At 38.6% G+C, this 144,179-nt stretch overlaps 1 protein-coding gene across 1 annotated transcript; it reads right to left on the bottom strand.

Moving 5' to 3' along the window:
* Positions 1–27,331: 27,331 nt before the first annotated feature.
* Positions 27,332–134,637, bottom strand: Hmga2 (high mobility group AT-hook 2). Its single transcript, XM_013018562.1, has 6 exons — positions 134,527–134,637; positions 131,607–131,693; positions 119,659–119,709; positions 80,958–81,082; positions 76,727–76,882; positions 27,332–27,500 (listed from the first exon to the last, which is right to left on the bottom strand). The coding sequence occupies exons 1-6, from the start codon at positions 134,635–134,637 to the stop codon at positions 27,332–27,334; spliced, it is 699 nt and encodes a 232-aa protein (XP_012874016.1).
* Between the last annotated feature and the right edge of the window lie 9,542 nt (positions 134,638–144,179).

Raw genomic sequence — 144,179 nt, 5'->3', positions numbered from 1 at the left:
AGTAGTGTGTTTTGATTGTACAACGTACAGGAAAATCAAAGAGTAACTTCATCAAAGATGGAAATTGCTTGGTGCTCTGAGTCTGGCCAACATGAGAAATTGATTGAGTTTTATGAGCTGGCCAATGAGGTTTCTAAAAGGCCCATCCAAAGATATGGAATGGGACTTTTATTTTTCTGAACCACTGTTTATTTGCTTATTTAATGCACAGTTAACAGTCTTGTTGAATTTCAGTTCTCTCCATAGCCCTTGGGTGATTCGCAACAGTGAGCAATCTGCCAGTCTCAGAGAGGTATGTGGCCTTTGAAATTACCTCCCTGAAGCGGCTGGAAGAGAGATGGTTTTGAGTTTCATTTGGCTTCAGTATTAAAAGTCATACTGACACAAGCCGTCGTGAGAAACTACCTCCGGCCCCAGTGGATAAGACCATGGTAAAAAGTCAGCACACTAGGAGAGAAAGGTATAACATCTCTACATAAGAAGCATTCAAAATAAATCTGGTTGAGACATAGTACAAAAAAAATCACATTTGAGTAAAATATATGAAAATATCTGTCAAACATTTTCTTATATGCCACTAATCTTAAAAACATATTTTCTGATTGCATTAGGCAAAAGCTGAGCTTGCTGCATCTTACCTACACAGCTTCAAGTTTCTTTGAAGACTGGTATTATGGTATTTCTTTGTTTTTTTTGTTTTTTTTTGTGTTTTTTTTTTGCAAAAGTAGGTAAAAATGTTTTCCTTTCTATCAAAATGTATTTTACAAAAATAATTTTGATGAAGTTTGAACTATACCAAACATGGAAGGGAACAATACAAATCTGCAAATAACAAGTCGATTCCTTTTGAAGTCTGGAGGTAGGTCTTTGCAAGTCAATTAATCCATTTCCTTAAACAATCCACTTGAGGTACAGACTTAGAGGGTAATATTCAAACATTACAGTAAAAAGAAAATTTGTTATTTTTTTGTGATGTGTTAGCGTGAATGAGGAAAGTTATCCATAAGAACTTAGGAGCGAGTTGGTTGAGAAAAGAAAAAATAAAAAATTCAAGTTAATGTAGAAATCTAGTAGAGAAGCTGAAACACGTATTTGTAAAATTTTAATTAAAAATATCATAGGAAAAAATACATAGCCATGTGGAAACAAGAGAAAGGCGATTGTTTCTTTCACTGTAATGAAGTGTACGAAAAAAGAATTGCAGATGATCAGAATCACCTACCCAGTAAGTTTTCATTCTTGCATTGCTTGTATATAGCAGCATGTAATAAGAAGGAGAGTGTAAATTCATTGTAATATTCAGAGGTAGTATGAGTAGTGGGGATATTGCATCTCTGGGTAAAAGTGCAGTTGAATGAAGAGATGGTGAACGGAAACAAAGTAAAGCACCTCCGCCCACCACCTTATGTCAAAACATATTACTTGTGCTACCTGAAGTAACACATAGGCTTCATTTGAGGTAAGTGGTATTTCATTTTTTTTTTCACGGAAACTGATACATAATGAGAAAGAGAAAGGAAATGAGAGAGACTGCTTTTTTTGCTTTGAAAAAAATTGTCACCTAACGATTACAAAAGAAATGTAGATTTCGCTCCTCTCACCTCATCTTTCAGGTGAGTTTATCATGATTCTGTTGTACCTTTTTTTGTTAATTACAAAGAGGATAATTTTACTTGTCTAGGTTCCTTAAATGCTTTGAGGCTGTCAAGTGTGATGTATTGCTAAATGGCTTTTGGCTCTGTAGGAAATAGATTTCCTGAAAGTGTTGTTCTGAAAGGGAGAAAAAAAAAAAAGAAAACTCATGAGAGCTAAGGAGTAAATTTATTACTCCTGTGGATATATGTGATATCCATAAATAGAAGGGTTGGCAACATTTATTTGCTTACTTCCCTTTTGAAAAAAAAAAGAACACAACCTTTTCTGGTGTGCTAGCTGAAGGAAAGTATTACATCACCATTTCGTTTCAGAAACAAAAAGTTTTTTTTTTAAAAAATCAAGTGTCTACAAGATTACACAAAAAAGAGAGTAGTATCTAGTTCTTATCTTTGGTGTTCTAAAACAGAGGATTCACTACAGGGGCAGAAGGGAATAGGTTGGGGTGGTATCTGAAATTCGTAGGGTCAAACCCCACACTTCTAGATGAACAAATGTCCTGATGTCACCAATGTGACACTGCTTTCTTGTTTGCAAGCAGTGCAGTCATTGATTCAATCAACTCAAGAGGTTTTTTTTTTCTCACCCACCCACCCATCCTGGCTTATCAGATCCACAAACTATTAGTAGGTTAAGAAAAAAGAAAGAAAGAAAAGTCATTACAAGTTGCATTGTTAAATTGTGTCCCCTGTGTTTACAGCAGTTTTTCACTAAACCTGGGACTGTGAAAGGATTACAAAGAGAGTGATTAATATAGTCCTTTTCAAAGTTATGTGACTTCTCCCCAACCCCAGCCCCCTCAGATCCCCCCACCCTTCACCCACCCTACCCTGCCCCACCCGGAGGAAAGTGGAAAGACCATGAAAACAGACAGTAAGTGGTCACTGCAGTTTCTTCTCCCTTGGAAAGATCCAACTGCTGCTGAGGTAGAAATCCAATGCCAGCGTCCCCTAATCCTCCTCGGCGGACTCTTGTGAGGATGTCTCTTCTGTCTCCTCCTGAAATACACAGGGGCATAACGGTTATGCTTGCTTTAGAGGTGGCCACCATGCTGGGCACACAGTGAGAACTGCTCCTGCAAAGGTCCAGAGGTGACCCATTGTTATTACTTCAGAAGAAAGTGCCCCTGATTGGCCAGCCCTTGTTTCCCCTCCCTCCCCGCCCCCCAGGATTTCTTTCTCAGTAATTGAGGAATCAAGGTGTTGTTTTTTCCCAGAGCCCTCATTAGCTGCTGCTGACATAAGGCTCAACATTGTAGTGGCTGGTCAGCAAATTCAATTGTTTGCTGTCGGGAGACTGTCGGGGCCATGAAAACTTACTCACCAATTAGAGTACAAAAGAAATGGATTAATTTTTCCCGACAGCATGCCAGTCATCAGTTTTTTTTTTTTAAAACAACCAGCATTGAAGCACAAAATAGAAAACCCAAGGAATCCTTTCTTAAAGCATAAAGATCCAGATTTGGATAAAGGTAGGCTATGCACTAGAGGTACATTGAAGGACTATTTGATCTCTTTGACAGATGAGAACAACTGAGGCTCAGAGTATGTGCACAGAGTGTGCCCAGTTACAGGGCTAGGTTTATACCAAGTTAGCCTAGTGTGAACTCATGCGTGCTGACGAGATGCTGTTGAGGCAAAGGGAGGCAATGGGGAAACCACCAGAAAGAATCCTAAAAGTGGGCTGAGAATTTCTTTTCTAAAGCTGTTTCTTTGTGGTTACATTTATTAAAGTACATTTTGAGATAATGACTGAAGTTTGGCATAACTTTTCCATCTCAAGACTAAATCCACCCACACCAGCCAAATGTTTAATGGTTGACCCACCAAACAGAGAAAATCTAATCTATATGTTTTTGCAGGCTCTCCTCTCTTTATAAATCTAACTCCTTTGTTTTTCCTTTTTCTGATTCTTTATGGCTCTGGAATTTGTTGGGGTTTCTGCAAGCCGGTTTGAGCTGTAAAGTTCCCTTTGCCTTTTGCTTATTTAACAAATGTGCAGTACCTTTCAGGACATGGGTGGTAAAGCGGAGACAATAAACATTTCTGATAAAAAGCGTTGTTAGTGAGAGGATGATTTTTATCAAATTGCTGTACACTGTCTCTGAAGACATGTGAAAAAGATCTGGGGGAAGAGGTAAACATTTACTCCTGCAGCAAACTGAGCTCCTTTAAGAATGGCCAGCTTAAAACAGCTTATAACAGCCTTCATACTTTAATACATTTGATTTTCCACATGGCTTCATTTTGTCTGGGTGGCTAACTGACACAATTTATACCTCTCTTCCTTTCCCAGGTCACTACAGTACACCATTCAGTAAAGCATGCCTTAGAGCTTGTCTGCATTATATGACCAAACTTCCATTCATTAGTGTCTGAAACACTTCAGCTGTGAAGGAGCTCCTAAATGCTACCATGTGTGACTCTTTTGCATAAAAGCAGCAAATGGGAGGAAAAAGGCCCCCACGAATGGGCACACTCATATGCTCATATGAATGTGCACACACGTGTGCATGCACGCACGCGCGCGCGCACACACACACACACACACACACACACACACACACACACTGCCTCTTTCCAGGCTTGAATCACAGCCCACTGCTTACTGTAAACCCTTTGCAAAGGGTTTCAAACACATCCCCCCCCAAAAGACTGAGAGAGCTGTAAATCCTGGGAATAAACACACATACAAATGAATGGGTTACAGCTTCAAAAATATAACCAGGGCAGCATCAAGCCATGAGATTTCACACCGGTTTTGTTTAGTCTGCTTTGGATTTTGTGGGAAATGTGGAACGTATACAGCTACCTCCTCTCTTCTCAGCCCGCAGCCCCCTCTCCACCGCCTCCCCCCTGCCCTTCCCTCGCAACCATGGGCTTCACATATTTAAACAGCAGGTTTATACCTCTTGACAAGGCAACAGGCCATGACCCTGAGATTCTCGGTGGAGTCTTTGTCACAAAGGAGGATGTACCATGATCAAAGCCACGGACAGACGAAAGGGAGACAAGCCAAGGATCAGCTGCCCTGTGACCTTGTCTTTTCACTTAATATTTAAATTCCAGAAAGTCACTAAGCTGTTCGGCAGATACACTCTCTGTCCATTCCCCAGAGACTCATTTCTCATTAGTGACATGAGGTGGTGGGTTTAGGTTACTGCGCCAAACCAATCCGTAGCATGAAAGCCGGCAGGTATATTTTATTCCGCCTTTTCTCCGTTAACAGATTAATAAAATTCAGTCAAGCCAGAAATCAAAACAAAATGAAACAATCCCTGGATCTAGCGGTGATAATTCCATCTTTAACTGTTTGATTTTCTTCTTCCCTCTGGAAACCAAAGTACCTCAAGATCCAGAAGGAGACAAGAATTTCAGGCCATGAACTTACAAAGACCTTGTAATAGATGGAATGCAATCTGCTTCTCAAAACATTCCCATAAGCTTTGCTTGGTCTGATCTCCTGAAACTCCAGATAGTCAAAACCCTTATACACAACTCAGCCAACCATGAGGGTCCCTCCTATTGTTTCCTTTACTTAACAGTCCTTAACACAACATGGGTAGTTGTTTTATTTATGTATCTTTCCGCTGACCTTGAAACAATCTACTAGTACTGGGAACATAACTAGAAGGCCAGGGTGGGAAGTCTCACTCCATTAAACTTTCTGGTGGCAATGTGGCTCTCACAATGGTGATCAAATGTCTAGCTGGTGGAGATCTCTCTCTTCTTGCCTATAGCCTCACTGGCTGCCCTCCACAGCAAGGAAGGCATGGTTGCCAAGCGGACTATGCTGGTAAGGATGTGACAGCAACTTTTTTACTTCTACTAACCTCAGTTCTCACCCCTCCAGGGACCTGGTCTTCTGCTACACGTGTGTGGCTGCTATGCCACAAGTGTCAGAAATTCAGGGAAGGAAAATCTTCCCTGTCTGGAACAAAGATGAAGTTAAAAAACAAACCAAAACCCGAGTTCCTCTAAGTGTCACACAGGGAACTTCTGTGGTACCATGAATGGACAGAAACAGGGAACACTGATGACCAGCAGGTGACTGATCTGGTGCCCCTAAAGAATCTTATTTCCACATCAGGATACTTGATAGTAAGGACCAATAGGCTTTGTTTCTCTTTAGTAACTTAGAAGACATGGCCATATGCTATACACAATAGCTTGCCCTTTCAACTGTTTTAAACCACTGCCTGATGTTTGCAACATTCTGACCAACAGACTCCAAGGACCGTGCTGAAGCCTTGAAGTAAAAAGGAGATTGAAGTGTGTGACCATAACAACACGTGTCTCATTAGGGGCTAGTTGATGGGGTGGGAAAGCTGAACTGCAGCTCTCAGGTTAAGAAGGTTTACCTGTTGGAACAGGGTTCAGGAATGTTTTGAGGAAAGGACTTTTCAGAGTGGAAGTGCACAGTGACATTTTTATAAGCAGCAGCCATAAAACCTCTAAACACTGAACAGCTCCTAGCCTTTCATGCAGCTACTTTACAAAGACAACGGAGTGCTGAGCCATGCTGGAGTGAAAATGTGTGTGTGTGTGTGTGTGTGTGTGTGTGTTGGCAGAAAACTGGTGGGAGGGGAATTGAGAATGTTCAGGGTTGGAGAACTACATTTTTTATTGTAACTAGCAGAAAACTGCACACTTGTTTTGCCTTCATTTTTCTTTTGTTTGGGGAAAAAAGGATTTAATAAATGTAAGTCATCCATTGCTTTGGCTAAGCTTGACAAAAATGCAAGACTAAAACTACAGTGTGCATACATTGCTGTTCTTTCAAGCTGGCATCACAGGAGGCATGTGGAGTATACTTCAGCTAAGTGATTCAAAAAGGAGAAAGAAGCCAACTTGATGCTGAACCTCATCTCCTCATGCTTGATGGAATTATACATGCCTTGTGTTTGATCATGGATCTTACTATATAGGCTCCAGTGAAGATAGGCTGTGGAGGAAAATTTCAGTATTTAGACTGGGAGCCGATATTCCCAGTTTCATTTCCAGAGGCTAGTAAATCCTAAATGGAACTGGGAAGTAGAAATGCACCTCTTGCAAAACTTTGTGAGTTGGGTCACCATGATGCCTTTCTTTGTGCATATAAGATCAAAGAAGTCCATGGCAGCTCTTTTGGCTCAAAGCTAGTATTCTACCATTTGAGCTGAACCTCCACATCCCTCTCTTTAGTGGTTAATTGGAGACAAGAGTCTCACAGACTTTCCTGTCTGGACTGGCTTTGAACCAAGATCCTTAGATCTTACCCTCCCGAGTCACCAGGACTACAGGCGTAAGCCACTAACACCTGGCTCTGCCAAGATTTTAAGTATATAAAGTTTAAATTTTTGCAGACCAGAAATAAAATTTCAGTTTAAGGATTTTGCCAATAAATCTGCAAATGCCTGGTAATTAAGAGAGAGAAGTTACAGTTGAATGATATTCTTTTTGTAATGTCAATACAGTCAACTCGTTAAGGTCTGCAAATTACATACTTAACTCTGTGTGTGTGTGTGTGTGTGTGTTCATGAATATCTGATGTCAGTCTAAACAGTAATAAAAGATTCTTCTTAGCAGCAAAGACCAGGAAAAATCTTTCTTTCTTTTTTAAATCCTTATTTCACTTTATTTTATTGAACAAAAATATATTGTGGAGCATCTAAAAGACAAACTTATGTTACTGAATAATGAATTAGAGATAACAAATATGGACCATTCTGTCTTAAAAATTTGGTAACAAGGGAAGGAAAAATATGCTAGAATAAGGATGAACAGGAGATAAGGACTGAACGGAGAATGAGTAGGAGCACTTTTGAGGCAAAAGAAACATAACACCCTTCCATTTTGAGATGTAAGAGAAGAATGCCTTTATCCCCTTTTTAAAATATGAAGTAGCTGGTGACAGAAACCAGTTTCTCAAGTTGTGTTTTGTAGCTAAGAGCCCCCACTAGCCTTGGGCACAGAGAAGCTCAGGGATAGAGCTCAGGCCCTGAGTTCAGACAAACAGAACAAGGACCAATCTTTCAAGCTGTATTTGTAGCTAAGAGACCCATATGACCACAGAGCCATTTTTTCTTATTTATCTGTCAGATATTTTAATTTAAAATGGATGGGGCTGTTTGACATAATGGAAAGTGATTTTTCCTCCAACTACAAAAGCTTTATAGCAGATTTTTTTAAAAACATGTTAAATGGAACATATATAAACCATATAACCTGGCAAGTACAAGGGATTCTGGTGGAAATGCCAGGAGGGAAATAGGTTTGAGAGGTTGGGATATTGACAGCATCTGTACTGGTCTCTGTGTGGGTATGTGTTTAGACTGGTACTGAGACTTGAATTCAGAGCCTGGCATTCTTGCTTGGCTTTTCCTCTCCAGGCTGGTGCTCTACCGCTTGAGATACATCTCCACCTCCAGCTTTTTTCTAGTTCATTGGAGATAAGAGTATCTAGGACTTGTCTTCTGACTGGCTTGAACCCTGATCCTCAGATCTCAGCCTCCTGGGTAGCTAGGATTACAGGTGTAAGCCACTGGCTCCTGGATTAAAATGTCTTAGATTCATACAATGCACTTCTGATTATTTCGTTTGTGTTTTTAATAGTGTTCAATCACTGGGAATATTGTAGTAGTTCCCAAGATGGCTCCAGAATGCTATGAGGTTTTCAGTAGTGATTTTTTTTTGAATTTTGAGATAGAAGTTACAATTCTCAAATAGGCAAATCATTTTATATATAAACTAATTACAAATGGTAGAAGTCATAATTTCCAAGGATCAATTTTTTTCAAACCAGTTCTAATTCTTATGGAAGGCCCCTGACATTTAAAAAGAATACTAGAAAATGTAGCAAAAAGATACTTGCATGAAGAAAGCATTTAGAAAGGGGCAATTTCTAAAACTGTTCAGGAATGTTTTTATTTTTTCAAAAAATAGTTTTCAAAAATGGCCCAGTCAAAGGGTATTCATGTTATGTCCCAGCCTTCCTTTCTGATGGGTGTAGGCCAGGAAAACTCTTTTTCTTTTTCTATGTGTATAAAGGTGTGCTTAGCTTCCACCTTTGTTGTCAAGCAATGAAACATTCCTGAATTTTAATCAGAACTCCACCCCTATTTCATTATCCTGCATTGTGACTTTTGAATAAGACTGTAAGACTATCAATGGCCACATTCAATCAACCAGTAATTATTCAGTGAGCATCTGAGAGATCAGAAACCTATCCTGAATATAAAGGAAATGTCTTGGAAACCCCCCCCCCCAACAGTCTAGAATAGTGATGAAGGAGTTTCTTGGGCCAGATTCGAAAGCCTTTTATGATTTGGTCCATATTGATTTGGGGCAGCAAGTTTGGAAAGTAACATTTGGATATTTAATAAATAGATTTTCTCCCATTTACATGAATATACAGAGGAAAAGCTTTCAGTGAGAAGGATAGGAAAAGCAGATGTGCATTGCTATGTCATGGCTACCTTCATGACAGACTTCCATACAGTTAAAAAGAGTCATACTAAAAGAAAATCACTGGTAAATCTGTCCAGTCAAGAGATACTAAATTTTGTCTTTTGGAGTTTTATAAATTGCCTCAAACAGAGTAGGTGAAGTTCTTTCATTCTATTTAGAAGCTATAACATCTCTACAAGACAGTCCCTGCCATCCTTGGAACATCTGGCTTCCCCTTGACAATATAACAATCGTTAGTTAAGCTAGTTACGTCATCAGTTGATGGTTAATAATCATTTTGATATGCTCTCTTTGCCCTCCGATTTCCTCGTGCTGCTATGTCATTGAAGTGTTAAACATTGGTTCCTACTTTGTTCTCTCTTTTTTTGCCCTTGGCTTTGGCAATGCCCGAAATCAGAGGTTATATCCAAAAGTAGTTCCTATGCTACAAAACAGTGCCAAACAGAACAACCTCTGATATATCCTGCATGTCTTGCCAGTTGATAGTCAACATTCACTGGCCCACAAAATGTTTTAGCAGCTTGAAAGAGCAAAAGCAGGAAAATAAATAAATTGGTACTCTTTATGACGGAGGTAGTGTAAATCACTGTGCTGCCAAAATGACAAGACAAGGAACTGATTGCAAGTCTTATTTATTATGAACTATTTATACAGCATTGGCCAAAGTACCATGTAAAAGATGAGTGTGAGAGTAAGAATTCTCTTTTCTTTCTATCCTCCTTTCCATTTTGTGCATCTAAGCCTCAAAGTCCCCAGGAAAAATTCATCCTTTGAGAACAAGATACTGACTGCAGTTCATCAAACTTGATTGTTCCAAAATGAAATCTCTCATTTTGCTCCAATGTTTAGGTTGTCTGAAATATAAACATCTTTATAACTGCCCTTTTAGTCTCTGTAAAAACATTCAACTTCTTTTTTTTTAAGAGAAAAAAAATCCCACGATAACTGAAGCTTACAAAGATTTCTTCTCCCTCGTGCACATCATACACAGAAGATGTGGCTTGCAGATACAAAGTCTGTTTTGAAACAGTAAGCTTTGTTTGCAGCCTTTTAGGAACTGAGGAATTCCAATTTTCTTCTCCAGAAAGTTGAAAAGAACAAGTTTAAGCCACAATAATTGTTTACAGGTATTAGCTTACTGGGGCTATACAACAACGAGAAAGTATTGAAATGATGGAAAATGGTCAGAATTTTAAAAGCCAGTTTTTTTCCCTTGCAAGGGGATAAGATGAGTAAAGTGTTTGAGTTATACATAAGGGATTGCTTGTTAAAGCCTTAAAAGGGTAATGTCAAGGAACAGTAAGGTATCTGATAAGCTAACAAAACCTTTTAAAAATTATGAGATTCAGCTTTATTTTTATCAAAATGAAACTTGAAGGTATGGCTCAGGTGGCAAAGCCATTAGCCTTTGAGCAAAAGCTTCAGACCCTGAGTTCAAGTTTTGGTCCTAGAACAATAAAAACTTGAGAAACAATGCCTCCTTTATTAATATTAATAACCTGATACTTTTGTGGTATTTCTTTTGCTTAAAAATGTTATTTCCTACAATGGAGGGGCTAACAATGTTCAAGAGGAAGTGTACTCATTACCTCACTCATGTAACTGTAACCCTCTGTATAGTATCTTTACAATAAAAAAAATGTTATTTCCTTCTAAACTTTAAAATCCAGATGGTTGAAAATTGAACAGCTTCAAATTGCTGAAGCACTAGCTAATTTCTACTTACTCTTAATGATTACTTCTTAGCTGACTTTTATTTATGGCTTGTTGTGTTACTTTCAAGAAAATACAGTAGACATCTCTAGTAAGCCTCTTCACAGGCTTCAGGATTTTTAAAAAGTGGCCGGGCACTAGTGACTCATGCCTGTAATCCTAGTGACTGACTCAGGAAGCTGAGATCTGAAGACTGAAATTCTAAGCCAGCCTGAGTGGAAGTCAATGAGATTCTTACTTTTCAAATTATCACTGAAAACAGCTGGAAGTCAAACTGTGGCTCAAGTGGTAGAACACTAGCCTTGAGCAATAAAGCTAAGGGACAGGACTCTAAGGGCCCTGGTTTCAAGCCACAGTACTGGCAGAAAGGAAGGAAGGAAAGAAGGAATGGAAAGAAGGAAGGAAGGAAGGAAGGAAGAAAGGAAGGAAGGAAAGAAGGAAGGAAGGGAGGGAGGGAGGGAAGAAAGGAGAGAGGGATGGAGGGAAGGAAGGAAGGAAGGAAGAAAGAAAGAAAGGAAGGAAGAAAGGAAGGAAGGAAGGAAGGAAGGAAGGAAGGGAGGGAAGGAAGGGTATTTTAAAAAGTACATGTCGGCTAGCTCACAGAAAAATAGGTCCCATAGTTTCCCTTATTTGCAATAACTAGTATATATCTGAGACAAGCAGAAAAGCTCAGATAAGTTGATGTTAAATGAAATGAACCCCAAGATAAGGACACAAGTGGTTTTTTCTTTGTTGCTAGTGTTTCTAACATATTTATAAGGTACCACATGATTTTTTGTTGCTTTGTATGTCCCTCCCCCACGGTATAACCCATTTTCACTGTATTTGATGTTGGTATAATTTGGGGAGTGGAAGGGAAAAAACAAATTGTTTTTAAAAAATACAATAATAAAATAATTTTTTAAAAAAAGTATATGTGCGCTGGGTGCCAGTGGCTCACATCTGTAATCCTAGCTATTCAGGAGGCTGAGATTTGAGGATCATGATTCAAAAGCAGCCTGTGCAGGAAAGTTCTTGAGACTCACATCTCCAATAACCCACCAGACAACCAGAAATGGTGCTGTGGCTCAAGGGGTAGAGCGCTTGCCTTGAGCTGAAATGCTGAGGGATAGCACTTAGGCCCAGAGTTCAAGCCCCATGAACAACAGGAAAAAAAAGTACATGTGCATAGGAAAAAAAGTACATGTGCATATTGTTAACTTATAGAATTAAACTTTGAAGGGATGGTTAACAGTATTGTGGGACACATTTGAGGTTTGCAAGTGATGGCACTTGGTAAATTTTTCCATACAAGCGTTTCCCTCAAACTGCTATAAACTTATTAAAAAGTGGCATCTTTGAAGTTCTGGAGAGATTTTTAGAATTTGATGGCATACTTTATTAAAGTCGCTGCAATATCATATTCATCTGACAAGGAAAGTTGTTCTATCACTGTTTAGTGACAAAATTTATCAATGACTATTCGATTTCTCTTAATGAAAAGAAGTTCTAATTTTAAGAACATGTAATGAATGTACCTTAGGACAAAATGGTAGCCGTCTCAAGAGATTAAAATAATTATTAGCCCCAAATAAGTCAGAATGTAATTCTTTGGGAATATAATTCTGGCATTTACATAATTACAAATCTATCATAAAGTTCTTGCAGATTTTAGGGAAGAGATACTTCTTATTAATCCATTTCCCTAGATGGGGAAACTAGACAAACAGATTAATCAGCCCAGTGAGGAACCTGAAACAGAGACTCTAAATCTCCTTATACATGGCTGAACCCTTTTCTTTACAAGTAACATATTTACTTGTGGTAAAGTTTTACCACCTCAGAAGGAAAATCTGAATACAACCTGTCAAAGTACTTTTGATATAGAAAGGGAATGAGCCTGATTTAACCCAGATTGCCATGTGGAAAAGACATCTGGGAGAGTGGTCTAAAAGAAACAGATGACAAAGGAAGAGATTTCTTTTGAACACAGTATAAAATTTACATTATCCTCCACAAACTTCCATATAGTCCCTCTGTTTATATAATTCATTACTGTGTCTTGAGATCATATAAATTAGGTAGTCCAATGAGCTTGTGATCTTTTTTTTCCCTTCTAATTCTACATCTGAGATTTTCTTTCCTCTAAAGGGCAAATTTGGAGCAGGCTATGTTAAACAGCCAGATTGATCAGTGATAATTAATTTAACTCACTTGACACTTCTTTTTCAGATTGTTGATTTTGTTGGGGAAATATGTGTCATATCACTTGTGTTATGTCTTACAGTATGAAAGGCCAATTTATATCAGTTACAGATATACTAATAATCTCTACCTAAGATGTCTCTATCTCTGCCTCTTTAGTTTTATATGTGTAATTCATCTATCTATAATATCTTTTCATTATATCAGTTTCTTTATATCAATAAGAACAATAATTCTACTCTTCAGGAAATCATACCCATAGTAACTTATGACATTCTGTTCCTTCATCTGTATCTGCTATGTCTCTCATGTTCAAATATATTCTCAAGTTTTCTTCACTCTGTAGGTTCATCACTGGCTGCCAATTAATTCCATATACAGAGTTCATAGAAAATGCTGCAGCTTAGGCTTCCAAACAAAATCACTGGGATTGGCGGGTGGGTCCAATCATATGCAGGTAAGTTTAACAACTTCTCTGCAATTTCCATACGATAAATATTCTCACCACAGATACTTTAGGTTACCTTGATGTCAAACTTGACATCACTGAACAAACAATTCAAGAGAGATGATCACAATTGCCCAAAAGTGTACTGGAATTATTATATATAATAAGATGTACACATATATACATGTGTGTGTAAACATTAAGTGATTCTAATATGTAGCGAGAGTTAAGAACCTCTAAATTAGAAGTTGCACATTTTTCTGATGTATAGCTCTTTTTCTTTGTTTAGCATATTGAATAGACATTGAATCAATGCCATTAACAAACCACATAAGGTTATTAATCTATAGCTCACAGAATACAATACACCAGTAAAATAGAAGACATAAGACTGCCCAGATAGACTTTTCCTAGCAACACAACATTGTCCTTGGAGAATAAAATACAAGGTACATTTTTAAAGACCTCTAAGGGAAATAAAACCTTCTCTATATATTTTAAATTATATGAAAAAGACCTACACAAGTCTTGATAACTCATGCTACTGCCTAAAAATGACTTCAGTAGGTCCTGCTCAGATGTCTTGAGTGTCTATTTAAATTTCCAAAAGAAAAAGTCAATTTTGAAGGACACCCTTAATATTTTAATAGTTCACCTTCTTGATAATCACAATTGATTTATTCTCCTATTTTGTTTTCTTCAGGATATACTGCCTCAACAAATAGGAACTTTATACTTCTTTTTTTTTGGGGGGGGGGTCCAGTTGTGGGGCCTGAACTCTGGGCCTGGGCGCTGTCCCTCAGCTCTTCAGCTCAAGGCTCGCGCTCTACCACTTGAGCCACAGCGCCACTTCCAGCTTTTTTCTTTTTGCTTATGTGGTGCTGAGGAATCGAACCCAGGGCCTCAGGCATACAAGGCAAGCGCTCTACCACTGAGCCACTTTCCCAGCCTGGAACTTTATACTTCTATGTACAGACTGTAGTTAAGAACAAGGTATTCCAGGCCATTTTGAACAAAGAAAGTAAACCTAGTTTCTAAGTTGCCAAAGACTTTAGAGACTATAATTTTTAAGCAAGATCTAAGAGTTCACTAAATATAAAAATTAATGTAATCCCCTACTTTCTCAGATTTGTTGGTGGCATTTTATGATCATCAAATATTACAGAGTAATTCAATGAACAGATATATATTTCAATCATAAATCAAGAACCAATTTACAATTTGTAAATTCTCTATCAAGTCAGAGGAATATAGACAGTCAAGGTGAAAGGACAAAATTTGATGCTTAAGAACACTTAAAGGAAACAAACATTTATTTAAGTTACTTAAATTAAGTAAGTTTTATTCTTACAGCATTTATATTTGCTTTTATGCTGAAGATCGAGAGGGTTGGAAGGACCTTCTCACCCTGACACAATCCTGACACTCTCAGGCCTGACTTTGAAGGAAAGAGTAAAATTTCAACATTATTTCCAAGCCAACACAGTCAAAATTAGAAACATATTAATTAAAGGTTGAACTTTTTATGTTAATTGGGGAGGAGGAATCATAATGACCGTCTTTTACCTGAGCAGGCTTCTTCTGAACAACTTGTTGTGGCTAAAGAAGGAAAAGACAAAAAGAAATGTTATATTTTAAAAAGAAATACAAGGAAAAAATAGATGTACAGATTAAGTATACAAACTAGTATACAATTTGAAAGTTCAATAGTTCATATAAGGATGTTTTAGTTGTTAAGGGAAAAGCATCCCAACACGCTATTTAAGGCTAGTATGCGTGCTGACTATATTAAAACAAACACTATCTGAATAACTTTGTTTTGAAGCAGCATATTGCAAACCTTGAAGAGAAAAAGGATCTAATTCTAATATCTTATTTTTTCATAAAAAGCTTGACTAAGACCAAATTTATATACCCACATACATCATTCATTTAAAAAAATATAATTTAAAGGATGCTTTTTAAGTAGATTCAGAGCACTGTGCAACTATCACCACAATCTAATTTTAGTACATTCTTCCCTAAAAGAAACCCTGTACTTATTAGTGACCATTTCTAGTCCCAGTCTCATTGCCATTGCCAAGTGATCAATAACATACTGTCTGTGTGAATTTCCCTATCTCCAATATTTCATGTTAGAGAAACAAAGAGGCAATCTTTCGTATCTGGCTTCTTTCACTAGTATGATGCTTTAGTATCACTCATATTGTAGCATCAGTAGTTCATTCCTTTTTCTGCCACAGAGTATTTCCTTGGAGTTGATGGCCATTTGGGTAATTTTGCCTTTTGCATATTATGAGTCGTCCCATTATGTAATTAAAAAATGTTTTAGTGCGGACATATCATTCCTTGTGGGCAACATCTTGGGAGTGGAATTGCTGGGTTATACAGAATTTTTGTTTTTGAGCAGCTACCAGATGTTTTCCAAAGCAGGTGGACAATTTCATAGCCCAACAAACAATACAGGAGAATTTTACCAAAGCTGAGAGGCTGGCGTTCTACCACTTAAGTCATTCCTCCAGCCTTTTTTATTGTTAGTGGTTTTCAAAAACAGGGTCTCAAGAACTTTTCATCCTGGGCTGGTCTTGAACTGAGATTCATCAACTCTCAGCCTCCTGAAAACCAAGGATTACAGGCATGAGCCACTGGAACTTTCCTGTCTGTCTTTTCTATTTATAGGCTTTGAACTGGGGGTAAAGTTACATGTCATTGCTCAGATTCTAATTTCCCTTGCAATTAATTATGCAAAGTATTTTAAATGTGCTTATTGGCCATGTGTATGTCTTTTAATGGGGAAAAAGTTTAGTCACATGCTTTGCTCTTCTTTTCACCATTGAGTCATAAGAGTTCTTTTATGCCCTGGATACAAGTCATTTATCATACATATAATATGCAAATCTTTTCTCTCTTTCTGTAAGTTCACTTAATTCTTGATAGTATGAAGAATACTCTATTGTATCTACCTCTATCTGTATTGAATTGTAAAAACAAAATAAAAAAAAGAAAAACCCCTCTTATTTTGAGTGAAACATTCAAGAGAAATAGTTTCTGTAGCCAAGATTAGTTTTTTAATAGAGAATTAAAAACATTTGTTTTCCTCTAGAATTGCAAAATGTGCAACTGAAGAAGCTCCAGCTTTTTGATACGTTATGGAATACAAGTATTTCTTACACCATTATCTACCAACAAGATTTGCCAATAGGAATTGAGCCACCCTGATATGGTGTATCATGCTTTCATAAAAGAAAAGAAATCTCTACTGTTCTTCAAAACACAGAAGTCAGAGTAAATACTTTGCATTCATTTTTCCTTCCTTAGAATTTCTGGGGTGCTATGATGTTTTATCACTGGCATATGAAATACATTAAACACATCAAATAAAAATTCAGTGAGGTTTTTCCTCACGTCATATAAAAATTCAGTGAGTTTTTTCCTTTTTGTTAAAAAATGAGCACATAAAAATAAAATAAAAGGAAATAAAATGCTTACTGAAAAAAGGAAGTTCTTCCCTCTGTCTTTAAATGATTATAGAAATGACATCATCAAAGCCCAGGATCTGAGATGATGTTTTCTCCAGGTGGAATCAACCCAGGGCTGACTAAGACTTCTTGCCTCTTAGGACTCTAAAGCATGAGCTGAGAGAGTATTCATTTCAAAAGGGTCATTTGTAAGAACCGACTGCTTTTCTTCCTCCTCTTTTTTTCCTGCCGATTACACCTGTACACATGTTTACACTCAAAGCGTTTCAAATCCACACACATTCTTGCAGGCTGACTGCTTCCTCCTGCTTAGAACCTCCACCTTCCTTTTTTTTTTTTTTTTTTGGCCCAGGATCCCTCAGTCACATGACTCCTGCGCAGTACAGCTCAATGAAACACTCTGCAAGGGCTGCCAGCTCACCCAATTTTCCATGAATTAGGTCCTGACACTTCAATGAGAGGAAAGACAATGTCTGAAACTCTGCCAGCCCTGGCTCCCGGCCTAGTCCGTGTCACAGAACTTCTACCAGCTACACTTAGACACAGCACTTCATGCTTCTCAGGCCACCAAACAAACAGACCCTTGAATGCTTTCAATGCTGGTTGTGGTTAGGGCTGCCAGGATATGTTCCCAGCCTCTGGCATACAAGAGCTCCAGACTGTGCTGAGAAAGTTTTGTTGTTATTTTGTTTTGTTTTTATTTTTTATGAATGGCTTCAGTCAAAAAAATGCAGACTGAAGCATAATACTACCACCATTCATAAAAAAGGAAAGGAAACAAACTACTGGCTGGAACACTTCTTGGACACCAAACAAACTGTATGTATCTTATCTCACTCAGGGCATCTCCTAACTTAGAACTCAGTGTTGACATCTAGAAACCAATTCCTTGGGAATCTTGGCACTAAAAGCACACTGGGCCACTGCTTCTGAATAAGAAGGGAATAATACCAAATGTGCAGTTAATCTCTTCTGTGCTTAACTGTGTGTTTCCATGAACTTTAATAAATGGGTGATATTTTACACATGCATTTCCTACATAGAGGCAAAAATCCTTTATATTTAACATCTGCCCTTTTGTGACTGGGAGGGCCTGAGCTTTATTGTTTTCATTTTCTCACAGGGAAACTAAGGCAGAGAAGGAATTAAGATAATCTCCTGAGATCATTTTCTAAAACTAAAACAACTTAAGTCTATTAATTCCCTTAATCCTCTGGATAATCTCTGGAGGAAACCCGTTCTCTTAGTTTTAAAAAGGAAAAAAAAAAAGGAAAGAATGAAAGGAAGAAATAGAAAGAAAATAAGAAAAGAAAAAAGAAAGGAAAGAAGAAAGATAAAAGGTAAGAAGAAAGGAAGAGAAATCAAATCTATAGCCAATCCAAAAGAAGTTATAGTTGTACTCCTTGATTTTGATTCTATGTCCAGATTCACCTTCCTTCTTCTGTTGTCCTCCGTTGAATTTCTACATTACTTTTTTCTTAAATTAATTTTTACCGTAAAGGAGTTGTATGAAAGGCTACAGTTACCCAGGTCAGATAATGAATGCATTTCTCTTTGAATAGCATCACCTCTTCCCTCATTTTCTCCTTCCTGACCCTCAGTTTATTAGTACTCCCCAAGGGCATGCCAGAAGAAATCTGATGGTTTCTTAAGTAGGACCCAATGCTGAACCAGCTAGGCTACTGATGAGAAGTGACTCCCACCAATGAGAGACCTATAAAGTCCAGTTGCCCCACCTTACTCAGAGGTTCTTCCTTTATTAGCAAGAGTGGAGGGTTTCAGAATGGTCCATATCATATCCACCTGTCCAACTCTGTCTATTATCTATCTAATGGGGCTTGAACTCAGGGCTTTGGCTTTCTTTTACCCCTTCAGGGCTGGCATTCTACCACTTGAACCACTCCTGGCTTTTTGATAGTTAATCTGAGATAAGAGTCCCATGGATTTTTCTGCCTGGTCTGGCTTCAAATTGTGATCCTAAAATCTCAGTATCCTGAGTAGCTAAGATTATAGGCATGAGCCACCAATGCCTGGCAAGTCTAGGTATTTAAAGCTGATTCTTAGACAGCTAAGTTCTCTTTCTCATAGGCATTGAAGGAAAATCCTTTTCCACAAAGAACTTAAACATTCACAAAGAACTTAAACATTAGTGGTTCATTTTACTACTAATCTGAACATTAAATGAAAATGTTTGAATTAGGCTTAAACCTAAGTTGTTTTTTTTTAAATGAAGTAACATGTAAAGTAAGGATGATCGTTATGCGAAGGATCTCAAATTGATCATAGAAAGGAAGTAGCCCTTCAGCGCCCCCTCTCCCCACACAAACTTTTTTCCCCCATCTTAGGGCTTGATCTGGGGGCATGGACGCTATCCCTGAGCTCTCTTTGCTCAAGGCTAGGGCTCTACTACTTTGAGCCACAGCACCATTTCTGGTTTTCTGGTGGTTAATTGGAGAGAAGAGCCTCATGGACTTTCCTGCTGGGGCTGGCTTTAAGCCACAATCCAAAGACCTCAGTCTCCTTAGTAGCTAGAATTACAAGTGTGACCCAGCCACCAGAGCGCTGCCAGTGAGTTCTTTACGTGTACAGCAAAAAGTTAATCTAATTATATCTTTTTTCCCCCTGTAGCCAGTAATAGATGTTGTTAAAATCAAATCAGCATTGTTCAATCTACAGGTACTTCTGATTTTGAGCATAAACTTTTCACAAGTAGATTGGTTTTCCTTCTCACAACACTACAGGATAAAACATATTCCAATTTACTAGAAAGGATTTTTAAACCCCTAATTTCTGTGAAAGGTAAGAAGGTTCCTAAAATATAACTTTGATTAGTTCACATCTCACAAAATACCTCCCACAGTTTTTTTAAGTTGTAATTTAAATATGCTATAATCTTAAAAATGTTGCTCTCTAAACTAGGTACACACTTCTAATCCCAGCCACACAAGAGGTTATGGATATGATGCGAGCTCAGAGCAAAAATACAAGACGCTAGCTGAAAAATAACCAAAGCAATAAAAAGGCTGAAGTGTAACATGCGTGATAGAGTGCTTGCCTGGCACATGAAAGCCCTGAGTTCAGGACCTTGTATTGCCAAAAAGTAATTAAAATACAATAAAAATGGCTGGTAAAAGGATACTTGTTTTTACATTTCCAAAACACTATTTTATGATTAAATTGGATCTTCGAAATAGTGTGGTTTGTGATTTTTTTAAAAAATCTACAAAAGGGCAACATGCTTGATTAGGAAATACATGAGGGCAGAATTGCAGTAATAAATATATCTATTCCTTAAGCACTTCAACTACTTTTAGAGTGGATTGGTTCTTTACAGTAAAAGTATAAAAAAATGGAAAAGCAGAAGAAGCTCAGACTCTAGATAAGCAATTGTCAATTCTGCGTAAACATTTTCATACAGCCAACCAACCAAGGTCAATGGCAGCTATAGTTGTGTGGCATACAGTGTAAGCAATATCTTCTTGACCTTTTGTCCTAAGTTGTTTAAAGTTTCAAACTTCTTTCCTTTCATGAAATCATGGGATCAATAGACTTGTTCATGGCCCTCTGGATTTACTTTTAAAATTTCAATACCCTCTCCAAGTCCTTTTTTCACTGAAAACTGTATCTTGCAATAAGTAATCCATTACAATTATCTGTGCCACTCCAGGGAAGCTCTAGAATAAACACCATAACTTCTAGTACAAGTTTGTATTAATGGTATGCTTAGTGAGCAATAAGCATTAGTGATCATTAATAAACATTGATAAGCATTAAACATTGACACCAATAGCCCAGCATGTATCAACTCCTAATATAGGGATATTCTATAATACCAAGGGATCAAAAGATGTGATTTACCCCAAGACTTTATTTTCGGGAATCAGAAAACCTATGCAACTGAAGTTTGAGGAATTTATTTCAGCTGAAATGTTGGTGTAACAAACTGAGGATGACTCTGCTATAGCTATGCACTGCTCTTCTTGGCTAGTTGGTTTCCCTGTTTAGTGGTTCCTGAAAAGGAAGATAACCCTAGCTCCCAGTGGTAGGAAGCCTTAGCAAGAAATAAGTGGCTGATGACCATTTTTTCAAAGAAAAGGCTTGGGCTGAATCCTAACTTCCATTCCTCATGCCTGCAATGTGTACTTGGAGATGACTATAAAGTGTGTAGATCATGTGTGTATACCATGTATGTATACAATGTAGTCACAGATGGTTGCAATTTGAAAACAATATCTGGCCCTTACAGTGCGAAGAAAATTTTGTAATTCTCAAATACAAAGTCTCCTAAAAACTGATAAAACTATTGGGGAGTTCTGGCAAAAAATCTCTCGTGGTAATGGCAGGAAGAGAGATGTTCTTTGTTTTCGACTCTATTTGGCTTTTCCTTTAGACTTTAATGTAAATGACAAAAATAAGCATCAGTTCAAAAGTATTTATTAGACGCTTATAGCCAAGTGCCTTCAGTGCTGCTGCTGGCCTCAGTTAATCTGTTCAAGGATAAGAACTATAGTATTAGCCTGGGTATGTGGGGTAATAAGTTACTGCAGGTCTCCTGGGAGTAGACCTGGGGGCTGATGTTTGCCTTGTAAAGAATTATGGATGGAAAGGAAAGATCAACAAGAACCTGTTCCGTGTCTTCATTAGTTTTTAAATCCATCCTTCTTTAATCTTAACATGATGAAGTTATTCATTGGCTCATTAAGGGCTAGTTGATATAGGATAAACCATGCATTCAGGAATGGGTATACAAAATCAGCAAGAAATATCAAGGAAACTCAAGTCAAATGGGGGAGACAGATGAGGAAATAAATATTAGTAGGCTTTTTCTTTCTAATATATGGTCTTAAGGGTAGAGAGTCAGGCTCTCAAATACAAAGAACAATTGTAGGAAAAAATTAATGAATGGCTTTAACCATCTGTGGATCAAAAATATTTGAAAAAGATTCAGGCATGGTGGCATAGGCCTATAATCTATGGCTCAGGAGACTGAGGCAGGGAAAGAGAGTTCAGATCCTTTCTCAAGATAGGATGAAATAATGGAAATGAAATAAGGAACTATTTGAGATAGATGATAGTATTTGCCCATGTCTTACATGCAAATATTTGAAAATAGTTTCACAAAATGATTTGAAAAATCTGGTATTTCTTTTGCCACAATAGCATTTATAAATGGAAACTAAGTTTACAAAGCTGAGTCATGATTTTAGGCTTTTCCTTTCCTAAATGAGTCAGGAAATTTATTGGTAATCTCTTTATGTTCTCAAGGACTGCAGAAGGGATGGGTTATGGGTTGAGAGCTTTATAATACTTAACTGAGTCATATCTCTCCTCCAACCCTAATTTAACACTATTTTCTTGGCACCAATCTAGGGTTGACTTTAGCAGTTGTTTTCCTTGGAGGAAGCTTAATATCCAGTCTGGGAAATGTTAACTATTCCTGTACATTCGCTTATATACTTCAACTTTTTCAGCAGTTGTGTAAGTGTGTGGCTTCTTCCTTGTGAAGTGGCCCTTGTACCTTAGGCTATCCTAAGAATACCTTCTGCTTGGGTCTTCCTCATATGTTTTCTTTGTATTACTATTTATTTCCATAAGTTATGATATCTCTATTTTTTGATGGACACAGTTTATTTGACCCATTTCACCCATCTACTCAGTTTCAAAGCCAACTTCAGACAACTCTTGGAGCCTACCTCAGTTCAACTATGGGTATTCTGTCATCTTAACAAGTGAACATCTTCCTCTATTATTTTTTTTAGAATATTCCAGGTCCCATGGTTTCCCTTATTTGCAATATCTAGTATATGTATGAGTAAAGCAGAAAAGGTCAGATAATGTGATGTTAGGAAAATGAACCCTTAAATATGTATTTAAATGTTTTTTCTTTCATGCATTTGTTTCTAACTCATTTATAAGATTATTTCTTTGTTGCTTTGTATGTCCCTCCCCCACAGTATAACCCCTGCTTTCACTATATTTGATGTCAGTATAACTTGTGGAGGGGATGGGGAAAAACAAGTCGTTTAAGGATACAGGTGGACCCGTTGCAACTATGAGAAGTACAAGTTGTCATGTCGAAAACAAACTTTACAACTTTGGTGGGGGGGAGAGGATGGGGGGGTGGGGGGCGGCTGGGAAGGGATGTGAAGGGTAAACAAAGGAGGAGGCTGCAATGCTTGATAAGAAATTTACTCATTATCTTGCCCATGTAATTGTAACCCCTCTGTACAGTATGTTCCCAAAAAATAAAAAAAAAAGAATATTCCAGAAATGTCTGTTTGAACTTTGCTTCACGATCACATTCACCAAACCAAACAATACAATTCAGGATGGGATGATACGTGACACTTTCCACATTTACAATGATTGCATAATAGTGATCATGATAATAAATATGTAGTTTAGAAAGTGATTTAATGTGCATTATCTGATTTAATCCTCTCAACAGCCACTTAGAAAAAGTATTGCCATTCAACTTCACCCATAAAGAGCTCAAATCAAAAGATTACAAGGCCAGCATGTCATTAAGCCCCATCTCCAGCTCAGGTTGCCTGGTCCCCACCTTTCCCTTTTCTTTGTATACTACACTGCCTCCCAAAAGAAAATACGGTAATTACTCAACTTATTCTATGCTTCTTTTTAAAATGAAAAATCAGTGCTTACAAAACCATCTGTATTCTAAAAGAAAAAAAACAAATCCTAGCTTTCTAACTCTATTTCGTCTAAAAGAAAAATAACCAAATCAGAAGAAAAGTTATATTAATATGACAGTTTTAGAGATCTTATATCAAAAGAATACTTCTAAGATACTTAAAGAACAAATGGGCATCCAGAAAACTATTTATGATAATAGCTTTACTCTGGAAAGGTTTTTTTTTTGTCAAGAAGTTTAAGATGTCTTAGAAATACAAATAGCACCAATTTTCTTATTAGATATCCCTACAAAGTAGAAATCATACTCTGTTACTTATCTGTCTATAGATCAATCTATTTGACTAGCTAGCTATATACCTTTTTCTTAATTGTTTTCTTTTTTTCCTTTCAAAATATAAAACATCAAATAAGGCAATGAATATAAGACATTTACTGTTTGTGGTAAATGTGAATACATTGTTTTCCTTTTTATTATTTGCTTTTAATAAATGATAGCTATAAATTCCGTAGTATCCATGACATAAGAAATGGAAAGACATAATTTTAATATGGGTGAGGTTTATAATTTCATAAATTATTGACTGGGGTCAAAATATGCTTGCCTCTCAAATAGATGTTATGTAGGCATAATTCCATTCAGGCTCAGCTACAGCATCAGACATCTTCCCTCCTCATCTCCATGGATTTCTATTTTTAAAAAAGTGTGTATTCTTTGCCTTTCATTTTTTGTCTAATATGGTCTCTGTACTCACTAGCTAGTGCCTTCCATATGTGTTCATTTCTTTGGAATGTGACCACCCATGATAATTGTTTTTGACTCAGGATATATTTTACCCATTGCTATACAGAGGAATTCATTTTAAATACTGATTTAAAGCCAACCCATACATATGGATGCATATGTGCACACATATACAAATATATACATTTGTATATAATATTTATATATATTTGGATTAAGGCACAATTACTAGTCAAGGCTCCTGACAGTGACCACCCCATATCCCCATCTCAGAGAAGCTATATTTACAATCCAGCACAGATCATGCCACCAATGGAAAACTTCAAGGAGATTCTTCCCATAGAAACTGCCCATCTACCTGACTTAGCCCCTAATACACTTTCTATCTTCTGTGAAAAATTGAAAAACAATTGCAACTATTTTCTAAACTGTCTCATGGTCTGGAAGAAACTATTCCCTCATAAGTTCTTTTCCATAACTTGTGAAATCTTATGTTTCACTGATCTATAAAAGGGTGCTTATTACGAATGGGTTCCAGTCTCAGATTTTTGGAAAGGCCTACCCACTTGATTTAAAAATGAGTAAGTACTCTTCAGATAAGTACTCTGATAAAATGAGTCATGGGAAAAATGTTTTCAAAGCTACAGTTCTTCCAACATCGCAGTAGTTGACACGATAGAGCTACTTTTCTTGTGATCAAAAGTAGGGAGAAGAAAACAAATGTGTTTTTAAAGCATGACAAGAGACATTGCTATCATCTGAATCTGATATATCCCCCAAGAGTTCCTGTGTTGAAGGCTTGGTTCTCAGCCTGTAGCTCTGTTGGGAGATGGTGATAACTTTAGGAGGAGAGGCTTAATAGGAGGAAGTAAAGCCATTGGAGATGTGTCCTTGAATAGGATATAGGGATTTCAACCCTTTCCTTTTTTTTTTTTTTTCTTTGCTCCCTGGCTCCTATGAGGTGAATAAGGCCTATTCTGCCATGTATTTCTGCAATGATCAACTCTGCTCCCACAAGACCAAATCAACAAAGCCAAGCTACCTTGGACTGAAACATCAGGAATGTGGACCTAGAATGACTCTTTGCTTGTTTTAAGTTTATTCTTCCAGGTATTTTGTCACAATGGTGAAAAGCTAATTTGCCTATTGAATATGATTTTTATCTCTCTATATTTCCTATAACTCAGTGTCTTTGAGGAATGATAGTAAAAAGTAAACCAATTTATAAGAAGCTAAATAATAAATCCTGATGACCCTCAAATAACTCACCAAATATAATTCTGTTATTCTTTTGTATATAAAAGCGAAATCCTGCTGGGCGTCGGTGGCTCATGCCTGTAATCCTAGCTACTCAGGAGGCTGAGATCTGAGGATCATGGTTCAAAGCCAGCCCAGGCAGGAAAGTCCATGAGACTCTTATCTCTAATAAACCACCAGAAAACAAGAAGTGGTGCTGTGGTTCAAGGGGTAGAATGCTCACCTTGAGTTGAAGAGCTGAGGGACAGTGCCCAGGCCCAAAGTTCAAGCCCCACAACCACCAAAAAAAAAAAAAAATAGGGAATCCCAACTCAACTTGATTTAATAAGGATATCCTGTACCTAACACAGCAAAAACTTGGTGATGATGCACTCCCAAGTTGACAAATTCAGTGAGTCAAGAATTGTCAGTGTTTCAGCTTCTCTATATCTTTCTGTCTTATATTTGTTCTCAGAGACACAAATTAAACACAGCAGATTTTCTGACCCACCTCAATAGACCAGACATGTCCTGCAAGGAGACAGGGCTTTGGTGGGCCCAGCTCCAACAAATCAGGCTACTTATGGGACATGGAAATGGTCACTTTCTCTGAACAAAGGAAGACAGGGAATAAACATAGAAGAATACCCTTTTGGGTCTGCTGGGCTTTCACTGGGCTAGTTAGGTTTTGAGACCCCAAAGAAATGCCCTCTTGCCTGTGAAATCACCAATACAAAGTCTGTCTTTTACCTTGCTTGTGAATGCCAGTACAAGGCTTTTGCCTTTGCTGAACTGAATCTGGGATGTTGAAGAACAATTCTCTTAGTACTATGTGTATGTTTTACCTTTACGGTTATGGAGATGGTATCAGTAGTTTTTGCTTTCTTAGTCTGTTTGGAATTTTCCTCCAGTAAATCCAGATTTGAGTTTATTTCATTGCAGACTGAAGGATGACATGCTACCAAAAACCTAACTATTCAAGAGGGATTCCAGAGATGAAAAGTAAATAACATGAGCTTTTGCCCACATTCTAGAAACTGACACAATGCCCACTGACTTACAGTGCAAACCAGCATTCTGCTGGGTTAAACTGAAGAAGAGCAGAATGCAAGGGTGTGCTTGGGGCTGTTAGCTGTCTAGTAGTAACTGCTGTCTTTGTGTCCTGCTGCTCTTCTGACTCCCTGTCAGTTGGGCAGGGGAGGATCCTAAATGTATGAACAAGTTGCCTATGGAAACACTTGTCTATACAGATGCAGTGGTATTCAAGTCCTTGGCTCTAGATAATACATGTTTTGGTATGTCTGGGCTTCTTGCCAGATATGTGTAGGTATCTCTAATCTTGGGAGTGACTGTTGGTGGTGGTAGCATATTTTTTAATTTGTAATTTTTTTTAATAAAGGAAGGATATTTGCAAGGTGCTCTGTTTGACTGTAGTTTCTGTTCCAAGAGACAGAAGTTACTTTGGGGTTGGGGTGGGAGTGGGGTGGAGAGGGTATTACAAAGGCAGATTTTTGGCTCCAGGTAAAAGAATTTTCCCTAAGGAGCTCAATTTACTTTGTAAAGACTAGAAGTAGCGTCTTGGTACTTGAATTCCATTCCCTTCATAGACATGGAAAAGAAGCTTGAGAATGGTAAGGAAGAGCATTTTGGAGCCAGAAAGAGCTCTGAGATCCAGATTGGGGCCAGCTGTGAGCAAGCTGTGTGATTTGGTGACAACTTAAGCTTCAGTGTCTTAATGTGTATAATATGGGAGCCTCATTGGGTTGGTTTGCGATCAAATAAGGTGCACACTACTACAGTCCACCACACAACTGCTAGCCATAAGAACTGAACGAACACTATTAGGGAGCACTAGGAAGGTGGCCTTGGTGACAGCTGTAGCAATAGAAGTGACAGTGGAGGTGCCATCCCTGGTGTGGATGGCCTGATTTGTGGTGGTAGCCCTTTGGGAAATGATTAAAGGACATTATGAAGATAAAATCCACATACTCTGATTTGCCAATGTGTCACTTAAGCCTGGCCATTTTTGTGTGTGTGTGGCCTTCAGGATTCTGGTTTCAGCTGTACAAGAATATATATGGCCACCACAATGAGGTGTTTTATGTGTTGTGCTCACCTTGCACGGGACAATGGTAATTTCCTTTGTATTGTGTGAGACGGAGTTCATAGGCATACATTTCATAGAGATGTTATCTTGCCTGATTTCCCTCATTCAGCTCTTGCTTGGCTATTTAAAGCATTTGATTTGTGAGTAGAGATGTCCTCCCCCCACATTCTTAAGGGAAAAGGAAAAAAATGACTGGAACAAAAGATTTACAGAGAGAGCAAAGAACACATGCATTCATCATATTCACAAGGAGCCATTACTTAATGGTAAAAGTAAAACAACTTCATAATAGTGGCTGGCATGTGATCTACAGCTCCCATTTGTGAATGGACCCAGCTATATGAACATTAAAGCTATATGTATGAAGAAGTTTTTCTCATAATATTACTGTAACATGATGCTGCACCAAGAATGTGGTGCCTATGGCACTCAGCTATGGCCTTACAAAGCACTTCAGCCTCAAGTGCTCCCCTTGTTCTCTTACCTCAAATACCCCAGAGGCTACTGGCAAAGAAAGCCAAGCTTTAACATGTGCCCTTAAAAGGAACTTCTTTTGAAAGAAACTTATATTTTATTAAATTTGATTAATGGCTCCTGATTAATTACATTGTTGGATCTAAAAGAAAAAATATTTTATACAAATATTATCTTTTTTCTAAAGATAATTTTGGCAAGTTATAAAATAAAATGAAATAAAAGATAAAATAAGCAAATTTTTTCTTTTGTGTTCAACATTACATGTTGCATGCAGACTCATATGCTTAGGCTCTTAAAAGTCAAGGGATATACTGTTCTTTAAGACATCAGGGGTTTATTTTTACACTATAATGCCTACATGTGTGCCTCACATATAGGGCAAGAGGAAAGGGAAAAGAGAAAGGGTAAAAGGAAAGGGAGGTGGAAAGAAAAAGGAAGGGAAAAGGAAGGGAAAGGACCCAAATTAAAGCAGGTACCCAATCATATGTAACACACTAAAATTTCTTTCAGTTGTGTCATCGTCTCAAACTTTCAGCATCTACTTTATGTTAAGATAACTGACAGACTATTGTTGAACAATAATAAGCAGCCTTCTAACTTATTGCTTCCTACTTAAAGTGGTTGTAATAACCGGTAACATTCTCTGTCTCTGTGGAACCTTAAAATTAAGCCATTTTTTCAGCCTATAATTTAACATCAAATAGAATGCAGAGGGCATATGGGAATACTTGAATATTTTGAGTCATCAACTTGTCATATTTCCCCCCAAGATTCAGCAGCTCTGGTATATCTTGAGGATTCCAAGCCATATATTACAACAATGCTCTCCTTCTGGGAAGTAATAAAGCCAGCACTTATAAGTGCTGTGGTGACAAGGACAGAACAAAGAAGAGATAGGTTTGGATGCTCTGTCTAGATAAGCAACCAGGACTGCTAGAACTCCTGGCTGTTCTCACTTTCTGTTCTGACCACTGACCAGAGAACTCCTCCCTGCTCCCCCCCACTTCCCTGCTCTCAAGATTCCTCTAAGTCTTGTAGGTGACACTTGCTTTACGGCTCAGAGGTGGCTGGGTCTGAGTTTCCTAACACCTTTAGAGAGTCATACTCACTCAGGGTCCTTTAGAAGAGATGACAAAATGAACAAGCAAACAACCTGAAAAAATGTCAGGCACTTGGTTAAGTCTTTACATTTTCAGTTCCTCAGCCTCTATGAGATCGCATTCAACTTCAGAACCTTGGTTCACATAAAGGAAGGTAAGCCGCAGAACAAAAGCTTCTCAGTCCTGCTCAGCGCTAACACATGACATCTGTGGATGCTCCAGTGGCTTTTACAGAGAACATAGAGGCTCGGTGAAGCATGATTTGTGGAAAACAGAGGCCAAGGCCCCTAACAATGGCAAATTTTGCATTCTCTGGTTTCAGCCCAAACATATTGGATAGTAAAATCACAGGAACATAAATGCCACAAGTGGTCCAGAGAATAAAGGGAACCATTCTCCAGCAAGAATTCCAATAGTCTAATGAAAAGCAAAAACGATCACAGCATAAGAACACACACATGTTATTATTAAACAACATGGTCATTACTAGGTAATGACCACTCAGTTTTTATCAATGGTTAGAAGGCACCCTGTTGAAAAGCTGTATAAAGTTTCCTTTACTCAAACTGTGTGGAGTAATGGCTCAGAATGTATTCATCGAAATCAGAATTAAAACACCTAGATCATATTCTCTCTAGGTAGCTCTTTTTAAGATGTGGGAAATTCTCTTCTCTCAGAAAGGACACAGTGAATATATATATATATATACATACATACATACATACATACATATATATGTAGTGAGGAATTCAAAGTTATATGTTCATATTGATTTCTAGGCTTTATTGTTTCATTGATAAATCATGCCCATGAGTTGAAACAGATTAAGGACAGGTTAACTTTGCTTAGCAATGGAAAATAAAAATTTAGCAATAAAAAAATCCTTGATTTTTACTTACTGCCTGCAATGTACAAGCCAACATTTAAAAATATAAAGGCATTTAGATGGATATTTCCCAGTGTTTATGTTTCTTTCTCTCTCTCTCTCTATATATATATTCCTTCAGTGAGCAATCATTTCAGGACAACGGATTTACCTATGTATAGCTAGTACAGAAGTAGGGCATCATTTGTGTATATTTTAATCTTTTTATCTCCTAGTATGAATTACCTCTGATTCACTGTATGGATCATATGAAATATTATTAGATGGATTTCACGAGAAACTCAATCTGTTTTGCAGACATTATAGAAACTGTTTAGACAGAGTAAATTAAAGGGTTGCTTTCCAATGACATTCATGCTTAAAGGAGAAATATGGAGACTTAATATCTTTTTAGCCTCATGTGTGACTTTTTAGGTGTATTTGGTTTGACAATAAAGAAAAGCTTGCATAGAGTTTTGTAAAAGTCTTTCCTATGTATTTCCAGGTCCAGGAAGATACCATGTTCATGAGGGATTGCTGTGTTTCAAGGTTCCCCATGCAGTTGGTAATAGATGATAAAAACATTTAATCATGGGCCCAGTAAATTCCACACTTTCCTTCCAGATGATGCTGGAGAGCAATGTAATGATGAGAAAGGATTGGTAGGAATGAAATTCATTCACCCTCTAAGTATTCCCAACCCAAATTATTGAAGTAATGAGGAATGTCCCTCTGTTATAGCCCAAAAAGAAATTTAATGTGTTAGATAAAAATCAACCAAACAAATGACATACTGGTGTCTATGATGTGTGCTGAGATGCAGACATCATGGAAGCTTTGAATAATCAGGCGAGGACACCTTCATGGCAGAAATTATCACAGTAATTATTTTCTAGTATGAGTGGAAACCCTAGAGATGTTCTAGGTTTTGATTTGAACATGAGTTTTTCAGGCAGTAGCCTTGTCTCAATGCCCAGGAAGTCCTGCCACTGCACAGCTTTCCTCCAATATCATCAGAAAGTATTTCACGACCAAAGAAAAACACTCTTATAGGAATAGTTTTCAGGGGCTGGGAAGGTGGCTTGCTTGCCTTGCAAGCCAGAGGTCCTGGGTTCGATTCCTCAGCACCACATAAGCAAAAAGAAAAAAGCCGGAAGTGACACTGTGGCTCAAGTGGTAGAGCGCTAACCTTGAGCTGAAGAGCTGAGGGACAGGGCCCAGGCCCAGAGTTCAGGCCCCATGACTGGACTCCCCCCCCGCAAAAAAAAAGGAATAGTTTTCAGGGAGGGACAGAGCAGCATTGCTGGATGGTGATCTCTACATCTCTACATATATTTATCAAGTAACAGGTCCAAAATTCAGAATTTTAACAGAGGTAAAGAAAGTAGATGTTTAATCAGCCACCTGTAAGCTAAAAACCACTATAAGAATTGTCACTTATTTTTAAAAATATATTTATATACTCCCTTATATATAACATATACTATAAACTTAGTAAGCTCCTGGCTTCCATTCCTGTAGCCCTTGATAAGCAGAAGAGTTATAATCCTATAAAAGATATTTATAGGAGGAAGAATCTAAATTTAAAGTTTTCAACACTGGACTGCTTGACTCAGGAAGAAGGAAATTCCAAGACATGAATGGTATTTAAACTGTTGAACTTTTTTCTTCAAAGGAAGCAAAAAGACAAAACTATGCTTTTCCTATTTAATAAGATGGCATGCAGAAGAGCTATGGTCAAAAAAACTATACACACACACACACACACACACAGAGACACACACAGGGATTTGAATCTCTTCTATAAAATGTATGGTTAAAAATCCAATAACTTTAAACAACCATTTCTTTGATGTTGAACAAAAAAATAAGCTTGAAATTTATTGTTGAATAAATGAATGAAAAATACAATTGTCTTTACCTCAGATCAGCTTGGATTTTCCTGGAACAGCCCATGTTGAGTCTTGGTATAACTTACTGTATCTAAATCTTTGCTTTAATTAACAGCAAACATTTAAAGTAAAACTTAAAAAATACATTTCCTTCTTTTCCTTAATTAATTAGAAAACTCTTCTGTGCAATATCCTCTTTTTTTTTTATCTTCCCTGAATCACAGAACTGGAACTCATATAGAGAAATGATACATGTATGTCTTTTCCTGGGGTAGTATTCCAATTTAAGTTTTTGAAAAGTTAAAATAGTGATTATTTCATTTAAAGTATAGAACCTTGATGCTATTTTCATTTTCCAAAGTCAGCTTATAATACCTATTTCCCCAAAGGTCACAAACAATATATTAAGGAAATACCACCTGCTACTTAGAGCATGCACAGGAAATTTGCATTTCCACTCTGGGTAATTTGGGAGAGGAAACCACAGCCTGCTTCATTATCCTACAGTGCAGAATCCCAATAGCTGCAAGCAGCAGACAACAATAACTCCAGCTAGTGTCCATTTTTTCCTGCTGCATTGTATGGAATTTAAAAATTCAGTCTGCAAAGTCAAAACACAGGCTCACCCAAAGCTCTCTCCTCTGTTCTTATTAAAGTCAGCCTTTGCTGGCAGCCCACTTGAGTTGGGCTAGTTGTGCAGAGGAGCTGTGCTGGGCATACTTTCCAGTTGTTTCTAAACAGTGCCTGAAGAATTAAGGCAGTGGTCCTGGCCTCCAAGCGTGAGGGAAAGCACGTGGACAAGTTCTATTCAAAGGTCAACAGACCTTTTCTTACAGGTTTATTTACAAATCAAGCAAGGTTAAAGATGGATGAGTTCCTACTGTCAGGCCCACAGGAAAGAAGCATTTTTGTTCAGATCTAGGCTATACATTAAGAAACAAAGGAGTGGCTGGAAGCATCTCCTCGTAGAAATACCAGATACATGGAGGGTCACAATCCGTTTTACTCTCAAAATAGTCCCTTTTGTCTTTCTGTTGATTCAGCTTTTCTGGTGTAGATCATCCCTCTCCTCATCCTCTTCCATCTTTCACTGTTTCCTTCCCTCTACAGTTCCTATTTCTACATGAAAACAACTTGTCATTCCTACCACATGTGCTACTCTTGATTTGCCTGATATTAAAGCCACCTGATATGTCTTGAAACATTAGAAAAACTCATTTAGTGGACAAATGATGTTATCTAGGCAAGTGAAACAGCCAATTTAACCAACTGTTGAGTGAGCTTATTCGATATTCTCTTGAAGGTATCTTTTTTTTTTTTTTTGGTCGGTCGTGGGGCTTGAACTCTGGGCCTGGGCGCTGTCCCTCAGCTCTTCAGCTCAAGGCGAGCGCTCTACCACTTGAGCTACAGCGCCACTTCCGAAGGTATCTTTTTAACTGAATTAAGAACTGAGTAGGAATGGTTATTCCTGGAACTAGTTAATAATAGGTACATGAAGTACCTGGTGAACTGATGTAAGGTTTAGTTTGTTATCACTTTAAGTAAATACTTAAGTACATATATCTCTTTAGAAGGATCAAATTGATAATGTAAAATATACATTTACCAAGTGTGAAGCTTTAAAAATAACATCTTACTCCTTTTATCTTCCAAGATGAAACTAACTTAAAGTTCATAGTCATAATACACTGTGAGCCAGCAAATCAAACCACTGGTTGAGAAAAATCAAATGTGTTAAGGATGTAGCAGTGAAACACAGAAGACAGAAAAATGAGAAAACCTTCAGCTGAGAGATCATTCAACAAACTTGGGCTAGAACACTCCTCCTCCCCAGTATTTATTTTTCAAAGTGGCTTTGAGAGAAAAGAAATGGAGAACTGGTTTACACACTATTCAAAAACTTATATAAAGACTTGGCCAATTCTAAATATTTTGGTTCTGGTTCAAATTAACAACAAATGCCTACGATACTACCTGCTCAGGAGGCTAAATAGGAAGGCCAGTAGCCAGTCTGGGCATACATGAGAAACTCTTTTTCAGCTAATAGCTGGAAATGCTGGCCTGTGCCTGTCATCCCAGCTATGTGGAAAGTTGACACTGGGCTAATCATGGTTCTAGGTACAGTCCAGGCCCCCCCACCCCAAAAAAGTCCACCAGACTCCATCTCAATAGGAAAGGCTGGGCATGGGGAGCACATGCCTGTTATTCTAGCTATAGCTAGTGAGAAGTCTGAAATAGGGGATGATAATCCAAAAGTGTATCCCAGTGTATTCAAACTCAAAAATAACCAGTGCAAAAGAAAAGGTGGGGTGGGGGAGGTTCTGCAAGTGTGGCTCTGTAGTAGAAAGTCTGCCTAGAAAGCACAAAGCCGGCCAGGCACCAGTGGCTCATGTCTGGAATCCTAGCTACTCAGGAGGCTGAGAGAGGATCACAGTTCAGCCTGGGCAGGAAAGGCCAATAAACCATCAGAAAACTGAAAGTGGCGCTGTGGCTCAAGTGGTATAGCATTTGCCTTGAGCTAAAGAGCACAGGGACAGCGTCCAGGCCCAGAGTTCAAGCCCCACAACTGACCAAAACAAATAAAAAATCGAAAAGAAGTACAGAGCCCTGAGTTCAAACCCCAGTATTGCAAAAAAAAAAAATTGTTTTTGGAAAATAGGAATCCCAAAGCAATGGAAAGGAATTCCGTTGTTGATTTAGTTGGAAGTAAGAATGCTTGCGTGGGGGGGGGGGAAGAGAGGGAGGCAGGGAGGAGAGGGAGAGAGAGAGGGAGAGAGAGAGAGAAGAAAGGGGGAAAAAGAAGGAGGAAGAGGAGAAGAAGGAGCGGGAGAGAGGAAAAGCATCAATACGCCTTTATCTTCTAGGAGGACAAGTCAGGAGAATTTCCTATTAATCCAAGTTTAAAAAAATAAAATAAGCTAAAAGCACAACAAACTATAAGATACTGGCATTTAAGCCATGTTCTGTTTCTGGGGATCTATGAGATGTTGGACGACCCCTTTGATCTCTCGGTTTTCAATTCTCCACTGAGTAAAGACAAGTACTCATCCTTACCTTCTCCAAAACAGCTTATTCCCAGTTTTGTCTATAAACCTTCTGCCTAAAAACAAAGGGCTGCCTTTTTCCGTGTGGCTTATGTATTTGTCAGTGGAGATGAATGACAGCAGTGGCAGCAGAGAGATCAAAAGGCACATGTCCTGTGGGAAAGCAGCAATGCATTCCACAATGCTCTAACTCTGTAACTTCCTCCCAGAGCCCATCATTGCCATGGATGATGGTACCTCACAGGATTAACTTTTGCTTTCCCACCATGAAGGGAATCAATTCAGTTCATACAATTATGGCAATGAACAGGCACCAGTGACCGTCCTGCTTCAGAGGAGAAACGCTCAGAAGAGAAACTGGCTGTTTATAAAAAGCCATGTGGTTTGAAAATGGTGTTAAGTTGTGCTTTTAAAAGGAGTGCTAAGAACTCCTGTGTGTTGAAAGAAAGCCATTAAACACCACAGCTCCTCCTCAATCTATAAAAAGGATCGTCCACAGAACTCATCTAGGAGTATGCCATGGTATACCTAGCTCGCATTACATTCCAATAGCATCTCTAATTATTGCATAGTTAACAATGACCAATTTCTTTGAATGAATAGGGGCCTGCCTCTGGGATTGGAAGTTACATTTTCTCACTCCCTATTTCCCTGGGAGCCCAGTGTGTGTTGGGAGACAGCTGAAGGAGTCTGGCTGAACATTTCAAATGACAATAGGACATTTCAGAGTGGTGATCCCGCTAACCCTTTCTTTGTGATCTTTGCAGTTGTAAACCAGCATCCACGCTGACAGAAGGCAGTTTTAAAGGGCACACAAAAATGGTGATTGTTTAATGATTAAACAACTTTTTTTGCTGCTAAATATGTAGGTTGCTTTATTTTAATGTTTAAATCCACCGTACACAGAGATGGGAAACTGGATTCAGGTGGAAACAGAACTTCCCACTGTTGAGCTTAGGGGGAAATATTGCTGCTAAGGCTTTCATGTTCACATTTATGACCTTGCCTTGACAACCTCCCTCTACCCTTCTCTACCCACCACCCATGAGTTAGTTCTAGAGAGACACAAGTGAAACACATGATTTGTAAAACTGTGAAGAAGTAAATTTCCCCTCCACAGTATCTGGAGTAGGTGCCAAATGCAGATAAATCTTCAATCCTGAGTAGGAAGCCTCACACTGTTTTAAAAACAATTGCTGGAGTTTGTGGCCCGTTGAAACTGACTGAATGCTCAAACCAGACAAGCCTGGTGTGCACTCTCATTGATGGCTTTTAGAGTCAAAGTTAACACTTTTCAAAAATCAGTGCTTCCCTAATAAACATAGTGATTTAGTGGAGATTTTCATTGTCTCGGGCTGGTATTCCTGTGAACAGAATAATTTATTTTGCTCTAAGCAAGTGTGTAATGAGAATAGAGGCTGTGTTGACCAGGGATCCTTGGGAGTTGGTAATATATTATCCTCTGTAATTTCTTCCTAAAATAGACTTAATGGAAAGAGGATGCATAATATACCCCTTCTCAAAGGAAGCATTCCCCAATACAACAGAAGCAGTCATTCTAAAAACAGCTTTATGGCCCTTCAGTCAATAGTACTATTTTCTCCCCTTTCACAACTTCCTTCCTTCTGCTCTGTAAGGACCTATGTGGGGACATACACATTCACATCAGAGCACACAACTGAAAAGGCCCCTGAGATCCGCATCCGCCTTCAAAGGTCTGCAAGATCACTCAGTGTTGAATCATTGCTTGCCATGACTTTAACCTGAGTGCCTCATAATGCTTCTCATTTAATTCAGCTTTTCCCCAAGTCTGAGAGTAAAGAATCACGAATCTGCCACAGGTTAAATTCAGTTCAGAGAGCAAAAGACTAAATGGTTATACTGTGCTCCAAGCACTAGGTTAAATACAAAGACAAGTAAGGGATGGTGTTCACAAAACACAATGCATTGCAAGCAGAACATTTCCTGGAGATAAAGATGGTAGTGGTAACAGAATCAGAATGCCGAAGTCCAAACAGCAAATTCTCAATCCTAGTCATGCAGCTGAATTGGAAGTCAGCTAATTTCACAAAGCCTTGAAAATGAGATGTCCATGTAAAGATATTTAGCTATATTTTACACCTCTTATGTAGGGCCAACCATATCCTTTTTTGAATAAAAGCAGCCCAAAGGCTGATGTGGGTGTCAAGCTTTTTTTCCCCCCAAATTCAAGCCATATTTTACCTTGCATGAATGAACAAGAAGTAAAAGTTGTAGCCAGACTCTCAGGTAGATTGGTAAAACTTTACCATTAAAATGTAGCACATTCATAATAGAAATTTCAGAAAACTATACATTAGTGCTATTCATACTTAATTAAAGTGTTAAGCAAAAGTTTCTATAAAGTTAAAAAATGATTCATTTTGGAACTTGACATTGGAAGAATACCAGGGTTTAATAAAAGGCAATGGAGGGAAACTTTTAAGTAGGGTCTGAATGGAAGCTTCTGGACACTTTCAAGGGCTTTCTTTCTTCATTCTCTTAAATTTGACCTCAAAGCATATGGTTTCTCCCTTCTCTGATACAATTACTGCCAGGGCCACTCTAAAAATATGAAAAAAAAAAAAGGTAGACGATACATGAGGCAAAATGGGAAGACATGTTCTAACAGGCCTGACAGCTTATTTCCTGACCTGAGACACTGATGGTGATTAGCAAATAACACAATGAAGCCCACTGGGTGACCAGTGTGTATTCATTCAACTCCCACCCCATCTTCAGAACATTATTTTATATAAATTATTGAAAAAACCAGAGCTTGTCTTAAGAAAGAACCTAGAATCTTGTCCTTTCATTGTCTCAGTGGCTATCTTTACAAATGGCTGTAGGGTTTTTTTTGGTTTTGGTTTTTTTAACTTCTCTTTTACTTTACCTGGCCACAGTTGCCCATTAGATTATCAAGAGGAACAAGCTATTTCCTTGGGCTAGACCAATTAGTGGGGGTGAGTCTTTCATTTTGTTTCCAATTACAACGACAAGGAAATGGTCATGCAAGTCCATTTCCAAGGTCATGTGGTTAGGAGGAAAACTGGATTTAAAATAAACATTTTAAACAATTCCTTTCCATTTTCTTACGGGGGAGTTTCTTTTTTCTTTACTCAAGAGTTTTCTGTTATATTTTAGTATGCTCTTGATGTTCCTGAGGACTTGGCAAACTCTCAAGTTCAGAATCTCTAAATTTGGCAATCCAGGAAATATTTCACTCAAGGTTGGAGATTTCTTCTGAGACTATATTACTACCTAGAGGCAAGCGTTTCCTGTGTATCTCCTCATACCACAAGTTTATTCCCTTTCTGAGTCCACCAGAACTGGTCTGTCACTTGATGGCTATTTTCACAAAGACTTTAAGAAAAAGTTACTTAAAGAAAGTTAGTATGTGAATACAAGTTAATCAACAACCAAGCTACATTGGGATATGGCTGCTGTCAATGCATTGGATCATAAACTAAGCCATGTTCTCCTAAGCTTCAGTTTCCAGGAGTTACAATTCACTCCACAGCTGAGAAAAATCACAAATCACCAAAATTCCACAGACCTCGGGGTCTTCCTCTGGTCTCTGAAAACTGGTTACCTAAAGTCCATTGGGGGGCGGGGGAGGACTTTTTCTGGAATGGGTCTTGGACCTGTGTGGATTGAGGAATAGCAGCACAATATTAAAGTCACAAATAAACAGCAGGTCTGAGCTTCACCTGAGGAGCCTTTTGTTATATTTTGCCATTGCTATGCCTATTTCATTCCATGGCCTGGCTTTCAATAGTGTTGTGGGATACCCTGACATCATAACCCTCAGTTTAGTGATAAGTAATGAGGCGTGCTGTACCTTTCTACTTGGTTCTCTCTTTCAATCTGGTGTAAGGCAAAACAGCAGATTTCTATAAGTGATAGCAGACTATTAGACTGCTTTAAAAGCTTCTTCTCAAACTTTATTTCATTTGCAAAAATCTGTTTCTGTACCACTTGCCCTTGTCCCTAAGGCACTTAGTGACAAGGAACTTAGCCTCACAAGCTTGGGATCAATTCACAACAGGTGCCTGCCTTCTACAACCCCACAGAAAGTTCCTCTACAGTCACTCATTCTTAACTCAAGTCATGGAAGAGTGGGTCCACATATTTTTTGTTTTCCACTATCATGTTTTGCTAGACATTTTGCCTAACTCATTTATGCTTCCTTTTGAGCCAAGGGCTCATGGACTATTGCTGAACCAACTTCTTTTCTTCCCTTCCTCCAGTTCTTTCTTCCTTCATTCTTCTTCCCTCCCTCCTTTCCTCCCTCCCTCCCTCTTCCTTCCTTCCTTCCTTTCTTTCTTTCTTCCTTCCTTCCTTCCTTCCTTCCTTCTTTCCATCTTCCCTCCCTCTCTTTTTGACAACACCAGGATTTTAAATCAGGGCCTTGCACTTGCTTGGCTGGTTTTCCACCACTTGAGCCATGCCACCAACTCTCTATGACTTTATTTTAATTAGTGATACTGCCTTAAGTGTCATTTACCAAGCTTACCACATGCCTGATAAGGTAACTAGGAAAGAATGTCCACAGTTCTCAGAACACTAATCTGTGTGTTTCCTGTCTTCCATTTTTGGGACTTAGTAAATAATATTGCCAAAGAGACATGATTGCAAAATGTGTGCTTTCCTTGAGAAAGACACTTGCCTTTAATTCATCTGCAAACACCAACAGGTATTCTTATTAAAATGGGACCAAGAAAAGGGAGTGAGGAAATTTTCTAATTTTCTAGGCCCACTCTCTTCCTTCTGCTAAGATTATAAAAGGATATTGCATGGAGCTGACTCAAAAGGACATTTCACAAGCAATGCATCTAGAGTCTCTTTCAGAAGTATGAGTTTGAGTAAATTATTAGAAAACACAATTTTAAAGCTTTTTCTAAGCAGGAAAAGGGATGCTTAACTTTCATTTTTCAAAATGGATTAGCTTTTAGAAATTACTTTCTTCCTCTTAGTTTGTCATTAGGTTTAGAGTAAATGCTTGTTGATCAGCATCTGGTACCAGAGAGATACACAAATGTAATACCTGTCTTCTCCAGGAACATTAAAGTTCCATCAGGGAGAGAAAAAAATGTCTAGGAAATAATTAGAAATGTAAACAAATTAAAGGCCAAACCCATGTCTAGCTTGTTTACTTCATGATTGCACATTTCAGAAAATTCTGGCTTTCTTCACCTCTGACTGCTATGTTTTCTACTCATCTCTGTCTATACTTTCTTTTCCCCAGCTCCTTTTTTTTTGCCATGGCTTTATTTAACACATTAGTCAGTTAATGATGTTTATAGCCAATTGTTCAGGGTGATGTTATTATCTTCTCACTCATGAAAAAGTAACATTATCAATGACTGCTTATTTGCTTGGTTATTTCCCTCTCTTTCTCACTCATTAAATGGGTATTATCTTATAAAGCACTACGATAGGCTGACACAGAAGGTAAAAGTGCAAACTCTGTCCCTGTATTTTCTGACCTCCCCCCCGCCATGGCCCTCCCTCCCTTCCCCCCCCCCCGCCACATGCACACACACAAAGTTTCAGCTTCTCTCTTTTCTTGGGAATCTACACTACAGCAATCTTCTCAGTATTTTCGTGGCCTCCGTGGTAGGATTCTCCAATATTTCCACCTGCTTCTTCTTTCTTCTTTTTACTTTTCCCTCCTTCCTCCATGCAATGTCACATAGTGGCCCAGGACTCATCTGGGCTCCTCATTCTTCTTTTCCTTCTCGACATATCCCCTCAGTGCACCCACATGGATTCAATTAGCACCTACACGCAGATGAGCACCAGATCCCTATCTCCAGCCTTGACCTTTCATCCTGCCTCCAGTCCCATATTTTTCAACGTCAAAATATCTAGACTAGATAGTTCACTGCCATCTACAGAAAACATCCCAGAACCAGATTTTAGTACCTCCTGCCCTGCTGGAGTCACCTCAGCTGGTTAACTCCCCAGAACACAGAAACCAGTGTTCTAGTTCTGGGGTCAGCTGGTTTTTCCCTCCCCTTTTATGGTCCTCTTTCCCTCTATTCTTCCCTCAGCTCTCCAATGTATTCTGTTCTTTTTTCTTTGATTTTCTTATAACCCTTTTTTTAAGGAAAAAAAAACACAGTTAAAGAACTAGTCTAGATATTAAGTGTCTCAAAGTTAAAAATATATTAGTAGATATTTTTTTAACTAATAGGGATGAAACCTTTCTTGGGGGCATTTCTGACAGATCAGAAATGATTTCTGTCACATGTTTTCTAATGATTAATAGAACATAAAGAAATGATTCAAGCTGGGGTGATATGAATATTTATTAGGCTTTTCTATTTACTTAGCTCAATAGTTGTTTTATTGTTATGTTCCCAGGGAGGCATTGGGGCCTCAATAGGCACATGGGAAATAAGTGAAGAAAAATGCAGACAAGGTAAATTTGATGGCATTCCAAGCACATCCATCAAAAGACTGATCTGTATTCTGGGACATCATACTGTTGGGAAATTTGTCTATGACTTATCTTCATGTTTCCCTTCATGTTTCTTAATTTTCATCCCATTTTGCACTCTAAAAATTGAAGTAATCTTTATTTCCTTGAGATTGATTTAAATATCTATTAGTTACTGGGAATGGAAACTGCTGGCTGAGAGTTGTTGCTTCACTGAGCACCATAAATGAATTGACCCCAGTTGTGGGCCATATATCTGTTTACCTGTTCTCTGTACCCTTCAGTGTTCTTTGTGGCCTGGTTCAGGACTGTGAGCTTAGGACCTTCTTGACTGTGGAAGATGGTAACACCTCACTCATGAGAAGTACTGAACTCTCATTCCTTGTGAAAGTTACCACTGTGTGGTTTGTCCAAGTGATCCTTTCCCTTCCATGATAGCAGTTTAGGTTACGTTGGCACTCATTTAAGCCATCTTGGCAGCATGGTAGAGAGGAGAGGCAAACAATAGTGACATGAACTGACTAAAAGATTTTTAGTGATTCTTAGCAAATTGCTAATCTTAGCAATCTGCCATTGCTAAGAATATGTTAATAGAATGTAGAAATTTTTAGCAAAATCTCTTTGGCATAATCCTCAAGGGCTCAAGGTCTATAAAACAAAAAAGGAATAACTTCAAAATATATGTACAGTGTATACAAAGAGATGATTACAACTGGTAGAATTAGAGCAACTCTGACTGAAATGGAGTGATTGTAAATGTCATTTACAAATTGTGTAGAAGATAATAGATACAGGAAAAGGAAAGGCTTAATGGCATGAGAAACTAAAGTTGACATTCAAAGGTTGACATTCCCTGACATCAAAGAGGCAGGGGCAGTGAACATATTTTGAGCAGCTGTTTCATGAAATTAAATCACACCAGAGCCAACACTGTGGTTTCTGCAAAAAGGTTAATCCTTGTACAAGGGCACCTGAAGTTCAGTCCACTCTACTCTCTAAGCTGTTCTCCCTGGCACAGTTCTGTGCCTGCCTAGACTCACAGGAATTTGTATAAGGGTCCCATATGGGATGAGAGTAAAACTGCATCACAGGGCCTGTATTTGAGCTGGGAAACTAAGGTATTGATCTTGAGGACAACTGATGGGCCCCTAGATTGGAAAAAGCAAAAAATGAGCTTCATAGAGATGACTAGGAAAGTTCCTCAAGGTGAAAATGAAGTCCAGTGCTATCTCAAACCCCTCCAAAACCAATGAAGCGATTCAACTTGGCAATTTCCCCTGGGAAGTTCTCTCATCAGAGCTGGTTCTTGGTAATAGCTTGTCCTTGTAGACCTAACAGCAAGATAGAAATGGCTTGAGTGCCTCAGAGAAGATCAAGAAGAGGTACAATAATGGGAAACAAATGTAAAGGTATGTTTGGGGCAGGATGGGTAAAGATTTCAAACTCTCAACACTGTATTCCACCTTTTTTTTTTGGTGGTGGTGGTTGTGGGGCTTGAACTCTGGGCCTGGGCGCTGTCCCTCAGCTCTTCAGCTCAAAGCTTGTACCACTTGAGCCACAGCGCCACTTCCAGTTTTCTGGGGGGTTAATTCTCCAAGAGTCTCATTGACTTTTCCTGCCCAGGCTGGCTCTAAACTGCGATCCTCAGATCTCAGCCTCCTGAGTAGCTAGGATTACAGGTGTAAGCCACCAGTGCCCCACTGTTTTTTTGTTATTCAATCTTAAGGCTCATAAGTAGAAGCAAAAAGTGACCTGTTGTGGAGGAGAATCACAAAGACAGAGAGAAAGGAAGGAATCCAGCATTTACCAGAGCATCAACTACATGCCAGGAACCACACAGGCCTCATCCATTCTGACAAAGACCCTGTGAGAGACAGGTCTCATTAACCCCACCTGACAGATGAGGAAACTGAAGTTCAGAGAATTTAGGAGCACTGACTGGGTCAAAATAGTTAGTGAGTAACATGGCCCAGATTCATACCCAGGTCCAACTACAAAGCCCATATTCTTTCAATTACACCATGCTGCTTATTAAAAGGCTGAATAATATGCCTTATGAGAAAAAGTTAAAGGAAGTTCTATAACTCATGCTTGACAAAAAAGACTGAAAAGTGATATAATGTTTTTGAAGTACTGTCTAGGAAAGGATTAACCTAAAGGATGGTAACCAGCTGTTTTGAAACTTGTTCTGAAGAAATAAGAATAGGAAATGGGCTTCAACTGCCACATGAAGGAAAGTTTCCTTACCAGAAGGGATGTACGTATTGGAGTTTGTGGTGGAGGAACACTGTGGAATCTTCTTCCTGTACAGAAGTCGAGATGACTGACCCAAAGAGGAGAGAGGAAAAGCAGAGTCTGTGGTAAGTGAGAAAAAGCACTGAAAAGAATTGACAAGAAAAAAGAAGGAAGAAGAGGAAATCTGTCTTAGAATGATAAGTTAAAAACCAGCACACGATGGCCCAGAGGATGGAGGGTTAGGAGAAATGTTGAGTGGAAAATACATAGAAAACAAGAAACAGTTATCAATAATCAATGAAACACTTCTCTCTTACGAAAGGCTAGTGAGGGGCTGGGAAGGTGGCTCAGTGGTAGAGCGCTTGCCTTGCATGCATGAGGCCCTGGGTTCGATTCCTCAGCACCACATAAGCAGAAAAAGATGGAAGTGGTGCTGTGGCTCAATAGAACAGTGCTAGCCTTGAGCTGAAGAGCTGAGGGACAGAGCCCAGGCCCAGAGTTCAGGCCCCATGACCAACAAAAAGAAAGAAGGAAAGAAAGAAAAGAGGGAGGGAAAGAAAGAAAAGAAAGGAAGGCTAGTGGATCGCTGCTTATGACCCTAAACTTTACAGCATCTCCTTCCTCAAGGACATTTTATTTTGATGGAAGAATTTAAATGTGAGCTTGCTTTGGAGCAGATATGAGTGAGGTGCCACTTCATGGCTGTTTTGAAATTCTCAAAACATCTTTTTTTTTTTTAGTGTTATATTTCTATATGCTTCATACTAGTCTCACTTAAAACCATTATACTAACCCCCTCCCCCATTTAATTCTTATATTCCCCTATGTCTTAAGTATTACTAACCTATGACAATCTATGGTTTAGACTCTGTGGCCCCGAGACTCTTAAGAGAGTTATCCTTTTGACTCCACAGAGATCAGACTTGACATTAAGTCTTTAAACAGATACCAAACCTAGGATTCTTGCCTATATTTCCAAACACATTGTGACAGCTGGCTGCCACTGACCATACTACCTCAGGTTGTTTCTTTACCTCTCCACAAGAATTATTGGTAAACTTGGGCACAGGTGGCAGCTGAATTGCTACGCAAAGTTAGTAACTCAGAGTAACAGAACCAAAGTCATCATTCAGAGTAACAATGAAGGGGACCCGACTAGGTAGAACTCCAGTGACACTCTATAGACACAGTGATGAAACTAGTTTCCCAATGGCTCTGGGAAAAGCTGTAAGCCATGGCTGAAAACTTTTGTTCCTTATTTTGCTGAAGCCTGATGTGAAGACTGCTTTCAGAGAACAGTTCTTCCTTCCTTTCTTGATTTATTCACTTATTCAAATGCAGCACAGATGATGTCACAATGATTGATCTATTTTTCTCAGCACTGAAAATCAATCTTAAGTAGTTCACCCTACAGAGAAATAAATACTTGAATATATATAAAAAATCAAGTTCACTTTAACACATAAAGATTGGTGGCTTGGAGATATGGCTCATGTGGTAGAACACCTAAATGAGGCTAGCAAGTATAAGGCTTTTAGTTCAAAACTCAGTACCACCAAAACCAAAATTACTGATTATTTTGTTAAAATAATATGACTGTAATATTCTCTATCTGTGATGTGTCATTATTGAGTGTTTAGTTATTGGAGAAAGCAAAAAGACTAATAAGAAGGAAGTAAAATTACAGATAATAGCTAAGACCAAAGTCCAGTATTTAAACCAAGGTCCACTAGTTTCAAGCATTGGACACAACGCTTCTGTGTAATGAATTATCTTTAAGCATCAACATGCTAGATCCATTGAAAGCAGCCTTTAGTAAAGAAATGCTGCTGCAACTATCTCACTCCTATAGGTTTATGCTTGTAAATCAATGTCAAGCATGACATCTTTAATAAATATGCAGCTAAATGTACCATCATATAATGTGACTACTATTTCTAGGTAACTGTTCTGGATCTGTGCTCAGGGTGGGTGGCAAGAGAACTTACTACATAAAGAATCCCATCATCTCCATTAAGACCAGAAAGACTAAGGAGAGTTCCCAAATCAACTTTAGTTTGTGACTGATGGAAAGGTGGGGGGAGAATAAGGGGTGGGGGAGTATGGGAAGGGATGGGAAGGGGAAACAAAGAGGAGGCAACAATGCTTGATAAGAAATGTACTCGTTATCTTGCCCATGTAACTGTAACTCCTCTGTACAGTATTCTCACAATAAAATAATTTAAATTTTTTTTAAAAAATGGACCATAAGAAGTCTAACTTCTGTGAAAAAAAAGAAAATCAAGTGATCAAAGGCTCCATGAGAGGCTTGGTTTTCAGGGATAAGCATTGAAAGTAGAGTTGATCGTGCTGAGGGAATAAGAGACACAGGCAGCTGAGCGCCTATAACCTCTTTGTCCTTTCTTCATCCCAACTTTGCTTTCATGGCAGAGGTTCCTTTGGTGCGCTGCCAAGCCATGTGCTAGCAGAGAAGCCACTCTGCTGAAGAAAAGTTTGGGGGTGCTAACTAACCTATCACCTGTTTCCAGGGGAATGCTGAAAGCGTCTTAGGGTTTTTAGAAGCCTGATCCTCCCAAACAACCAGCCCCATGATTAAGCTCTACTTTTATCTAAGAACTAACTTTAAAGTCAAATGATAGAGATGGTACATCTGTTATCCCAACCTTTGAATCTGTTTTTCAACATCAAATCCTAGCAATTCCCTGTACCCAACCCTTGAGCCCAGAGGGGACTTCTCAACTTGCTTGTAACATTCAATGCTATAATATAAATCATCCAAGCATTTTCAAGTGAGTGCTGGTCTGAAATAGAGTTGTTTCTCTAAGTTTTACATCAGATTTTTTTACAACTAGAAAAGGTCGTCCTACTTATGTCTGAAGCCTTTTTTCCTTGTGTCTCTTTCCTTCTTTTTCTTCTTTTCCTCCAGTATTGGGTTTGATCTCAGGGCAAGCACTCATCACTTGAGCCATGCCTTCAGCCTGTTTTTTTTTGCATTAGTTATTTTTGAGATACAGTTTTACTTTCTGCACAGGCACAATCAATATTTTAGGCTTCCTGTGGTAGCTGGGGTGATAGGTGCATGCCACGACACCCAAATTCTTTCATTGAAACAAAGTCTCATGGACTTTTCTGCCTGAGCTAGCCTCCAACTCTGATCCTCCTGTTTTCAACTTCCCACATAGCTGGGATGAGAGGTAGGAGTCATGGGTGGCTGGCTTGAAGCCTTATTTCTATTTATGGATCATCATGGTGATCTTATTCATTACTACAAAATCTGTTGGGGCCCAAATGAGAACAAAGATGAGTGCAGAGTGGGGTCTACAGAAGGCTAAAAACAAACTCTCTTTACTGTTGGCACTCAGTGATCTGCAACTGCTGCTTTCAGTCTGTAAAAACTCAAAACCTTGACTTGAATTTGAGCCATTGGAAACAAAGGATACTTATTTTTTTAAGACAAAAGGAAATGCATAAGAAACAAAAGGAAAACATGGAGGTGTGCAGTGTGGTTTAAGTTGGACAGTGCTCCAAGAACTAATTACAGAAGTTATTTTAGAAAGAAAGAAGTGTGAAAACTGTTAAAAGTGACCCAGGATCCAGTATCCAGATTCTTTTTTGTTGTTGTTGTTGGTTGTAGGGCTTGAACTTTGGGCCTATGATCTGTCCTTCAGCTCTTCAGCTCAAGACTAGTGCTCTATCACTTGAGTCACAGTACCACATCCAGTTTTCTGAGTGGTTTATTGGAGATAAGAGTCTCACAGACTTTCCTCCCCGGGCTGGCTTTGAACCGTGATCCTTAGATCTCAGCCTCCTGAGTAGCTAGGATTACAGGTGTGAACCACTAATGCCCAGCATCAGTCTCCAAATTCTTACCTGACGATGTCTATGACAAAGAAATGCACACAGGAGCTATGGTCCCACACATGATCATAGCAAGGTCACAGGTAGAATTATCAGCAATATGTATGATATATTTATGGTTAAAGCTACCTAACATCTTTTTTTAATAATCTATAAAGTTGGACACTATAATACTTATTTCACAGTTGTAAAGGTTGGGTGAGATATAAAGATATTTAAATAAGATAAAGAGTTAATATAGTACCAAGGTTCAGTCATGTGAAAACCTGGAGAAATATCTGTCTCCCTGGAGATCAGGACTTCTCTATAGGGGATACTAAGGTGATGACTGAATTAAGACACTACACAGAGGCTCTTCCCATTGGCTGTGGCTGAGCCCAACTGAATGCAGGAATCATCCAGTGTACAAATTGACATGAACAGCTTCTAGTTTACTGCTATGGTGTTAGTATTCTAGTTTCCTCAAATTTTCCCCTCCTCCTCTGTCTTTTCAAGATCTTATTTTGTGCTCTTTGCTTTCTTTACCTTTTTAGTTGTGGTGAAAGTGGGTTTTTTTTCCACATTCAACACCCAAGATACTATGGATCCACAATCTCTTAACCAAGGAGCTCATGGGCCACATAAGTTGGCCACAGGCATTAGAGATGTCAATGAGAACACTATGTCACCAGCATAAGAATTCATATGGAAGGCCATAGTTCTTTATCTGAGCAGCTAAATGACCATGTGTTCCTGCCACACATCAGAAGACTAACATCTTGGTTCTATAAGGAGGCTATGAAACTGTGCTGAATAGATTTATGAACATACAGTTATATCTGCTCATGGATGATCTGCTTTTATAACCATGTATATAGAGACAAGACAGAGGCATGACATAAAGAATGAAGCATGATGATTTGGTTAAATTAGGGTCAAAGACTCCTATTTTTCTTCATCGTCCTGATGCTTGTTTGGTTTTGTTTGTTTGTTTCTAAATAGACTCATTCAAGCAATGACATCTTTTTCTTTTTAAAATCACTTACTGTGCTTACATAATAGCCACAGTACTTATCATTACTTGTAGATATTGCTCATTGTAAGTTAGTGGGGAGAATATTAACATTTTGCACTAATCTTTTCAAATGAACGCAAAATTTGAAATATGCCTGAAAATGTTTAAAAAGAAAATTAAAGATGTTAAATATCCCACATTACAGGGACAAACCAAAGATTAAAAAAAGAAAAAAAAAAGAAACCCATAGTTTAAATTTCCTGCCTATAGGGCATGCTACACCTTACACCCTCTTAAATTCCACATGTAATATAATTTATATTAAATGGGGCAGGTCCCAGCAGAAATTTGTACTGGCTCCAGGCAAAACAATTACTTTGATGTGCAAGTTTGAAAGCACTGGGGCTCTAGGTATGGGATTGACGTGCAGGCAAACTGTAGAAGACTTAGATATATTTACTGTTGGTAAAATTAATTAATAAAATGATTATTGAATATAATGTTAACAAACTAAAATTAACTTATTCACTTTTATTAAAAATTAGATCAACAGTTTAAAAAGCATGAAAAATGAAAGGCACAGAGTCTAGTAGTTTGCTAAGCGACAGTTTCCTAGAGAAGAAAGCAAAACAAATCCTCTGCCAGCAGAGTGTTTAGAACTAACCCTTTTTAAGATGATGGTGGGATACATCTTGTAAAGGCAATTACAGTGGAATTCAGGTGGGGCCAGCATACATCAAGATTACAATTCTGTAACAACAACAACAAACAAACAAACAAAACACAACACTTGCTGGAATTTGAGCACATCTCAGGAAGTTTTCATCCTATCTCAAGAGCTGGGATCCAAAAATTAAGCCTATTGGTATATGAGTACTCGGAAAGTAGGACAAACTTTCTTTTAACTGAAATCACGACAGAAAGCACAAACTTAGGAGTCCCTACTACATGCCCAAGAAAGTTGCTTAAGATGAAGGTTCTTTCAAAGCAGAAACCTATACAAACTATCACTGCATAGCGCCCCCATGGTACAAGGGAGAAGCTGTGGATAAAAGATGAGAGATGTGTGGCTATCTTCACTTCACAACAGCAATGGGTCTGGTTTCCCTCATACTGAGAAGGCAAAGAGGAAAAAAAAATAAAGGGAAAGACAAAGGAAAGGAAAGAAGAAGGATGTGGAAAAAAAAAGAAATAGGTATGAGACATGAATAAGACTTAAGAGGTGGGAGGTATGAAATAAAATGGTGACAAAGAAACCAAAGAAGAGAACTACAATGTGTGAGGATATCTCAAAATGAGCCAATCACACCTGCCCAGTTTTCTGTGACTGGAAAAAAGGGGGAGGCCCAGGTATTACCAGGCTGCCATTTGCATTTAGTACAGGCAATCCCAGGAATACCTTTATGACATACTATATTTCACCACTAAAAATGAAGCAAATGGTAACACGTCTCAGGTAAATTCTCAGTTCACCTGACTATCTAATTTGGTAGTCCTCCTCCCCTCTGCAAAAAATAATAAGAACATTCATTTCATCTTATTTCTTAACTGGCTGGTTCTATATCTGTGGCAGGGTTGAGGTGACTACTTTAGTAAAGTCCATGGAGTGATCATAGAATCTGGAAGGGGCTGCCAACATAATGGCATTTAGGCCACAGAGGAGTGGATACCACCCAGAAGCAGGAGAAAGAGTGGAAATTATGTTGGAAACTCAGTGACATCATTACTATCCAGTGAGCTGCTTAATCCCATGTCTACCACTTCCCAGAACCACTCAGCCCAAACAGGATCGTTACCTAGAAACATCCTTACTGGAAAAATTAAGTGCTTGTCCAATAATTTCCTGTTAATGACCAATTTCCTTAAATGTTGATTTGTGTGCCTGTTAAGTGGTCACTATAGCTTTCTGCTCCCTGATGCCAAATCAGTTTCATTGATGAAGAACTCCCACCAAAGAAAGGTCTTCTAGGGCTCTCCAAAGAGGAAGGATAGAGTGCTCTTTTAATTCCTCTATCATTTTCCCCTCGTGGTTATTAATTGTTGAGTGATACTCTAACTTGGAACATACACTGTGATGCTGAGAACCCTCAGTATTTGACTCAAATCTTCTCCCTTTCAAGGACAGAATATGGGTTTGGCTTCCACTCATTTTCAGCCATTACCCTTTTACCTCTCTGGAGCAAGGTGTCAACCTTGCCCAAGTCCTGGTACACTTGTAAATTATCAGTAAATTGTGAAAGAAATACTGTTATCTGATGTTGAGGCATGGAGTGACTTTTAGACAATGATGGCTATGCCTAGAGTTGAAATACCTTATAAAAACATGGTTTTCTGACTTTGAAGGTGATGGGACACCTGTAATCACAGCACCTCTGGAGATGGAGACCAAAAGGGCCATGGCTCAAGTCTATCCCTGGCAGAAAGTCAATAGGACAACCCATCTCAACTAACAGACCAAGCACGGTAGTTCATCTAGGATCCCAGCTTCACTGGAAACATAGGTACCTTTACCTATGTTACCTATATTGGTCCTAAGCAAAAGGCAAACTTCTACTCATGCCCCCAAAATAAGTAAAGCAGAAAGGGCTGTGATTATGGCTCAAGTAGCTCAAGAGTCTAGAAACCGAACAAACCAACTATAAAAATAAAGGCTTTCTTTCTACCTTCTTAGCTTTTAAACAAAGAAGAAAGAAAACCCTTGACATTATTATTCTACAGAATTTTTGCAGTTTTTGCCATTTTTAGTACCCTTGCCCCTTTCCCTTAGTCTCCTTTCCAGTGCCATCAACTGGAATCAGCATCAAACAAAAACTATGCCCAAAGTATAGTCCATGCATGGCATCAACACACACAACCCCAAATCTAAGTCTCGATTGTAGGAGTATCAAGCTGTCTTCTCATTAAAGTGTACAAAGCCAAACCACATCCCAGCAAGTGAGTTCTGCCTAGCTTTTCCCCTCTAAAGCCACAGAGCCCACTAATAAGCACAATGATGTATATAAACACTTATTAATGAATGTTGCCAGCCCTCTGTAAACCCTCTTTTTTAGGAACTGTCCTTTAAGGGCTCACATAAAAAAAAGCAACAAATCTGTATGTGCGTATAAGATGCTCTCCTCGGAGGCACTGACCCCTCTCGGTGACCCCTGACAGTGCCCTCACCTCTCTCACAAGACTTTCAAAAAAAAAAATGCTCACCCTCCAGCCATTGTTACTTGTGACCTCATGGCAACTTCCTGAAATGAGTTTAGCTGCCGGCTGATGTCGAAAAGTTCAGGCACTATAAAAACTGGTTTACTGGATGCAAAAGAGAATTAGGACTTCAAAGCATTTTGCTCTGTCAAATTAAATTAACATATGGAACAGCAACTAAGCTATGATTGGTATTCATAGCATCAGCTCTTTGGTAAGGCTCTGACTGGCTTTAATGCAGTCACTCGTTCACTGTTTTAAGTGAACTACAGCTGACCTATCATGGTTCCTTAGAAGAATATCAAGTGACCTGGGGAATACTTGTGTCAACAGCCAAATATAAATTACATGTGAGTTTTCTAACGGATAATAATAATATAGAGGGGTCTATATGATACATAGATTATTCTTTTTAAAAAGATTATTTACTTCATATAGGCAAAAAAAGGGCAAGATCAACTCTGGGTAGTAGAATTAAGAGAAGAATTTCATTTTATTCCTCGTAGTTATATGAATAGCTTAAGAAAAACATATTTTAAGGAAAATATTACTATGTCACTATAAATGTACAAAAAGTACTATGCATCAATAGGGACCTGAATTTTTGTGTGCATTGATGACATTATGTGGCTGGTTTCAGAACAAGTACAGTTAGGGCTAATATGGCCATGTGATATAGGTGGTCTTCATGCACAGGCTTTGAAATGAGGTATTTTTAAACTTTTTAATTTTTCTAACTCAACTTAGAAACTGTAAGAGTGGATAAGCAATGTGTTACAAGAGTGACTTTTTTTCTGCAAGAGGAATTGGTTTCAAAATACAGTGAAATGCCATTGGAAAAATTTGGCAAAATGCAAACAAAACCAAATTGACCAAAGACTAATGAAAATGGCCATTTTGATTGGTCTAATTGGATGTGAATATTGATTATCATTTGCAATAAATACATGTTAGGCAGATACTCTACCTCTCAGCTATATGCCCAGCCTTATCTGCATTTGAAATTTTTTAAATGTTAGTTTATAATTCATCTAATCAAAGGTAACTTGGCTATAGAGTTCTACATACTCAAGATAGTTTAAGTTTCTAAATGTGCCATCGAGTTTGCAGACAATTTAATTCTCAAACTATGAAAGTAATTGTTCAAGCCATTTAATAGATAGCATCATTCAGAATCATCCAACCAACCTGTTGGGCATATTAGAATAATTTTTCTATACTTTGTTTTATTCATTCAAAAAATAGCATATACTTCAGCTGTAAGGTGGCCAAAAAATAATTAACAAGAAGTTGAAGAAGAGATGGCTTACACCATTGTTTTAATTTTAGATGTTTTCTAATGTGGAAAATAGGACACACCACATGTACATGATAAAAGAGATTACTTGTTATTTAGATAGTGAGTGATAAGTGTTAGATACTATTATTAAATGAATTGCTCTGCAACTTACAGTTATTAGGCAAATCTATAAATGAGAAGGAGATCCAGTCACTCAGGAAACTTTAAGTCAACACACATGTAAGTGTGTAGAAGCAGTCAAGTCCAGTTCCCTTTGGTGCTAGCCTCTCTATTCATGAGTTCTATGACCTTATAAAAATCCCAAGATTCTGTAGCTCAGAATTTCCTCGGAAATGAAGTTCATGATTTAGGATTCTGAGTGAATAAGTGGTCCTTTGGCAAATTAAACATTAAAGATATTCTCATTACTACTCATGATTACCCCTATGAAAGGCATCTGGTTTTCTTATTCACTATTATTGGCAAATCAAACTCCCTCTCCCTCAAATAAAACATTTCTTCTTTGTTTCCATGAGGAAATCAAGCTGCTCTAGGTAGTGAGCACGAATCCAAAGTTGCCAGTGTTAAGTCTTATATAATTACAGCAACAAAAATCTGCAATCTCCTGATTATCTACCAAAACCTGCATCTCCACTAATGAAGAAGCCCCAAAATGGACAGAACTGTGAGTTAATCTATGATTTAATCCATACTTTTTGGAGGGGATGAAGGGACAGTACCCTTAAAATACAAATGATCTTTCTAGGTCACTCATGCAATATTGGACAAGGCTGTCAGAAATATTTTGCTAATATTTGACCTAAATAAATACTCACTTTTTCCTCTTTTTTTTGATTTCTTTCTTTTCCTTCTTTCTTTTTTCTTCTCTCTCTCTCTCTCTCTCTTTTTTGTTGATTATGAGGCTTGAACTCAGGGCCTGGGCACTGTCATTTAGCTCTTTTGCCACTGCTCCATTTCTGGTTTTCTTATGGTTAATTGGAGATAAGAATCTTGCAGGCTTTCCTTCACAGCTGGCTTTGAACCATGATCCTCAGATCTCAGCCTCCTGAGTAGCTAGGATTACAGGCATGAAATACTAGCACCCAGCTTATATTCACCATTTCTCCTGGATCCATCTAAAGTGGCTCCCGTTACCCAGGGACACTGTATGCTGCCTGCTCTGCCCTAACTGCCCCGAGCCACCCCGAGAGTGCCCATCTGCTATGTGGATTCATCATGTCTAGCTGTCCTGAAGGTGTATTTTAGTCCCCCACTCAGACCATTTTTCCTGTGAGCATCTGCCTGTCTCCAAAGTTCCCCTCATAGCTTGCAAGTTAGGTTGTTTCAAAAAGATGACTAAAACAATTGATTTTTTTGTTTTTTTAAATCCTACGCTTTCCTTTCTTTGCTAGCCTACATGGACCATAGATACATTCAACTTTTGTAGGTTGATTTTCTTTTTTTGGGTGATTTTCTTTTTTTTTAGTGAAGCAAAACAAACTTCAGTTTTTTTAAAAACTGGTTCTGAATTATGTGTTTTGTGAAAATATATAAACAACTCAATACTCAGAGAAATATGAAGCCAATAAAAGGAAATGGTATTCTTTATGACGTAACATTTCATGGTGTTCATTTCTTTAAGCCACACACTCACAGGCATAGGCATGTAACTGTGTCTTTGGATCAATATTTATAATAATGTACTCTCTTATTTATATCATTCTTCAGTTTGCTTTATTTTCTTTCTAATCACATGGCACACACACATATACAGCTCTAATACATACCACAAACACACATACACATGTATGTACACACATAGGCATGCAGTTGTGTCCTTGGACCAATATTTATAGTAGTATACTCACTCTTTATTATATCATACTTCAGCTTGCTTAATTAATTTTCTTTCTAATCCCATGACCTGGTTTATATGACCATTTTCCTTTCTAAAATTCAGATGTACAATTTTGAGCTAATATTTGCATCTAGCATGCTATAATTTTGTCTAAGACAAGTTGGATTTGTCTTGGGCCACACTGTTGAGTTTAACTATTAATCTGACCCAGCAATTTTGACCTAGCATCCACTTCCAAAATTGGGTTATACACAAGATGGTCAGTGGGATCAGACTGTGGTTCTCTCCTTTCTCCTGGAAATGGAAAGATACCAGAGTATCCCATTGTACGTTCCGTTTCCTCCTATCTGGGCAGCTGTTTTCTCATACTGCACTATCTCTTGCAGAAAACGGATCTGACCACACAGCTGTCACTGAGTTTTGTTCTCACACTTGTTGAAAAGCATTTCCCTGGGTTCAGTGTGTGTTCAGTGATAATATACGAAGGAACAGATTTTCGTTTCTTTTCTTTTTCAGCAGTTCTTGTGGTTAAAAAAATATTTTCAAGAAAGACTGAATTTTTGAGTCATAATGACTCAAACTCAAGTTCTATCTCTTTCATTTATTATAAGCATAATTTTGTGTCCAATGTTTCAATTTTATGTAAAATGGAAATATTAGAAGCTTTAAAAGATTAGTTTTAAGGACTGTGTCTTATGTGGAATGTAGCCTGTAGCAGCTGTTCACACTGGTTGGTTTAACATTTTTGTTCTAGAAACAAAAAAATTCCCATTATCAGTAGCCTTCAGAGGCTCAAACCACTCTTAAGAAACTGGATTTGGTTTTTTCCTTTTTCTACTTTTTCAGAATGAAAGAAAAATCTTTAAAAATTGGTTGCTCTATATGCTGAACCAACATTTCAATCTGACTTAGAAAACAAAAACCAAGCCATTTGAATCTGCTCAGAGCCACAAAGTTTGGTATACTGCAGGCTCTTAAAAATAAACTGAGTACATATGTGAAAATGGAACCACAACTGGAGGGGGAACCTGGAGCTGGGGAAATGGTGGAAAGTGTGACAATGATCAAGATGCATTGTACTAATATACTGATCTGTTGGATTGAAACTCGTTGGAACAACTGCTTAAAGATAATTTTTTAAAATCTTAAATAAACCAGGATTTTTAGTTAATGAAAAGTAAGTGACTACCACTATCAATTTTGACTATGCCTGAAACCAGTCTGTGGGTCTTGTAGAAAATATTTAATTTCTGTAAATATATCACCGTATTTCAGACATACTTACCTAATCAGATTTTCAAAAACAAAACAGGTTGGAGGAAAGAGCTTTTCTCTCTTAGGATTTTGTATGTGTACATGAGTGTGTATATTGTTCATTCTATTTGAAAAGTTAGATGTAAAAATAGAAGTCAATAGAAAACTCTGGAGGATTTATGGATTCAGGTCATAAGACTTCCATTGTCTTTCATTACCTGGTAATTTTTAATACCAGATTGTAGGAGGGAAAAAGTGCGTGTGTGTGTGTGTGTGTGTGTATATGTATATATATATATATACATACATATATACACATATATATGTGTGTATGTATATGTATATAGAAGTATATACATATATATACACATATATGTATATATACATATACTTCTATATACATATACATACATATATACACATACATATATATACACATATAATACATATATATATATGCACATAAGTTGGTTGTGATAGAAAGCATGCAATTTTACAAATAATAATGAAATGTACAGTACTCCATTCACAGATTCCATACATTTGCTATTTAGTGAAAAGTTCACCATCAGATTTTATAATTCTGTAACCAATAATAGTATCATAGAATTAGACCACAAACAGAATGCTTGATTACTATTTAATTCAGCAAAGAAATATCCCATGTCATCAAGAAGTGAATACAATTCCAATATGAGCACTGGTTGGTATTTTTGTGAGAAAGTGGAGTTAGAACTCTTCTCATTCATCAATAATGTACATGTGACTCCTTCATTGAATGGGAGAATATTTTTAAATATTTGAAGAATGTTTCCTCAATTTTTACCATGTTTCAGTCACAAAGTAAAGAGTACAAATACAACACTTATTTTTTTTAGTTTACCTGAATTATTAAAATGCCTTCAATTATTTTATTGTCTAGATAAGCACTAGCACTATAACACTAGGTTAAACCCATTTTGTAGCATAAGTCAATTTTTATGGTGTGAAAGCTGTTTTGTTTCAAGCTTCCATTCTATTATCACTGAACACAGAGTTAGAAAGGCACAAACAGTATGCACACTACCATGTATATATAGATATAATGTACAAAGATAACTCAAGGGCATAGTAATATCTAAAACAATAATTTGGAAACAATGAGCTTTGCATGTTACCTTTATTTTTCATGTAATTTATTTAATTATAATCTTATATACATTAACTCTTAAATAATGGCTATGTTTAGCAACCAGCTCACGAAATTCCTCAAAGTGTAGTTTTTGGTTCCAATCAGGCTCTCGCATACCAGAAAAAGAAATATCATTCTTAAAAATCAGCCTCAATCATGAGTAACAAAATTTAGTGAGTCTTTGGAAATAACTATAAAAATTGGGATAATTTTGTTCTTAGTTCTTTTTCTTTCTTTTCTTTTTCTTTCTTTCTTTCTTTGAGAACAGGGAGAAATAAAATTGTTGCTATCGTGTTATTTAGTATCCTTAGACAAAGTTCCTACTGTGAGCTAGATGTGGCTGCCAAAAGGAAAGATTGGGGTGGCTCCTACCTGAATCATGCTCAAGACTATGATAAGCTCTTCACCAGAAACAAATCCTACCTGGCTTGAAAGCCCCTTGGAAAAGAATTCTGGGGAGAAGATCCTGGACATACCGCCTGGACAAAGTTAAGCCATGATAGTAGTCATGATCCACTTTGCCACAGAAAATGTGGCAAGTCCATAACGAGTACATCATGCACAAATTTCAAGTGCAGTAAGGTGATACTAGACAATGCTGAGACTAGTGCTAAGATTAGTCCTTTCCCTAGAAGATTAGGTAGCAAGCAATGTCAGAAATAATCCAAGGAATTTGCCTTCTCTCTCTCAAATACTCACACACAAATGCTTTTGTTGATTACAAAGTAAATAGGAGCTAATTTTCTCATTGCAAAAATAATCTAAATTGCTTACACAAAATAATCTGAAATAAGTAATTACCCTATCAGTTATGGTTCTAAAAAACACAGATTATTTGTATATCTAAGACAAAAGGGTGGTTCCTCAACTTTTACTGTGTTCCAGTCACAAAGAGTACATATATAACACTTTTTAAAATTCGTTATAAGTTAAATTCCCTACATAAATGCCTTGATAACAGACCTTGAGTAGTAGAGAGCCTCTAATGTCAGGAAGCTACTTAGGCGGCAACATAAAATGTGTGCATGGCTTCATGGTGGAGCTGGAAATACCATTTTTCTTAAAATGCAATGGGCCATTTGTAAATTAAAATAGAAACATCCAGAGATGAAATACCCCTAGTTTTCATCACAAAAACTATGTAATCCTGGAATCCGATTCCTCAGCATCCCTTCCTTGGAAGAAAGTTGAGGAGTAATGTAGGATGTCTAGGCTGTGGACAATAGTGCACAATGAAGCAGCCTTAGATGTCCAGAACGTTTCTACCGATATTCCTAAATTCTCTCTCTCTCTCTCTCTCTCTCTCGTCAGTCGTGGGGCTTGAACTTTGGGTTTGGGCGCTGTCCCTCAGCTCTTCAGCTCAAAGCTAGTGCTCTACCACTTGAGCAATAGTGCCACTTCCAGTTTTCTGGTGGTTTATTGGAGATAAGTCTTATGGGCTTTGTTGCCCAGACTGGCTTTGAACAGTGATCCTCAGATCTCAACCTCCTGAATTGCTAGGATTACAGGTGTGAGCCACCAGCACCCACCTAAATTCTCTTATCTAGAAAGAGTTCCAAGCCTTCATTTCCCCATATTCTATCTTGTCATAATTCAGAAAATATCCTTATTATCATATCACAAAGTAGACTTAACAAAGTGTGTGTATGTGTGAGTACATGTATGCATGTCCCATAATAGACAAGAAAGAAAATGTTAAACAGAGAAAAGTTCGGACCAGAAGTCATCACAGGAGACAAAGGAAAATGTTACATGGAAAGGACTTGCTCCCAAATGTATCCTGAAGTATGATTCCATATAAGAATATTTGAAAACATTTGGATATTTGGAGCCATGAAAAGATGTAGTAAGAAGAGCAGAGCCAATGCAATTTGCCAGACAGAACTGGAATCTAGCACCACCACCCTTTCACATTATTAATTCCAAGTGTCCCTGTGTCTTCAGCTTTAAAAGAGGAATAATCATAACACGGTTTCACAGGATCACTAGAAAGATTGAGGGTAAAGCAAAACCAAGGGCTTGATACGCAACGTATATGGTACCCATTGGTGATTACCATGGATATAAATAAAATTTAAGCCATGAAAGGCTGTCATCTATATTCAGTTAAACATATGATAAAGCCTTTAACTATTAAGTAACAGATATTTAAAGTTATGATGCTTTCTGAATGGGGAAAAAAACCTAATACCTCATTAGAACTTTTGTAGAACTTGCTGTAATAAAACTTTCACGCTAACCAAAGCAGAGTTCTGTTGAGACTTAGAAACTCCATTTTTTCCCACTGAAAAGTCATTAAAAAAGATCTAAACACAGGACTAATGTCTAATAGTGGTTATCATAGTAACAACAACAGCAACAACAAAACTGAAAGAAAATGAATAAAAGAGTATCTCTACAGAAAATACTGATTTTCTACCCTGCTGCCCAATTTTTTTCTTCATTCAACTTACAGTACCTGTGTATTTAAAAACTGCAGTAGGGATTTGGGTGCTATTAAATAGCAATACCACATCTTAGCTGGGAGATGAAGCTTGGTAGCATGTTTTTTACCTAATAAGAGTCTGACATTCATAAGTAAGCAAGTCATACCAAGTTAAAATGAAGAGCTGGTACTGATGATTTTTGCAAACTTAAAGATGTTGTACTGTCTTGCCCCATGGGTAAATTATTTAACTTTCTTATTTCTTTGGGAGAAAGGATAAAAAAATGTTCTTCACCAACATCCCTTATCAGGACTCTCCTTTTAAATTTTGAACACCATTTTGTTCACTTACTTGCTTTGTATGCCTCTGGACATTTTCTTTTCCTTTCTTTTTCCCCCCTGCCCTCTTGTCTGAGACCCAGTATACAGATGCAACGTGAGAAAATGCATTGAAAGGAAGTAAACTATCTACTAGGATTTCCTAAACTCTATTATTTACAAGTTACACTTCAGAAATTTAAATCTCAAATAAGAAATATTTTCTTCATTTTTTCAAAAACTTACAACATAAAACTGCTCACATCTTCTTCAGTATTTGGTATCAGTTCTTCATTAACAAATAGTGATATGTCATCTAAGATTATTCAGAACAGTTACTTTTCACGTCTTTAGTATTGCAGGAACCAGATTTCAATTTACCCTTTTTTTTTCATTCTTCTTGAAAGCAAATAAGAACAGACATAGCAGTGATGAAGTTGCTCTAGTAAACCTGACACTGGAAGCATAGCCAGAGAGGTACCAAGAAAAGCAGAATCAGATTGTTAAGTATTTGTTCCCACAGACTCATTCATCTTAACTACTAGATATTTTCAGTAATTACATGCCAGCACTTAAGAAATTCTTTAAATCAGTTTCTTCATGCAGTGTTCTTCCAATGTTTAATCAATTAGGAAAACACAGCTCTCTCTACAGGCTATAAAGCTACTGTAGATCATGTTATAGAATCATCATGTGTCCAACAAAGGCCTGCAATTGGCCATTGACTTTCAAGCAGCAGCAAAGGTCAGAAGATCTGCTTCTAGAAATGGTCATGCTGCACAAGCACACACACACACACACACACACACACACACACACACACGTACATTCATAAAAAGACAGAAGAGGAAAAGACTAAGAAGAAGGGGGAAAAAGAAAGAGAAAAAGAAAGAGATTGAGAAAGCAACACACCTCCCAACAACAGCGGCCTTGTGATCCCTCTGGTAATGTTACCCAGTTTTGTTTATCATGAAAAGATCCCATTAATGCCTCAGTCCCATCAAACAGCAGACCAAGTCCATGAATGGCACCTATCAGAGTCCAGGGTAAATCCAATGATTAGAGGGAATTCGCCAAAGGGCCTTTGTAGCTGAGAAAAATGCCTACTCTGGGGAGGAATGCAGAAAATTCCTGGGAGCACAGGCCCCTCTTTGTTGGCAGTCTGGCGGTATTCTGGAGCAAATAAAGGGACAAAAATGGGATCTTAGATGCAATGAACATTTGAAGAAAATGGTTTTCAAAGACCTCCTTGAAAAATTCCTTTTAACCACCCCCACCCCCTCCCTGCACCAGGAAAAAGAAAAAAAAAAACAAAAAACAAAACTATTGCTCTGATAAAGATGAACCACAGAATTTCTACCCAAACCACCATCATATAGTATTACAATCCTCAGCAATTCTCAATGGGAACGGTTTCACTCAGATCTTCTTTGTCCTGCTGAGTTTCCTGGTTAAACAGTAAACCAAAGTTAAAGTTTTACAAATAAGAATACACACACACACACACACACACACACACACACACACTGACTACCCTCAACTTTACTGATTAGAATAAACTGAAACTGGTCATAACATGAAAGTAACAGGTATGGAAATAGAGACACATATAATAATACATTGGGTGAATTAAACCAACCTGGGATCACAACAAAGCATAGAGAAAATGCTGAGCAATCACCACAGTCCAAACAGGTACATACCACAAACTAGAAAGAAAAGCTGCCCAGCAGACTACATACATACAGTAAGGAAAGGAAGATAAGTAAGGCCTAGGGACCAAGCTTTGCTTGTTTTTACTTCTGCGTATAAAATCAATACTTGTTCATTAAAACCCCATAACTAATACAGGCAAGCAGATACATCTATATATCTTTATTTAAACTGTGCAGTGGTATAAGCCTATCTGAACATGCAAAAGGAGCAAAGGATCTACTATATACTTTCTTTAGTACATTTTTTCCGGAGAAAACAAAACCATTCATTTTTTTGCTTGTTTGTTTGGTGGGAATAAGCCAGCATCATAGAGAATGAATCAAAATCTTTAGGGACAATGGTCTTTTAAAACGTTCGGGCTTAGGGAGTTTTCAGCAAGGCATTCGATACATCTGAATTTCTCATTTTTTTTTCCTCAAAAGGATTTCCCCCTCCCCAAACCTTTTTAGGGCCCAAACAATTTTAATGACTTTTCTGAACAATGTGCCCCTAAGTGTAATACCTTTCCTCATAAATCTTGTTATAGACTTATTTTATGTTCCATTTTAATGTTTGCTGTGTTGAGGGAGAAGCAAAGTAATAATCATGTAATTCTAGTTGAAGGTTTTCCTCCCCTTTCCTGGGCTGAAGTCTAATAAAATATTATTTATTTGCATCTTTGGAGAGCTATTCACTAACATTTTTCAAAACCATAGTAAAGTGGTCGCAAAGGTGGTGTCTTTATTGCTTTGCAAATGTTGTTCATTTTACTATTTGTTTTAAATGCCATTTTACTGGTACCAGCGGATTTACATTAGAAAGCTATATTAGGATGCTATTTAGGGTGTGTATAACAAATGGAAACCGTTGGGCTGTGATTCCCCCCACTCCCTTCTTGTTCGTGCATATAACCATATAAAACACTTCTCCCAGACTTCCCTTCCAAATAATTGAGCATACATAATTGTGGGGTTATTGCATCACTGTTTATGGCCAACCTTGCCCTTTCCTCGGAATTACGCCAATAAGTTTCTACCTGGGGGTGGACTCCCATAAAGTTTATACATCTGTGTGCCAAAAGGGAGAGGTCAATTCTGCTTTTGCATCATTAAATATATAGTTTTGCAAACACTAATGAATACAATACATTCTCAATATATATAATGGCTTGAAAAACAATTGACATACTTTCCTGATGCATTTTGCAAATTTCCTCCTACGTCTGGACTGAGGAAAAAAACCCTTTATTATTGTTATTATTATTATCATTATTATTAGAGTGCTTATAAATAAAATGCTTCATTTTGCCAATGAGGTAAAAAAATCCATTTGAAAGAAAAGTCCAGAGCGGAAATAAATTTCAGCATAGAATAAAGTGCATGAATAACCCCCGACTCAGAATTCCCAATAAACGGAGTGAGTGCACCTCTCTACCACTATAGAGTTCTCTGAAATCTTGCCAGACACATAAATCCTGGAAATATCTTCTAAAAGATAAGAATGAGCTTGGAAAATGGATCATCAAAGAAATATGCAGTGCCAATAAAATAAACCACACACATATACACAATTTTCATTTACCAGATCCTCTTTCACAAACCAAGCAGATGGTAAGAGTTTTAAGACTAAGTTTTTCAAACTGCAATCTGATTTTTCTATTTAAACCAGAATCCTGAGCATGTTAAAATAAATGCAGTGGTTAGGATACAAAGAGCAGAAACACATAACCACGCTCACATTAAGTTGGCCGATAGAAGTGAAGAAATAAGAACTGTGAATTCCAAACATGATACCAGTTGTGTAATTCTTTTAGATGACCACAGTCTTTTTTTTCAATGAATTAAAAATATCATCACATACATTTCACTTTCAGTCAGTGACTTTTTGGGGTGCTCTGAGCAAAATCAACACAAGACTATGTATAGAACAGCTGCCCCGTGAAGAGCAGACTCCAAATAAAGTGGAAAATCACACATCAGTCTTGCTCTCTTCCTCCACACTTAAACTATTCTCAACTTTTCCTTTTGATCCTCATCCCTCAAATTGGGCCAGTAAAACATTTGAAACCTAATTCTTGGAACAACAGCTGTAACTTTCCTCTTTACCTGCAGAGACTATTCACACTGTGACTCATGACTCACAGGATAGCCCTAACTGTGAAGGCAGAGGTCAAATGGAAGGATCTTAAAAGACATTGTTCTATGTTTGCTAAGAATGGAAAACTCACACAAGGAAAGAGTTTCAGAAATCAGTTCTCCTTTATAAATTACTAATACAAAAAGAGGACTGAATGCTAACTTTCTTTAAGAAATACTTTTCCCCTCATGAACTATCTTTTCAGGGAGAAAAAAAATCACTGTGAAGATACTAAAAACTATCATCAAAGATTATATTCTGTTTTCATGTTTGGTTTTGTTTTTCCCAAAGGAATCCAATTTAGATTCTGCTTATGCAATATCAAATTGTGAAGTGCACTGTCATGACAGATCTTGTCATGAAACCCAGCGCCTGGGATTTTCCTGTGACCACACCTCCTGGAGAGACAGTACATGCTGCTGTGAACAAAGTGTGTCTTGCTGTGGCCCTTGAAGGTCCTCTATATTAACAGCAATTAAAGGGCTGAGATGTAATTTCACCCTTCTTCATGCAGGGCCTGCCTCACCTTCAACAGGAAATGGGGCCTGAGTCAGTGGGGCATGAGAATAATAGGAGTCTGTGACCAGCATGCAGTGCAGCCATGGTATAAATCTGTCATAGACACACTCGCAGAGGAAGAGGGACTTCCACACACTGCAGTCTGTACACTTTTTGATGCAGATACAGATTTATGGCACACGGGAAGCTGAGGGCCTTTGAGCCAAAGGGATCCTGTGAATCAAGGCCATTTTGTAGGTTTCCGCCATTCCAGAAACAACTACACATTTATAATTGTGCTTGAAGTCAGCCTCCTTCCAGCCCCAGGAGGCAGCACCATTTGGTTGAAATAAAACCAAGGACTTTTCCCAACAGCTGGCCAGCTCTAGTTTTAAGTTTTAACAACAGGATGAATGGATTGAGGACTGTTTAAAGGATCAAAAAGCGTTATGCCAGACATTCTGAGACCCACTCCCCAACAAGGCAGCTCCCATGTATCACATTCATCCCTAGATGATGAATCCATTTTGAAGACTTCCCTTGCTTTGTTCCCCCAACACAGATGACTCTTTTACCAAGATACTTAAAAGTGATCCAGCTGAATCCTCAAAGAAATGTCTCAAAAATTTCAGGAAAGCAAAGTCCTAGAGGGGTGGGGGGAGGGCAGGGAAGGCAGTGAGAAATAAATAGGTGGGGGAGTCTCAGAGTTGGTGTTAATTAATTAAAAACACAGTTTCAAAGCATCCCTAATAGAAGACTTCCTCCGTGCAGCTAGTATGTGATTCAGGGGGTGACTCAAGCAATAAAATCACAGTTGGGACTACTCTTGTGGTGCTGGGCAGGCCAAGTTCAATATTTTCCCTGTGAGGCATGCCTGTACTATAAAAAGAATGTGATGTTTGAAAATGAGTGTCCCTGCTCTCTGTGTGCTGGCATTAAAAGCCCCTCCTCACCCTCCTGCCACATTACAGGAGTACAGTATGAATCACAATCATGTGACGAACATCTCCTTGCCAAATTCTTTCAGGCCGCAACCATGGTGTGTTCCCTCTTAGGTCTCTGCCAGCAGCCTTTGTCTTCCAGCCAAGAGCATCATTGTGAGTGTCGGTGGAGAGGCAGAGTGCTCGGCTTTGGATTCACCACGGAGGAGACAAGGAGGCACATGATTGTAAACACTGTAATTGCTGAGCTGACAAAGTGGGTGGGTGGGTGGGGGGATGAAAGCGGGGAGGGGAGAGAAAAGTCAGCTGAGAGATGGAACAAACAGGCTGCTGAGAAAAGATGAAGCGCGTGCGCATACACACACACACACACACACACACACACACACACACACACACACACACACGGGGCTTTTCTTCTTTTTTTCTTTTTGGAGGGTGGTCTCTGTTGTGCTGGCATGGAATGGAGTTCTTGAGATCTGTACTCTCATTTAATTCTCCTGACAAATGGTCATGGGCGCTGTGCCCGCGAAGGCTGGGCTGCAGTTATTAGATAAGTGACTTGTAGGCACATGGCGAAGGGAGGCAGAGTTTAGACTGGAACCCAACTTCATGCCCTTGCCTCTCCCCTGTTTATCTTGCCACTTCTCATTTTGAAACTCAGATGTGGAGAAGCCAGAAAACTGCTTGGGCTTTTTACTATTTAAACCATTTTCTTAACTACCATGGGTCCTTAAACATCCATATTATCACTTTCAACAAGGCATGTGTATGAAAGCTAGTTGTCAGCCAGATTCAGAGTCATAGGGCCAATCTTCCACAGCCCTGACCACAGAACCCACCCCCCCAGTCTAACCATTGTCCACAAATGCATCTCCAGGGTCACCACGGGAACTGGGAGAGTGCATGGAGGAAAATATTATTGTAGTTCAACATCATGAATCACTACTGATGGAACCACTCAAAGTTTATCCCCTACTTACATCTGCATTTCCTTTGTATTCATTTATTGCTGTGGTTAACTACAGATTAATCGACTTGCCAGTTTTCTGGCTGAGTCTCTTGTAAGCATTGTCTGGCCCCAAAGAAGCAGAAATAGATCATGAAACTAGAAAGCTCTCTGGAAATATATAATGCTTGTTTATCCCAGTCTTCCTGAGTGCCTTGTTAGGTACCAGAATTTGTGGCCAAAAGATAGGAAGATAGCATGGTCCAAGGGATGGAAGATGAAAGAGAGTAATACTCAATGCATAGGAAAGAATAAAGATGAAGTAAAATAATCCTCTCAATTTCCACCCAACCCAAGGAAGGCTCAACTGTTTGTGAAATTCTGATGGACCTGAGGCAGGGGTCTGGGGGAGAGGGAAACGTGAGGGAGATGATGCTCATGTTCATGGTTTATGTGGCTTCAGTCAGCTGCCAAAATGATTCAGATCCTAAACAGAACTATACAAGTAAGGGATTCTGAACTATCCACTTCTTTTCATTGACCAAATCACAAGATTAGATTGTGAAAGACGATGTAGAATTTTGGAAAGGTTCAAAACCAAGACCTATTGATTTTTTTTCAGCTAATCATTCATTCAAGAAACACAAACAATGAAAACAGGGGTTATACCATGGGGGAAGAACATACAAGAAAAACAAAAAAAATACATAGTATATTATAAGTACATTAAAACAACAGCAACACCTCTTGTGTCCCTATCTCAGGGTTCATTTCACTTAACAAAATCTTATATGGTCATATGTACACAGCTTTTGACCTTTTCTGTTTGTCCCCCTGCATCTTGTATATACATTTTTCTAATTTGGGGAGGGGAAGGGAAATAACAAAAAGCTGAAATAAGGATAAAGACTGACCCATTTTAACAATAAGATGTGCAAGACACTATGTTGAAAACAAACTTTACAACTTTGGGGGGAGAAGGGGAAGTTGGGGAGCTGGGGAGGGAAGGGATGGTAGGAGAAAAACAAAGGAGGTGGTAACAATGCTCAATAGGAAATGTACTCATTACCTTACTCATGTAACTGTAACCCCTCTGTACAGTATCTTTACAATAAAAAATATATATTAAAAAAGAAACACAAACAATCTAGCAGTGACGTCTCAGTCTCAGTGTCAAGAGCTGGTCATTATCTCTGTCCTACTGGAATTGAGTTTGTTAGGGTAATCCAATGAAAACAGTGCCTCTACTTAGTAACTATTAACTTTGTAGTACACTACTTGTTTGCTTTTTAAAAAAATATTTTTATTGTCAAGGTGATATACAGAGGGGTTACAGTTACATAAGTAAGGTGACAAGTACATTTTTTTGTCAAACTTGTTACCCCTCCCTCATTTTTCTCCCACTTTCTCTCCCCCATAGCCCCCTCCCAAAGTTGTACAGATCATTTCCACCATACTGTCTTGTGAGTATCGCTGTTGCATTGGTTCCCCCCTTGTCCTTTGGCTCACTATTTTGTTATTCCCCTTCCCTTCCCCAATTCAGATAGACACATATACAATACCCAAGGTACCAAAATCAAATATAGTGACAAGTGATAAACCATAGGGAGAAGAACATATAAAAGAAACAAGAAATCATATAGTACATTAAAAACAACAACAGCAAAGAAAAACCTTTTGTGTCCATGTCTTAGAGTTTATTTCACTTAGCATCATCTTATATGGTATATGTACACAGCCATTGAGCTATTCTGCTCATCTGCTAAGATAATCCTATACGTATACTAATTATTGCAAATAAGGGAAACCATAGGACCTATGTTTCTTTGAGTATGGCTTATTTCATTTTTTCCAAGTCTTTCCATACAAATGTGGCAGTGTCATTCTTTCTAATGGAAGCATAGAATTCCACATTTTCTTAAATCCCCAAAAAACAAATCGTCAAAGAAACAACTACCCCATTAATAAGTGGGTTAAAGACTTAAAGAGAGACTTCTCTGAAGAAGAAATAAGAATGGCCGATAGACATGTGAAAAAATGCTCAAGATCTCTGGCCATAAAAGAAATGCAAATCAGAACAACATTGAGATTCCACCTCACCCCAGTAAAAATGGCTATAATCAATAAATTTAATAACAACAGATGCTGGAGGGGATGTGGCCAAAAGGGAACCCTACTGCACTGTTGGGAGAGTAAACTATTCAACCACTCTAGAAAGCAATATGGAGGTTTCTCAAAAGACTAAACATAGAGGTCCCCTATGACCCAGCAATCTTACTTATGAGCCAAATGACCACAAACAAAGCCATATTAAAGCTACCAACACAACTATGTTTATCACAGCATTATTCAACATAGCTAAGATATAAAACCAACCCAGATGCCCCTCTTAGATGAATGGATCAAGAAAATGTAGTATATATACACTACTTTTTGAGACTTGGATAACTCCAACTTTGCTATCGCTCCACTACTTTGAGCCACAGCTTTACTTCCAGTTTTTGTGGTTAATTGGATGTTAAGAGTCTCACAGACTTTCCTGCTTGGGCTGGCTTCGACCTGTGATCCTCAGATCTCAGTCTCCTGAGTAGCTAGGATTACGGGAATGAGCCACCAACACCCAGCTAGCTTGGTGCTTTTGTTGATGAAAATTAGCTCTGAAGAATTTATGAGCTCTTTGTTACTTTTACTGCTCTCTGGGTTGATGATACTCTTTGAAGGACTCTTATTTGTAGCAATTATGGAACCAATAAAACCAAATAAGAATGTGTAGGCAAGACAACCTGAATTTTCTCTAGTGAAAAAGGCAAGAGAATGTTTCAGAGTCTTCTGCTATGTAAGAAAGATCTACTGGGGGCTGGGAAGGTGGCTCAGTGGTAGAGCACTTGCCTTGCATGCCTGAGGCCCTGGGTTCGATTCCTCAGCACCACATAAGCAAAAAGAAAAAAAGCTGGAAGTGGCGCTGTAGCTCAAGTGGTAGAGCGCTAGCCTTGAGCTGAAGAGCTGAGGGACAGCGCCCAGGCCCAGAGTTCAGGCCCCACGACCAGACCCCAAAAAAAGAAAGAAAGAAAGAAAGATCTACTGCATAGGACTAGGATGAAGGAAGAAGCAGATGGTCAAACACCATCTGCCAACCTGCCTGGCTCCACCAGTTGTTAGCTGTTGACTTTCCTAACAGGTGACTTACCTCTCTATGTTTCATTTCTTCAGTAGCAGAAGGATCGAGCTCACTCGTTATTTCAGGAGAGAAATAAAATACTCATGATAGCTTTGGTATGTACTTTCCCATGACCTAATCCACATTCCAACTAAGGTTTGTCAACCCCACCTACCTCTTTAAGTCACAAGCCCCATTCATTCATCATTCCCTAAAGGCTGGATGCTTTACCTTGTTACCTTGTACTGCTTTCAGTTGGTATTCTTAGAATGGGAACTGTCCAGAACATACATTTGCTTATATCTCTTAGTAGATACATTTGGATATTTACTTAGTGAACAAGTGGGGGAAAGCCTTTTTCTTTGTGGGGAAATTCTGAGAGAAGAGGTAATATTCCTGTTGTGCCAATTAGTCATAAAAATCCAAATGAAAGAAATCATAAATATCTCATCAGATACTGAAGTTCATGTGACAAAAGTAATTAAAAAGTTTAGGAGGTTCAAATGGGCTCCGTGAATATTCTTTTAAGAAATGTTTAATACTTCGGGTATGTTGGTATGGATAGGAGTAGGTAGGTAGTAAAATTCAGAAGTGAAATGAAGCAAGGTAACAAGCACATAGTCCTTGCCGCTAGTGTGGACCAAGAAGGCAGCTCACTCACCATCTCAGTCAGTAATAACCTCAGGCAAACCAGCTGCTACTCTTACAGTTGGTGTGAAGGCTGTGGTGTGTCTACACATGCATGCACATGGTAGATGTGTGCATGAAAGAGAGAGAGAGCTGAGAAGAAACGCTTACTGATTTAATGAAGGCAATCTCAAAGACATTAATGCTAGGTGCTGGTGGCGCAGAGCTGTAATTCTAGCAACTCAGGAGGCTGAGATGTGAGGATTACAGTTCAAAACCAGCCTGATAAGGAAAAATCTGTGAGACTCTTATCTCCAATTAAGCATTTAAAGAAAAACAGAGGGAAAAAGCTCAAGGACAGCACCCAGGCCCTGAGTTCAAGCCCAAGTACTGGACACACACGCACACACACACACACACACACAAATGTGTTAAACTCAAAGTCAATGAAAGAATAACTCAGGTGTTGTTCTTCAAAGGAAAAAATAATGTACTTATTAAAGACTATACTGGCTACCAATAACTTACCTTAGAAAATACTAGTGCTCAAATTCCAAAGAATCTTTGCTACTTAATAGTTCAGATAAAGAAGTTGCTATATTCTTTAAGATATTTAGTCGCTTAGATTCTTAAGTACTGTATATTTTTCTTAATTCTCTTCTGTGTATTGACTGGATGGGATGCCAATTTTAGAAATATTAGCTAAGGAAAGATCTTCATTGCATTCCTTGAACTGGCTTTAGAACAAGTCCTCAAACTCTTCCATCTCTAAAATGTCACAGTAAAATATCATTTGCTGCATGGAAGGGCCATCTGTGCAATGAACTCTTCTTGGAAATGGCATCATATAAATTGCTAGATAAATAGAGTGAGGTAATTGGCCCTGGACAATTCTGGGCCATGGGGAACATGCATTACTTTCTAAATGAGCTCAAAGTTATTAAAAGCCTCACAAATTTCATAACCTATAGTTTAAGAGAGTGCTGCTTGCTAGTTAAGGAGTAATGGGGAAGGCAATGAATGAAACAGGAAATAAGGAACTCCATAAACTGTGCCTTCCACAAAAGCAAGAGTATCTTCAAGACAAGGAATGAGTGAGGATGACCACCACCTACTGGTGAAAAGATCTGTAAATTTCTTTCCTCTCCTCTCCTCTCCTCTCCTTTCCTCTCCTCTCCTTTCCTTTCTTCTAGCAATCCTAGGTTTTAAACTTAGGCTCTGTGATTGCTAGTGCTTTACCAGTTGAGCAATAACCCCTTACTTGTAGTTATTTTCCCCCCATGGTTTCTTTGTGTTTCTGCTCCTGATTACCCTCCAATTGTGACCCTCCTACTTATGTGTTCCTTAATATCTGGGATTACAGGCAAGTGCCACCATTCCAAATCTGGAAATAGCTCTTGAACTCAATGGCTTGCCCAAGTTGGATTCATACCATCTTCCTCCAACACCTCTGTTTTGTCTTTTAGTCAATGTCCTTTCATAGAATACCTTAAGGGGGAATGGATCCAAAAAAGATCCCCAACAAGAAGAGGAAATAGGGGCTGAGGGAGCTCAGAGTCTTTAACCTCAAATGAAGAGTCAGAGTAAAAGCACTTGGAGAAAAGCTCCTTAAAATTCTTTCAGCATCCCAACCACTTTTTTGAGGTATTGGGGGGTATGAACTTCAGGCTTCAAGCTTGTTAGTCAGGAGCTTTGCCACCTGAGCCATGGCACTAGCTGTTTTTGTTTTAGTTACTTATGAAGTAGTAACCTTTATTTTGGATGGGCTGGCCTGAACCTGGATCCTACTTCTTACACTTATGTACACCACTCCCATATTTCTTTTTTATGAGTGCTTGATAACTTTTTGCCTACACTGGGCCTAGAATATTGATCCTCCCAATCACCTCTTCTAGGGTAGCTAGTATTACAGACATGAGCCACTATGTCCAGCTCAATATCCATTCTTTTTTAAAGAGTAAAGAATCATAGATCACAAAAGCATATATGCATGCCAAGTTTAAGAATCTTATCTTTCTGTTGGTCCAGTTTAACCTAGTAATTCATCTAAAAAGAAAAAAGGATATTTCCGTGGCACAGACATTTGTTATCATCAGATAACATTTTAAAGTAATTTTGGACAAGGGACTCACAATCGATAACCATTAGTTACAAAAATCTTTTTCTTATCGTTATTTAAACCAGGAAATATGGGAAAGAGGGCTTGCCTTAAAATGATCTTTTAGAGAGGAAACTGGTCTGAGATCTTTAGTGTGTGCTGTAAGGTGCATCGAGGATGCTGTGGTCACAAAGCAAGTGCATTCCCAGCATGCTATTTATTTCCAGGGGTTATGCACATTCCAGACCATGTCACCAGGGCTACTGGTGCATGAGAAAATAAGCAAATGAGACACACATTCGCTCATGTGGCAAATCACCGGGTTTGCCAAGTGGAAAAGAACAAAAACTTACAGGGAAAACATTTTGTTTTCAATCTACAAGGATATTAATAAGACTCCAACCCAGCATTCTGTGGCTACATTTCCCAGGAAGAAGAGTCATCTCTAGCCAAAAGAACATAACAACAAACCTCTTGTATCTGAGAAATATGGATCTCGTGATGTCATTTAAAACCTACTATTAATCTATTATAATCTATTAATTTTGACCAGTGCTGGCTGGAATCATTCATGTTTCTCTGAGAGTTTGACACAGAAGGAAAGGAAGGAAGAAAGGAAGGAAGGGAGGAAGGAAGGAAGAAAAGAAGGAAGGAAGGAAGGAAGAAAGGAAGGAAGGAAGGAAGGAAAGAAGGAAGGAAGGGAAGGAAAGCAAGCAAGCAAGAAAGAAAGAAAGAAAAAGAAAGAAAGAAAGAAGGAAGGAAGGAAGGAAGGAAAGAAAGAAAGAAAGAGGGAGGACGAAGGAAGGAAGGAAGGAAGGCAGAAGAGAAGGAAGGAAGGAAGGAAGGAAGAAGTGGAGGAAGAAGGGAGGGAGGAAGAGGGATAACAAGAGAAAAATTGAAGACAAACTCTATCCGAAACAATTTGTAATTTAGAGTTAATAAATTAATTACTAACATGACCCATTATATGTCATGATCCAAAATTAAAAGCTTCTCTAGGTAAAATTCTAAGGAATCAACAGTAAAAACAAACAAACTAGCAAACACCCTTTCTAGGCTGGGCATGATGGTATACATCCATAGCTATTTGGGAAGCAAAAGTAGGAGGATCATGGTTTGAGACTAGCCCAAGCAAAGTTAACATGAGACCCTATCTAAATAACAAACTAAAAGCAAAAGTGACAAAGGGTAGGGAGCTGTTGGTAGCTCAGGTGGTAGGGTGCTTGCCTAGAAAGCTCAAGGCTCAGAGTACAATACCTAGCACAAAAAGGGGAAGGGAGGGGAGGAGGGCAACCCACGTGCTAAAAGGCTAAAAGGAGGATCAAGTCAAAGAGCATAAAAAATTCTTAAAAGAAAAGACTATTATGCAAATATAAGTCATATATTATACTACTGAATAGCAATTAAAACTAGAATCAGTTAGAAGCCTTATTATAAAATGTATTTGATCCAGTTTGGAAATCACAAATGATTAACACGTTTTGTTGGCCCTTGCACAGCACTTATTTTGCATCAGGTATGGCATGAAGCAAGCTAGGTAATTAACTCATTTAATGGTCTTTGCAACCCATTATAAGTTACAAGAGATAGTGTTATCATTACTATTCTGTAGCCAAGGCAACAAAGAGATGACAAAACATGTCTAAGGTCACAATGGTGGCGATTGCTACCGTGAGTTTAATCACACAATTTCAAGGATGCTAATAATCATTGAGAATAGAGAAGTACAATTCCATTAGGATACAAAAACGTCATAGAAAATTTTACTTAGGAAAACAATAATACCAAACTATTTGGACCACTTACTTTGAGGAGATCAAATAACATGTATGAAGTCACAACCTTCTTTAGAAATAAAAAGCAGTATAGATTAGTTTTCAATTTGCCCCTTTTTGTATATATTTTTTATTGTAAAGATACTGTACAGAGGGGTTACAGTTACATGAGTAAGGTAATGAGTACATTTCCTATGGAGCATTGTTACCTCCTCCTTTGTTTTTCCCCTACCCTTCGTTCCCTCCCCACCTCCCTGACTCCTTCCCCCCCTCAAGTTGTAAAGTTTGTTTTCAACCTAGTGTCTTGTACATCTCATTGTTACAATGGGTCAGCCTGCATTATTTAAGCATTTTGTTATTTTCAATTTACCCTTGACAGCAAAAAGAGACATCATGTTCTTTAATACATAGTTATTATCTTTACTTGTTTATATCATTTATATTTATATATTTATTTAATACTTATTTATTAACTGACCATACTCAATTTGGCAAAAATGTTTATTTTTTATCATTATCCACTGAACCCTTTAGAAAAAGCCCTTTAAAAAAGTTTTCAGAGCTTGGTGCCAGTGACTAGTCTATAAACCTAGCTATTCAGGAGGCTGAGATATGAAGATCATGGTTTGAAGCCAGTCTGGGCAGTGGTCTGTGATACTCATCTCAAATTAACTACCAAAAAGCCAGAAGTGGAACTGTGGCTCTTGTAATAGAGCGCTAGCCTTGAGCACAAAAGCTTGGGGACAGTGCCCAGGCTCGATCTGCTTCTTGAATCATCTGCTTTAAACACTACATGCGTAGGGAAAGGATCATTGAACTTATTTTATTATTGCATTTTTATTGTTAGGAGGAATTCAACAGACTGTACCTTCAAAAAGCAAGAGGATGTTCATGATAGAGTGAGTGAAGGAGACCACTGCTAGTTGGGTCATGGTGGTGAGCTGACGAGCACTGTCTAGAACTACCTCTTTTCTCTGGGGCATTGGGAGTTCGAACCCAGGGCCTTGCACTTACTAGGCAGGTGCTCTACTGCTTGCCTCACTCTCAGCCCTTTTTTGGTTTAATTTTCTGGTAACAGTTCACTCTCCTTACCTCCCCCTTCCCTGGGACCTGGTTTCAAACCTCTAACCTTCTTGTATCACACGAGCCACCATTGATTTTAATAAAATGGAAATTACTTGGGAAGCATTATAAAATATGCATTGCAGAAAGTATTAAGAATGATAATGTTTTTAAGTAGCCTTGGCAATAATGTATTCTAGCCCTGAATTTACAAGGGATTAATACCACGATGCATATAGAGTGACCTAAATCCAGGTTAAGATTAAGACAGGCCTTGAGGGGTACCCAGGATACCCTGCAGTGGCTAAGAGCAGAGGAGCTTCTTCTAGCTTACTAGTCTCGAGTAAGTTATTTAACTTAAGCCTTACCTATTCCATCACACACAAAGGGACTATTTCTTAGGAGATACTGTATATAGAGAATATTGAGTGCAATAGGACCCAGGAAGGGCTGATTAAGTCATGATTATGATCCTTATCTTTAGCAATAGGAGACCAGTTTGTGTCAGAGCAAGATGTAAATAAAGCACATTTGGATGAAGAGTTCTTACAAATTGTTCTCAACTGGCCTTATCCCTTCCATACAACTGGGTCCACAGAAACAAACATCGCATATCACTAGTGTTTCCTTCTCCCTGTGGCATTCATTATTCATGTTGACCTCCCTGCTTTCACCCCCACAACCACCCTTGAGCCCCTTGGGAAATCTTTTCTATCCCAATTACAACTTTGAAGTTGAATGATTTCCACTTTGTGGAAAGGTTCCTTCAGATAAATGTACATTCACTAGGGAACTAAGCAGATTCAGGGAGTCTGAACAGAAGGATGCTATGGCTCACATTACCTGCTTCTTCCTAATTTACATGGGGCCCTTCCTGGAAGAAGGCAGGGAAAGCTACAGTTTGATTTAACATCTCCACATCAAAACTGAACAAAATCATATAATTGGTCTGATCTTAACTCAAATGTATTCCTTATGGAAAGCAGCCCTGTTTAAAAAAAGAAAACATAAAATACCTCTTAGGGAAGAGATCAGGTATTTATGAACAATTCCTGCTTTGCTTACAACTCCAATTCTGGTTCAAATAAAACAACTATGTTGCTTAGCTAATTGTTCACACTGTCTCAGTTCCTAGAAATATATTACTGTAGCCCCATTTCCCCATTTCATGGAGGAGGCGGGATGGATTAAGTAGCTCATTCAGGGTTACCAATTCCTTAGAAACAGAACGATTAAAACTATAGAAGCAGTAACGATGAGCCCTCAGATGTCCCTTATACCTCTGGTAAGGCCACTGCCCAGATATGCCACAGCTTCTCTAGCCTCAGTTTCCCGGCCTTGAGAGCTTGCAGCTCACATCCTATGTTCCCTTCTTTCCCAAGCCCTGCCCTGGGCGGGCTGCTTTGTTTCTGTGTTCAGCAGCTCTGGCTGCGATGTCCCTGGGCTGGGCCTTGTTTTGTTTTCGATGCTGGATGCCTTTCAGGGGCCCCTGGCAAAAGCGCAGAGCAGTCCCCCACGCCTTCCTCCCCCAGAGTTCAGGCAGTTTCGGGGTAGGCAGAGGCCCAACCGGCAGAAGCCACAGAAATAGCACTGCCTGATTCTCAGAGATGTGGGCCCCAAAGGGCGGCCCGCAGGACTTTGCCCTTCAGCCCATTCTCACCCACCAAGGCTTGTGCTCTCCAGTGGTTCCCAGGCTTACTTCCTTTTTAGGCAGGGTGGACCCCATTTGGGTGGTAACTGCTCAGAGGTAATGCTTCCTGAGACCCAAGGACGGAAGATGCCACCTAGAACCCCACCCTCTAGACCGCCTGCATTCTGCAGCACAGAGCCCTTCAAGGGTTCCTCTTCTGTACTCCTGGGGAAAAGGAGCAGTTTCAAGAAGGGCATGTCCAAGGACATTTCTAAGATCAGAAACGTCCGGCTTCTCAGTCACGGTGGAGAGGGAGGGTGTGCAGGCTGTTTGAAGGCCCCAGGATGACTCAAGCGCTCCTGCAGTTTCTGGTTTCCTCCCCACACTGTCTTCTCCTTCCCTTCTTCACTGCTTTTGTTCCCCTGGGTCTAGGACAATACCCCAGCCAGGTCAGTTCCAGTCATAACTAGATCTTTCCACTATTTAGTAGCACACAAAGGATTTGTTGGAGTTTTATTTTGTTTCACTACTATTAAGCAAGATTGCTTCATAAGCCTTTAAGTTTTTTTTTTTTAAGCCAATTCTTATTGACATATCCTGGCCAGCAAACACGTGATTCACCCAAGGATGTCACCAGAGGGAAGAAAAATATCCAATGCTGTGTCATGTAAGAGACACAAACAACTGAACTGTGGAATAAGGACACTGTCTCTTGAGCAGGGAGGACAAAAAACTCACAGACTAAAGACTCAGGGACAGGGAGGAGGGGTTGTAGAGGTGGCCAGGCCAAAGTTAGCAGTTCCCTCCTTGTTGTCTTTTTTATTCCTAGCATTAGGATGAATGGACGTCCACAGCATCTTCTAGATGCAACCATGGTCAATTGTTTGTACTGCCCTAAATCTAATATGTGGTGGCTTCTCACAACTTAAATACCAAGCAGAAAACAAACCATTAGGCATCAAAAGGACATTGGTATATTTCTTTTTTTTTTTTTTGTCAGTCCTGGGGCTTACGCTCAGGGTCTGGGTGCTGTCCCTGAGCCTTTTTGTGCTCAAGAATAGCATTCTACCACTTGAGCCACAATGCCACATCTCCCTTTTTCTGAGTAGTTTATTGGAGATAAGAGTTGCACAGATTTCTCTGCCTGGGCTGGCTTCGAACCGCAATCTTCAGATGAGTTACAGGCATGAGCCACCAGCACCTGGCTAAGTGTATTTCTTTAAACAAACATCATTTGATCAATATTTTATTGAGAGATTTTACGTGATAGGCTCATGCCAGACACACCCACTTTTCCTAGCTTTTACTCCATGGGAAGGGATAAACAGAGCCTGTCACAAAGATTTCCATTTTGAAAGAAGTATTTTTCCACTAGCAGGATGACCAAATCCTAACTTATCAGTGATTTTCTTTTTTTAAGTAAAGTAAATTTTAGCCCGGAGACCAGGAGAGCTAGAACAATGATCTGTTCTCTGATGAGAAAACTTTAAACATTAAATGAACATTTACCAGCAGATACAGGTGAGATCTTCACTGTAAGCTGTCTGATTCTCAAGCAAACATACCATCACACAAAAACAGCAACCTTCTGACTCATCCTCCCATCCTACCATGCCAGTGGCCTCCTGCAAACCATTGATCTTCCATAAGTACACATTTTATTATCTTTACTAGGAAGGGACTATGTTAGGGGATCTCTTATTTCCCTTCTAGTTCTAAGATGAAATACTTGTTTAATTCAAAAATCCCTTAATATTATCAGTGATCTTTTTTTTTATTTTAGTCTTTAAATAACAAGGGTACTACGTTCTTCATAGCATAAAAATGGCTCGCTGTCATAACTTTTGAGAGAAACACAGTTGCAAAACTTGCCTTGTATTTTTTACAGTGCGGAGAGAGGGTGAAAGATACCAGTGATAAAGATTGAGGGATAAAGGCATCTTAATTTGCCTTGACCTGAGATGCTTGAAAAGTGATTGTTTCTGCCTTGGACAATGCTTTTGCCTCTACTATTCTCACCAGTACTCCAGCATTTAGTGTCAAAGGTTTGTGAATAGACTTCAGAATGTGCAAGTGGCACCTCCCATCGTTAGCTGTCTACATTTTTTAATAACCACTTGCATACTTTTGGTCAACCACTGTAAAGTAAACAGTCCTTCCCAAATGTTTTTGTTTTCTTTGACAGTACAGCAATAATTCACTTAGAATGTTACAGAACAAAATAGCACTGTAATGCTGCTGCAGAGCTGGATTTTTATGATTTCTATTCAAGCTGTTTTTTTTTAAGTGAAAAAGATACCAGACAGCAAAGAACATAAAACACTTTGGAGATATGTCAAATTTGTGTCTTCACTTCCCGTTCCCACCAAAATACATCTACATCTATGTGTGTCTGTGTAAACACACATGCACATCCACATGTATAAATGAGTATTTTATATACATCTAAAACAATATCATCTACAATTTTTGCTACTTCTATACTACTTTTGTTTCAAACTTGAGAAATATATATCAAAATTGTGGTGCTGTAATCCGTGTTCGTGCAAAAGATGGCATAAATTGGAATTTGTCCTTGCTTAGAAAAAATTGTGGGGAAAAAAATGTCCTAATACACTTTCTACTAAATTCTTCTCCAGCCATGTCCATGCTAAAGAAGTATAGATCTGGGTACTTGTGGCTCACACCTGTAATCCTAGCTAGTCAGGAGACTCTTATGTTCAATTAAGCACCAAAATTCAGAAGTTGAGCTGTGGCTCAAGTGGTAGAGCACTGGCCTTTAGAGAAAAAAAAAGACTTAAAAGGATAGGGGTCAGACTGAGTTCAAGCCCCAGTGCCAGCACACAATAAATAAAACTAATAAGTAAATAAATAAAACAAAAAGTATGGGGGAGGAGCCCTTATATATAGTTTGTTCCAAAGGCATTATAATTTGGTATAGCTATAGATATAAGATATTTTTGGAGGAGTGGATAGGTTTGTTACATAAAATAAAAATCCATCTAAAATGGAAGGATGAAAAATAATTTGAGAAACCACATAGGGCTCTTTCCCCAAACAAAGGATATATTTGCAGCAGACAACATTTGAAGGAAGAAGTTGGACTATTACATCTTTATCTTACCCATTCTTCCCTCTGAGAAACCTACTTCTGTCCTGTATGTCATGGCTGGTAACATCTGCTGTGTGACTAGCATGAATAAATCTTGTACTGAGTTTCATGCCAGAGGCCAGGAGCTTATCAGCAGGACCATCGCACCTGCATTCCTTGCAAGTCTTTAACTCTGGCTGCCTGGCCTGGCTTGAGCTTCTCCAGCAGAGAGCAGTGAAACACTATCAATAAACCTCCTTTGGGAAACCAGAGAAAATTCCAAGCTAGGAAAAAAGGCAAGAGGCAAAAGTGGACAGGTCTATCAGAATGGCAGCGTTCAAACCTTGATGCCATAATATCACTACATATATTATGTACTTTGTAATAGTATATGTTTATGTGCATTTAGATGTTACATGTTCGTCACAATATCACTTGGCAGTAAGGTGGATAATCCAAAAGAAAAAAAATGTGCTTTTCAAAATAAGTTGCTTATGGGAAACCTATGATTCCTATATGCTAGTCACTTATTAGCATTATTCTTACACAAGTACTTGGTGCTTTTATTTATTTTTTATTTTTTTAAATTTAAATTTTATTATAAAAGTGATGTACAGAGGGGTTACAGTTATATAAGTAAGGAAATGAACACATTTCTTTTTGATCAGTGTTACCCCCTCCTAATTTTCTCCCACTTTCTCACCCCCCCCCACTCCAAGTTACAAAGTTCATTTCCAACATAGGGTCTAGTAAATGTCACTGTTGAATTGGTTCACTCTTTGTCCCTCTGTTTCTGCATTCCCCTTTCCTTCCCCAAATCAGATAAATGTATATGCAAGACAAAGGGTACAGAAAGCAAAACACAGTGACAACAGGTAATAAACCAAACGAAAAGAAAGAGGAAAAAGAAATAACTGCAAACAGTACAATTAGAAAAAAAAACTCTTGTTTCCATTTCTTGGAGGAGGTACAAGGAAGATGGTAGATAGTTAATGGGGACCAACAGAGCTCAAACAGAAGAAGCAGAGTTTGAGGGCCCACCAAGCTATCCACATCTAGAGAGTCACACCAAGTCACACTACAGATTGGTGCTTTAATTGACATGAGCATCATCATCATGTCTGCTCTTTGATCCAGCCACCTACCTTGTCAGGCACTTTACTGTTTACAGTGCAGTAAGGCTTGATAAAACAACTGCGAGAACTTTACACATCCACATTCTGTGAAACACTGGCCCGAGAACCACTGGAAGAAGTCTGAAGAATAAAGTGTGCTGCAGCTGCAGTGCCAAAGTGGAAGTGTGAATGGCGCTTCCAGGTAAAGTGATCTATGACCTTGAACATGAGCTTGCTAACAGCGCATCACAAAAGTGTGCATGTTCCCTAATCATCCTGCCATTGGCAAGAGTGCAAGAAGGTTCGCTCTTCCCATCAACAACAGCATGATGACAGAGAGAATTAGTGAGTGAAATGTTTGTGCTTGGCTGCTCTTAAAGAAAACATATATTTCCACAGAAGGAAGTATGAGTATTTATAATCCCATGATGTAACACATATAACTTGACCTGTTGGTGTTCCTGGAAAAAAATAAATAAAAGAATGCGATACCTTTTTAAAAACAGAACAATGGTATCAGACAGAAAAGAGACATTAAAAAAAAAAACAACAGGCAGAGCATTCATTTGCTCTACTGAAGTGAGAGCTAATATTCTATGTATACATCACACAAAACTTTTGGCCAGTGGCTTGATGAATTCCCATGCTGAAACATTTTTTTTTTCTGTCTTCAAAGCCCTGGGCTCAAATGCCAGCCTCTGCGTTCAGGCTGCCAAAATCTGAAGTGAAGCATGGGGCACTACACATTAAAGGGGAGAGGTCAGAATGGCACCTTGCCCAAAAAGCACACTGTTTGGCAGAGTAAACTTACAAGAGACCGGCTTACATCAAAAGTTGCTGTGCAACCATCCCAGTGATTGGTGTCATTTGACCTTCAGTTGGAATCTCTGCTCACCCATTCCATCTGCCACTTCTTAAAGGAAGTGCCTCTCCCTCTCTTCTCCTCTCCTCTCCTCTTCCTTTTCCCAAGAACCATCCAGAAGAAAAGAAAGCTCCAAACAAGGAAAGGACTTTCAGATGGCAAATAAAGCTAGCTTCAGCCAGCACACCCCACAGCCAATATGCCTACCATTGAGGACACTGGTAAATGCAAAGGTGACATGGCTAGAAACAGTAGTCCCTACTTGAACTTCCTCCCCCTGGACTTTTCCCAACGTCTTCATGAGAAGTTTCCCATATCTTCTTTTGTCCTTCCTTTCTACGTTTTCCTTCCTTCCATTCTTCTTTCCTTCCTTCCTTTCTTTTTTCTTCCTTTCTTTTTCTTTTTTCTTCCTTTTTCCTTTCTTCCTTCCTTCCTTTCTTCTTTTCTTTCTTTCTTTCTTTCTTTCTTTCTTTCTTTCTTTCTTTCTTTCTTTCTTTCTTTCTTTCTTCCTTCCTTCCTTTCTTTCTCTTTCTCTCTTTCTTTCTTATCAGTTCAAACTAGAACAATGAATTCCTCAAGCCCACAAGAATGTGACAAGGTGTCAACAAAGCCAACCAGAAAGTTGATGTATGGCCCCCACAGCTCCTATAAATCACTTCATGGCCAAGGTTACAAAGTGTGCCAGCAGCTTGGAGCCCAGAGTGTGAGCTCTCTCCACCCTCCCACGTTCACACCCCCTGACATCTCCCCTGCCCCAGCTCTAGTCCCCTCACAGATGCTTACCTGTCAGCCCCTCCACCACCAGCTGACCTACGCAAGAGTTAAGACAAGTTCTTTTCTGTCTATGGAAAGTACCACACACATACACCGTGGAGCATGGTATAATTTAATGTGCTTTAGGGACATGTATTTACATGGCTTTTTTGAAGGCTGTCTGGAAAGTTCTTTTGAAATGTTAATTTCAAAGGTTTACAAATGGCAAAAGCACTTGTTCTTAGGTTAAAATGTGACTTAGAAAGTTTGGGTTTAAGTGATGAAATAATTTTATGGTTTCAAAAATCAGAGGCCAAAGCCAGGTGTGCAGGTTCATGCATATAATGCCAGCACTCAGGATGCTGAGACAGGAGAATATTCAATTTGAGGCTAGCACTGGGCTACATAGGATGACTATCTTCTCTCTCCTTTTCTCTCTCCTTCTCTCTGTCTCTCTGTCTTACACACACACACATGTCTTACACACACACACACCCCACAGTAGAAGCCAGAAACTATTTTGCTTTATAGTGATGCAAAGAGAAATTAAAAATCACCAATCTAAAAATCCCTCTATAGATTGTTTTTAGTTTTCATGAAAGAAAAATTGAGCATGTAGTTGTATACATGCTAAATTAGGACGCAAAAGGAAACAAAGTAAACTATGACAAATGCATAATTATCAAATAAGACATTTTCGGTCAGTTTTAACATGTCTCGATATTTGGGTAATGAATATACTATATAAATTACTAATACAAATACTCCTGAAAATACTTAATATGAATGTTTGACTAATTGTATGGCAACTAAAAATTAATTCCATGAAAATCATTATATAGTATTTCTAATTTTTTAAATTAGATGGATGCATAAATTAGATTGTATGCATAATAATGCAGACCAGGATAGCTAAATAAATAATTTGTGTAAACATGTATTCATCTGATAGATTGAACTGTAGTTACTATATAGCAAGCTTAAAGGAAAAGAAAGAACTTCAAAGTAAGTCATTTTGTTGAACATTGAAGACAACATAAGATAAAAAATTGCAAATTCACATGATAATGGCAACCATGGTCAGCCTGCTTGAACATGGTCCTATTTCTTCCCATCAAACTTTATTTTTAATCCATTTCTAAAAATAGCTGGAGTAGCAGAAATAAGCTCATGTTCTACTAACCTTGCTTTCTTCTCTAGTGTTAAAATAGTGTAAAACTAGTTCAAAGGCAAGAGCAAGTAAAAATAAAGTAAGAGCACCCTCCAAATTCGTGGTTTCGGACTGTTGGTTGATATGGACCTTAGTATTTATAAAAACAAAAGCTGAACCTATGAACATCTCTATAGCACACAGTGGTCTTCAAAACACCAAACTAATGGTTATTATGAGTTGCAAGATCTAGTGCATGTTAACAGAATAATATTGTTTAGAATAATTAGAATAATATTGTTTGCTCATTCAAAAACACAACTATTCAACTAAACGAAATAAACCTGGCATTGCCAACAAACAAAGGACGCACTGAGCCACTGTGGGTATATCTACTGAGAGGGCTTAGAGGAATAGAAGTTTCATTTAAGATTGCTATTGAATGCTACTTATGGCATGTATGTCTTCTTACTTTTTCACCTTGATGATTTAAATAAAAACAGTTCCACTGTAGCTACGGTGACAAGCTACACAGTGAGTTCTACAGCAGTGTTTCCATGAGGGAAATTTTTCTAGTTGGATAGAGGGAAGTAAGAACAGAAAGGAAGCATATGCAAGTCTGGGTGACCTTGATATTCTTGCAGGAAATGAAACTTGTAGAAAAAGCCATATCTGTTTTAAAATGTGACTCTATTTTCCTGGGATGGAACTCCAAACTGAAAAAGGGTAAGAGACCAACCATGTAAGCTGTCATAATATTCTTAAACATACTTGTGAAAATATGAGCTCTCATACAGAAATAAAGAAAGATAACTGAGTGAGGGTCATCGATTATTTCAAATTTTGTAAAAAAAAAAAAAAAGAAGCAAATAAACAAAAAAGATACCTTTCCCTGTCTTAAGAAGGCTGAGGGTAAGTCAGAGCAGTCTCACTCTGGCCAATGAAGCTGCTGAGGATCCTGTGGGTCACCCTGTACTTCCTTCTAAAAGCAACTCACACAATTTTTAGGAGTTACACCTTTAGGTAGTTTCCTTCTTAATAGAAACCTAAGCTTTCTTGCATGAGAGAACTTTGTTCTCCATAAAGAGAAGATTATTAAAATTTTCTAAAATTAGTAAAAATTATATTATAAATAAATATTATATATAAATATCTATTAAATATAAATAAATGTTATATTTACTCAATATGTCTCAGCAAGACTAACAAGCTTTCACCTAAGTGGAGGCTACATACAGCAAAGTACATGTGTTTTATATACTACCTCATACATATTTTATTTTATATTATTTAAAAGAGTTTATATTTTATAGATTATGTATTAGTTTTGGTGTCACATAAAATTGCTGTATCTTCATAGCTAACAAATGAGATCCATGTAAGTCTAAGAGATAAATTCTTACTCATATTCACAATTAGCTGATATCAATAAATAGTCCAAGACCCAAATTCAGATTCATATACAATAAAGAAAATTTAAAAGCTGGGCATCAGTGACTCATGGCCTGTAATCCTAGCTACTCAGGAAGCTGAGATCTGAGGATCATGGTTTGAAGCCAGCCCAGACAAGAAAGTATGTGAGACTCTTATCTCCAATAAACTATTCAGAAAAAGCCAAAAGAGTGGCTCTGTGGCTCAAGTGATAGACCACTATCCTTGAGCACAAAGAAGCTCAAGGAGAGATACCAGGCCCTGAGTTCAAGCCCCAGGATGAGCAAAAAAAAAAGAAAGAAAGTAAAGAAAATTGAAAAAAATTACTATAAATCTGTCCTTGTTTTATGTCACTTCATTCATTAAGCAAATAGTCTCTAAACATCTAATGTGGTAAAGTATCAGGGTAGGCTGTAAAGAGGTAGAAAATGGAATCTCATAGATTGTTTGCTGTTAATTACTACTTCAGGCTGTGTCCAATGTTACTCATCTTTGAATGAGTGAGAATTTTGAATTCCACGAAGGGGAGAAACCACATGTGGAGGCCCTGCATATTAATCATCTAATAAATGACATATCAGTATCACTATTGTACAACCATAGAGAAATACAACAATCAAGACTTGAAAACAGATCCTTAGTCTTTTGTCTTGATTACTGACAGTGATAATTTTCCAAGTATGAATATAATAAAATACAACTCGGAGTAATGCAATAGTGATCACATTTAAATATATGCATATGCATACATATGCATAACATGTATATATACATATTATACATATATACATATTATACATATACATATTATACATATATATTTCATATGCCTGATAAGACATTAACTTTCAACCAAGCTCTTAATTTTCATTATGGGAAGTTAAACATTAATTATCTCTAATATATGATTCACTGGCCAGTTTCTCTGAAGTCTCACTTCTCCTTCAGTCTATTAATATAAATACTAACCTGCACAACCAAAAGCATGCCTGACTTTATGAGTAACTATAGCAAATCCTTGCTCTCCACAAGTCTATAACTGTTGAGGAAAAATTGAACGCCCAGGGTAAATAGAGTTTAAACACCACTGAGGCTGATGCAGGACTAACTAAAGGCTTCTTTGAATCAACTGAGCTGCAAAAATATTTTTTCTCAATATATGCTGAGAGAGAGAATGAAAGCTCTTTTGCCAATAGTTGTTCTATGTGGTTTCCACAGTGCCATTCACTTCTACCATGCTTAGCATCAGAATCGAGAAGGCTCCTCGTGTGGGTATAGATACATAACTTGGACACATTCATTCCTTGGATGCTTTCTATTTCTGCACTGTAAATATGGAGATATATGACACTTATTCTCATGTGGGAATGATGTGCAGCTAAACAATCATAGCATGCCAAAATAGGCTTTACTACCAAGTATATGAAAGGTGTTACCAAGGCAGAAGGAAGTAAAAGGTCAAGAACTGAACCTTGAGAGAAGCATTAAGGTATGTTCAGATAGAGATGAGAGAAGAGATGTGAGACAACCAATGCACATTTGGGAAAGAGTGGTTGTTCTGTGCTAAGGAAGAGGAGAATGCAGCCAGTGGATGGAAGGAGGCAAGATTAGAAACTAGATCTAGTACCATATCAATATTAGAAGTTTGGGCTTCATCCCTTGGGAGAATGGCAGCCATTGAGATTTTCTGGCAGGACAGATAAGGTCTATATTTTGAAGATAACACAGTAAAGTGGGCAATGGGATAGAGAGAGGAGACTAGAGACCACATGGATAACAGTAGGGGTGTAAATAGTTTAAGTGATGGGTGATAAGGGCCTTTGTAGAGAAAGTAGTGTGAATGGGAAAAAAAGCAATCTCAAAACAGATGGCTCAGGCATATTTAGGGGCAATGAATGGCCAGTCTTTGTGAGTGCTGAAAATGGAGAAAAAAAGAGACTGGAGGATGATGGGAAACTGATGGTTCTTGCCAATATGCCAAGAATGCAGGCACTAAAACGCAGGTAGTAATTGAAGTATACATGTCAGGAAGCTAACTTATAGTGAATGCGTGGAATAAAACTATCCAAGGGCCTGTCTCAGATATAACCCTGGATATGGGAGAGAGAGAAGAGCATATGTGATTGAAGGAGCTTTCAGGAGATAGAAAACACATGAGGTCAAGCTGGGTCAGCGGGGATCTACGATGGGAAAGTATGAAACAGGAAACGGTGGCCAATGTGACAGGTATTTCAGACTAGATGTCAGGATAAAGACTAAGAAGGGTTACTTAGATTTGTTAAGTTTTTAAGCTTTTGACAACATTAAGGCATTCCCTGTGGGGGAAGAGATGAACAGAGTAAAAGCCAGATCCTATTAGACTCAGGAGTGGATAGAAGGCATGAAGGGAGAATGTTTTCCTCTGCATTCTGTTCTTTTCAGGCCATATCACAATGGTTCTGATCTCCAAAGGATGGGTTGTGTCACTTCCTTCTGGTGTGCTCAAAGACCCTCAAAACCTAAGCAAGTTCTCTGAGACTGTGTTAGAGCTTTGTAACACACGTAAGATGACTGATGGGTTACTGTGACATGAACACACAAAACAGGAAAGTTAAATATACTGTTCATAATCATAGGTTATTTCACTATTCTTGAGCTTTCCAGAAGACAAATAATTGGATGAAGTGTGAGCAGAGATTAAATTAGAAGAGATTTTTAAGGACTTGGCAGCTCATTTGACATTGTTCTGCAGAGGTGAACTCAAAGTGAACTCAAAGTGGAGTGTGTGCCCAGCAAAGGAATGGGGTGCTCTCACCAAAAGGTAAAATGGCACTTTCAGAATTACCATAGGAAAGGAACACAGTGATGGATAAAACACATTCTGCCTCATTATTTTTTTGGAGCACTCAAAAATCTCTAGAGAAGGAGCAAAAATACTACCTGGAAGCTAAGCTACAGAATCCTTACTTCTATTAATGAACTTAAATTGATTTTCCATTCCACACACTAGAAAGGAAGAAACATATAAATGGATTAGGAAAGCCAACAAGACACACTAGGGCAGGTGTCTGCAAAGACTGTCTGTTCAGGATCAGATGATATATATTTTAGACTTTACGGCTGGATGGTCTCTGTCACAGATACTCTGCTCTTGTCGTCTGAGCTGCCCTAGGCAACATAGGAACTAGTAAGTGTGGTTATATTCGGTACAACTCCTGTCAGCCCAGAAATGTGAACTTCACATTTTCAGGTCACAAAAATACTTACTGTTTTAAACAGTAAATATGTATAAGCCTGCATTAGAAAATATATATTGGGTTGGTGAAAGATACATGGCATTGTTAGGTTTTTCCTGTTTGCCCTGGACACCTGGACTTAAACAATCTATTGTCTCAGCCTGAGACTCCAGGCACCTACTAATAGGCCCATAAATATATGTTTTAAAAGTGATTCCTAAACAAGAACATTGATGTGGTAAATAAAAATATTATGTTGGCCATTCAATTGCAGCTGACAATGTGGGCTTTTGACTGAGCCTACAATATTTCTAAATCAAATCAGATTTGATTCATCATGTATTTGCACAGAAATCTTTGATAATTTTCTTTATCCTGTAATGTCTCTCATGATCTGTCACTATTGCTTAGGTTCATTGTTCATATCTACCCCAAGACAAACTTTCTGCTCGTATGGAGGCGTACCTTACATTTTTGTGCTTCCATTGATCTGCTCTTCTCACATAGCATGGAAGACCCTCTCCAGAAATTCTCCCTCAGCTGTTTAATTAAAATCTCACTCATTTTTTATGGCTCAGCCAAAGTACTATCATCTCCTTTGTAAAGCCTTCTATATTTCAGCTACTTAGGATAAGGGTCTCGTAGCTTATTATTTATAGTTTATATTTTGACAAACTATTTATAAAACCAGTACCTTATACGACCCTTATGAAGATTAAATAACAAAATAAGATGATGTTTATAATGCCCCTAGCATCTGACATACAATTGAAGTTCAAAATAAACTGATACTGTATTGTAAATGCATTTACAATAGATCATAAGTTCTTGAAACTAAACACCGTGTGTGTGAGTGTGTGTGTGTGTGTGTGTGTGTGTGTGTGTGTGTGAACTGTAGAGCTTGAACTCAGGGCCTGGGCACTGTCCCTGAGCTTTTGTACTTAAGGCTAGTGTACTGCCACTTGAGCACCAGTTTCACTTCCTGCTTTTTGGTGATTAATTGGAGATAAGAGTCTCACAGACTTTTCTGTCCAGGCTGGCTTCAAACCACAGTCTTCATGTCTCAGCCTGAGTAGCTAGGATAATAGGTAGGATCCACAGGCACCCAGCTTTAAGAACCATACTCTATTTAACTGCACACAAATCAACGAATGACTTGCAAGCATACTATGTTAAGTGCTCATCAAATGTATATTAAGTGTAATTTGCATATTGAACACTAATTTTTTTACAAAGCATTTCCAGTACTCTTAATGCGAAAGGTAAGCTTAAGAAGGGTTGAAAAGCTGTTAAGATTTTTACAAATTTTCTAATTGTGTTGGGCGCATGGTGCAAGGAATGCCAAGCTTTGGAGATGAACAGGCTTGTGATCAAGATTCAGTTTTATTATTTTCTGCTTATATGTAAAAGATATAGATAGATAGATAGATAGATAGATAGATAGATAGATAGATAGATAGAATTTCTGGTACTTAATTTCTTTGTTTATAAATCCAACAATAAATCCATCCATGCATTTTAAGGCTGAATTTGGGGGGTCATCTAGAACAATGCCTTTAATAAATTGGATTCAGAATGTGTTTAAATGCCTCATTTAAATTATCTACATTATAATGATGCTCTAAATAGTTCAAGTTCAAATGAAATGCAAACAATACGTCTTAATTATTCGTTTATAAATATAGAAAGCAAGCTGCATTCTCTAGCCTTTTTTGTGGGAAAGATCCAGATAATGGAAAGTGGTTCACTATGGTCCCTAAGGAATGATTCTGTGGACAAATTCCTCTTTGACTTTTCCCTGATAATCTTAGCCAATAGCAAGAGGGGTGTGTGAATGATATCAGAGTAGACTTGAGGTTCCACTTCCCTGTGAGGTAGAATTTTAGGAACTATAATAGCTATCATCTGCTGGGTAATTCCATGTCATTTCCATTTCCCAGTCATTCCTGTCATCTTTCTGGGTTGCTCTTCCACCACTTTTTGCTCTAATCTTGCTTAGATTTATAAAGGCACATGATGTTGATAATACAATCTCATGCCAAGTTAGATATATGCTGAAGCTCCCACAAAAAATTAATCAAAATTAATCAAAGCCTAGTTTAGTATGGAATGAGCCAGAACCTTACAAAACAGTTTCCTAGATGCACTCTTGTTAATCTTTCCATAAATCTCTATATTTCAATATTTCATATTAAATTTGTCTCTGATCAAGAATGTGTAAAAACTTGGCAATGACAATGCCTTAAAGCACATAATACCAAAAAGAGGATAATAAATTTGACTCATATGTAATGTTCTTGTAGCCTGGACAGCACTAGAATTTATAATACGATAGTGCTTATATTTGAGGTTTTGGCACAAATTCTTAATTTACTTTTCAACCTTAATTTCCATCATTTCACTATTCAATTAAAAGAAAATCAGGCCAGGCAAGGTAAAGTACTTATCAAAAAGCATAGGCAGGAAGATGATTGGTCTGAGGCTGGTTCCCCAGCAGAAAAGACCCTTTCCAAAAAATAAACAAAGGGAAAATGGTTTGGAGGTGTGGCTCAAGTGGTAGAGTAAATGAGACCTTGGATTAGCACCTCAGTGCTGGGGAGGGGGAGGATAGTAACCACTAAAAAGCACTAACCACTGGCTCTGGTAGCTCATGCTTGTAACCCAAGCTACTCAAGACGCTGAGATCTGACAGTCGTGAATCAAAGCCAGCCTGAGCAGGAAAGTCCATAAGACACCTATCTCCAATTAACCACCAGAAAACCAGAAGTGGTGCTATGGTTCAAAGTGGTAGAGCACCAACGTTGCACGAAAGAGCTTAGAAATGAGATTGGGCACATTCAGGGTGGTATGTAATGAATGAATGGATCAAGAAAATGTGGTATATATACACTATGGAATTCTACGCTTCCATTAGAAAGAATGGCATTACCCTATTCATAAGAAAATGGAAAGACTTGGGAAAACTTATAGTAAGTGAAGTAAGCCAGACAAAAAGAAACATAGGTTCCATGGTTTCCCTCATTTGTAACAATTAGAATGTGCGTGTAAATGTACAAGTAAACCTAATGGGTAGTAAAAGACAAAAAATTGCCCTTGGATGTGATAAATTAAATAAGACTCTAAACATTCACACAGTGGGACCAAAGAAAGATATTCTTAGGAGAGGATCATAACAGCTCAATAGCGATGTACATATGATCATATAAAATGACGCTTATTTGAAATGAACTCCAAAAAATAGAAACAGGAGGTATTTTATTTCACTTTTTGTGGGTTTTTTGTTTTTCCCCCCTTTTGTTGCTACGTTTTACTTCTATACCTTTTGTCTTGTGTGTAAGCTTATTTGATTTGGGGAGGTGAAGGGAAAGCACATAAATGGTGGTACAAAGGGTGAACTAATTCAGCAGTGGTACTCTTTAGACACTATGTTTAAAATGAACTACACAACTTGTAGGGAGGTCAGGAGGGAAAAAACTAGGAGAAATCAAAGGAAGAGGTAACACTGTTCAAAAAGAACAGGGACAGCATCAAGGCCCTGAGTTCAATAAAAGCACTAATCACCTAGTTGACAACTCATTAATATTAATTTGAGCACTTCCAGTAGCGGGGATTTCGCAAAAGGGATCAGTAGAAATAGTCAAGGCTGATAACATCCTTGTTTGTCTGCCATCTCATGATTCTAAAACCACCTTTTAAGGAATCCCAAAGCAGACAAGAACTGAGAAGAAAATAGCAATTACCTATTTATTATCTATAAAAAGAAACTCTTGTTAGTTTTTCTCCATCTCAAAGTAAATGATGAGTTGGGCACAAATGATGTGATTCATTGCCTCAGTCCTTTTCCTTTTCATGTTTTGACACCACCAAGCCTGGAAGTAACCTAACCCCTAGATCATAATGGGCCACTGTCAGGATAATACTTTTCATACTCTGTGCAATCACCTACCACTCAGAGAAGCTCTTTGACATGGTCTCAACATTAAGAACAAATGAAAATGGCATCTGGAGGGAGAAAAATGAAGCCAGAACAAAGAAATAGGAAACATGAAACTATGAGATCAGGTACTTATCTGTGCTGCAAAGTGAAGAAAGCTTCAGACTCAAAGAACTTAGCAATTGAACCAGTGGTTTCCTCTTGATACCTCACTGTCACAAGAGATCCTTATGTTTTCAGTGGCATTCAACAGATTTGCCCTTTTTAGTGAGTCTAGCAGCAGAGTGTTCCTTCTCAGATGCAGAGATTATTTTGTGAGCAACATTGGATGGAAAAGACTCAGAAAGGAGCGAACATCTTTAGAAAAAGATGTTTGTGATATCTGTTGCCATTTTGAACTTTGGTGATGACAGAGTGGAAAACTGAACTTGAGTTAATGTAGCAACATGGTGCCTAAAGTCCAACAGCCATTCAAGCTCATGGTAAATATTGTTAGGAAGAGTCCAACAAACAACAGGAGAATCTTGTGGTGATATAAGAACCTGGCCCTCCACCTACTTTCAAGTCTTATGCAAGTGACTATATATATATATATGTGTGTGTGTGTGTGTGTGTGTGTGTGTGTGTGTGTGTGTGTGTACACACACACACACTTATATTCAAAGCCAGGTGCCGGTGGCTCACGCCTAGCTATTCAGGAGGCTGAGATCTGAGCATCACAGTTCAAAGCCAGTCTGGGCTAAGAAAAGTCCCTGCGAGACTCATCTCCAATGAACCATTAGAAAACCGGAAGCGGTAATGTGGCTCAAAGTGGCAGAGTGCTAGCCTTGAGCAAAAGAGTTCAGGGACAGGGCTCATGCCCTGAGTTCAAGCCCCATGACCAACAAAAATAATAATAATAAAATTTAAATATATAAATTTATGCATTCAAATCTTTTCCTTACTCCCCTCAGAACTCCGCCCAAACTTCTACAGGCAGCCTCCCAGTACTGACTAATAGCTCACGCCTCAACTCTGTGTCCCCACAAGACTCATATCCTCCACTTTTACACAATTTGAACTTGGCAGAAGTGTTCTTTGGTTGATTCATGTGAGCTCTGTCCAACTGATTTGTCAGTATCATGAGGATAGAGTTTCCGTCTTCTCTTTCCTTCATGTGCTCTCAGAGCCATTAGTCCTGAAGCTTAAACATAATAAACACTCACTAAGGGAAGACTGGCCAGCCAATTCTGATGACTCTTACTCAGATACCACTCCAAGTGTGCTGGTTCCTGGCTCTCCCTCTCCAAGATTAAGTTCCTAGAAGTTCCCCTTCCTGATTAGGCCTCCAGATTTTCATGTTGCCTTCCTATCCCAAAGCAAAGATGTTCTCAAGAAAGCAAGTAAAACAAAGAGTGATGAGCCCATGGGGGTTCAACTTCTGCTCCTCCCCAAAGCAAGTGACCGTTTCCATACAGTTTGTGCCATTAGTTAGCTACAACCTGAAACACAGTTAAGAAAAATGACAGGCAACTTTTTTTTAATCATTTTTGGAATCCAATTATTTAACTCAGCTAAGAAGTTTCATGCATTTCTCTTCTTTTCTTTTTTTCAGAAACTCCCTATTTTCTCCTTACTATTTTTTTTGGGGGGGGTCCTGTCGTGGGGCCTGAACTCTGGGCCTGGGCACTGTCCCTCAGCTCTTCAGCTCAAGGCTAGCGCTCTACCACTTGAGCCACAGCGCCACTCCGGCTTTTTCTTTTTGCTTATGTGGTGCTGAGGAATCGAACCCAGGGCCTCAGGCATGCAAGGCAAGCGCTCTACCACTGAGCCACCTTCCCAGCCCCTCCTTAATATTTTTTTTTCAAGTATTTAAAAGCCAAAAGCCACAATTGATTGCCTCTTCTCCATCCTCTCTCATTTCTACAGAGAAAACAGCAGCGGAATAAGCAAATTGACTCAAAAGGGTTAAGAGCACACAATACCAACCAATGCTGAAATATGTTATATGAGATACACACACATAGATAGATAGATAGATAGATAGATAGATAGATAGATAGATAGATAGATAGATAGATAGATAGATAGATAGATGTGCATGGATGTGTTGATACATGATACATGTATTTGTACGTGCATTTGTATGTATATGTATATGAAGTTATCAGTGCTAAGAATGGCTGCAATATTACTTACTTTGACTGCTTTCTAAATTTTGTGATAAAGAGAGGTAAGTGAAAGTGGTAGAGGTCATATTGATTTTAATTTGTACCTTAGAAATAGTCACACAGGTATTACCACAAGAACAGTTACAATACATCACATCTACTTTCCAATTCTTATGACACCTGCAATTACATTTGGGTGTTGTTGTATTTTATAACAAAAGATGAAACATACTTAGCTCCTCACTCTCTCCTCTTATCTATACCCACTACAAGGAGGCTCCTTCTTTTCAGTGTGAGCTCTAAAAAAATCACAGGTGGCCTTCTCCATCAAACCCATCCAAACTATCTCATCTAAAGTAACCTCTCCTATGGGCTGGAATATCATTTAATAGTAGAGTGCTCGCCTAGCAGGAGTGAGGAGTGAACTTGAACTGACAGCACTTCACAAAAGTAAGTACATAATTAGAAATAGCAAAGCCTTTTTACACCAACCCTGGAGATCATACTAATTTGAGTCACTTTTCTTTTTAGCTCTGCCTTAAATTAACAGCTTTGTTTTGTCTTTCTTAAAAAAGCTAAGCCATTACTTAGAATTCTATTCTAGAATGTAAGAGCCATGAAAGTGGACTTGAACTGCCAATCAGCACTCTCCAACATCTAGCAGAGAGTCTAGTATTAGCAAGGTTGTGAAGCGTATTAGCTGAGTGAGTAAATAGTTATCTGTCTTCTGATCATGTTCAGTTTCCATTTTTTTCTCATAGGTATGAGAATTATTTTTCTCTCTAAAAGACAGGTCCAAACTCATTGAACACAGGAATAATGTAATGATCTATTTGGCATGATTCCTAGAGTTCACAAATTTTTATTCTCTATCATTTTAGCCAGTCACTATAATCTGAATAGTATTGAAAAAATTTAGAAAACATCAGTATCCTCCTATGAGTAACCTCCAGCTTTGATATTGGAGAAACAGAGACAATGGCACTCTAGTGCATTCTGTGTCACATTCCAATTCAAAGTTGAAAACTTCTGAAAGTATGATTATGACACAATGCTCTTGTTAAAACAGCAGTGATCGGGGCTGGGAAGGTGGCTCAGTGGTAGAGCGCTTGCCTTGCATGCCTGAGACCCTGGGTTCGATTCCCAGCACCACATAAGCAAAAAGAAAAAAGCCGGAAGTGGCGCTGTGGCTCAAGTGGTAGAGCACTAGCCTTGAGCTGAAGAGCAGAGGGACAGTGCCCAGGCCCAGAGCTCAGGCCCCACGACTGGACCCAAAAAAAAAAAAAAACAGCAGTGATCATATTCTAGTACATATATGCTCATTTATCATACAGTACTTTATGCCTGCTTATAGTTAAAAAAAGGTCACACTCATGAATTCAAACAAAAACACACTAATGTGCAAAAGAGCTAACATGAATTCAAGGGATCAAAGCATTTCTAATCAAAGTTAAGTAAGATAAGAAATACAGGTCGCCGGCAGTTTTATGCTGCATGGCTGTGAATACTACACAAATAATGCTAAGGAAAATTTACTCTTCATGCTAAATGGAAACACAAATCATTCACAGTGTGTCCTAGGTGAAAGGATTAGGTTAGCATTGCAACACTAATGTGAAAGCTATGCAGTCAGTCCATTTTTATGCTATGTCGAATATTTCCTTGTTTTAAGGAAAACCATGAACACAGAAAAGCTTCTGTTTCTTGCCAAATGCAAGGTGAATGTGGACTATTTATAACATAGTGAACAATGGTAACACAATGGAAGGGCTCAGAGGGGCACAAGAAAGAGTTATTTTCCTAATAATCATAATTCCATTTCTGGCTACATAACTTTTCCTGTATAACACTACCCAACACTTGGGCCACTATCACTATTCAAAACTTGGACCAAATATTATCATCTTGGCTGCTATGTGACATTTTTTTCAAATCTCTTAAAATACCTCACTTAAGCTTGCTTTTTCTGCAAAGTACTTACCCACTCTCTGGGGTGTTAGATGAATTTAGAATCCTAGAGTCCATGGAGTCTAAGCCTGGTTAGCAGGTTGGAAGCCAATAAGCACAATGAAAATGGGCTCTACTTAGTTACCATGGATACCGCAGATATAAAGGATTCCTATGCGTGGTACTCATCAACTACTACTAGCACAGAATCCCTCATGCTGCCTGGACCTAAATATGGTCATAAATGTTTACTGCATGTACATAATATCCATGGAACTGGTCCGAGACTGCAGAGCCATAGTACGGAAAACAATGTGTTTCCTTCAGTGTTTGGGGTATCCTGTTTTCCATCTGGAGAAATTAAGGTTTTGTTTTGCAATTAGCTTTGCAGAATCAAGCATTTTTGCTAGATTGACTGCCTCATCAAAACCAGGCATATTTTTAAGATGCAATTTAAGTGCCAAACCAGCTCACCTAGAAACTGAGCCTTACAAAAGGCTTGAACACCCGGCGTTGCTCATTCCATGTGTACGTTAGAACTTCTGCAGTCCTACACAAACTCCTCCAGGAGACCAGGAAGACTGGCAGAGTGAAATTCCTGGCATTCTCAACACTCACTGTTCTATTCATGTGAAAATCTTCCATATCATTTCTTGTGAATGAATAAAAAATTACAATGCATTTACTCATCATCAGATCCATGCAGAGGATATTGCCATGATTTTTTTAATCTTTGAAATCTAATGATCCATGAAGTCATGGCAGTTGGTCTGAACACATGGAGACATTTTATTCTTCTTTACAGATCTTTACCTCATACTTCAGAAAATGGGTGGAGCCAATTTCTGGGACCAGGTCTTGCACTTGTGTCTTGTTTTGGACTAATGGTTGTAGTAAACCAACAGACATGCTCCAACTTATAATGTTAATTGTACAACAAAACTTTGATGGAAAATAATATGTCACTAGTTGTGACAATAATCTAGACTAAAATGGGTGATCCCTATTTTTATTTCTCTGCTCTGTTGATTAGCATCCTCAAAACTTAGGGTTTAACACTGCTTTTGATGTACCTCAATGTTTTTACCAATTTAGGAGACGCCAATGCAAACGAAGCAGGTATGAAATTGTCAAATATAATATTCTGAGACAAACAACTTATGGTGTTTCCTAAACTCAGTACTCCATGGTTGACACACACTGAAATATTACATTACAATGTAAGATATCCATCCAACATACAAGATTTGCCACTTGGAACTCTGTCTTGTCATCCTAGGTAGCAAATATTATTTCTTTAAATGATTCTTTTCTTTAGTCAACCATTGACACATGCACTTTTTTCCTAATGATGCACAGAAAAATTTTCCCTAAGTAGACACATCTCTTTCCAATTGTGCAGAAAAGCCTGACACCAGGTTATTGAACATCATGCTCCACAGCTTCATCTTTGAAACAGTCTATATTTTATTACCTTTGAAGATATATTCCTGACATCTGCTTCCAGGTCTACTTCCTATTTTGCAGTCTTGTTGAAGGCAGTAGCCATGCTAATGTCATTTATATTTATGTCTCTAAGTATTGGATCCAAGAGATTAGCAGCAGCAGCAACAATTCCTCAGGGTCCAAAAATTAATGACATAACACAGTGGAAGTACTTTATTTTTTTTAAAAAAAAACCTTCTTATTATAGAGTTTTAAGTAATCATTTTGTGAGAATAACTTGAGGGACCTAGCCACATACACTATTTTTTCCCTAACTATTTTATAACACTCTTCTGGGTTTTGAAGAAAATGAAACTGATAAGCAAAGGTATAACCTGTTCAAAATTTATCAGTACGCAGAAAATGGATAAAGCCATGAGTAAGACATTAACAAGGTAAATTCATGATCTAGAGTCAGAGAATCTACCTCTGATGAGTTCAAAAACTAGCTGGAGTAAACTGGACCTGTAAGGTAAACAATTTTAAGCAATTGGAAGTGGGAGTTGGGAATCTTATGTAAAAATAAAGGTTAAAAAAAACTGTCCATGTTATATAGACTAGGGAGGTGTCATTGTTTTTGCATTTTACAAAGCTGCAGGGGAATGGTAAGCCAAGAGCCAAACAGTTCTATTTATGTGTTCTGAAAAGTTTATGAATTATTTAGTTACTACATAGGAGCCATTTGGCAATGCTAGACAGGAGAATGATTGACAAAGTAATGACAAAAGAATAAACTAAAAGTGGCCCAGGAACACACATATAACAAGATTAGGGGCAGTTCAAGCTGTGCCTATAAAGAACACTCAGATTGCAGGTGAGGTGAACACACAATTTATCCACACACTAGGCCAAGGTGCCGGCTGAAAATACACACCCTATAAGTAAACCTGGTAGAGGAAGGAAAGAAATGGAAAGAAAGTTGAGGGCTTGGCAGAACCAGATGCCTTAGCTTGTTCTTTATTTCTTTTAGTACAGGCCAATGTCCTATAATTCCCTGTAATTTTTGATATCCTCCCACCATGTCTGACCTATAATTGGTGCTGTATAAATATGGAGTCATCTTAGCTAATGACAGATTAAAAATGGTCCCCAGCCTTAGTAAATTCTGCCCAGATTTCTTCTTAAGATCAAAGGTGGTAGTATTCCATGTTTATCAAGAGTTTCTTTTCTTTTTTGACTTTTAAGAATGTTCCTAGAGGGGCTGGGAAGGTGGCTCAGTGGTAGAACGCTTGCCTTGCACGCATGAGGCCCTGGGTTCGATTCCTCAGCACCACATAAGCAAAAAGAAAAAAAAGCCGGAAGTGGCTATGTGACTCAAGTGGTAGAGTGCTAGCCTTGAGCTGAAGAGCTGAGGGACAGCACCCAGGCCCAGAGTTCAGGCCCCACGACCTGACCCAAAAAAAAAAAAAAAAAAAAAGAATGTTCCTAGAAAAACCTTTAAGAATCTATATAAAAATAATTGTATAGCCAGCTGATTAAGATGAGTAGTAGAAATGCTACTGATTCTTTTAAAAGACTCAGAAAGAAAGATGATGGGTAAATGTAATTCTTTGGGATGGACTTTTTGTAGGTTTGTGTTAATGGGTTCCCCTTATTGCAATATGTAGTATACTTTTTTAAACCTTGGAATGTTGAATAACATTCTGTACACAGTTATCTGTGAATTACTCTCTTGTGGATCCACTATGTAAAGGAATAAATATAAGGAGGCCTGTTAAATGTCAGAAAAAAAACAAATCAAAGAAGTACAGCAAACCATTACAAGGGTAGGTCTCCCCTCTCCTTTCATTTCTTGCAGCAATTTATTGTAACAGAAAAAAATTATGATCACAAAATGGAAGTCTATTCCCTTCAGATGACATGTGAATATTATTTGCAGTGAATAACAGAAATTAGTATTTCCAAATATGTCACTGAGTTCAACACTTTTAAGCCTCAAACCAAAGTAGGAGTTACTGAATCAAACTTTGTTGTATTTTTTTCTCCCTCCTACGTCTGAAAGAATAGTTGAGAACTATAAAACCAGTCATAAGACATATGGAAGACTGAGAGATGATTCAAACAATCTGACTTACACTTGTATGTATTCACAGTCGATTTCTTGAATTAGTATATACCATTGGAAACTGCATCAACCCATAAAAATAACTCATACACCTATTATGTTTTTCCATTTTAAGCTTATAATAGCAATAACGACCTCAGCAAAAGACATTTCCTTGGAATTAATGGCTGGCTGGGAGGCAGAGCCAAGGGCCACTGGTTCCTCCCAGCTGGTCATTAATCCTCAGGAAATGCCTGCTCCTCCATCATTATTGCTAAAGCACCATTACAGAAAATTCTCACAGTTCGAATATATGGAAATTTGAGGCTATTTTACAAGCCCATGGTATTCATGTGAGTTAATAGGCCACCACTGAGCACAGAGGACATAATTATCAAAATGACAGAAGGGAAAATACTGCTCTCCCAGGACTATAAGATTATAGGAAATGGGGACTAGCCTTATGGGATGAGGTATATTTGAAGCTAAAAGACATTAATTTAAGTGGAGATTTAGAATCACATATATAAAAGTTAATAAAAGACATAGCAATCCATTCCCATTACACAGTTCTGAAAATATTTTGGAAAGGTACAAATGAAGGTTATATGAACATTTCATCCTAAACTGATCAAAAACTCTTAAAGAGAATGGATGGGGAAGATCTATACAATCTTTTGTATCTTTGTATCTTTCCAGGGAAGTCTGGGAACCTGAACTGATCTGATAGTGCTAAGTGAATACAGTTTATTTTTAATTTTTATTTAAAATGTGTATACATATACTCTATAAAGTACTATATGTGAATATTGTTTCTACAATTTATGATTGCAGAAACAAAAAAATCTTAAAGTTCTGTCTGTCTTACCTGGATGCTTGGCACATACAAACATCTAGGGAACCTGAAGACAAAATAATTTTTTAAAAAAATACAATGCTGGTATTCTGAAACATAAATTGTAAAAATGCTTTTAATGGCTTCTAAATTAAAAATGAAAATTAGATGTTTTCTGGTCTATTCATTCCTTCCCTAAGAGGGGAAACAAACAACTAGGTGAAACAAATAGCTTCAAATAAAGGAATTTATCAAAAAAAAATCACACCTCAAACAACAGATTAATCATTATTACAAGGTGTAATTGTAACAATCAACAAATGTTGGATATAATGCTTTAGCTATCATGACATTTGTTGCAAATTCTTGTGTTACCAACACCTGGCTAGTTCTAAAAATGGATTTGAAGCGAATGGGACCTTCTATGGATTAAATTGTGTCTTCAAGAAGGTAAGTCCTCAAGGAAAAAAAGAAGGAAAAAGTGCAGCAGTAGAGCTCATTGGACACTGATGAAAGTGAACTAGAAAGAGACAGGAGGGAGGGACTAGGAGAGAATGAGAGAAGGGAAATGTATTCATTACCTGACATATAATTGTAATCCCTCTGTATATCACCTTTCTAACAACAATAAAGTAAATCTTTTTAAACAAGGTAAGTCCTACCCTACCACACACACACACACACACACACACACACACACACACACACACACATTAATGAGACCTTTTTTGGAAACAAGGTCATTGTAGTCAGGTTAAGATGAGGTTGTCAGAGCAGACCTTAATCAAACATGGCTGATGTCCTCATAAAATGAGAAGAGATACCTGGACACACAGGAAGAAGAGGCAAGGATTGTAGTGATGGGTCTAAACACCTAGGAATATCGACACCAAAAGCTACAAAAAAGCATGGAACAGATTCTTGTCTAGTGCCATTCAAGAAGAGCATGGTGCTGCAACCACCATGACTGAAGACTTCCCTTACAAAAATAAAAGGGAATAAATTTCCGTTGTATTGAGACACCCAGGCTCTTGTACTGTGTTATAGAGCAGCTCTTTAAAACACCTACTATGAAATGTAGGGAAAGAAATAACTGTGGTCAATATGACATGGAAAATCAAGGAAGGACCGTTGAGGTAAGAAGTAGCTCAAAAGCAATAGAGTAGAGGTCAGATAATCTGGTTCTTGTTGGCATTAGGAAGTTGGGTGACCTTGAACTTAATTGCTCTCTCATGAAGAACAAGAGAGGATTCCACTCTTACAAACTTTAGAGCCAGTCTCAGCTTATTTATAGTTAGGAAAACCAAGCACCAATTAGACCGACCTTGTTATATGTTCAAAATCCATTGTTCTAGAGACCAGGCCTAGCAAGTATGAGACCAGGAATTCAAACGCCAGCACCACCAAAACTTACTATTCTAGAATTACTTGGACCTTAGTGACTGATAGTAAGACTACTGTAAGTTAGCACAACTGCTTTCTTCCATTTCCCACTAGCTATATCCATGCTAGTAACCTGACCACATGTATTTGGGCTAAATAAGGCCCAAATAAATCAATTATAAAGTACTATCAGTCAAATAACCTTTTATAATTTGCTTCCTTCAAATTTAGTTTTCCTATACTTCCAAGATTCTCAAAAATGTCTCCAGATGATTTGAAAACAATCTTTTGCTTAAATAATGTGGAAGCTACCACATTTATTTGAAACCAGAAGTTACAGGGATTTATTTATTTTGTAACTAGCAGCTATGTTAAGTGTCAGTAGAAAAAGTATTAATCCAGAGAAAAAGTAGCTCTTTGTATGTTACAACAAAGTGGGGATTTAGGATCCAATAGGGCACTAAATCCAAATGTACTAACACATTCTCTGAAAGACTGGCTGTCATAATGATCATATTTGGGGCATTTTGATCATTAGTTGTTATGATTAAACATTCTTTTTATCCTCATACCTGTTCTGGTTATCTAACCAAACATTCAGATTCCGGGAGTGCCTGGTAGAATGCAATGTCTTCGCCAGTCTGAAATGCTAATGTTCCCAATTTAAGCTAGTTGCCAAGTCCAATGTCTATTAAACTGAAGTACAGGATGGAGATACTTAACTGGAGAGACAGATTGGCAGTCTATCTGGCCAGGGTTAACAACTCAACAGAGCTATTTTTCCTTCCCTCCCTCCCTCCTTTCCTTTCTCTGTCTCTCTCTTTCTTCCCTCCTCTCCCACCCTCCCCCACCCAATGTGTTACAATTGCAGGATTTGTTGTTGTTGCTAAGGAACCCAGTGCTATGGTGGCATTATCTAGTGTAGGTATTCTTAAAAGTATTTAGATTACTGAGTTTCATTATAATTCATTGCAGAGACTGTGCTAGATGACCAAAGTACAGTTAACAGGACCATTTACTCAATTAATATCTGCTCTTGTGGACATTGAAAGAAAGAATTTGATTCCTTTCTCTTGTGCTGGGAGGTTGAACCTAAGGCCTACACATGCTAGACAAATGCTCTACCACTGAGCATATAGCCAGAGTAAAACAATGTCTGAAGAGGAATAAAGGCATTAATCCACAATGTCAGCACTCTGAAGGCATGTTTAAATACATCCCAAAGGCCAAACAGGTACTCAAACAGGCATCTGTTTGTGGCCGCAGGAAAAGCACATGTGCTACACTTCTAGGCCAACTCTTTGCTTCCTGGCCTCTGAAATTGGCAGAACTCTTAATGCAGTACAAAAGCACAAGTTACTCCAGGCAAGTAATTAGCTGTGTGCCAAGCCCACCTATGATTCTGCCTGGGCTAGCCAGCACTTCCTAATGAGGGAACAAGAAAGAGTAACTGCACAGGCACAGACAGGAATTACAAGCCAGAATTCCACTGCAAACACTTCTACATCCAGGCTTTTCTGATATTTTTAGAGGAGATACAGCTCCTACTATTTCTATCATCATAGAATAAGCTGAAAACTTTCTAGCAACAGTCTAAATGATGCTGCAGCTCTGGTGGTTGATACCTAAACCTAGATGTGATAAAATTGTACACACACACACAAACACACACATATGTGTGTGTATCACACACACACAAACATGTGTGCATTCACGCATATATACACAGATATGTATATATAAAATGGGCAATTTGCATTTATGAGACCATCTTCAATAAGATACTGTACTACACTGTATGAAATGCATGCTGGGATATAGCTCAGTGGTAGAGCACATATAATTGATGTCCTAGAATCAGGTTGAAACAATTGCACATAATATCAAGCCACCATTGGGGAGAAACTGGATAAAATATACAGGCATTTCTCTGTGATTTCTTACGACTGCATGTAAATTTAAAATTATTTTAGAAAGAAGGATAAGGATCAATTTGCTGTAATTTGAAGAAAAAGGAAGACACAGAAAAAGGCCATACTAAAGCTCCCAACACAACTATGTTTATCGCAGCATGATTCACCATAGCTAAGATATGGAACCAACCCAGATGCCCCTCAGTAGATCAATAGATCAAGAAAATGTGGTATAGAATTCATAAGAAAGAATGACACCATCCCTTTTGTTAGGAAATGGAAAGACTTGGAAAAAGTTATATTAAGTCAAGTAGGCCAGGCCCAAAGAAACATAGGTCCCATGGTTTCCCTTATCTGCAATAACTAGTATAAATCTAGGACAAGCAGAATAGGTCAAAAGCAATGTACTATGACCAGATAAGATGATGCTAAGTGAAATGAACCCCAAGATAGGGACATGAGAGCTTTTATCCTTTTGCTGTTTTTTTTTAATGTACTTATAATGCACTATGTGATTTTTGTTTCTTTTGTATGTTCTTCTCCCATGGTATAACCCTTGTTTTCACTGTGTTTGATTCCAGTACCCTGCATCTTGTATATGCATTTTTCTAATTTGGGGAGGGGAAGGGAAATAACAAAATGCTGAAATAAGGATACAGGTTGACCCATTGTAACAATGAGAAACAAGAAACTATGTTGAAAACAAACTTTACAACTTCAGAGGGAGGAGGGAGGAATTGGGGAGGTGGGGAAGGAAGGGATGGTAGGGGGAAAACAATGGAGGGGGTAACAATGCTCAATAGGAAATGTACTCATTACCTTACTCATGTAACTGTATCCCCTCTGTACAGTATCTTTACAATAAAAATATATTTTAAAAACTTTCTAAAGTAAAAAGAAGAAAAGAAGTGTAACTTTTCATTCAGGCACTGGATAAGAAAGGAAAATTTTAATTTGATAAATATAAATAGTAAATATGTCAAAAGTTCCTTTCTAACTCAATGTTTTTCTTATCTAAAAAATTGGAGGAAAAAATGTGAAGAGATCTTCCTTCTAGAAAAAATCTTTTGGAAAGGGTAGGTAGTCAATAAAATACAAACAATATAGGTGAAACACAAAATGCCTCTAAATGTGTACCCCCAACTGCTATTGGCACTGGAGTGGTGGCATTCTCAAGCTGGGATATTTCTATTTGAGATCCAGAGACAGAGAGAGAGAGACAAGGAAAAGGAACTAAATTTACTGAGCACACATGATGTGCCAAGCACTGTGCATTGAGCTGCTGGAGCAGGAAGGGCGGGACTCATGTGTGGTGGGGATACAAGCTCATGCCCCAGACATGACATCAACACTACCACCCTGCCTGCTCCGAATCACTGACTTAGGAAGCCAGAAACCATTAAACAAATTCGATGGCTAAGGTCACAGGCAGCCATGGAGGAAAAGGCTTCCGAAAACCAGCAACTATGACTCCCTGATGGCTAGCTGGCCCATTGTGTCTGGTTCTATTAGAATTTGGGAGGATGTAACGTAATTAGCAATGATATTTAGCCGAATTTCACTGTAGACTAACCCCAAAATCTGTACTTTGGGTACTTTGTTTAAACATGAAACAAAACTGATTTGAGACAACAAAAAAACCCAGATGGTAAATGTGATATAAACATGGCAGAAAGGTTCATGTTAAAACAACAACAAAAACAAAACATACAAATCAAAAGTATATATTTAATAGCTTTAAAATAAAGCTAGCCAGGTGCTGGTGGCTCACACCTGTAATCCCAGCTACTCAGAGGCTGAAGATCACGGTTCAAAAACAGCCTGGACAGGAAAGTCTGTGAGACTCTTCAATTAACTACCAGAAAACCAGAAGTGGCTCTTTGACTCAAGTGGCAGACCTCTAGCCTTGAGCATAAAAGCTAGGGACAGTGGCTACACTGAGTTCAAGCCCCACAACAGACAAAAACAAAACAAAACAAAAAACCAGAAAACCCCAATAACATATATAAATACTTCTTAAGCATTATTATGTCCACTCTGTTCTCTTTCTCCCTAATTTCAGACTTCATAGAATTATCAGGAGCACTCGGTTTTCCCACTGGTCTTCTCCCGGATTTGGCAGTCTTCCCCCAACTTCCTCCCTCAGATTGTATCTCTACTGATCTGGCTATTACCCCCTCCTGCCTGGAATCCCTGGAACCTTCACAGTCACCTGCTTTGTGAGGAGCGGAGGACAGCAGGAAGAGAGAATCAAAAAGTAAAGGCCAGGCAGAGTAAAGTTACATCTCAGAAACAAAATAGGAGACAAAAGGATTAAAGTTGTCCAAGAGGAAGAACCTAGTCTGCATGAGGCTGGGGGTTCAATCCTTGGTACTATAAAAGAACAACAGGATGTAGAAAGATCTGTGAAGGTTATTAGGGAAACGGGAATATCAGCATAATACATTCACTCAGGTTTTATAACAATGATATGAGGGACAATATTTTGGGCATTCATGAGGAACTGGGCATTTGAGGTAAAACTACAAGGGAAATATTAGCAGCTTCACTTTAATCTCAGAGAAATTAAAGCTCAGAGTCATTGACAGTAATGTAAGTTAGTAAGTGATAAGGCCCAGACTCAAACCCAGATCTGTTAGGAACCAAACAAAATACGTACACTTTTCACTAGCCCAAGTAGAAAGATTTACTTTCTAAAGGAATATAGCAGATGTTCTTCATCACCATTAATAACAGGATAAAAGGAAATGGGCTGAGAACCATATAAGGAAAAATTTAGGTTCAATGCATGAAGACACTCCTGTCACAAAGAGAGAGAGAGAGAGAGAGAGAGAGAGAGAGAGAGAGATCATTTGACTTGCATACTATACAAACTACTCAAGAAATCTCCTTTATGGGTGTTTTTGTTCATGCATATATGGATATTTTCCCCCAAAGATAATTTCAAGAGTGAAAAGATAATTTCAAGAGTGAAGCAAGTTAATCTAAATATCCCCTCAAACTTAAAAATCTCTGACTTGGAAGTAAAAACATAAATAAATAAACTTGCAAGATAAAACACCTAAATTTTTAAACATGTTGAGCACTTTGTGCTTGCTTGCCTTATGGATATAAAGCACCAGCTTCTTAGATGGAGGAATCTAAGTGTTTATCATAACATATTTATTTTAAAGAATAGTAGTAGTCATTCTTCATAAAATTATGCTGAAAATAAATCCCAGGAAGAAAAGTCTTTGTTTAGTAAAAATATTTCCAGTCACAAAATAATTCTTCATACCATGCATGGCTAAACCCTTTTACATGATACAACCTATGTGCATACAGCATGCTATTAATCCAAAAATGTATACAAACTCAATTGCTTAATTATACTTAGCATGAAACAGTATGGTATAAGTGAATACTGAAGGACCCCATAGGAGCTTCCCTAATACACATAAGATGTTTAAGTGGCTTATTCCCATATGAGTTAACTTCTAAAAGGATCTCCACTAAAATTAGCAATTTAATAGCCAAGCAAATTATTAGGCAAAGTCATCCTTTTGACTATAAAACTGAAGCTTTTAAAATAATTTCATGTAGCTTATCTATTATCCAAGCAGGATAGAAAGTACAAAACTCTACACCAGCCTGCTTGCCTGATTTTTTTTTTTTTTGGTCATAGGGCTTAAATTCAGGGCCAGGGGACTGTCCCTGAGATTTTTTTGCTCAATTTTTTTCCTTATTACTTTGAGCCACAGCATCACTTCCAGTTTTCTGGGGGTTAACTGGAGATAAGGGTCTGACTGACTTTCCTGCCTGATCTAGCTTTGAACCACTATCCTCAGATCTCAGCCTCCTGAATAGCTAGGATTACAGGTGTGAGCTACCAGCACCTGGCTGCCTGATAAATTTTAATGCCCAACAAATACACATTACTAAGTTAAAAAAAAGTCCCTTGGTTTGGCAACCTAGAAATGGGAATTTATTCAGTATACGATGAGCCCAAACAGAACATCACTCAACTCTGTATCATGATATATAAAGAACTCTAAGTGGGACAATCATATTTTCATCTAATACGCAAGGGAAATTCTCAGTCCAAAGAAAGAGGAAGAGATAAATTGAAGATATAGTAAGCCATTAGTGGCTCAAGTCTGTAATACTAGCTGCTCAGGAGGTTAAGATCTGAGGATCAAGGTTCAAAGCCAGCTGGGATATATAAAACTGAGACTCTGGTTAATCTCCAATTAACCATCAAAGTACTGGAAGTGGATGTGTGGTTCAAATGATAGGGCACCATTTGAATTTGAGTGGAAAAAGCTAACTAAAAGCACAAGTCTCTCTTCAAGTCCCAGTACTGGCATGCGCGCGCACGTGTGTGTGTGTGTGTGTGTGTGTGTGCGCGCACACACATACACACACACTTAGAGATGGGTCAGAGCACAAGAGGCTGGAAATGTTATAGATGGCCAGCTTGGTCATACATAGCATCATCATCTTTCTTTAAAATGCCTAATATGCATGTCTAGTGTCACAAATGCTAGTCTCTCCAGAGAATGGAAGGCCAAAGCAATGGCATATGCAGACATTCCAGTACCACTCCACATCTAACTGAGAGTGGGCTCATCAAATTTCCTTTACTGGAATTTAAAGAATACTGAGGTTGGACTATCTCAAAAAATAGTATCAGGAAAGGAAATGTAAACCTGAGACCTATAATAAGGAAATTATACTCCCTGGCATCAGCTTTAGATACAAACTGGGTGGTATGTGTCTTCTCTTAGAACAAAATAATTTTAAACAAGGAATTAACATGATTGCAAGACAACCAGGATCTCGCTACAACATTATCAGCTACAATCTTATGATTCTATGTTTCTCCACCTAGTGATTCTCTCACCTCCCTTGGTTTTGGTGTTCCTTGTCATGAGCAACCCTGTCAAGATTGAAAATATCTGTATTGTCTGGGGGACTTTGGTCAACTGGTATTTCCCTCATGGGTCATGTTCATGCTTAAGCTCTAAGTCACACAGCATAGTTTCTGCTCCTGTTGTAATAGAAGCTTAGAATTGTAGAATATTTTACCCCAATAAAGCCCTAGGGACACACTGCATGTCATTCCAAGTACTTTCAAATTCTTTTGGAGGATGTAAATCTTTTAAATTAGTTTCATCAGCTGATTTTTCCCCTCCTTTTTATAAATCCACATGAGCACTAAAAATTAAAAGTAAGGCAATAGAACACAAACAGACCATTAAAATAAGTTTCTGTCACCAAAAACTGGTTTTGTGAAATTTGTCCAGCAAAGATATCTTCTGGGTTTTTGGATTATCCAAATTCTTTTAAGACACAGCATAATGTCATTCCTGGAAACGAAAAGTTTCTTATTCCCCAAAATGAGCTAATGAAAACATTAGCATAGGACAAGGGACTGAAAGTATTATTGGGCCTGGACAATAGTGGCTGGTATCTAGCTTACCTATTAAGTGAGAGGACACAAGCTGGAATTATAGCCGACATTGCTTTGGTTAGTGTAGGCTGCGCTTTGAAACCTATTATAGTTTCTGAAAATACAGATTATCAGAGGGTTTTTTTTAGCCAAAGAATGCAATTCCAATGCACATTCACTAATGGAAAACAAAACTTCAAAGGCCATGCTTCTAAGAAAAACCATCATCTTAGTCACTAAACATTCATTAAGAGTTATTATGAACTTAGAACTAATATCAAGAATTATGATCTATTGTATCCTTGTTAGTTGAATGAAGTTTTGTGATGGGTTCTCACTTAATTCTTCAAAACAATCCTATGAATTGAGAACTGTGATTACCTTTTGTCTGTACCCAGGCGAGCTGAGGGTTGCTGACAATGAGTAACTTACTTTGATTAAGCTGATACCTGAATGCAAGTAGTCTGAGCTCTTAATGGCTTTCCTGAATTCTTTCCTATGTCCTCAATGTTAAATGTAAGATGATAAATAGGATGTTTCTACCCTCAAAGAGCTCATTTTTAAATACTGCTAGCTCTAATCAGAAATATCAAAGTATATAATTAAGTTACTTACGACCTGGTGATTTAAAAATTAGTTGATAAATATAAACTATATTCAGCATGAACAAAGAAAAATATAGACCAAGGTGCTGGTGGCTCAATAGAATTATCTTGGTCTTCCTGATATCTTTTCCCATGTGCCCCCCTACCTTGTCTTCCGCCTGCATCTGACAGTTGAATACCTGTCTTTTTGTTAATCCCCTGCTTATTGTGACTAGATAAAAGTTGACTCATTATTTTGACAAATCAAATTCATATACATTCTATACTAGCCTGAATAGCTGCATTGTGACAATGAGAACATGCACCAATACAAATGTCACATATACGTAGGTAAATTCAATAACAACATAATGTGTTATTAGTAATATAAATACTTCTATGGTAGGACTATGAAATTCTAAAGAACCCAGAATATTTGAAAACTATAGTTTAAATTAGCTTCCGGATAGCCAAGCACGAATACTTACCTACCTGTCAGATATCAGGGATTCCTTTTTGGTTCCCCCAGGTCATAGGCTCCCAAAGGGAGCCTCCATCCATTTTGTTGACCTCAGCATCTCCCTAAAATACTGCCAGGTGACTGTCAGCAAAATCACAAAATCCACCAGTCTCTGGATTGGGGCCCTAAGGCTTAAATGGTTTAACTAAGCAAGAGACAAGCAAACAAACAAGTGAACAAAGAAGAGTTTAAGCAGGCTTGTTGGTCTCAATACTATCCATTTTGCACATTGTATCCTCTGTACAATATTATGTTCAGACAAAGTACATTTTCTGGGCAAATGTGTGGAAAGTAGAGTATAAAGCAATAACATGGGCTTCCCTGGGTTACATAATTAGGGTACGTTTCATGACCATTTCCCCTCTATAAAGTTTATTACATACTTAAGGCACTAGAGTGCTCAATTCCAGCTTCATGACCTTTGAGCATCCACAAACCCAAGCAAGACTCCCACAGCATTAAAAGACAATCTGTTTTCACCCTGATTTGAAGAACTATCATTCTACAACCAGTGTCAAATGTAACAATAGACTGTGTACAATTCTTCTGAATTTGGATATGGGGAAAAAAATTCGAACCAAGTTTAATTTGCAGCTTTATACTCATCAATACTGAATAAAAAGGTATTTTAAGAGTCATTTGTTTGCTATAACATCCTGAAAAAGAACTTGTTCAAATTAGAGAAGCACATCTATTATGAAAATGATTGAATAATGTGTGAAAAACAAACTTGAGTGTCATGGCTGTATTCAATTATTCCTGGGGACAAAGTCTGGGGAGCAAATACCTCAACAGGTAATCTGAAAACCTTGTGTCAGCCATTACTTCTAGTCTATCAACCCCTTTACCACACCTGACCCCTGTTCCTGATTCCTGCCCCCATTCTAGTGGAGGTACTAATGAGCAGTGAAATGGCCATAGGGTAGGTAGGGATGGGGAAAAGGACTCAAGGAAAACAAAACAAAGATGGTACCAGGAGGCTCTATCATCTACGAATTCAATCATCTGTCCCTGGATGATAGAGCTGGTTGGAGCAACAAGTTCTCTTGTATTTTACAGCCATACATGCTTGAGACAGCCATTAGGTAGAGCCAAAGTGTTCTTATCAGGTTACTCAAACATGAGGAAAAAACATGGGTGAAACTAAGCAACCTTCTCCAAAGTAAAGACCTCATAAAATGGATAGGTCCTTATTTCAATCTGAGGTAGAGAGAGTTAGGCTTGATTTAATCTTACCAGATTGAAATTTTGTCCAAAAAATGTTGAAATATTGGTGTCAAATGCTGAAGAGTTTAAAAGCAAGAATTTGTTGATTCTTTTTTAAAAAACAATAAAAACAGATCCCTCCCTTAAAAATCGAACCAAAATTCTCTCTTGAAATATGAACTAGTAATATGTCTACCTTCTTACCTAGTAAAAGTGATAGCAATGGCATATTAATTTTATGTATATAAAACATGAGAATTTCCTCTCTTAGAAATATTTGTGACCATTTGTAAATATTCTCATTTGAATAAGTTTAGATAAATACATGTATACAACAGGTAGTATAACTGTAAAAGAAAAGTCTTACATATATTTTTATACAAAATGGTTACTAAATCCTGTAATGTCTACCATATCATTGAATTGAAACTAAGGTAACTGTCTTGGTCAGGATTCTATGAGTTCCATAATGCTGTATAAAGCAAGAGATGATTTATCTGGACTAGTTACAATTCCCCATTCCATTCCAAGTGGGAGAAAATTATGTTCTTCCCTCATGGCAGTAATAGGATCAGTAGCAACATCCCTCAGAGTGTCAGCCTCTGAGATATCTGGCCTGTCTTTAAAGTCTTGAATAGTTCAAGTCTAGGACAGACTTGCCATACCAGACTGAATCCGATGACCAAGAAAAGCAGATTACTAATCTTTTCTTTTCTAAAACCTCATTGGATAGATTTTTTTAAATAATACTTTCATATTAAAACTACCAAAAAAGATTAATCTTAAATCAAAACATTAATGATCAAAGCTAATGCTCCTTTCCTGGATATGATTTATTAATGTTTTCTTTCTTTTCTTTTTGTCAGTCATGGGGCCTGAACTCTGGGCCTGGGCACTGTCCCTCAGCTCTTCAACTCAAAGCTAGCACTCTACCACTTGAACCACAGCACCACTTCTGGCTTTTTCTGCTTATGTGGTGCTGAGGAATCGAACCCAGGGCCTCATGCATGCAAAGAAAGCACTCCACCACTTTCCTAGACCTTCTTGTTATTAAATTTAATCTCATAGGCTTAATTATTTTAGTAAATTTTTCAGTAATCTACTAACAGAAAACAAAATGGCTTCTCCCCATAGAGTTCTCCTAAGGTTTGCAAAAAGTCCCCTTTTTTCTCACAAAATATTACCAAGAAAGATAGCTTCAGAAAATATTTCTCACCAATTTTATAGGTACTATATATTGCAGAAAATTTTATATCTTGATTATTGGATACATACAAAAATCCATGTGTTTTAAGAGGGCCTCTCCTATTTCTTAAGCACATTATTACAAGTTTCTAAAGAAAATGGTTTCACCTTTTCACTCTCCATTAGCAGATAGAGTTTGATGTTATATCAAAGTCATTTCTTCTCCTCTGACCCCAATACAAAGTTACAATTATCTGAAATCTGAATTACTGGATATCTCTTCCTAAACATTGAAGTTATATTTTAGTTCAAACAGGGCAAGTGTTAAATTACAAATGGCTAAAAGTTTCTCAAAAGTAATGAACATCTGGAAAGGGAAAGTACATTTCCAGGTTTTGCTACATGAATGCCTGAGATCTTTAGAAGGAAATCAGACTTTCAATCAGTTTGGTTGTTGTAGCTTTGATTCTGAGTTAATTCCTCCTACTGGGTCCTCAAATCTTCACTTAAGTTTCTGGGTTTCTACAAAGTAAGAAAAACAAAATGCTCTTTGGGCTGGGAAAGTGGATCAGTGGTAGAGCACTTGCCTTGCATGCATGATGCCCTGAGTTCAATTCCTCAGCACCAGATAAGCAAAAAAAAAGCCGGAAGTGGCACTGTGGCTCAAGTGGTAGAGCGCTAGCTTTGAGCTAAAGAGCTGAGGGACAGCACCAGGCCCAGAGTTCAGACCCCATAACTGGACCCCCCACAAAAAAAAAGAAAAAAAGAAAAAGCTCTTACTGTCTATCTAGAATTCTTACATGTTTGACTTACAAATAAAATAAATTATATTGCTTTCTTGTGTATTCCAAGTTCTTTAGCAAAAAGGAGAGAGATGGGCAACATTTCCATATATATATATATATTCTGAACTACTGCTCATACCCCATTACAGGAGTACTATAGACTACAGCTGGTACTATGAGTGACTTTCTAATGATAAACGGAAGTCAAGTTTCAGTATCTGGTCCTTGAACAGATCTCAGGATCTCCAGAGTAACTTTTTCCTTATAAGAAGCCATTAATTCATATTAGTAGGTATTTTTATTCTGCTGCAAAAGTTCTTTCTCATGAAACTATTCTGAAAACAAATCACCTAAAAGCTCTCCTTGCTCTCACTGATGTCTTACTGTTGTCTGTTCTCACATTTTTTTTCCTTCCAGAAGCACTGGAAGCCTGGGTTAGCAATCTCCGGATGGAGTATTTTATAAGAAAGTTCACAGCTTATTGTTGCATTTTATTCTTGTCTTAGCTACTACTCTTTAAAAAGGTTTCCAAATATTTTCTATGAGCTCTTTTCCAAAGCAAAAAAGAAATGCAGCTCCTACATTATATATTTAATATGGCAGAAGGACTGGCTAATGAAACACTATGGCGGTTCTGCCAGTCAGCACATCTCTATATGTGCATCTTGGGGTTTTGTTTGTTTGTTTTGTCAGTGGTGGGGCTTGAACTCAGGGCCTGGGCACTGTCCCTGAGCTCTTTTTGTTCAAGGCTAGCACTCAACAGCTTTGAACCACAGCTCTCTACTTCCAGTTTTCTGGTGGCTAATTGGAGACAAGAATCATTTGGACTTTTGTGCCCGGGCTAGGATTAACAGACATGAGCCACCAGCACTGGACTCTCTATGTGTGTACTGAGGTAAGGAGCAATGACTCCTTTTTTAAATTCAGCAACAGATTCCATTATCTGCTATTAGGAAAAGGCTAGGTAGGTGTCATACCTGTCATCCCAGCTACTTAGGAGGCTGAGACTGGGAATATTGAAGCTCAAGACCACATCCTACTCCATCCCTCAAAAGAGGGTCCTGTTTCAACCCAAAGTTAGATGTGGTGACACACATCTGTCATCCCAACTGCATACTACTCTAGAGGCTGAGCTGGACAGAAAGTTCATGGGACTCCATCTCAACAGAAGAAGCTGAGTATGTCAGTACATACCTGTTATCCCAGCTATGACTAGAAATGTAAAATAGAAGGACTATAATCCAGACACACCAGGGTAGTAAGAAGCAAGATCCTAGCTCAAAAATAATCAGTGCAGCTGGGCCCAGTGGCTCACACCTATAATCCTAGCTATTCAGCAGGCTAAGATCTGAGGATCATCATTCAAAGCCACCCCGAGCAGGAAAGTCCTCAAGACTTATCTCCAATAAACCACCAGAAAACCGGAAGTGGTACTGGCTCAAGTGCTAGCCTTGAGCTGAAGAGCTGAGGGACAGTGCTCAGGCCCAGAGTTCAAGTCCCATGATAGACCAAAAAAGTCAGTGCAATAAAAAAGGTGGAGGCATGACTCATAGGTACAGTACCTGCCTAGCAATCAAGAAGTCCTAAGTTCAAAGTCCAGTATCACCAAATGGAAAAAGAAGAAAAGGCTCATACTTTCTCCTTCTGTAAATTGACACAAAACATGCTTCACTATTTCTTTTATTCCTGATAATATTCAGCACAAATATAATGAAGACATAATACCAGCAAGGGAACTTAGTCTGATGTTACTCATTCAATGGGTAACCACTAATGGCTGTAAGTATTTACAGCTTAGGGTGTAATGTAGAATTAATCATAATTTCTAATGATTGACACAGTGTGCCATGCCCTTTATTTAAGCTCTGTGAGGATCCTATGAGAAATCTACCTTTCATAGATGAGAAACAAGACTTTTAAAAGGTCATGCCAATTGTTCAAGATGATAGCTAGCTAAGTGATGAGTTAGAGTTTGAACCCAAGCCATCTGAATGCAGATACTGAGCTCCAAATTCTAAGGAAACCAGAAGAAAATTGAAGTCTTGTTTTTGCTTTCCATTCTCATTTCTTCTATACACATAAACTGAAAAAAATAACAATAGAATAATCCAATCATAATAGTAGTTCAGGCATCTAACTCTAACTAGGGTGGAAAAGACAAAGAAAGGGCAGAAAGTAAATAATAGAAGTGATCTTTACCATGTCCACTGAACCTGTGGACTGGCTACTGTTTCCGCCCACAGCAGAATCAGGACTCGCACCTACAATTAAGTCTTCAGTTAATTAAACTCCCAATCACTCTTCCGGATCATTCAATGAAAGGTTTCCAGCATAAACATTTTTTTCTTTCTTTTAGACTTGTCACATGAATCTGTAAGATTTACAGGATATATTTCTAAAAGAACTTAGACAAAAAAAAAAAGACCCTACAAGAATAACAGGGGAAATATTTGGCTTCTATGTCATATACCTAATAAATTCAGTCAGTTCAAAAATATATCTCCCAACTCAAGGAAATCAGCGAATGACACTGTTGGAAAGAATTGAACTCACTAGAAATTACAAACCCATTTCCTATGGAAAACGCAATGATTTATTTCTTCAGTACAAGCCTTGTAGCAAAGAATGCCATGGAATACAATGCCTTGCTGGGACTGGATGTCCATTCTACGCACAGAAGATACCCAAGCCAAGAGGAAACATGTTGTCTAGAAAAAATATACAATTTCCTTTTATTTCCTCTTCTAAGTAGAACAAATCTGCTTTAGAGACCAAATCAGAGATTTGCAACAGTTCACCACATGAAATTTTCCATTCTCACAGCCAGTAAAAATTAGAAACCAAGATAGCCAATGAGAATCGCCCAGCTCTTCCCAGGCAGGCTATGATGTCTGTGAGGAACTTTCACATGGGCTTCGCTTGTTAGCTTTTATGTTAGGAAAACAACTTATGCCCCAGAATATATCATTATTGGCATATATTTATCTGTGAATTGATGGTGTGTATGTGTGTACAGAAAATGGAATAGAAGTATATCCAACAAACTGATAGCAATAAAAGACAGAGGATTAGGATCATGAAGTACCTAAAGGGCCCTTCTAATAGTTTTTGCATATTTATATATTGCTTATGAGGAAATGTATTTTAAAAAATGAATATCAGATGCCAGGAATCTAGGTTTCTCCTAACTAAGCGTGAATCTGCCAAATAAAGTCAAAACGAAACCTATGCATGCTTAATTGTTTTATATTGTAACTTGGTAAGACACCAGCAAGGTAAGGATGAGAGGTAAGAAATACAGCTATTAAAATTGGAACCAGGAGGAAAGATGGAGGCCTCTGAAGCACTGAGGCAGGTTGCAATGTATTCACTGGCCAGTTCTGGAATTATATAAGGTTCTGTGAAGTGTAGTAATGTAATTACATTAGATGATAGCCCAAAGGGAGAAGAAATGCAAGGTAGAAACATTAGAGGTCACATTTGATGGAGGGCATTTGGATGGTTAATTTTCACTGCATTTGCTTATAATTTATTTTGTTTTGTTTTAGCTACAGTAATCCTATGACTTCAACAAGCTCATCTGTTGTTTCTTCTGTTGCCTATTAGAAAGATCATACAGGTCTTTCTTACCAATTCATCAATGGGATAGGATGTCCTTTGAACATTCTGATGCTTCAGACAAGAGTATTCATTTGGTATGTCGTCATTATCAACTTAGTTACATCAATGCACTCATGAGACCATAATGGAAATGACAATTTTTTAATTGTGAGATTGAAGTATAATTTGTGGAAGGGAATAGAAAAAACAAATTGTTTAAATAGGGATACAGGTGAACCCATTGTAACAATGAGATATATATGACGTTAGGTCAAAAAATGAACTTTACAACTTTGGTCGGGGAGGGAGGGATAGGAAGGGGAAACAAAGGAGGAGGCAACAATGCTTGATAAGAAATGTACTCATTACCTTGCCCATGTAATTGTAACCCCTCTGTACGGTATTTTCACAATTAAAAAAAAAAAAGCCTCCCAGTTTCTCAATTACCAGAACACTGTCTTGAGAACCTTGAATGAAGATCCAAAGGTAACTACACTTAGAGACACTACCACACACAACCTGATTGTGTGAGTAATACAGCAGACACTTCCGGACAATCCAGACTTCTTCCAGCCAGTCAAAAGACCAGACCTATATGTGTAGAAGCCTCCAACTTCTAGACTCCACGTGTGAAGTCATGCCTGTGTGCTGGAGTCTCCTAGACATCCTGGAACAAAGACAGGCCTTTCTGCTCTGGCCTATCCATACATATCCTTAAACCCCCTTCAAAAAAATTCATGAACACTATATAATAGTTGAATCTTACACTATGAAGTTCCTGGAACAGTTAACTAAGCCACATTAGATAAACAACTATATGTACAACCATAAAGGTAATAAGACCACTCATACAAGAGCCCACACTTAGAATATTATATTTAGTTCTGAGTGGCACATTTCAAAAAGATTTAAAAACAAACATGCTCAGAAAAATATTTAACAAGAATGTTCCTTTATGGGAGGAAAAATTGTAAAGGACTGGATATACTCAAACCAGAAAAGAAAACAAAGAATTTGTGTTAGTTGTCCTCAAATATTCCAAGGGCTAACAAGAATGAAAATGGAAAAAAAAATTCTGTGTAGGACCAGGCAGTGGGAGAAGAGATAGAGACAATGGGCAGAAATCATAGAGAGTCAGATAGAAGACTTTCTAATATTCTGAGCGTTCCAGGAAAGAGAAGGTAGCCTTAAGAGGTAGCAGTGATTTCCCTAACATTTGAGGTAATTAGGCATAACACTATTCAATCATGACAAGGTGGGTAGGTTTGGAGAGAATTCATTTATTGAACATCAGGCTGAAGGAAATGCCTTGACTTTCAGGGTATACTGCAACATTGAGAGGCTTTTAATCTAAAGATCATCCCTGCAATATCTAATCCCAGCAGAGAAAAGAAAAATCCAAGATGATTAAGTAAAATGCAAAGCTGTACCAAAATGTAAACAGATCATGATGCAGAACTCAGGCAGAGAAAGGAATAACAAAACTAACAGAAAATATGTACAGAAAGAGGTATGAAAAGGCAGAGCATGCAAATCTAGAGAAAGGAAGTCAAAGAACCCATTAAAGAAAACACTAAGTACAGAGGTTCCCTGTGAACTTCTTAAGAATAGTCTTGTTTGTTTTTAAGACTTTTCTCCTCTATTGGAAAAAAAACAACCAAAAAACAAAAAATTCTTTTCCTCTATAGGAAAAACAGGACAAAAGAACATGGAGAATGTGGCAAGAAAGAGAACATAAGTGAAGTTCTATTATTACAACTGGATATCTGGCTTCTACACAGGATTCAGCGTGTGTGTGTGTGTGTGTGTGTGTGTGTGTGTGTGTAAAACTGTCTTCAATGTGCGTCTATGGAGAATGACGATGAGAAGCAAGAACTAGAAATCAAACCCCTTTCTAAATTTAAAAAAAAATTGAAAATGAAAACACAAACTACCTTGTAAGTGAGAAGTATTTAACAAAGCTGCGGAGGAACCAACAAAAGAAAGCATTAAAAAGTTAACTCCCTTACATTTCATCTGGGTTTTATCACCATTTATAATTAACTACCAAGGCTTCAGAATACCTTTAACCCTAGTTACTCTACCAGTAGAACAAGTGATCTCCTTGTTACTCCATCTGCCGGAAGAGGGGAGATTCCTTTGATGTTGATAAGAGACAGAAATGGGAGTCACCTTCAGGAAAAGAAAGTGTTTGGAGTAAACCTGGGGATACCATGGTAGTAAGAAGAGTGTCTGCCACTTGTCTGACCCTTTCAAAAGCTCATCAAACCAGAACTTTGAAGAATTTGTATCATCCAGAAACTAAAATGAATTTTTCTTTCTTAAAAAAAAAAAGAGGGACATTTTTCTTCACCAGAACAGAAATGATATCTTATCACTCACCCATTTCCTAGGTCTGCCTCTTGGCCGTTTTTCTCCAGTGGCTTCTGCTTTCTGCAAAATGAGAGAGGAAGTCATGTCATTCTCTACCTGACATTTATTTATAAGTCCTGCACTAAGGGATACACTGCAAGTTAGAACATTCTAGATTGCAGATGAGGTATCAAGATTGTTTTAATAACCCCTTTGTCCTTTAATGGCTATTTTCTGCATGTTTTAACAGATTCTTCCTCCCTGCTTTTTCATTGTAGGCAAAGAGGCATCTACAAAACCCTTCACCCTCAAAGACTCCCCTGGAGCAAGCTCCAAAATGAATGAACACACTTTGGTCCTATTTGGCTTTTAGCTCTCTGTGTTAGTAATCAAAGAAATATTCTCACATTCTGGTAATACGTAAAATAGTATTTCAGAGAAGGAATAATAAAGATTTTCTTTCCATATTGTAATTAAAGTTACTAAAATTACCTTTGACATTAATTTAAGCTCACAAAGCACTTATATCTATATAGCTACTGAAAAGTAAGTCTAGGGCTGGGAATGTGGCTTATTGGTAGAGTGCTTGCCTTGCATACATGAAGCCCTGGGTTCGATTCCTCAGTACCACATACACAGAAAAAGCCAGAAGTGGCACTGTGGCTCAAGTGGTAGAGAGCTAGCCTCGAGCAAAAAAAGCTCAGGGACAGTGCCCAGGCCCCGAGTTCAAGCCCCAGGACTGGCAAAAGAAAAAAAAATTAAGTCTAAACTTAAAGAAAAATACATGAATATTCCAATTCATAATTCTAGTCCCCGTCTTTTTACATGACTAATTTCCTGTTCCATGCCAAAAACAGTCACCTGTCAATCAGTTCATCTAAAGCAAAGAGAGAAGAAAAAAACCTTGCAAAAATCACCAGTGTTTGTCCCTGGAATGGAAATCATGGTTGCTCTACAACCTGGCATAAAGATATTTTCAGACACCTCAAGAGCTTGTTTCATTCACAGATTTTTCTGGTGTAACTTGCTTACTTACCTTTGAATCATATTTTAACATTGTTTATGAAGTAGTTACGTTTCCTAATTTTTTTTTTTGGGTCCGGTCATGGGGCCTGAACTCTAGGCCTGGACGCTGTCCCTCAGCTCTTCAGCTCAAGGCTGGCGCTCTACCACTTGAGCCACAGCGCCACTTCCGGCTTTTTTCTTTTTGCTTATGTGGTGCTCAGGAATCGAACCCAGGGCCTCAGGCATGCAAGGCAAGCATTTTTAACCACTGAGCCACCTTCCTAGCCCCAAGTTTCCTAATTTTTGAAGCCTCTGTTCCAATTCCCAAATGCACTAATATATCCACACTTGTGCATATACATAGCACTACATATTTACCTTCTATAAAAATGTTGGCTTTCCACTTTCCTGGATGAAGAAAATTTAGTATATATTGTTCTGTATGTTAAGAATCATCCTAAAGTTAGCTTAATGCAAATATGTAACTTATATCAGAATCACTTGTTTGTATTTTACTTTCTTTTAATTGTTGCCGCTTTATTGATCACATTTGTTGGGGCTGGGAAGGTGGCTCAGTGGTAGACTGCTTGCCTTGCATGCATGAAGCCCTGGGTTGATTCCTTAGCACCACATAAGCAGAAAAAGCTGGAAGTGTCACTCTGGCTTGAGTGGTAGAGTGCTAGCCTTGAGCTGAAGAGCTTAGGGACAGTGCTCAGGCCCAGAGTTCAGGCCCCATGACCGGCAAAAACAAACAAACAAACAAACACAGACACACACACACACACACACATTTGTTGTGGCTTTTTTTGTGACTGATTCTGAGGTTGACTAATTTTAATATACATGTGGCTATTGAAGTTTATTTTTTGTGAAGCGTCTTTTCAGAATCTTCTAACATTTATTCAAATTTTTTATTTGTATGCAGTACAAACCATCTTTTTTTTTCTTTTTTTGTACTTTTTTTGTGTGTGAAAATACCATACAGAGGGGTTATAAATTACTGGGCAAGGTAATGAGTACATTTCTTATCAAACATTGTTGCCTCCTCCTTTGTTTCCCCTTACCATCCCTTAGATTTAGAGTTAGTGACTACCTGATACAGTGATACTGTATCAGTATCACTGGTACTGAGTACAGGCTTAATCTTAGCTACTCAAGAGGCTGAGATTTGAGAATCCCAATTCAAAGCCAGCCAAGGAAGAAAATTCCACAAGACTCTTATCTCCAATTTTCCACCAAAAAGCTGGAAGTGGAGCTGTGGTTAAAGTGGTAGAGCACTAGCTTTCAGCAAAAAAAAAAAAAAAAAAAACAGTCCCCAGGCCGAGTTCAAGCTCCAGGACCAGCATATACAAAACAACAACAAAAACTTAAATTGAGCTATTGTGACAGTTATAACAATATAACCAAATACTTTCCTTTTTTATTTCAATCTGCCCAATAAAAAGAGATAAATAACATAAATAATAGTTTATATCATACTACATATCTCAAGTATGTACACATATATGCCATAGATGGTAGGTAGATAGATGGATAGATAGGTAGATAGATAAGACAGAGATAAATAGATAGATAGATAGATAGATAGATAGACATCTGCCTTTCCAATGTAATAGTTCTGTGAATTAACCCAAACTCTATGTGGTTGTAATGTTAGATCAAATTTATTAAGCATTTAAAATACTCCAGACACTGGGTTAAGTCAGTCACATGTGTCACTTCAAACCTTACAGCAGCCTGAAAAAGTGGGCATTATTATTTCTTTTATTTTGTAGATGAGAAGCTAAGTCTATTCCTTTAAGAAATGTTAAATGACTAATTCCAGGTCACACACAAAACTAACATTTGACCCCAGTTCTGTTTAATGCCAAAGACTGTGGCTGGGCTGTTACTTTAACAATGCTACCTCTTCTTAGTGTAGGAGCATCTGTTACTAGAGAAAGCAGTTTAGCAAACTGAAACTGTAACTGATTCAGCTGCTTTCCCAGGACAAAAGGAAATCTCCTGGCTTTTAGGACCTGTATCTAACGGTCAAGTGGGTCCTGTGAGCTGTTCATTAGTTTCGAATGTCTTCATCAGTAAACTATTTATGGTCAGAGTTGGTGTACTGCATCACCTTTTGTCATTAGAACATGAGTTGAAGTAAGTGAAAGCCAGGAGGGTCCAACACACCACAGTGCCTTTCAGAGAGCGGTCTCGTGGAGGGAGGGAAATGTCCCTGAAGGAACAGTGTCTCCTATGGAAAGCATAGATCCTAATCTCTGCCCTGCCATTTTGTATTAATGATGTTGAGTGGGTCCCCTAGGGACTTCCATCCAATTTCATCTGTAAAAGTGCAGGTAACTTCTCTTGAGAGGAGACGTCAAGGTGATTGTAAGTGCCCTCCACCAATGAGATGCTCATAAATGTTCTATGACTTTGAACAAAATTAAACCCTTAAAGGAAAGTTTTCCTTCAAGTTAGTCCCTCTGACAGGCAGATCCATTAATGCACAAATACTCCATCACCATTCATCTGTTCCCTTGAGTAGAATGATTATGCAAAGTAAATTTAAATCTATACAAAATATCCTGGTAGAAAAGCAGTATGTGATGTGATCTTTGAGAACAACAGTAAGATTGTTTGGCTTATCCCATAGTGAATAGGAATGGGGAAGACAGAAATTGTTGTCTAATGGAAATGAGCATCATAGCTGTAGTTGGAGGATGGTGCCTATTGTCATTAAAGCTAATGTTGTCCCACTATGTTAGTCTGTACAGTTGTTATGTTTCAGGGACCATGATGTGATCCAGGTGTATCTAAAAATCTACCGAAGAGAGAGGATTTTTCTCAAAAAGGGTTTCACTACATTTCAAAGCCAGGGAAAACAAATCTCTCAAAGAGAAAGTCAGCAAATAAGGTGACTTTTTAATGAGCATCTCATGTACAAAAAGCCTATTGAGGAATAAAAGCCATACCATTGACTAACAGGTTCAATATCATGATTATCACACAGACTTGCTAAAAGCAAACTTGCTCTCTGGTCTCAGAGGCCAGTGTTCCATGTAAACTGAAACCCTCTTCTCAGAGGGCATCTAGAAGAAACACGTTGGCTGGGCTGTGTGGCCTCAACCTGGGAGGTTTACATTGTTCTTTAAAACCCATTTAATCATTCTAATCAAACTTCACAAAGGCTGAAAAACCAGTTGGGATTTGGGTTTGTAAACCAAAATGCTGGAGACTTGGGATTTTTACATATTGAAAATTACTGCCTTAACTTTGTTCTCCCGTGTTTAATGCTCTCAGAGTCTTGATTTTTCAAAGTAGACAAACAAAACATTTAGGACACTTGTTTTGTTTTAACATATCAACATATATAATACTATAGGCTTGTATATTTGGTTTTCCTGGGCCAGGATAGTATTTGGATTCAATAAACCCATGTATAATTGAGACATAATTATTTGCCTCTTTTATAGATGGAGGAACAAGAGAAAGAGAGAGGGAGGGATGGATGGAGACAGAGAAAGAGAGAAGGAATTCAGACTATTGTCAACACTATTATGCTAGTATTCATATGCTGGTATGCTAGTATCATGTCTTGTTAAAAGTGCTATTTCTTCCTTACTTGTCTTCATTGACACTTTTTTTTAAAAAAGTCAGATTCACAACTGTCTACTTAAATTTATTAATAGAAGCAAATGGAGGAAGAATGTTACATGAGAAATATACATCTTTCTCTAAGAAGCTCTTCTATACTCATAAATATACTAAACTCTTAACTACACTCTGCATCTAAAAATAACTTAATCAGAGAAACTCAGCTAGCAATATCTCTCTTGAATTTGAAGATTGTGTTTAGCACTAATATCTAGTGACAAAAATGTTCACTACATACTTCCAAAAGGATGGAATGAAAAAAAGGAGAAGAAAGGAAGGAAAGAAAGAAAGGAGGACTGGAGGGAGAAAGGGTGTGAATGGCAAAGATAAAAGGAGAAACATTGGTATTTGTGTTTTATATCTTCTTCCCTCTTATATCAGAAGTCTGGAGTTGGGCAAAACTTGAAAAAAATCACTTCTTAAAGATCTCTCACCAAACCAATATGAAAACTTCTGGGCTGCTGTAATTCATAAGCCATATACTTGTCTGTGGGAATCAGTGGCAGATGACACGTTTCTATGTCCTTCACATGTTGGTAGGGCACAGTATCTCAAAAGTTTTCCAAATTTTACGGGGCTGGGAAGTTGGCTCAGTGGTAGAGCGTTTGCCTTGCATGCCTGAGGCCCTGGGTTCAATTCCTCATGCACCACATAAGCAAAAACAAAAAAGCTGGAAGTGGCACTGTGGCTCAAGTGGTAGAGCACTAGCCTTGAGCTGAAGGGCTGAGGGACAGTGCTCAGGCCCAGAGTTCAGACCCCACAACCGGACCAAAAAAAAAAAGTTTTCCAAATTTTAGCCTCCAATCTGTATATCAGGTCACTGGAGATAACAGAAATCTACCTTGTAGCAAATATTTTACACAGAAAAAGCACTCTGTAGTGGAAGAGGAATCAGGTTTAGAATTAGAACTGAATTGAAACCCAGGTGCCACCAATTACCAGAGTTGAACATTTGACATGTCACCATTTACAATTTTGAGTACAGATTTCTCATTTATGGAAAGAAGATAACAACAATCACCATGGAAGATCAATGGAGTTAATAAATATGGAAAATACTGGACAAGGCCACTGTAGCATTTAGTAGGTCATCAAAATATAGTTTCTTCTCCATCTTCTTATTTTAGAATGCTACTCTTAAAACATGTATCTACCAATTCTGTAAGTTTCTATAATGATTTTCTGAGCATAGTTACGTTTAACAAGAAAGCCATTACTTCTCATTTCCTACTTCATGGGAGAAAAGTGACCAGCTCACGCTTATAAGTGGTGGAACTGATACTCAATCTAATGTCAAGGCAGGAAATGAAGTGTGTCCTCTGTGGGGAGATCATCTCTTAGAAAATTGGACTGATGTGGGCAAATTTTTAAAAAGACAAAACTTTCCAGGATGTAAATCAGACGATTTTAATTAAAAGTAAAAGATTTTCCACGTTCTTATAGCTAAGAATAATTCAATCTTAACTTTAAGATCAAATTTAGATAGCTACTGTTTTGCAATTCTAAATGTTAGAATTAGATCATATACCTACTGTGACAGATGATACATGAAGGATGCATCCCCTTCCTCCAAATCAATCAGAAAACAAAAAGGAAAGGAACTAGAAAATAACTTTTGCATATGATGATGCCTTGTTTTGTCTTCATGTACCTTTTAAGGACCTACATAGACCTAAATATAGTATATTGTACTAGCTAATTGGCCCAGTCCAATATGAATATATGTAATATGCAGTATAAACCAGTGTACACTAGCATCAGAATCAACTAGACAAATCAATCAGGCTTAGTAGATTCACTTTTTACCTTTTTGATAATCCAGTCTTATGGGTTTCCAAATTTTACATATAACCATTTTCTTGTCTTGAAGTAACAGTGTTCTCACAATGTATACTTTTAAATAAGAAATAGAAGTAAATTCCATCCTCCATTGTATGTTAGGCTTAACTTACCCAAGGAAGCCCTTATTATTAATTCTCACTTCATTATTTTGCATCTGACTGTTTTCCAGTAATAAACACTAACTGAAAACCAAGGCCAATAAGGCAAGAAATCACATTTTCAAAGTTCGAGACACCTTTAAATCATCCCTCTACTTCTTTTGTAACTGGCACCAGACACCAGCAGCTCACACCTGTAATCCTAGATACTCAGGAGGCTGAGATCTGAGGACTGCCAGCCCAAACAGGAAAAGTCCTTAAGACTCTTATCTCCAATTAACCACCAGAAAACTGGTCATAATGCTGTGGCTCAAAGTAGTAGAGTGCTAGCCTTGAACAGAAGAGTTCAGGGACAACACCCAGGCCCTGATTTCAAGGCCCAGGACCAGGGATGGAGGTGGGGGATGGGAGGGGGATGGGGGGGGGGGCAATAACCATCTCAGTAGCAATGATGCAAGAGTTGACAGGGAAGAGCTGGCAGCTGGCATATAGTTCAGTGGTAGACTGCTTGCCTAAGCATGCACAAGTTCCTGGGTTCAATTCTTATCACTGAACATAACATGAAAGTGAAAATAAATGAAACATGGTTATACAGCATACTTCCTGAGCAAACTGTTCCTGCACTATCCTAAAGCAAAGCGAATGGTTATATTATTCCACTACTCTCAATAGATCAAACACAACATGTCATTCAAAATTGTTTAGTTGGCCAGGTGCTGGTAGCTCATGCCTGTAATGCTTGCTATTTAGGAAGCTGAGATCTGAGGATAACAGTTGGAAGCCAACCTGAGCAGAAAAATTTAGGAGACTCTTATCTCCATTTAGCTACCAAAAGACTAGAAATGGAGGTATGGTTCAAGTGGCAGAGTGCAACCCTGAGTGTAAATAGCAAAGCAAGAGTGAAAGGCTCTGAGTTCAAACCCTGGTACTGCCTGCTCTTCCCCAGATGTTTAGTATATTTGCAGCAAAATAAAATCAAGCAATAATCCAAGCAATACTCAGTTCTCTGTTCATCCTTTTCTCCTGATTGACAAGAGAAAGATTCATGAAGCAAAACTGCAGCATCTAAGATGGTGAAATTTAGTTCCCACACTTGTACCAAGCCAAGTGGTTCTAAGATGAGCTCCAGAAACTGCAGAAAGTCAACTAACAAGACAAGACAGGTTTGAATGACTTAACTGGCATAAAATGCTCTTCCGCATCCATCTACTCCCAAGAAAGACCTGAAATGCAACAGAATACCAATCTGATATATTCAATCTCCTCAGCAAAATGATCTGCTGAGACTCAGAGATAAAAATGAGCCAAGGATGTAGGTCAGCCAAAGTAATGAAGGGCTTTTGATGAAAGGGTTCAGAGGAATGATAGTTTCCAGAGAGTTAGAACTTTGGGTCCCCTGACACAAAATTACTACATAAAAGAATTCCTGTGTATTTGAATATTTTATATTTGGATCGCAATCTATGACGGTTTGAAGGCATTACCAGATTCAATTTACCCATGCATTAAATAAGGGTTAGTCCTTCCTGGCAAAATGAAGTGTTTTTTTTTAAGAGTCAATTGTTTAAGAAATCTGCCTAACATATCAAGATAATGGAAAATAGTTGGACTTTATTTCCTTCATTCCACCTGCTTGAATCCATTTGTACATTCCCAGTAAGGCTCTGAATCCCAAAATGGAACTTACCTGATCACTGGAACACAAGCAATCAATCTAAATCACACTAGAACTGTAGAAATATAGACAGAAATTGCATGATCATGCACAACTTAAGGATGCCTGTGCCCAAGATAGTTGATGATAAAGGCCTTTGGCCGCCTTCAATGGGCCTACTACACTCTAAAGAAAGTCCAACTTTATATAAGCTATGTTCTTCTGAGATATATCTGAAATTAAGAGTAAAACACATACTCTTCCTAAAATAGCTGTGACTGGTGTCGGTAACAATTTAAGAGAGGGAAAAAAATCACCTTTCTAGGATTGTAAATGATTCAGGGCATTCATCGATTCAGGTTAGGCCTTCTTTTTGAAGATAAGAATGAACTGTTCATTCCAAACACAATATTTGAAGTATACATACGTTACCGAGATAGGATTTCCATTCTGAATTTTGCTCTGTAGATCTGGTCATTTATACCTAAAGCTAAAAGGAAGGTCAACCCAATCTATACCATGAAAAAATAACTTTTCTCATAGCTGATATCTTTTTTGTGTTTTCTTTCTATTAAAGTTTAACTCAGCCTCAGAAAAATACTTTTTCCTAGAAGTGTTTCAGTGAGAGTTAGCTTGAAACTTAAAAAAGAATTTGACTTGTGACCTTAAACATGGAAGAATTAGTGATCACCCTCCACCATTCTCTCACAATAATAATCAACAAAACATGATTTATCTTCCTCTCCACATATAGAAAGTGTGAAATATAAAATATTCCATAAAAGGAAAACAAAACTAAACGGAAGAGAAACTAAGAAACAAGTGGTCAAGGGTGAATCTCAAACTAAAAAATGAATAATTGTACATCATCACTATAATAAAACATGCATTTTAAGTGGGAAAAATGAATAAAATGATACACATACACACAAGTAAGTGATGTACTCAGGAAAACATTAGCTTTTGAATCTTTTATTAAAGTAACAATAGGAAATTGATTCAGGGCAAATTTTCAGCATTCACATTGGGAGTTTTCAGGAATGGTAAGAATTCCCACATTAGAGTCATCCATGGGAATTAGTTTTAATAGAAGAATGATTATCTTCTCTTCCATAGATTCCAAGAATAGCAAATTATGTATTTATAAACTCGGTTGTTTTACATACTCCATAAATCAATTTTCTATTGAGTGTAGTCTGAAATTAAACTGATGAGTAATTAGTAGTTGCCACTTGGTTTTGGAACATTCTGCATGCATTGTGAAGTTTCACACTGGTTATTTTCTAACAAGTCGTTTTGCTTTCAAATGTCCCAAGGCTAGTTGCTGAGCCCAAACATAAACTTAGTTAAAAAATTTTTTTAAAGTATTCCAAGAAGTCTTCAACACACAAGATCATGAGGACTCCAAACTTAATATATGTCACATTGCATTCTCTCTAATTTTAGAGTCTTTTCTCTCATTTACTTACTAGTTTTTATATTGTATTTCTTATTGTGACAAATCCTAATATCCAGGAAAATACCCAATATATTAATCATAGAAGACTTTGCATATATATTCTGGTCAGTCTAGTAGGGTATTTCTACAAAGATTTATGATTAAAACTCATAATAGAACTATGCTTTGCTCAGATATTTGACAAAGAAGTATAAGTTTGATAATCATGTTTATATGGGGTGGTACTATACTCAATAAAAACTGACTTGAAAGTGTATACATGCCATGAACAATTTATCAATGTCATTCATTATTTGGCAATGTATTATCTTCTCCAAATGAAGCATAATTTATAGAACTGAAGTAAAACAGCAGTTATGTTATAGGCAAATGTATGCATTCATATTTATTAGAAGAATATGAATATGAAATAATTATGCCTTTAAGAATGAAAAATTTCAGGAAAAGACTTCTTTGGGGAGGAGAATCTGCTTGTGTTGTGGAAACTGTACTAATATAAGCACACACAGTAAGCATTATCAGGTAGAGGACCTACTAGGGTCATTTGCAAAAGGCCTATTACTAAAGTCACTGAAAATCAAACATTACTTGGGAACAGATCAACTTTCTTGTTGCTCTGCTTTGGGTGGTAAATGAGGCACAAGTCTCAGCTTTCTTTTTGTCAATAAAGATGCTTTTGGTTCAGGGTAAACTGTTTTCAATGAAGAGACCAGGATGCAATCAGTTCTATCTACTCATTCAAAGAAAAGAGATAAAATTAAATCTGGAAGTTAATTCATTTTTTCTTTTTTTCTGTTAAGTTTCAAATTGTTTATTTATGGTGCGCTTTGCAGATTTCTTTCCAGGAAATATTATAATGATGCATTCTCAGAGCAATACCTCATAGATTAAGTGTTTGTTAGCTATCTACCAATATATTCCTCTGAATATCTAAGAGCAAATTTAAATAAATTCCATACTTGCTCAACATACAAGAATTCCTTGGCCAAATTAGTCCTTTTTTGTTAATTTATAAACCAGGGGTAAAATGTAGCAAACAGATAATATTTATAGGAAAAATTTTAGGTTCTATATTATAATTTAAGAGACACTTTAAAGTTTATTGATTAAATATGAATAAATCTAACATAAATCTAAGCTATAAGAAACAGTTAAATTTAAATATGAGAGAAATATAATCTTTCAACTGTATTCAAAACTGTTAAAAATAAAATAGAACCCATAGTTACTTCCTAAATAAATGGTTATATAATATGGTTAGTGGCTACAGTCACAGGAGACACACATAACATTAGTCCCCACCCCTGCCCCAAAATGAGAATAGTCTTTTTTTTTAACAAATACTTTAAATGGTATATTTCTAAAAACATCAAAAATGTATTTCTAATTTTTGAACTTTTGTTGTCACCTAATATATATGCCTACAAATAAAATGTAAATTCTCCCAATTTTTTATAAAACCAAAGAAAGTAACTTTATATTCACCTTCACTTTTCTATACTTACAGTGAACCTGAGATGTTTCCTGTTTGCTCATATGAAATTATTTTAGACTGTAATTTAAAATTGGCTCAGAACAACACTGAACACAAAATATCATTGGGTTCTATTCTGTGTTTTCAAATATGCATTTTTCAAATTTCTCCTTGCCCAACTTAGGTAATGACACTTCATGGAAAGGGTCTTGAGATTATGGTAGACTCTATTGCTGCTTTATTATAAATCAAACAGTATTCTTTATTATCACATTGAAAGTTCTAAATTTCATTAAACATTTTTGCCAGTGTCTCATAATTGAACATACTTTTAATTATCATCTATTTTGGCAAAGTACTTGATTTTATTGATTTGGAGAACTTAGTTTGTGGTAGTCATGTAAATAAGCATAATTTAAATGAATCTCCATTATTTTACAGAGGAAATTCCAAAAACAAAGCCACCATCAGCCAAAATCAACAGCTCTGACTTGTTTTACCTGTTTCCTGATTGGTACAGATATTAATTATTTCATTTGCACCACTCCCCCAATCCCCTCACCCCTTCCCTTCTCATCCCTCCAGCCTCCTTTTAAAGACCATATTATTTGGTGGGCTTTTTGTTTGTTCAAAACACTGTATTTTCATGTATGCTAAACATCAACATAGACAAATGGTTAGCTGTTATCTAATGTGAAAGGTTGGAAATTCATGTGGGCAGACACTGAGGTGTAGATTTAGAATGAGGACATCACAGCGAGGTAGCTGCAGTCATTGACTAAGTTAGGAGATATTGGGAATTCTCACCTTTTGAGCTGCTTTAGAGGGACTCTTGTTTTTGCTGCCTTTAGGTCTTCCCCTGGGTCTCTTAGGAGAGGGCTCACAAGTTGGCTCCTAATTGTGGAGGGAGAAAAAAAAAATGATGTTGTGGCAAGATGGTCTGAAAGAAATTGACCCTGACTCTTTAGCTGTATTTTCAGCATGGGCTGCTCAACAAAGCTATTAGAGTCTATTCAGTTCCCAAATAGATGGATGGTGAGAATAGGGTTTACAGAAAGGGGAAACGACCATATATTTTCAATCCAAAAGTCCAAAGAGGAAACTATTTTACAAACAAAAACTAGATTCCAGGTTAAAAGTAAACTGATAGCAAAGTGTGAAAACGTTGCATGAGAAAGTCATATATACATAATTTTAATACAAAGTTTACATGATATGCATTTGGCAATTTATAGAACACTTCTTTTTTTGTAAAAATGCTAACTACCATTTCAAACAGGACTAGAAGCTTAACATCGTAGATGTTTCAACAAACTTCCATATTGAAAAGATGGCTGTCCATTATCACTTAAATCCACATTCTAAGTCGATTAAGACGCAATCGACACTTTCCGAGTGAAATATTGGAGCAATTATCCAACTTTTGGGTTCAAAATAGCTACAGTTCCCTCTAAAATCTCCAAATAATTATGGTAAATCTAAGGTGGGAGGTTTTGCTTGAATTATCTAGATAATTGCTTCAATTCTCCACTTCCTTTTGGAGAGGGAGGCATGGTCTCTAGTCGAAATTTAAATATCTTTTTGCAAAAATAAACATTTTTTCCAAAGCTTTCTCTTAAAGAAAACTCTTATGTGGGGGAAGTGCACTGAAGGAAAACTTCAGTGTTAAGTGTGTGTATGCAGGGGTGAAAGTTATCTGGGAGGAGAAATTGCAAAACCCAAAGGTTTAGCAGTTTTCAAATGGCTCCCATGCCAAACAGTAAATGTCCAAGTGGTTAAGAAAACGTGATGTTTAATATGACAGATCCTAAATATTTATCCCGTGAATCGTCTACTCACATTTCATTCAGATTTGGAGATTAAACGAGACTAATTAAAACGCCTGAAATCTTCAATGAGAAAAAAAAAATCAGGTCTTATTTACAGAACCTGCTTAGGGTTGCTTACAACCTGCCCTGTGATGCTAGCAAACTCCAATCCAAGCACATCAGGACACTCTTTCTTTCTTTCTTTCTTTCTTTCTTTCTTTCTTTCTTTCTTTCTTTCTTTCTTTCTTTCTTTCTTTCTTTCTTTCCTTAAGTCTTAACGCAAAGGTAAGAACTTCTAGTCACCTCCAGATCCCCACCGCATTTCTTCTCGATATTCCCCCCCACCCCACCCCCGGAGGCGAGAAGGGGGTGGGTGGCTGAAATTAGCAGTTAGGGAAAGCTGGGTGGCGGGTGGGAAACAAGTTGGAGGGTAGAGTAGAGACTTCCTGGGAGGTGTAAAACAGGATTCCAACACGGTGTAAAGTGTCGCCGGCTCTGAGCGGGAAAACTCAGGGGCCTCTAGATTGGCTCGTTTTCCTTTGATGACTTCAAAAAGGTACAACCCTCTCGGTTTTTCTAAAATGCACTGGCCGGCAAACAGAATTGATCAACATTTCCACCTTCTCCGGGGCTGCTTTGAGACTCTAGGATTCTTTTTCTGATCTATTTGCTATGAGGGAAGCGAGTTAAGGCTAAAGAAAGAAGGGAACTTTTATTTTTTTTTAAAGACGAGAAGTGTAATTTAGAGGTTCTCAGTAGTCTGGTCCCTCTCCCAACTCTGGCCGCCGCCGAGGTTTGGAAATTGCAGTGAGCAGCCCCCCACACATCCCCCCGCCCTGGGCGCTGCGCGCAGCCCCGCAAGAACCCGCTGCACGCTTAATTGGTTGCATCCGCAGACAAAACCCTCCACTCCACGGGGTCTCGGGCGCCCCTCGACCGTCCCCTCCGGCCCCCCGAGCCCCCTCCCACCCCAGACCCTCGCCCTGGAGAAGAGCCTTTCATGTCTGCAACTCTGAGGCTCCAGATCCTGGGGCAAAAGGGGGGACGGGGCGCCTGGCGAGGAAGTGACCCTGGTTACCGTACACTCTCTGGGACACTCCTTCTAACGCGCCCGTGGCGGAGCCGGTTAACCCCGCCCGGTGCGGGCCTAGGTTTCCCGTTAGCCCCTTCCCGCGGCCGCCTCGGATTGAAATCCGCGCGGATTTAAAGATCCCTAAGAGCACTCGGCTGCGGGTCCCGGCGCATTCGTTCTTTGTCGGAAGGGCGCGAGAAACCCAGGGCCACTGAGAACTCAGCTAGAGCACCCGGGGTTGGGGGGGGAGGGGGGCTGCGGCGCGCCAATCTTTTGCACCCCTCCCCCCGAAAAGGAGCAGAGAGAAGAGGGGGGAAGGAGCCCTCCGAGTCTCCGGGACTGCAGCTCCTTCCACCCCCGCTCCGCCCGGACGCCCCTCCAATCCCCCTGGCGATTCCTTTCCCAGGCGCTCACAAAAGCGCCGGCGGACTTGGGCGTGTGGGACTCGGGTCGCTGGGCAGGCGGGCGGGCGGGCAGGCAGTCCCCCGGCGACCCCGCGCCACGCTGGGAAGCGCACAATAGCGAAAGTCCGAGGACGATCTTGGCCGGACTGTAACCTCCCGCCCGCTCCCTGCAGCCGGCGGCGCCCCCCTCCCGACCCCGAGGAGCGCGGGCGCCCGGAGTCTGCAGGGCGCACTCATTGGAACTGGGTCTCCCGCCCACCCGCGCCGGCCGGCGGGCAGCGCTTGGCGGCCACAACCACTGGGCTCCCGCGCTCCGATCGCCTGGCGCATCGCATCCCGGGGACCCTCGTGGAGACCTCGGAGAGAAGGGGTGCGCTACTCCCCCCTCCAAACACACACACACACCACCACCGCCACCGCCACCACCACGCCCGTGTACTGACTTGCTGCTGCTTCCTGGGTCGGCCGCGTCCTCGCTTCTGCGGCGCCGGGGCGGCAGGTTGTCCCTGCGCTGAAGTGGACGGCTGCCCGGCGCCTTCCCCGCGTGCGCTCATGCTGCCTCCCGCCGCCGCTACCGCCGCTGCAGCCGCTTCGCCTCCGCCGCCCCGAGGGTGCCCCGCGCACCTTTCGGGAGAAGGGGGTGAAAGGGCTGTGGAGACGCGGGCAATGGGAGGGTCGCGAGCCGGCGTGCTGCGGCGAAGGCTGCTGTGGCTTAGGCGGCCGCCGCTGCCACCATCCACACCACCGGACCTCTGGCGGCTGCCAAAAAGAGAGAAGGAGAAGGAGAAAGGAGGAGGAGAAGGGAGGAGGAGGAGGAGGAGGCGCTGCCGGTGGTGGTGGTGGTGGTGGTGGTGGTGGACCGGTGGATGGGTGGGTGGCGGAGGTGGAGGTTGGAAGCGGTGTTGGTGGAGGTGGCGAGAGGAGGAGGAGGAGGAGGAGGGAAGCAAGCGAGGCAGGAAAAGTGAGGCTGAAGTTGGCGAGGCTCCTGTCTGAGTTGGGGATCAGGAGTTGCGGGCACTGGGAGCACTTGGGCAGTGGCTGGGGAAAGGAAGGGACCGGGAGTGAATTGTGTCCCTTGAAATGTTAGGCGGGGAAAGAATTCCTCCTCCTCTTTCCTCCCACCCTTCTCCGCAGAGAGAGAGAGAAAGAGAGAGAGACGCAAAGGGAGGGTGGGATCGGGTCGAGCAAGGCACCGAGCCGTGGGTGGCACGCGCCTCCTCGGGTGGCGGGAGCCGGTGGCGGCGGCACGGCGGAGTCGGGAGAGGACCGGGGAGCTGGCTGCAGCGTCTTGCACGGAGCGCGCGCACTCCCCGGGCTGGATGCGTTCTGAGTTCCTGCCCCCGCGGTTCCAGTGGGATGAGTGTGTGAGCTCGCGGAGGGGGTGGCGGGATCGAGTGCCCACCTCTAATCGTGGGCGGATAAAGGGGAGGGGGCTGCGCTAGGGGAAAAGTATGAGATGGAGGAGGGGGAGGAGGAGGGAGGAGGAGGAGGGAGGCCAGGCGGACCGCGGAGCCAAGGCGCCTGGCCTCGGGCCAGAGGCAGCGTTCGAAATACAAACTGCCTGGGCGGCGGCGGCGCCCGGGTGCCACTCGGAGCCCCGCTCACGTGCTTGTGGCCAGCCGGCTGGGTTAAAGGGACAGGACGGAGGATCTGGAGCTTCCTCCCCGCCAGGCTCGCCCCTCTGGCCGCTGGAGGTCACCCCAGGGCGGTTGTCCTGGGAAGGCGCGAGAATATGAATGCCTTACTGCCACGTTTTTGCGGGGCTTGGTCTTTACCTGCGCCTCCACGGTGCGGAGCCAAACCTTTGTCGGAAGAGCGCGGGGCAGCGTCGGTGGCAGAGCTTCCCCAGACTGAGTGCGAACAGGATGGCGAGTGGTGGGAGCGCGCGCTCTCACCGCCCGCCTCCCCCTGGGGTGCCCTCTCCACGGAGCGCGCGGCCGAGCGCGCACACACGCAGGAAACATACACAAAGATATTCGCGCACACATACAGTTACACGCGCGCTTCCTTGCGCGCAGACACACGGCACACGGATAGGCATGCATTAGTGCAAACATATGCACACGTGCAAACAATGTGCACACGCGCACGTGGAGCGCGCCAGCTTCATTGAGATTCATCCTCTCTCTCTCTCTCTCTCTCTCTCTCTCTCTCTCTCTCTCTCTCTCTCTCTCTAACAAGGGGGCGACGCGAAGTCTCCTGGAGCCTAGCGCTACACATTTGGGGTTCGGACGTTCACAGGAAAAAAAATAAATAAAAGGAGACAGAGATTCCTTATCTGTACAATTGTACCACCTGTCCCTTCCATTGTACCTTGATTGTACTCTTTCTGCCAAGTCCTAATCTTTATAGCCCGGGCTGTTGCAGAGTTATGCGAACACCTTCATGGCCACAGTCCATTTTTAAAGGTGGAGTACATTTTTAAATGTACCTCTTTTTCATCCTCCAAAAGCACAAAACTCTGGGGGAGGAGGGAGGTTTAGATTTTCACACATCACACCCGAAATTATTTTGGACTAATTCCAAAAGTAAAAAATAAAAACAAACTTTCGCCTGGGGAAGTATTTTTCTTTTCAAAGATGCAGACCACCATGGATTTTTTTTTTTAATTTTTTAAGACTACTTCGCAGCCCTAAACCGGGAGTTCGGATCCGCCAGGTTCTGTCTGCAGGGCTGGTGGAGGAGGGAGCGTGTAAATGTCTGCTTCGGCGCGACGGCTCTGATTGGTCAGCGTTGCCATTTTAAATCCATTTCCAGCTCTTCTTTGCGGAGTTGGGATTCTCCGCTGCTCTGCGAGCGCCCTGCTGGAACTCAAGGTTGCCCGCGGGTCTGTGAACGCTTAGCTGCGAAGGAGACGGAGAACCCCCACCTCTCCAGATGGAGCCCAGCAGCTCCATGGGGAGGGGAGGAGGGGTCTAACTGGAACCAAAGGTTTTCCGTCAAGATTTGGCTGAAAGATGCTATCTTCATCAAAGGGATTGAAATTTCACCTACTGACGATCACAGAGACATTTCCTAACTGCCAAGTTTGCACACTTTTTAAAAATGTGATCACATGTTTGTGCTTTAGTGTGCACATTTCACTTACAGGTACAAGAAGGGCTTCTCCGTTGGTTTTTGTTTGCTTACTTTTTGCCAGAAGTCAGAGATTAATTCTGAATGAAAGTCAAAGTCACCTAAGTTTTAGTCAGATAGTTTTTAGTTTTGTACTGAGGACCTCAATATTATGATCAGATCTTTCCTTTAAAAAAAAAAAAAGTGCACGCGAGCCAGTAAAGGAATTTCAAAGCTTCATTTGTTTTGCCTTAACCCAGAATCTAAGAAAAATATAATAAGGGGGGCGTGGGGGTCCAGTCAGTTGTTTTCATGCTAATGTGCTCAGATTATTTGATCCTTTCCAAATATATAAAGGTTATAAAAAGAAATAGTGCATCAAATTTTCCCTGTTTTACAAAGTTTTATTCTTTGGAAGCTGTATTTAAGTTTTTCCAAGTTGCAATATATTTTCTGTGGACCATGCAGTCAAATCTGTTTTCATCTTGAAAATTACTGAGCATTTTACTATTTGAAACAATAATCTTTATATATTTTTCTTTCTATAATATAAAATCCCTAGATTTTTCTAAGAAGTTCATATCTTTGAAAGATTTATATTCCCAAATTAAATTTCTCAATTATTTATTTCCTCTCTTTTGTTTTACTACCTATATTACCCATCCACACAAGGTTAAAAACTTCTAATTTGAGAAGTTCCAGGTGGTTTCTGTCCACATTAAGCTGCTCCTTTTCTTCTTCTGCACATCCTATCAAATTGAACAATTAGCACCTTGGTTGTATATGTTAACAAGGTTTCTAATTATCTGTGACACATGATTTAGACTGGTGTTTAGAACAGGTCAGCTCATTAGTGGGTGGTAAAAATCAATTTAGTGGATCCAGAGCACCATTTTAAAAAATAAATAGAGCAGGATAAAAAAATTCCATGTAAATGTTTTACTTTAGTTATATGTTATATGTACATAAAAATTAAGTTTAGTATCTAAGAAATTGGGAAGCATCTTTTCTTTCCTTTTATTCTTTCCTTCCTTCCTGCCAGTCCTGGAACTTGAACTCAGACCCTGGGTGCTGTCCCTGAGCTTATTGCTCAAGGCTAGCATTCTGCCCCTTGAGCCACTGCTTCTTTTCCTGCTTTTGGTGGTAAGAGTCTCATGGACTTTCCTGCCTAGGCTAGCTTTGAATTAAGATCCTCAGATCTCAGCTTCCTGAGTAGCTAGGGTTACTGATATGAGCCACTGGCACCCTGCTTAATAGCTTTCTTTAAGTGCTATTTTGTCTAGATTTGTATACTAGGCTTTTGGTAATTGCCAATTTATTTATTAACATGGCAAAGATATTTTTGATAAAGAAATGATTTTACAAAATGTAGTATACAGTATGACAAAAGCATTACATACACCAAAATACTTCCAAATTCTTTTGAACAAAGGAAGATTTATTTGTGATGAAGAAGTTGAAGTCCTCACTGTATTTACCACATTATATTTACATTTCAATGTATTCATGAGTTAAAAAAAATTAAGGATTTTCTCAAATTACAACTGAGTTATGGATTCATTTTATTTATTTTTATTTCTTTTATGACAAAGGTTTACTATCACCAGGTGTTTTGAAAGTGAGTCTACATAGGTCACAAAGTGATAACTAACATTTATCAACCAGCTTTACTAATTTGGTTGTAATAAACAAAAGGCAGTGTGAAGTGAGGCTGTATAATTTTGGAGGCTACATAATACAAAAATAGGAGGACAGTACAACTAGTATCTGGATCTCAGTCTCTGTCTCCCTGTTTCTCTCTCTCTGCACTACCCCTCACCTTTACCCCACTTTGGAATCCTTTAGCCAACACGTCACAAGATACTTTGAAGCTACCATAGTGAGAACTCTGTGATGAGAAAGCCATACAGAGATAGTGTCAGAGTCAGAGAGAGAAAGAAGTTGTGCCATCTCTCACTAACAGATAAATGCGTGAACATTCAGATCGTACTAGATCCTTCCAATTCCTGCCTTTAAGCCAATCCTGGCTGATGGTGGAGCAGAGAAGAGCTAGCTTTTCCATACTTATTCCAAATATAGATGAGTAAATATACATTGTTTTAAAGACTTTTCAGGTCCTAAGATTTGAGATGGATTGTTAATAGATATCAAAGCTGCCTGACCATTTCCCCCCTCAAAACTATTTTGTCTTTTTATTTAACTCATTCAAATGAATAACCCAAAGAATGGGAAAATAAAATAAAAATCTCAAGTAAGGGGTTACCTGGAAATCAAACAGCCAGGAATTACTCTGGGTCTTTGTAGGTCCTAAGCCCCTCCTTTTCTGCCTTCTAGACAATTCTTACATTGTCTTTCAATCATTTCTGTGATCTGGGGGGTGAGGGGGTCTCTCCTTTCACAATGGGATTACTTCTAGCCTCCAGCCCAACTGACATTTCTAAAATTTATTTTCCACTCTAGAAACAATTTCCATTTCTAAGAGAATCCATAGTTTATCAGGTTTTTTTTTTGATTGTTGGGATTTTTGTTTTACTTTGCATTATCATCGTTTGTCTGTCTATTAGGTCGGTTGGAGACAAGGCCTCATTATGTATTCCAAGTTGGCCTCAAACCTTCTGCCCCAGCCTCCCAATTGCCAGCATTACAGGTGTAGACCACTACCGCCTAGCTTTGAGCTGTTATTTCTATTGTTCTTTTTTTCTGTATCACAGAATAGTACATGCATTTCTGAAGAGAAGTAAAGAAAAATGTTTCCCAGTTGTCTTACAACTCAGAATAAATCCTGGAATATTTTGTTTCTTCTAGACTTTATAGGAGTTCATACTTCAGATTCAGTTTCATAGCCTAGTTTTTATTTAAGTAACATGCTGTATTCTTCATATTAATGAATGTTTTTCTACAATACAGTTTCTAATGACTCTATTGTATGCATTCTAATTTCTCTCTATGAATATGTACACATATAATTCATTATGTATATAATTGAACATATACACATGCGAAATATAACACCTGGAATGAAGTAAGCATTTGATAAAAATTGTTATGACATCCTTGTGAAAGCTGAAGAAACATGGTTTGGATGTTCCGCATTCTTTTGTGCTGACATCAGCTTCAAAGGTGGTCTCTCCTATCAGCATCCTGGTATAATTTTCAAATTTTCAGATGTCCTTCAGGCAGAAAGGATAGCTAACTCACTGATACTCAATTTAGGACTCAAAAAATTCTCAACAGATCATAGTACAGTTTGAGACAATGAATGGAGAGTATGTTATTAGTTTCGGGGGGTGGGGGAATCAACCCACCACCACCAGATAGAAAAAGTGACTTTAAAAAAAAAAAAACAAAACAGGGCTGGGAAGGTGGCTCAGTGGTAGAGTGTTTGCGTTGCATGCGTGAGGCCCTGAGTTCGATTCCTCAGCACCACATACGCAGAAAACCCCGTAAGTGGTGCTATGGCTCAAGTGGTAGAGCACTAGCCCTGAGCTGAAGAGCTGAGGGACAACACCCAGGCCCAGAGTTTGGGCCCCATACCAACAAAACAAAGCAAAACACTGTTAGAATTGCATGTAAGGCTGAGAACTAGACAGAGCTATGAGCCTATCTAGCATACATCCTTCCCTTTTAATACACCTATATAAAGTTAAAGAACACCTATGTAATTTATGAACACCATACCTTACATTTGCCTTGGCCTAGGTTACAGTGTGATTGACTGGCTTTTTTAAAAAGAAACGTGCCAAAATTTGTCTTTAGAGCAGCTTTAGGCTCATGGCAGAATGGAGAAGAAAGTCCAGAGGATCCCCATACATCCCTTGTCTACATATCCTCCTCAACTATGGATATTGTCACCAGAGAGCTACATTTGCCAGAACCCACCTCCATGCATGATTATCACCCCAAGTTTACATTACAGTCCACTCTTCTGATGTTTGATTCTAAGGGTTTGGATGGATGTCTGATGAGAAGTATCCACCATTGTACATCAGACAGGGTAGTTTCAGTACCCAGATTTCCTCTATTCTGCCTAATGGATTGTCCTCACATCTCATTCATCCCTGGTGACCACTAATCTTTTCATTGTCTTGGTAATTGTGTCTTCTTGTTCTTCATATAATTGGGATAACACAGAGGACATCCTTTTCAGATTCGCTTTCATTTCTTTTCTTTTCTTTCTTTCTTTTTTTTTTTTCAGTAGTGAGGCTTGAACCCTGGGCCTTAGTTCTATCTCTGAGCTCTTCAGCTCAAGGCCAAGAGCACTCTACCACTTGAGTCACAGTGCCTCTTCTGGTTTTCTGGTGGTTAATTGGAGATAAGAGTCTCACAGACTTTCCTTCCGGGGTTGGCTCTGAACCGTGATCCTCAATCCCAACCTCCTGTGTAGCTAGGATTACAAGTACTGTCTTTTTTTTTTTTTTTGTAATATACGCTTAAGTTTCCTCTCTTGTTTTTCCCTGGCTTAACAGTCCATTCCTTTTGACTGCTGAACAATAGTCCATTAGCTGGCTATATCAGTATTTTTCCTCCATTTGCAGACTGAAGAACAGCATGGGTGCTTCCAGTTTGGGGGCAATTATGAAAACAAGTGCTATTAACATTGTGTGTATATTTTTGTGTGAACCTCAGTTTTCAATTTATTTGGGTAAATATCAAGAAGGGTGATGGCTGAATTGAACAGTAAAGTATGGTTCACTATGGAAGAAGCTAATACTCTATCTTCCAAAATGGTTGAACCATTTCCACTTCATATTTCTACCAGTAAAAAATGACGAGCTGCCATTGCCCCAGATTCTCATGAGCTTTTTGTGTTGTGAGGTTGTGCTTTGTGCCACTTGTAGGTGTACAGTGTCATGTCATTGTGGCTTCTATGTGTCATTCCCTAGTGATACACTTGAACATCTTTGTTAACTGCATGTTCACCATCTATCCACTCATTTTCTTTGGTAACGTGTCTACTGAAAGTCTTTTGCTCATTTAAAAATCATATTACTCATTTTCTTATTGTTAAATTTCAAGGGTATTTTCCTAGAGCAGAATTTTTAAAAAATGGCAGTACTGGGATTTGAACACAGGATATTCTGACTGCAAATCTGGCACTATACCTCTTGGTCCACACCCCAGTCCTGCTTTCTGCTAATTATTCTGGAGATAGAGTCTACTGAGAATTTTTTCTCCAGGCTTCGAACTGTGACGTTTGAAAGTTATATTTCTCCCTCTTTAATCTCTATACCTTCATTTTCCTTACTTGTGTTACTTAGGAGTTCCAGTACAAGTTGAAAAGCAGAGGTAAAGGGGACATTCTTGCTCCATTTCTGTTCTTAGTAGAAATGCCTTTAAGTCCTCATCATTGTCTATGTTGATGATATTAGCTGTAGGTTTGTCATAGATGTTCTTCATCAAATTGAAGGAACTGTTGTCTATTTGCTGAGAGATTTTATCATGAGAGGTACTGAATTCTGTCAAATGATTTTTCTCTAACACGTGAGCACAGTTCCACTTTCAGCTTCTTAATGATGAATTGGAGATAAGTGTCTCACAGACTTTTCCTGCTTAGCTGCCTTTGAACTACAATCCTCAGATCTCAACCTCCTGAGTAGATGGGATACAGGCCTGGGCCACCAGTGCCTGGCTAGCATTGGCAAATTTCTGATAACTGCAAAAGATCCTGGACCCACAAATCCAAGGGACACGTGTGACTAGCATAGATGAATGTTGCCTATTTAAAATGTTAACAAGTACATTATCACCAAAGGAAAATGCTAGTATCCTCCATAATTTATTTGTTATAAATGTCCATTGTAAGTGGTATGTATCACAGGACTAAGAAGCAGTGGTAAATACTAAATAATCAGCAGGAATAAGAATGAAGAGCATGGACTTGCTGACAACCTTTATCTTGAGTAGTTTTGAGAAAAGAAACAAAATCTGGGCAGGAGAAGAAGAAAGAAAAACACAAACAAGTCAGACCTGGATATGGGTTCAGACTTCAAAGAGTTTACAAACTAGCCAGGACTATGTGTGCACAGTCAGTATAATTTAAAGCAGGAAAAGGTAATCACTATCAAATATGTGTTGAATGAGTTCAAGGAAAGAAGAGACTCCCCACGGTGTGGGATTAGGTGGCTACTTGGGAGAAGTGCTGCCCAGATCATCTAGAAGGCCAGCTAGACATGGGAGAAAGGAGCCAAGGGACTGCAAGGGAAGGGAGGATTTTAAGAAAAGCTGCTGCCATGCAAACCTGAGACTTACATACGTATCAGGAGAGGTTTCCTGTTAGTCAGATGGCAGCTGGAAACAATTCACTGCAGATGGTTTTTGTGAAGGCATTGAAACGCAAGGACCACAGATAGAGATTGGACAGGAATAGGAACAAAAAGAGTCACTGAGGATCCTGGACACTGGCTGTACTGTAGAGCCAGGCTATTAGGCCCCCACCCCCACCCCCACCCCCAGCTGCTGGAGTGAGGGAGGAAGCAGCCTGGAAGACCTGGGTGAGAATGGAAGCCCTGGAGACAGGGCTGAGTATCTGGTAAGAGCTGAGGTAGGGCAAACACGTGGCCACTGCACGGAGGAGACTCCAGGGCACAGTAGAAGGAATAACTTGATCTTTATCCTCTTTCCGTTCTGCTTTGTTTCTTTCCTTTTCTTTTGCTTTGTTTGTTTGTTTGTTTTGGTGCTAGACCCTGGGGCTTGAACTCAGAGCTGGTGTAGGCACTATCCCTGAGCTTTTTGTGCTCAAGGCTATGTTCTTACTACTTGAGCCACAACTCCACTTCCTTCCTTTCCTGGTTAATTGGAGATAAGAGTTTTGTAGACCTTCTTGACCCTTCTCCCTTCCAACTGAGATGGTCAGATTTCAGCCTCCAGTGTAGCTAAAATTAAAGGCCTGAGCCACCAGTGCCCAGCCTTGTTTTTCTTTTCTTTTTGTTCCTTTCCTTCCCTCTCTTCCCCTCCCCTCCCCTCTCCTTCTCTTCTTTCTTCTCATCTCTTCTCTTATTTCTCCTCTTCTGTTTCTTTCTCTCTTCTCTTTTCTTAGTAATCC

Source organism: Dipodomys ordii, unplaced genomic scaffold (genome assembly GCF_000151885.1).
Source record: "Dipodomys ordii isolate 6190 unplaced genomic scaffold, Dord_2.0 Scaffold3, whole genome shotgun sequence".
NCBI classification, from domain to species: Eukaryota; Metazoa; Chordata; class Mammalia; order Rodentia; family Heteromyidae; genus Dipodomys; species Dipodomys ordii.
The sequence above is the reverse complement of the archived record's forward strand: the minus strand, read 5'-3'. Positions and strand labels throughout refer to the sequence as shown.

Bases quoted from the DNA above. Each gene is read 5' to 3' on its own strand.
- Hmga2 (XM_013018562.1), bottom strand. From the start codon at position 134,637: ATGAGCGCACGCGGGGAAGGCGCCGGGCAGCCGTCCACTTCAGCGCAG. The intron at 119,710-131,606 runs GTGAGAATTCCC...CTCATTTTGCAG, and splicing joins CCTCTAAAGCAGCTCAAAAG to AAAGCAGAAGCCACTGGAGA. The intron at 81,083-119,658 runs GTGAGTGATAAG...CTCATGTTCAAG, and splicing joins GAGGCAGACCTAGGAAATGG to GTCATAGATCACTTTACCTG.